This window comes from Thamnophis sirtalis, unplaced genomic scaffold (genome assembly GCF_051295495.1).
Source record: "Thamnophis sirtalis isolate CommonGarterSnake01/CBP01778 unplaced genomic scaffold, rThaSir2_p1.2 scaffold_6, whole genome shotgun sequence".
NCBI lineage: Eukaryota > Metazoa > Chordata > Lepidosauria > Squamata > Natricidae > Thamnophis > Thamnophis sirtalis.
Genome location: NW_028261386.1, coordinates 26,383,709 through 26,493,679, shown reverse-complemented (window position 1 = coordinate 26,493,679; position 109,971 = coordinate 26,383,709). Strand labels below are relative to the sequence as shown.

Sequence of the window (109,971 nt, the reverse complement as noted above, 5' to 3'; positions counted from 1 at the left end):
TTTGGGGAGTTGAAGTTCATTCATCTTAAAGTTGCCAAAGTTGGGAAATAATGCTGTGGTGCTTTGCTGCCATCCACTTCCAACTGTTGCAGCATCCCATGGTCACATGATCAAAATTCAGACGCTTGGCAACTGATAGCTATGACAGTTCCAATGTCCCAGGGTCATATGATCCTGTTTTGCCACCTGCTGACAAGCAAAGTCAATGGAGAAGCCAGATTCACTTAACATCTTTGTAAATAACTTAACAACTGCTGTGATTCACTTAACTATGGCAAGAAATGTCGTAAAATGGGGCAAAGCCACTTAACAAATGTCTCACTTAGCAACAGAAATTTTGGGCTCAATGGTGATCATGAGTGTAAGACTAACTATAGTAGTCTGCAGGTTCTGGGCTAGCTTCATAGCAGCCTGCCCAGAAGTTGAGTGGTTCTCCTCTGTCTGTCCTTGCCTTCTGACTCACCTATTGGATTCTTTCTCCATGGGTGAATGTGACTCCCATTTTACCAGCTTTTTGGTAATCAATGCTTTTAAAACCTCCCAATATCATATTTATTAAGCTATAATTTTCATTAATAGAACCAGATTGGTGCAGTGGTGGGACAAGGGAAAAGCCATCAGTTCTAGTCCCTCTTTGGGTACAAATCCAGCTGGGTGACCCTAAACTACTCACTCTCTCTCAATGACAATCCGCTTTCTGAAATCTTGCCCAAAAAGGTGGCTTGTCAAGGCAGTTGCCAGGAGTTATCACTGACTCAAAGTCACACACACACAAATTGTCATGACTGGTTTATTTGTGCTAGTTGTCTTATTGCACTATTTTAATATTTCATTTTCATTGCACTTTATGAAAGCATTGATATTTCAAAGATTGCAGATGTACAAACGATCAAAAGCTTCTCTTGCTTGGGAACTTCAAAGGCACAAATAGCGGACTTGTCCTTATGTGGATTTCAACGTCGGGAAGTTGCGCCTTTCGATATCAATTACAGGGAAAATTAGAGATCTTAATGTAGTCTTGGGTTGAGATCATCTGTTCTGCGGCCTAATCAAAGAAGGAACAAACCAAAGGTCCCCAAACTTGGCAACTTTAAGACTTGTGGACTTCAACTCCCAGATTTCTAGGAGAATTCTTCAGCGGCTGGCTGGAGAATTCTGGGAGTTGAAGTCCACAAGTCTTAAAGTTGCCAAGTTTGGAGACACCTGGAATAAACATTGCTTTTGGGTTTTTTGGCCACTCCTTCCGATTTACCTACCGGAATTATCTTTTTACGAAAAGTCCTCTCGCTTTTTCTTTTCTTCGCCTTCTTTTATCGGGCATTTAGGTTAGACGCCTATAAAGCGGCGGTCACGGACGTCATTGCGCGCCCGAAGTAGGGAAAGGTCCCCTCTTTTCCCGCAAGATGGCGATGCTGGCGGAACGTGAGTATGAAGCCGGTTGAAACGGAGCAGGTAGAAAATAGCGCGAGGTATGGCGGCGAAACTGGCAACCCACTCCCCGCTTCGTATATGCCAGGGATCGTTATGAGGGGTCAGTGATTTGGGTAGAGGAGCTATGATAAAGTGAGATTGAAACCTCTATCCAGCCAAAATCTTCCTTCCAGTATGGGACGATTAGGCAGATATATGATGCCCATAAGCAACGCATGAGAATGGCAGCTGCTTCGATATTTTTTTTCTCCCTCTAGGTTTCAAAAGCATTCAGTCTCCAAATCTTTGGGGTTTTTTTGAGGGGGGGGTTGGACTAAAAGACCTCCAAGGTCGCTTTCAACCCTGTTCCATCTTCTGCGAAGATCTAAAGCGGTATTCCTGCCCGTAGGACGACTAGGTTATGGCACAGAGTTATTTCCATCTTTGCTTCATTTAATGGCCGTCCAGATTTTCATAGCTACAGAACGTAATGTAGATTCCTCTGCTGTGTGTTTAAGCAAATCCTTTTTAAAACCACTTCAAGTGCTTAGGCTGCCCCCCCCCCAAAAAAAGGTATCAGAGGAGTTAAAAACAATATTGAGATAGGAGTGAGGGAAGCTTTAACGTTGTAACTTGCTTCTAAGTACCCAACAAACATTTTAAAAGGCTTGAGTTTGAGGAAGCCATAAAAAGTACTTCAAGGGGATTATAGAGGAAACTAGAGAGAAACTCACATTAAATGCTGTTGTCAGATTTATCAGTAAACAAGTGGGCAGTGCTGCGATATTAGTCAATGCAATATCTGGAATCAAAGAAGGTATCTGAAGAGTCATCTCACCCCAATGGGATTGGCCATCCCACCCACTCCAGCAAAAGAGGCTTGCTACAGACGCCAACTGCCAATAAATTTTGGCTGGTGACATCCAGGAGAAAAGGTTTCCCACCCTTTGGAAATGTTGACATCCAGGAGAAAAGGCTCCCACCTTTTTGAAATTTCTGCTGCCGGAAATAAGATCCACCCCAACCTTTTGGCCTTCCAGAAGGATCTTAAAAACTCACATTTCCAACTGGCCTGGGGTCCTACACTGTGAGTGGCTGATGTAGTACAAACAACACCCCACCCCTATGCCATTCATCCTCTTGATTTTTAATTTCTATTCCATGTTAATTTAATTGTTTCCAAATTATCTTTTTATATTTTGTAAGATGCCTAATATCTCAATAAAGAGATAGACAGCATATAAATTGTATAAATAAATAAAAATGCTAAGTTAGTCAACACTGAATTAGTGTTTGAGATCAGAACCATAATATACATTTCAATTATTACTATTTATCAGCAGCAATTCTTATTTCCTGTTCCTTATTCTTCATCAATCATTTTTCCTTTCTCTGAACAGATTTAAGGAATGCTGCAAATGAATTGTGAACATAGAGAGTCACAAAATTACTACAAAATGGCAGACTTGAATATGATATTAGCTCATTAAGCATTTGTCAGTAAAATGTTTAAAATGATTTGTCAATCATCCTGCTTGATTTTTGAGATTCCCAGTGTACTCATTCCTTAAATTGTTCTTTAAAAATCTTTACAGAAAAAGTACTTTGGTTAGGAGAAGCACTAATTGTGAAGAAGAAAGCCTTCCTATTTCACTTTTGAAAATATCACTAGATTTCACTTCATTTTCTCTTGTAGCACGTCACAAACTGAAATGGTCTGTGGATCCCCGGAACAGTACTTGGAGTAAAGATGAATCAAAATTTGGCCAGAAGATGTTGGAAAAAATGGGATGGTCAAAAGGCAAGGTAAATTTGTATGGTTGAAAATAGTTGCTTAAGTTTTCTTTGGTATTTTCAAGGTTCATTAGAGAATAAAATGTTTATAAAATAAAATAAGTATTGTAAAAGTTGCCAGAATAAGAAATTAAATGAGGATCATATGCCTCCTTGGCCTTCCTAACAAGGATCTGGAACAAATTACTTTTTAAATAAAATCTAAAGTTTAATGGAAACTGATTTCCCTTGGCATAAGGATTCTTGATAAATTTCCTGAAGCCACTATGCTGAATCCAGTTGTTAAATCTTGAAGATGTGCCTCAACTTGGACTTTCATTACAGGAAAGTTGTCCCAGTTAAATTCTTATATTTGTACTGCCTAATGAGTGCAAAGCTGATGCAAGCAGAAGCACTTTTTAGACCCATTTGTTGCCTAAGAATCAAGAATCATTGAGAAGTTATACCTCAAGAGTTTTCAGATTAGTAAGAGAAACCTTCCATCTCGTACAAAAGGAGCAACCTCAGGGACTCTCTTCCCTTTCTCTGCAAGTATGAATGGTTGATTTCTGATTGCTAGTTGTAGTATGCATGAGGTTTGTTTTGTTTTCTAATTATTTCAACCTGTTGAGAATAACTAGATTGAAAAAAATGCAACACAATGAAAAATAGATGCCCTTCTACACACTACAACAATTGAAGTTCTCCAAGACAGATCTGTTTCTCATTTGTTTCCACCAGGGGCTTGGGGCTCAAGAACAAGGCAGCACAGAGCATATTAAGGTTCAGGTGAAGAACAACACATTGGGATTGGGAGCATCTGTGAGCCAAGAGGTAAGTGGAGGTAATAGAATTGAAGCTGAAGCACACACACACACACACACACACACAAATCAGGATTTGTATTAGGTTTTACAGAAATAGAATTAAGTCTACAAATTTAGCAGATGTAAAGTTTATTTGATTTGGAAACACAGAAAGTAAATACAATGCATTTTTGTTTGGTTTGACATAAATATTTTCATATGGGACTGAATTAGTTGGCTGTTTATAATGATTTAGAATGTTGATAATTTTAGTGCAAACTGTTCAGTTCACACATTAAATCAACGTTGAAATGGAAGTGCTACAATTTGTACATGTATAAAATTATAAATATAGTTTATATTTAGCCATCAAATCATCATTGCAAGCTTTAGTTCCAAGTGCTGCTCTTAGTTCTCTGAACTGCTAAACCCCAAAGCTTCTGGAGGCTGCTATATCACATCAAGGATGTGTAGAATGTAGTGAACCACAAATTAAAGCAGCTTTGAATTATGACTCTTCTTGTTTATTTGGGAGTATAGATCATGGTTTGTATATCAAACTCAAATTCATGACAACTGATTTGGTAGTCTAAATTTGAATCAGTAGAACATAGAGGAGGCATGCCCTTTTTGTCATCTTTCCCTCATTACTGATCAGTTTAGATTGTAATCATTTGGTTTGTGTGTTGGGTGCAGGATAACTGGATTGCTCACCAAGATGATTTCAACCAGCTTTTGGCAGAGTTGAATAACAACTATACACAAGATGACCCAGGTAACATAATTCAATTTTGAGAGTAACTGGTATTGAAAATCTTAATATAAAATTACAGTATGTTGGCCACATGAGGTCACTATTGCTGTTTGAGAGCAAGCATGTGAAATCAAAGCCATCTCCTATCCTATCAGACTTGCCGAACGTTCAAATTTTGTGGGATTGGGGTTATGAACTTTGGATGAGGGGGCATTACTCTCACATCCTGTTTATAGTTTTACCAAAAGAGTGATGCTTGTAGTTGCTTGTAGTCTGGAGGAATGATCCTTTTGAGATCCTCATTTTGATGCAGACCTTCTTTACATCAAGATCACTTTTCATCTGAATTTGGCTTTTAATATTTGAAATGCCTTTGATCTTAGTGCTCGTTCACACACATTTCTGAAGCCTGAAAGAACATCTCACATCATGACAAACAGAGAAAAAGCTGCCGTTCTTCAGCACATGTTCTTCCTGTTTATAGTAATCTAAAGAAAAACTGAATTGTCCATTACCTGGCTGATTGGCAACAGGGCCAAGAAGAACACAAATCTCTTACACATGTTATCCACTGCTGGAACTTGAAGCAAGACTTATAATTTGAGAAACTCACTTTAAGAGTAGAAGCTGGGAGCAAGCTATTGTTATTGTAAGAATCCCTAAAGATGCACAGGGAAAACAAGAAATACCAAGGGGATGTTCTACATTGGAATTTAGTATGTCAGGAGGACTATAGATTTTGGCCTCATGTAATTTTCTTTTTGTATTCTAGAATCTACTTACAAAAATAGAAAGAAAACTTTTAACCTTGAAGAAAAATCCAAGATCTCTAAAAAACGTGTTCACTATGTGAAATTTGCCAAAGGTAAATTCAAATGAAACTACTAGTAAATGAAACCTTACATGAAAAAACTCATTAAAATGTTTCTAATGAGATCAGTACAATAACCACCTGAAAAAAATATATTTAAATATATCAAAATATTGTTAAGAATTAGAATATTTATGGAGAATGAGTAGCATAGGAAGGGTTAAATTTGAAGCTGAGGCATTGTGTTGGTACCTGTAGGATATTGAATGCAGTTGGTTTTGATGCACATTGCAGCTTTTACTTAAAGGAAGCAATTTTTCAGTGTTTCCTCCAACAACATCTAGGAGATTTTTTTCTGGTTTAAGCCTCATTGAAATGAATCAAACAGATAAAATATAATTTTCTTCTTCAAGAGCATTGATCTAACTTTATTCTATAAGAAAGCAATACATTGTTTTGTTTTTTCCTACAATTCTATCCAGGAAAAGATCTCTCTTCACGAAGTGAAGATGACCTATCCTGTATTTTTGGGAAACGCAAAGTCAAAAAAATGCAAGTATGTGATTTTACTGGATATTGTAGATATGTATTGGGCTGTGTGCTTTAAATAGTGATTTATTCTAATCATATACTTCTTTTCTGCTGTACATCATTTGAGAATTATACATGTTGCTGTGGCTTAGGTTACACAAAGGCAGCTCCAGGTCATATAAAGCCTTCCATCTTGAAATGGTTTCAGAGGATGCTCTTCCATGGCCTCTGCAGGGTTTTTTGGATGGGGAAAAAAAGCCTTTGAAAAGCAAAAGTACACCCATTGTTTTGTGTTTTTAGAGGGTCTGGAGGCTGCATGAGAGCATGGCCCTCTCACGCAACTTCTGGAGGCTGTGCAAGACCACACTCTTGCAGCCTCCACAGACTCTGAAAATCACACAAGAACAAAGTGTGCTTTTGAGAATAATTGTTGAATGTTGGTAAATGCTGGCATATCACCTAAAATATTATGCCATGTCATGGTCACCGTTACTGAGCTACTTGCAAGTAGATTATTAGTGTCCACTTATAAAACATAATAAAACACTAGGCACAGCACTCCACATTTTGTGTCATAAAACATAAACTCTAAACTTCCTATTCCTGTAAACCAACCTTGTACAACATGGTATGTTTCACCAGAAATACCATAATTCATAATCTGTTGATTGAAAATCATGGAAATATTTATCCATCCAGTTTGGGAACAATGTTGTAAATTTCCTGGAAATGCAGGTGATATTTCCTGGAAATGCAGGTGATATTTCCTTGATGGTGGACTTTGGAAACCATAATTTGCTGAGGAACTAGTATGAATCAATACTTGGGACAAGGTGATTAAATTCACATGTGAAAAGTGTCAACAGACAAAATTAGAAATTAGGCAATTTGAAAAGTTTGGGGTTTTTTAAACTTCTACTTTCTGGTGGATATAAAAGGTTGGAAAGTCTGGTTACCTTCAGAATCTTCTTTTAAAATGGCCAAAAATAAATATTTGGCCTCTGCGAGAAATTGAATATCAAACTAAGTATTCCTTTGGTTTTAACTATTCTAGCTTTTTTTCTGCTTGTAAGAAAGCCAGAGGCTATTTCAGAATAACTGAGGGAAGCAAATGGATTTTTTTTAAAAAAAAAAATTATCATTTCAATCATCATATAAATTTTTAACTGCTTACTCCCAGACTGCTTCCCTGGTTCCTGTTTTATGTCTTGGAAGCTGAGATTATGTAGTGATAGGAAAATTTATTTCATTCAGAAACTGTATTTCAGGTTAACTTTATTATGTAGACACACATACAGCTCTTTTTATCTAGTCTGGTATGTGGGATTGATTAGAAATAATATAACGTGGTATTAGACAATACCCATGAGCTCTTGGTATGTCCTTAGGATGTGGTTGAAGATTTGTATTCTTTGAAAGATTGGCATTAAATACACACCCTTGATTTTAAAATCTTGGCATAGATGAGTGTTTAAAAGATTAAAAGAATAGGAAATGCTGGATGAGAACATCCTTGTATCTCTTCCTGTCTAGATAGGAAGAGTCCTGGTGTCCATCAAGGCTTAGAGTTCTGTTGTCAATCAAAGATTAGCACAGCCAACATTTTCAATTTTAGTATCTAAGCCAGGTGGATCAGGTAAGGAGTGTTCCTTTGCTAATATGGTTTTCAGCCCATGTTTCTTGCTATCTAATTTCAAGAGATTCACTTCTGCTTTGTTGAATGTTTTATGTCCTCAAGAAGCTCCACTGCACCTTTTCTCTTCTTTGCATATTCATCAGCTCTTTCATTGGTTACAAAACACCAAACTCCTGTGGTTGCTTTTCAGTTCCGACGAGATTCAGACATATCTAGCCAGCACTTTAAGTGAACTCTTTAAAAAAAGAAATGCCAGCAACTGAGAACAGGCTTTCTCTGACTTCCTAAAGGAGGTGCCTGTGTGAAGCATGATCCTTTCTACCTTTTGCCCTCTAGATACATTGGATTAGCACAGTCTCCCTTAAAAAAATGAGATAAGCTTGCCAATAATAATGATATTTTTATATCTTAATCTTACTGACTTCCTGCATTACAGATCCTCTAAAACTAAACCTCTGAGCCTGACTCTTATATCATTTTTCCTGTGGAGGCAAATATTCATGTTCTTCTGTCAACCTCCAATTAAATATCCAGTGGTAGAATAATCTTCATTTCTTCTCTTATGTGAGATTAATTCTCCCCTTTTTTTTTTTACTTCGCTACAAGCTGACATTTGGCCTCCTTGTGAGTTGACAGCTTATTTCCTTTAAAACAAATTATAAGGCTAAGCGACCGTGTGTTTTGTACCTAGTTGGCGGGTGGAGGGGGATTTCTGTCATTCTTGATGTTCTTGCTATATACAAACCACAGCAAAGCATGAATATTTTTACATTCAGATTGTTCCCATTTTTTCTCAGGGAGATGGTGAAGCAATTGGAGTTACTGATTAGAGTTCCATCAAGGAACATTTTCAGTAAGAGGAGAATTGCTCAGATGTTTACTTTTATATTGTACTGAGCTAAACTAAATTATCTGAATTCTGGAGAACTACGGAAAGCCCAGTGATTAAAACCCAACCAATATCCCTGTCTTAAAAAAAAAAAAAGGTGGGAAGACCCATGAGCTACAGGGCAATAGTTCAACAACAATGCCTGGAAAGATTCTGGAGAAAAATGTTCTGGAAACATTAAACACTGAAAATAGCATTATCAAATAAGTGTTTCAGTTTGTCAAGAACAAATCTTGCAAAATTATTTTAATTTTTCATCTATTAACTTTCTAAAAAAAAACATGGAATGCATTAGCCATAATATAGCGTGACTATAATAAAGGAATAGCCTGTCTTGTATAAATGTATAGCTCTTAGAGAATATATGTGGTTTTCATCAAACAGGGAAACATTTTGGGTGTGCTTCCACAAGGACCTGTTCTCAATAGACTGTGTTTAAATATTTTTATTAATTATTTTGGTTTTAAAAATAGAAGAAATGTTTATCAAATGATACAAAATAGGATGGGATTTTTAATATTCTAGAATGGTCCCCAACCTGTGGGCCACAACCCACTAATTGGCCGTGAGAGGATTACAACCAGGCCACAGAAATGGCTGTCAAGTGCATGGCATATCCTCATTTGTGTGAGTGGCAGGCATGCATGCATGCCACTCATACAAATGGCGCTGTGAGTGTGTGTGCTTGTCTGTTATTCCCCCAGAGAAACCACCACCCCCACCAGTCCGCAAAGCCGGAAACATTGGGGAACTCTGTCCTAGAAGATAAAAATAAAAATAATCTTTGTAGCATTAAAAAAGACCAAAAATAACAATGAATTTTATCAGATAAATATAGAGTTCTTCATGGAAGGAAAAAAAAATCAAATATCCAAGTACTGAAAAGGGAGTATATGGCTTGGTGTTTGTACTTAGTGGGGGAGAAAGTAATTGGCTGCAAACAAGATAAGCCAGCAGTGTGGGGCAAATGCTAAAAAGACAAATATAATTGTACGGTATAAGTTTAGGAAGTAATCATTCCACTTCATAATCACATACTATGTATGATTTGATTTAAGTATTCAGAAAAAATTAAAACAGGATCAGAAAAGGGCGATAAGGATGATGGGAGGACTAAAAACTAAATTCTGCGAAGAAAAATAAAAAGAACCGAATATGTTTAACCTTGAGAAATTACAATGGAGGGCTGGATAATAAGTATTTTTCAGATATACTGAGAAGGATGTCACATCGAAATCACAGCATATTCTCTCTTGTACTAGTGAGCAGGCACAGGTTTCAGTTAGAAGAAAGCAGATTCCAAATGAATGTTAGAAAAAAAATCCCTTACATTAGATGTTAGGCTCCCTTTCACTGGCATATTCAAGCAGAGATTAAACAGCCATCTGCTGGTATACTTTAATACAGGTTCTTACACTGAAAATAGATTGAACTCGCAGACCTAAATCATCCCTTCCAACTATGATTCTGTAAAATAAAGAACCCAAAAAACTAAAATTATAATCAAAGTCAATCAAAAGGTACATTTTTCTAGACTTTTTAAAGGAAAAGTGGGTATTCAAGAACACCCTTAGGATGTATGTATTCCAGTCTGGGAGTAGTAAGAGAAAGTCATCTCCCATCTGCCAGGTAAGCAAACATTGGGCAGTGGAAGCATGTTTAGAAAGGGCTCTTCTGTAGATCTTGGTGAGGCAGATTCATAATGGAAGCAGTGGTTCCTCGGGTGGTCAGACCTTAAGTTAAACTTCAATATCAGTACTAGTGCCTAAGACACAGTGGCTCAGTGGCTAAGGCACTGAGCATGTCGATCAGAAAGTTCGGCAGTTTTAATCCCTAGTGCCCTGTTGTGTAACTGAGTGAGCTCCCGTTACTTGTCCCAGCTTCTGCCAACCTAGCAGTTCTAAAGCATGTAAAAATGCAAGTAGAAAAATAGGAACCACCTGTGGTGGGAAGTAACAGCGTTCCATGTGCCTTTGGTGTTTAGTCATGCCGGCCACATGACCATGGAGACGTCTTTGGACAGCGCTGGCTCTTTGGTTTTGAAACGGAGATGAGCACAACCCACTAGAGTCAGAAACAACTAGAACATATGTGCAAGGGGAACCTGTACCTTTACCAGTGCCTTAAACTGCACCCAATAATTGCTTGACAATTAGTGCAGGGTTTGTTTTTCCATTTGTTTTTGTTTTGTTTATTCATTTTTAATGAAATGACATTTTATTGGCAACGACATTTACCTGTAAGGAAAAATGATTCTTCATCATTTGTTGTCATTACTGTAGTGGCACTTATTTAATCATTAGAATAGTATTTATATTCATGGTATTAAAAATAGTAGTAGCTTAAGAACAGGAAAGCTGTGATGTCAAGGGTACATAAACTACATCTGGAAGAACGAAAGTAATATTTTTAAAAAGTCCCATTTAATGTAATTTTTCAAGAACCCTTCGCTTGTCTCCTTGGGGCCATGACTTGAATATATTTCAGGGCCGCCCAGGATCACAAGATGAAACAGGACCTTAGAAGCTAGAAGCTCAGTTTGGAATAGTGTAGAACAGAAAAAGATTCCCAATCAATAAGTCAACCTCAGAACACTTTGTTTGCATGAAAATATTACTTCAGGACTTTCTTCAGCACTTGGAAGGTCCTATTTCTCTGTAGGGCAGAAGAACCACCTGCAGCAGCCTAGTTAAGGCTTTTTAAGAGACAGTTGAAAATAGAAGCTTATTTTGGTTTGAATAGTGCTTTCTCTTGCTTTAAGCCAGGGCTGTCAAACTCCTGGCCAGGGGGCCAGATGCGTCATGTGCTGGCCACTACCACACTCAGTTTAGTGAAGGGGAAAAAAGTTCAATACATCATGTGATGGCACTGTGACAATGCGAGTTTGATACCCCTGCTATAAGCTGTTTCACTTTTTCAGCTACATCATGCATACAGAAGTTTGGGGTTGATGCAGTTTTCCAACTGGAATTCTAGCAGTGGACTGCAGTTCTTCTCTCTCATGTTTTTATAATCTATAATAAACTGTGATCTGAGAAATGACAGGCAGAAAAGTCAGGGAGAGTAGTAATCATTAACTCTTTTCATCAAGCAACATCTCCAGCATGGATTTTTTTTTAGTAGAAACTATGTGTGTAAAACACACACATCCTCCTACACCTTGTAATTTGCATGAGTTAGCAAACAGAATGCTGCATTTTCACCAGCTACTGCTTCTGGACTAAATGCACGTACATAAATACAGGATGTTGTCAAAGCATGAATAACTCTCACACACCCTGACCAGTTAAGGAAAGGTCACTGCTGGTACGGTAGGCATAATTATGTGAAATTATTCCGCATCGTTCCGTCTGCAAATCTGTAGTGGCTGTAGAGATGAAGAAGTATTCATAGGCTGTGATTGTGCACTTTCAGAGTAAAAACAACTGTACAAAACATATTGCTTATTTCCTAGTGACCAACAGAATTTATGTCTTTTCTGGATCTAATTTTATATTTCTCCCTTTATTTAAATTTGAATTTAAATTCAATATAATTTACATATAATAATTGTTTTTCTGGGGTTTGAAAACAGTTTTCAAATTGAAGCTGGACATTATTAGCATATTGATGGCACCTCATTATAAAATTTGAACTACCATTCCCAGCAATCTCCTTAAAAAGCTGTATAGCACAGGAGACAAAACCTGATCTCTTTGTGATACCATAAATGATCTGGGGCAAAACAATAATCTTTAATCAGTAAACTTCTGGAACCATTGCAAAAGACTGCCTGAATGACTGCCTAAATTCACAGAACAGTTGGAATGGTATTATAGTCAGTAACATGAAAAGTGGCTATGAGCTTTATTTATTTATTAAACTTGTATGCAAGTCCATCTTATCTAGAGGTGACTCTAGGCAGCTTACAATCAATAAAAGCTATAATGTAAAACATTAAAGTAATAAATAATAACACTAAAATTAATTTAAAATTAAGAAAGAGGGGAAAGAAGGGCACAAGATGCAACAGGGTCCTCCCTGAAGGTTAAGGTTAATGGAGCCCTGTCCATTAACCTTAACCTTCAGATTTAGGAAAACTAGTAGGCTGCATTTCTAGTATCCATTTTCTAGCATAGGTCAACCACTAGACAAAGCAAGTTCAGCACTTCAGAATAAAGTGAAACTAGAGTCTTGGACTTTAAGAGAGCTAATTTCAATAAACTTAGAGCTTGGGAAAAATTCGATGGATGAGAATCCTGAAGGGGAAAACAACTCAAGAAGCTTGGGAAATTTTGAAATATGAGATTACAAAAGCCCAGTCTAGCACAATACCAATGAAGAAGAAAAATAACAGCTCCCAAAAGAAACCAGCATGGCTGCATAAATAACACTCTGACAAATTGAAAGACAAAAAAGATAAGTATAAAAAGTGGAAATGGGGGGACATAACTAAGGCAAAATATCAGCAAATAGCCTGAGCATGTAAAGATAAGGTGAGGAAAGCTAGGGCTCACAATGAAGAAAGGCTTGCCACAAAAGTAAAAAATAACAAAAAAGCTTCTTCCAACATGTTAAAAACAAGTCCAACCTATCAAAAACAGCACCACAAAAATCAGATTAGGAACACAAATTGAAATAGGAAAGAAAATGGTAAGTGAGCACCTGTCTACCCTAGACGAGTTCAAATCACCAGGACCGGATGAATTACACCCCAGGGTTCTGAAGGAACTGGCAGATGAGATCTCAGAACCACTGAACTATATCTTTCAGAGATCCTGGAGCACCAGGGAACTACCAGAGGACTGGAAAAGAGCTGATGTGGTTCCCATCTTCAAAAAAGGGGGGGGGGAAACAGATCCAGGAAACTACAGACCTATCAGCCTGACCTCAATACCAGGAAAGATTCTGGAAAAGATAATCAAGCAACGAATTAGCGAACACCTAGAAGCAAACAAAGTAATAGCCAAAAGCCAACATGGGTTTGTCAAAAACAGATCATGCCAGACTAATCTTATTGCATTCTTTGATAATGTGACAAAATTAGTGGACCAGAGGAATGCCATCGATATAGTTTACCTGGACTTCAGTAAGGCATTTGATAAGGTAGACCATAACCTACTACAAGATAAAGTAGAAGAATGTGGGTTAGACAGCATCACCACCAGATGGATTTGTAACTGGCTGACCAACCACACTCAAAGTGTAGTCCTCAATGGCACTGCATCTTCATGGAGGGAAGTATACAGTGGAGTACCGCAAGGCTCTGTTTTGGGCCCAGTACTCTTCAACATTTTCATCATCATTTGGATGAGGGAATAAATGGAGAACTCATCAAATTTGCAGATGACACCAAGCTGGCAGGAATAGCCAACACTCCAGAAGATAGGCTAAAGATACAGAAGGATCTTGACAAACTTGAACATTGGGCACTATCTAATAAAATTAAATTCAATGGTGAACAGAGTAAGGTTCTACATTTAGGCAACAAAAACGAAGTGCACAGGTACGGTATAGATGGTACCTTGCTCAACAGTAGTAACTGTGAAAGGGATCTTGGAGTCCTAGTGGACAACCATTTAAATATAAGCCAGCAGTGTGCAGCAGCTGCCAAAAAAGGCAACACAGTTCTAGGCTGCATAAACAGAGGGATAGAATCAAGATCAGGTGAAGTGTTAATACCACTTTATAATGCCTTGTTAAGGCCACACTTGGAATACTGCATTCAGTTTTGATCACCACGATGTAGAAAAGATGTGGAGACTCTAAAAAGAGTACAGAGAAGAGCAACAAAGATGATTAGGGGACCGGAGACTAAAACATGAAGAACGGTTGCAGGAACTGGGTATGTTTAGTTAAATAGAAAGAAGGACTAGGGGAGATATGATAGCAGTTCCAATATCTCAGGGGTTGCCACAAAGAAGAGGGAGTCAAACTATTTTCCAAGGCACCTGAGGATAGAACAAGAAGCAATGGGTGGAAACTAATCAAGATTGAAGCAACTTAGAACTGAGGAGAAATTTCCTGACAGTTAGAACAATTAATCAATGGAACAGCTTGCCTCCAGAAGTCTTTAAGAAGATGTTGGATAGCCATTTGTCTGAAACGGTATAGGATTTCCTGCCTAGGCAGGGGTTGGACTAGAAGACCTCCAAGGTCCCTTCCAACTCTGCTATTGTATTATTGTACTTTATCCTGGCTCTCTCTGAACCTGCAAGGCCACCATCTTTTTGGTCACTTTTCCAAGAAATTAAATTTTGGAGATTGACCTATAATTGCACAGATCTCAGTCAAATAACTTTCCTTTGATTTTTTTTCAGTAGAGGTCTTATAATGTTTGTTACTTACCATCAGCCATTAACCATCCCTTTTAATTATGATACAAACCAATTATTTTATGTGGATGACGTAGAGGAAAAGCAAGTCTTCATTGCTACAGGCGAAGAATCATAAAGTTCTTTATTCAGTATTTAAACTGAATACTTTCTACCCAATATTTTTCAGACATGGTTTACCATTGCCCTATCCTAGGGTTGAGAGATAGTATCTGGCCCAAAGTCACCTAGTTGGATTCATGCCTAAGACAAAATTCTAATTCACTATCTTCCAATTTCTAGCTCAATTATTTTAACCACTACATCAAACTCTTCTGATTTCCACCTCTTATGTTTCAATTCTCTTCCTCTCTGTTTCATCATACTCAGCTCAGTAATAATCAGAGAAGCTGCTTAGATTTATGAGGGTGAAAGAGAGCATTTAAGAAGGATTGTATCAATTCCCAAGGCAGCTTCTATTCCACAGATCAGCCAGTGCTTGATTTCTTTTGCCAGTAGAGAAGATTGGAAACTCTCCTAGCACATTCAAGAAACACCTGCATTTACCAAGTGCCCACATCAAACTAATTTAATCTTTTTTTACTCTATATGTTTTACCTTTTAGTTTCAGAACACAAAATGAGTTAAATAGTTTCTTCTTGTGCCTGTTTTTAAACCTCTTTGCTCTAAGATACAAAAATAACTTTCTATCAGTTCATATCTGATTAAATTCCCTGGATAGCATATGCACATTCTCCTCTGCATTTCCTTCTCCTATGCAGCTGTGTTTCCCATTAAAACTTTATCACTGAGGAATATGCTCCTGAAAGTAACATACAGTCCGGTTTCATTTTAATGGGCATGGGAACACATATTCAGAAGAATGATGAAAAAATCATAGTATCCAAAAAGTTCATTATGCGCATCTACATACAAATTATGAACTATCTTGATTAGTAAGAACCTTCCTTTCAGACATGTAGTTTCAACATATTAGAAGTTGGAAAAGTGACACTTCCATCTTCCGATCCCTTCCCTTATTTGGTCATGGTTGATTACAATCCTTCTGGGTGATGCTACTCTCTTAAGACAGTTTCCTGATTACTAACACATTTTTCTGCTCAAAGTTTCCCTTTCCTGATGTACACATTTCCTGATGTTCCGATAAATTGAATGAAGGGGTGAGCTGCTTGTTTAAGGCTTGAAACAGAGTTGGCAGTTTCAGCCATTACTCTTTTAATCTTACAAGGAAGTTCTCATTTTGCCTGGTTAGCTGCAGAGTACTGGATAAGCTAAAAGGGCTTTTGAAGGTTTATTTTATTTATATGCCACCCTGTTCTCTGAGGGACTCAGGGCGGCTCACAAACCCAAGGACTGTGTGACTGACCTGACTCAACTCCTATCCACTCAATAGGAGTGGATATAAGAAAAAACATCAGGATTTACTGAAAAGTCATTTATCATTTGTAGAAGATCAATTTGTAAAAAAAAAAAATAGCCACAAAAATTTCCAGTCTCTAAAACTATTAAAATGAACTATTAAAATGACAATTTTTCAAGTTACCAATTTGCTCAAAGGTATTCTTTTTCCCGATTTTTCTAAGTTTTCCCCCCTCTCTCATCAATTTTTGCACCTGATATTTTTAGTAGCTTAGATCAAAGTGTTTAGGTCAAAGGATTTTCTGGGAAAACTAAAAATACTGATAGCAAAGACTGATAACTGCAAAAACGAGACTTAAGGACCAGGTGAATCTTTCTGAATAAATCATTCCATAATTGGAAAATTCTGGTCAAGAAGATTTTCTCCTTGATTGCCAACTGTGTTAACTCTGTGGGTAAAAACAAACAAATCACTTTTCATATATAAAACAGATACAGATTTTCTGTATCACTCTATGAAATTTCTCTAGTACATCATCATGATTGCTTGTGGGGTTTTTTCTTCTTGCATAGTGTGGAGAATGTGGTTTAGGTGAAGAATTTTTCCATCTCAAAGTTGAATCAATGAAAAATTAAGGGTGGGCCCAAAGAAGTACTTATTCAGATAGTGAATTATCAGACTATTACATGTACAATATTTGGGATGATAGCTATGAATTTAAAGTCATTTAAAAGGAAGTAAAGTTAATGGAATTTATCCATTCTATACATCTTATTTGCAGTGGTGAAAGCAGTGTGGCCCACCAGCTCCTGGAAAACATGGAGTTGGTTTCTCAAAAGCATCTGTCTGGCCTTTGTGACAACAGACTCTTAAGCTAGGTAGGCCAACCCAGCAATTGTCTTATATTCAGTGGATAATATTCATGGCATCTATTTGCAATTTCAAGGTCAGCAAGAAAAGGCTATTTTACATCTGATTTTGCAGGGAGGGGAGTCTCAAGCCCTCTCACAGAACAGCACTGGGGAAGGGAAAGATTGAATGACATGGCCTTTAAGAGTTAACCACAAGAACATTTCTTGTTGAGTCCTGTCCTTGCAGTCATCACTGTACATGCATTCCTCACATAATGCAAGTCTTCAATCTGGAAACCTCTGTGTGTGGATTCAATCTCAGAGTTCCCTAACCAGATATCTGGGCCTGTGGTTGAAAATTCCAGAAGTTGATGTTCATGCATTGGGATGGCCCTAAGGCTAATATAAATGGATGAGGAAAAGATTAAATTTGCCTTATTTTGGTACTATGCAAAATTTTCCAGCAGTGTTTTTTTAAGTGCCCACAATCATTCTACAGTATATTGAGGATCTGTTTAGGATATACACTTTTTGGTATATCTGAATAAATAGATGATACTGTATATGGGAAATGTTCAATTGCCTCCTATATGAGTGCACTTGTGACTAAATTTGTTGTGTGTTTGAGTGTAAAAATAATAAAATTAATAAAAGGCAGCCACACAGAATCAAGCATAGCACGCTATGATAGAATTTGCAGTTTCACCCTTCCCCTGCCAATTTCTTCATTGGTGAAGAATCTCTTCTCTAGCCATTGATTCCTTGGGGGATTTGTTAGGGCCCAGTGCAATACCAAGAGTGGAGAGGAAATTGGGTTTTGATTTATTATCTGGCCTTCTCATTCGGTCACTTCGATAGGCTAAAAGAGCCGAGTTAGCTTTAATGTGTCGCCATTAGAGACCGAACATTAGCAGGGATAACCCATCATGCCTCACAGTGAAAAATGTCCCCTGATTGGCTAATTAATCAGTCAAAGGGGAATGACACGACTCTTCGGCTTGAGGGACTCTGCTGTGGAGGTAAACAGCCGTGTTGATAAATGGTCTCTCTGCAAATTCATATATCAAGAAAACTTAAGTCATTTTTAACTGTATTTTGGCTGAAAGCAGGATTACTTGTTTTCTACAATTTTCTCCTTTTCTCTTTTTTTTCTTTTCTTTTTTCTTTTAAAATTCTGCTGGCTTTGCTTTTTATAGTATTGGGGGACACCATGAAAAGTATGGAGAAGACTAAACCCCTTCATGGTGGAGATGACTAGAGGGTTGCTGTCAGGTTCTTAATGGGACCTGATTCCCTAAACTGTCTCCAGGGCTGCTTGCCTATCAGGGCCCAACTCAGCACAAGGGAAACTTTCCCAAGCATGTTCCAAAGTGATGCTTTACTCCTGAGCAATAGTTAACAGCTTGCTAAGCAGTGAAAATAAGCAGACCTAAATAAGAAGTAACTGTTGTTGGTTTGGGAAGTTTTAAATTTATGGATGATGGAGCCATACTATAAAGGCCTGTGTTACTGAATACCAGTGGTATGAATCAATATCTCTGTATGTTAGTTCTCCCATTGTTTATGGGGGAGAAACACTTTACTGTGTAAAAGAATCACCAGTAATACAGTAAAAAATAAAGCTTTAAAAATCAGTTTCTGTCCAACTTTGACCACTAGAAGACATAACCATCATATTATATTTTTTGTGAAATTTCTGCAGAGATAAGCTTCTGTTGATCTCCAAAATGGAAGGGTCTTAGGGGCTTTTGAGGTGTCTCGGGACAAAGTTTGATCAATATCTACATATACCCTGACATAAGAAGAAGCATGCTGATCCTGGAGTTCCACTACATAATTTTCTATTATTTCTAAAGCAGTTCATGTATCAAAAAACCCCACACAAATAAAAAATAGGGCAGGAAGAGGGAAAAGCTGTTTCTTTCATTTTTAATAAAGCAGTTCCTCTATCATGAATTGTGCCATCCCAACCCTAAGGGTGGCATCTTAATGACTGTGTTTAAGTAACTGAGAGACATTTATGGGAGTTTATGCCTTCTCTCTAGAATACAAATCCCCCTTCCACCTTGAGTGCAGTGAAGCAAAATTGCAGGTGAGGCAAGAGAGGGCATAAGCATTTTCAGTGAACCCTTAATGACTTCATTAGGAAAGTTGCAGTCAACTACCACCTACTGCTAAAAGACTTTATCCAGCTTTTGCAGTGCAATAGATTTGATCCCTTGCAACAAAGCATTGATCTCCATTTCAAGCAGTGGCTTAAACAGGCCAAAGTTGCATTATATCTAAGCTGGAAAGGCAGGTACTAAACTGAGGTGATCTTCCCCAATTTGATGAGCTGGAATTACCACAACCCCACAATTCTCAACCAGAATGTTGTAGCCCCACAATATTTATTGAAGGGTGCTGTGGCTCTCTATTTCCAAGCTTATTTTTACTGTCGTCCTACAGAAATAATTTTTCATATAATCTAGAGAAAAAGTTTTAATCACGTTCAGGATGACTTTTCTTCAATATTCAAAATTTTTACTCCTCTTTTTTGTGGTTAAACACTATGTTTTTTACATTCTTTTCCTAGGGCTTCTGAAGTTGAAAATTGATTGAAGTTCAGTAGAACTAAATGATTGAGAATCTCCATAGACATGTAATCTTCCTAAAACAATCAGATAACCAATTACTTGTGGTCAACTTCCTAATAAAGTAGGAAGTGCCAAAGTTCAATTCTAGTGAATTCACCTCCCTAGTTTGCCTGTCAGAAATAAACTGTTGGTTCTATAATTTTTATGTTAATAATGTCAAACTGGAGTGGGAAATTAGTGCATAAAATGTCTCTGAGGTAAACCACATTCCTGCTCACTTTTTAAAAGCTTTGGAATTCTCAAAAACAGAAGATAACACTCTGCCTTTATGATCCACTCTCCTCCTGTAATGCTACCATATCGAAGGATTCCTATAACCTACCAGCAGATTGGACTGAAAAGAATTGTCTGTTCCCAAGTTTGCACAATGCCTAGAAAGTTCTTTAAAAAAAACATATTATTTCAAAACCTTGAGAATCAGATTATTTTGAAGCCTCATGACTTGCCCAGAAGATCTGCCATTAGTTCCTGACATCTGCTTTGGAGGTCACCTTCCCAATTCTTGTGATGTAGGGAGGAGGGCCCTCAAATTAATGTGCCTCAGAATTTTCTGTAACATCAAGCACTTCACCGACAGATACTGCAGGTTTCCTTCAAAAAACGGATGTGGGAATTCCCCTAAAAGTCAGAAGTTAGGGGACAAGAAAGATACAAACATTTTAAAAAATAACAATAATAATTGTTGGGGGAAGCTGGTTCTATTTGAAGAGTGCTAAGCTGGGTACATCAGAGTGTGAGAAGAATTTCCAAGTGGATTTTTGTATCGGGAAGCTGCGGTCAGAGAGCAGGTGAAGGAGTGGAATTTGCCTGTGCAAATCAGTTGCTGCTTGTAAAGTGAAGTAGCAGCTCCAGTTCTGACAGTTTGTTCTTAATGCATCATTTGAGCTGTTGACTCTATGACATGTATTCATTGCAGCTCAGGCTCCTCTAATCAACCCTTGCAGGAAGCAATGTAATTTTCCCTTCCCCTCGCTCTTTTCATAGTATGAGGAAAGGAGGAGTTAAGGGGGGGAAAAGTACTATACATATTTAACTTAAATTCAGGTGTAAAAATAATTGACATCTCCCAATGAAATAATGTGGTATTTTATTTATTCAAGCTTAAATCTAAATCAATAAATGTACAATAGACATATGTGCTGAATTAAAATTCTTAATTCCCATCTTATATGACCACATTATCTCAAAATTTTAGAGATCTTATTCATCGTATCAAAATGGTATGGGGAAAGATAGCAGTAAAATATATAAAAAACCAATATTGTGAAATAGTGAATATCTGGACTAGAAAGGGTCTGGATTGAAATATTTGATCAACACTCAAGGTTGGCTGGTAGTATTTGGTGAAATGTGTGCTGCATCACCATACTAAGCAACTTGGAGAAGAAAGGCCCAGTACAAGCCATCTAACTTTCAAAGGCAGGAACAACTGATGGTAATCTTCGAAATAACTTGAAAATGTAGCAGCTATATTTGTCATTCACTTCACTTCAGTTTATGCAGAAGGTTTCTACAACACATGTGGTTAAGTTTGGCTTGGTCAATATTGGTTTTGGCCATACCAGAAGGCCGAGGATAATGAAAGAACCAGACTATTAAATGTCAAAGGTAAAATTCAACTTACGCCAAGTGAGTTACGCAAATCTTGAAAGTACCAGGTGGATTGTCACTTTTCATGCGTCAGGAGATCCGGGTGGCAGTAGGGTGTTAATGCTTTATAATTTATGGGTCTGGTCAAGCAGTCTTTCCCCCCCCCCTTTCTTTTTCCTATCGATGCATTGCCCAGAAGTGTTTTGTATTTTTTATAGGAAGCCACATTACTCTGTCCCTTGACTAAGTAGTTAGGAACACAAAATTCACATTAATCATTGGTGGTGGGAGGAAAATCCTACCTTCCAACACTTTTCACTGTCAATTATTTCTTGGCATAGGTCTCTCTTTGCCTCCCCTTCACACACACACACCCATTGCCACCCCCGTTAAATGGGCATGAAGAAGGAAACTTGCCTTGGATAAATTGGGTTTCGGTTCCTTCATGAGATGTTTTGGACACCTTTCTTCCAGCATAGCTACCAGGCACAGGAATGGATATGACGCTAGGAATTTCTTTAAAAAAAATCTCCCTAGGTTGTCAGCCTGAGATTTATATTGTCTTATTTCAAAAGAGGGAGATAATAATAGGGCTTTGATGTTTGTAGCTGTTAGTTTGGTGGGTTTTTAAAAAAACTTTTGGGTAAGCAAAAGGCTGAAACTTAGACAAGAAATGATATGAAGAATGAAACTAGGTTGATCACTGTGGCAGAAATAAAGGCTGGACCTGTACTTGAAAGGCCATTGTGCTGGAGTCCAAAAGGTCAATGGTGATACCATCTTGCAGCTGAAGTTAAGAGAAGAAATGGACTTGAGCAAAAATAAAAAACCCTCCTCTACACTTTGTTTTCTTAATTTCACCTACGAGAAAGATTGGCGGGTGGTGGTGGTGGAGGGTTTTAGCATTTTTTAAACCAGTGGACACCATAGCTGATTTCAGATGCCATGGACAAAAAAAAGTTTTAAAAGGTCAGAAAGCTAAACTTGGTTCAAATGGTCAAAATTCTATGAGGCTTTATGTAAGATCTTAGATATTATGAGATTCTATCCATTGTTTACCTGTTTCTTTGTTGCATCTTAATGAGGATGATAATAGTATTTTTCATCAGCTAGCATGTTAATCTATGTTTTTTTTAAAGAATTACCTCACTAGATTAGTGTAATATCCAATAATATGTTTTCAATATTGGCCAAGAAAAAGGAGAAGGTCAGTTCACTTCTGACTTAATTAAAGTAAATAGATTAAGGTAAACTGCTCTGTTTACCTTAATCTATGGTGGAGGTTTTGCATTTGCTATCTGCCTGCACTAAATTTACCATAGCATTTACAAATCCATCTGGAGTAGAAAGGAGCAAATAGGAAAGCCAAATATCTTTTAACAGTGGCAGTAACTATATTCAGTATATAAGAAAATGTACCTGCTTATTAATATTTAATAAGCAGGTACTTTTTTCACACCCCAACTGTATTCTCATGTTGCCTTGAGCCATTGATTGGATCTTGATAGTTGGGAATTTGATGGCAATTTTTCCTCTTACAAAAGAAGAGCTTTGGACAAATGGGCCCATCTGATTCAGTATTTTCTGCACTGCTTTCCAAAATTTCAGAGTCAAATCAAAAAACCTGAAGGTTAAGCCTGGGGTTTTCTGTCTAGAGTAGTATTTCCAACACATTTGCTCACTGAAGAATGTTTGTGAGGGACAAGGAAGAAGGCGTTTTTCTTTCTGGCCTCTGTTTTAAAAATAGATTTTGCACAGTCTCATTATAAAATTCATTCAGAGCTAGTTTTCATCTTTAGCCAATACCTGAAAACTTAATATTTTAACTAATTCCCAATTATTGAGCTAGGGACAGGGAATCTTTTTCCCATTTCCCCCATTTTTTTGATAGAGCCTGATGTCAAAAATGTTCTTCATCAATTAAGAGAAGAACTATGACACATGTTTATGCACTTTCCCACATAGGCACATAGACACGGACACTTGCTTGGCTGCTACAGGCTAATTGCACCCTCTTGTGTATATTTTATAGTTCCCCAGAGACAAATGCTTTGCTAACTCCTGCTGTTATTGCTTACAAAGAATGTCTTTAAAAATTGGCTGGCTTCTTTTTGGAACTCTTTCTTGGCTGATGTTCCAAACTTTTCCTGTCCTGGTCTCTTAATATCTAGATGTAAACATACTGGATTCATTGCAGGGAAGAAAGAAAAATCACAGTCTTGCGTTCTTTATTTCTCTTCATAGGCAGAGAAAACATATTTTTCTCATTTCTTTTAAATTGTGACATGCCTCTTTGTTCCTATAAAAAAATGGCAGTATGGGGTCCAAAAAAAATATTCGTATCTTAAGGCACGATCCATGTTAATTTCAGAGGACCTTATTTCTAAATCAGCACATTGTATAGAAACAGGTAGTTAAATTTCACTTATTACATATGCAATTGATGGACACTCGGTGATAACATACCAGTGCAGCTCATTAATGGACAAACAAAATATAAAATTGGCAATATTAAATGATTTACATGTGAGCTACTGGCCCTTTGTATATGAGTTTTTTCAGCCATTGTGTTAATGTTGGGATATTATAATATGCACATGGATATTCCATATTCAAGGGTCAAGCAATTTGTAACCACAAAGTTGCTGTTAAGTTCAATAAAACAATGGTTCTGTCTAGTCCAATATTACCTATTATTGCAATATGTCTTGTTCATTAATTGCGGTCCGCCAGGAACAAGGCCACGGAAGTGAGTGAAGCCCCCCTCTGCACATGTGCGGGATCTAGGCAGCACGTGAAACCAGCCCCCCCCCCTCCAGTCCACAAAAAAACTGCTCTCCACAGAACCAGTCCTTGGCAGCCAAAAGGTTGGGGGCTGCTATTGTACAGTCTTTCTCTCACACACACATTTTTTTTTTACAGTTAAAAAGACTTGTAATAAGATGTGGCATACATCAGTTTTTAGCCTGATTATTTGATATTCCAGCTACTAAAATTTTATTTCCTTTATGTATCATTTTTGAAAGTAAAATGAAAACTATTACAGATGGGTGCAGAAAGTTGTTTTGGTTCAGGGGGAAAAAAGGTGGAGGCAAGGTTTGCCGATTGTCAGCTCTTTCATACAAAACAGTGTACTTGAGAAGCTGCTTAGGTAGCAGAGATCAGGAAAGGAGACAGTTCACATAGAGCCTGGAAGAAAGAGGGTAGGGAGCTTGAAGCTGTTGGTGAGGAAGTCAGAGACGAGAAGAAAACTCATTTGCAGTGCAACCATTCAAAAAGATCATCCCAAAGGTTAATGTGTGGCTTGCATCTAAAAATATATGCTGATAGATGTGGGGGACAGCTGGGTGTGTCTATGTGTTAATTTTAGACAAGATTTCTTTTTTTCTCCTCTGCATGTTCCTGCAGAATTGCTGTTGTAAGGCCAAATATTTGCCCTTTGCTTTGGTGCGGTGCGTATTGTTTTGAGCATTTGAATTTGGGAGGGAGCATTTCAAAAATAAATCATTCCAGGAATTCGAGACCTAAATCAAGGGGCGCTAGCAAAAGATAATTGCCATAATGATTAATGATCAATAAATAGATTTGTATTTGAACTTCCTTATGCTCTTAACAGCAGTGGAAATTTCTCCAAAGTTTTGGACCATAGATAGATAAATTATCTGATCCAGGTGGTATATTGGCAGCCATACATACAAAGGCATAATATATAGCCAAATACTGCACACATTCTCTTCTGTTTCTTGGATGATGCAAATGCTAAGGGATCAGGAACAAAGTGACATGGCTGGTTGGGTCAAATAAGACACAGCTTGAATGGGCAGGATTGAATTTTCAAGAAGAACTTGTTGCTTGCTCATAAACATACAAGACACTTGTTGACTGTAGCAGCACATGAAAAACACGGCCAAGTACATCATCCAAGACTAGTTAACACAACCTGTGCCCTTCACATTGCTCTGCAGCAACTCAAATGCAGACAAGGTATGTGTGCGTGTGCACATTCGTATATGTGTACACATGCATCCATCCGTGCTTGCTTGCTTTTGATTGGTGAGATCTCTTTGCACTTCTTCCCCTCCTCAGTTTGTATGAGCGAAAACTTGGCTTGCCAGTTTTGGTGCGATCTCTGTGTTGGAGAGTAGCCGGAAAAGCCGATAAGGCTCCCGGGACAGAAAGCTCTGTGCTTATCTCGGTGGAGCACATGGGCTGCCGAGAGTGCATCCTTTTCCTGTGCTAGTATCAGGAGACGTAAACTGACCATCTCCCAAAAGCTAGGACTTCAAACAGGAGGCCATACCGTCTACAGGGCAAGAGCCTTCTCCTGCCCAACTTCAGAGACTGGGGAGGTGAAAGTGGGGCACTCCTTATTTAGGAAACGAGGAGGGGGAAATGTTTTGCTTTTTGTTTTGGGTTTTGTGCATGAAAATTTCTGATAACAGCTGGGGAGGGCAGCTAAAAACCTCTGTAGTTCTATTTTATTTTAAACCACTATAGTTTCAGCATGTCAATGTCTTTGTTTAAAAGGAAGTTGAGCAGGGAAAGGCCCACTCTTCCCACTCTCCCTTCTCAACAGTATTCACACTAAATTTGAGTACTAAATATCTCCTTGAGTAAAGAGAGTGGAACAACCCATGTAAAATCCCCTCCAACTGGGGATGTTTATGGATATTCTCAATCATCCAGGTCATTGTTGCTCCAAAGGTTCTTTTTCAAAAGGCAACTTTCTATGTTTTTCTTTGAAGACATTTCACTTCTCATCTCAGAAGCTTCTTTAGTTCTGACACAACTGAAGAAACTTCTTGGATGAGAAGTGAAACACCTTCAAGGAAAAACAACGTCCAGTTGCCTTTTGAAAATACACCTCTGGGATCCAACTGGAGAGCCATTTCTTTGTTCCCACTCATAGTGTGGAGTGATAAAATGGGACAAGAGTGCTGAATTTGGGGTATTTTGTTCTGTTTTGTTTTTTGTGCCTTTGAGTCAGTGTTGACTCCTGGCGACTGCTTGGACCTGCAATTTTCTTGGCAAGATTTTTCAGAAATGTTTACCCTTGCCTTCTTCCTCAGGCTAAGAGAGACTGGCTGGCCCAAGATTACCCAGCTGATTTTGTGCCAGCAAAATATCTGAAGCCATATTATGGTGAGCCAGTATTGTTTACATCCATAGCAGGTGCTCTCCAAGGTCATAGGAAGAGGTAGATTTTCATTTTAATTCTGCAGAGAATTCTGGGAGTTGCTGTCCTAATATACATAACTAGAAAGTGCCAGATCAGGTGAAACTGCTTTAGAATGATTTATAGCTGTCGGATTTAGCTCATCTTTCAGAATATTTGGTTACTTCTGCTATTCCATTACTTTGGGAGTCTGGAAAAAGGCATAGAAAAGAAAGCAGTTTTCAAACCAATACTCACTTAGGAGCTGAATGATTTCAGAGTTGGGGAAAGACTCGGGTTATGTACATGATATTGATAAAGAATTGTTTTCAGGCATCTTTAGACACCTTTTGCCAACCTAATGCATTGCAGTGTTCTAATCATTAGAATCTAATGGAAGGAGAAACCTATATTTTGCCTAAGTAAAACATTCAGTGTTGCTGGTCTTTCATTGTATGGCCAGAGGTTAATACTTAGAGTTGCAAATTGTCATTCTCCTGCTGAATTCTTAGTTGCTTTCTTTTTGCAGCCACTCCAGAAAACCTGTTTGGTGTAGTTGTTAAGATGCCAGCCTAGAAACCAGGAGTCTGTGAGATCTAATCCCACCTGAGCAATGAAAGATGGCTGGATGACTTTGGGACTGTGACTCTTTCTTACCCCAACCCACCTCACAGGGTTATTAGGTAGAAAATAAGAGGAGGAAAGAGTATTATGTTCCCTGCTTTGTGCAACTTATAAAGTAATAAAGATAGGATTTTTTTTAAATAATACAAAAACCTAATAAATATACCCTATAATCTGAGAGTGGCAAGTCAGCTAGATGTTAATATACTACAAAATAGCATTCTTTAGGTTGGTTGTTTATTTATCAAACTTATTAACTTCCCATTTCTCTTCCAGAGGGACCCTCAGTGATGTACAATTTAATCAATGCAATAAAACATTAAAATGAATAATTTAAGATTAAATTAAAAATTTAAAACATTATAAACTTGCAAGAGGTGGAAAGATCCAAGATGGGGAGACTAAGAATTGTTAATCCAGGCAGCAGGGGTTCTCATGAGGCCAGACATCCCCACGTGTGGTCCCCCGTCTCCTCCGCACAAGGCTATACAGCCAAGTTTTGACCTCTTTGCAGAAGGCTTAGAGATTGAACGCTTTCCTCACTTCTGTGAGTAAGATGTTACTCATAGCAAGGGCAGAGGCAGAAAACCCCCTCTTCCTTGACCCCGCCTGTCAGAATTGTCTGACTGATGGGTTCTGTAGCATGCCTTCCCTGTGTGAATGTGTGGGATGGGCTGATGTGATATTATGGCATTTGGAAGTCTATCCAAATCTTCCAATAGTTGCTTTGTGTCACCTACAGTTTAATACAATGGGACTTCTTTCACATCCATCTTGTGATGGAACATCCTTTTCCATTGAGCAAATTTTAGCCTGTTTTCTATGTAAGCCTCTTCCAGTGATCCCTCCATGATTGGGAGGATTGCATCGTACCTCATAATCCTTCATCCTACAAAAAGAACTGCTAGAACAGGTTCTGAGGTAATCCACTGTTACTATGTGCTATCTTATTATTCAGCCACCCCTCACCTGACGTGTGCCACGCACCAGCTGTGTGGCCCCATCATCACACCTCTTGGGAATTTCAGTAGTTGAAATTCACACATTTGAAAGGTGCCCAAATGAAACCGTTTAGTTAATTTTTCTAAAACGTTTATAACTGCCCTAACAAATTGCTGGATTCCAGTCAGATTATTTATGCATATGCAATGGCACTCCAGGGTCACCATCAGATAAGCGGGAGATTCTCTCCCATCCAAATTTCTCTGATAAGAGAAAAGAGCAACTTAGTTAAATATTGGATAGCTCTCCCAATATGGCACAGGAGAAGACACAGTCTTTCCCTATCCCTATCCACAAATCAGTAAAAAATGTGTTTGTCTCTATTTATCTTTGGTCCCACTGTTGATGGCACATCACTTACAATTATTCAAGTTAGTCTTGCAGGGCAGAGTCACAAACTTTTATGGAAATGAGCCTGGTCTTCCAGAGATCAGAATCCCAAAGGAATTGGATGTCCCAAGATGCTTTCTGCATTGAATAAACAAGAGTCTGCTTGATTTAGGATTATAGCTGACTCCATTCCCAAGCCATGCCTTAGGGCAAGTACCACCAGGAGATGCAATTTCCTTTTGGCAAGGGATGCCTGTAATATTTTTTTGCTTCTTCTCTCTCTTTGGAGCTAACATCCGTGAGAAAAATGTTGTCATTTAAAGTTGTAGTATGTATGTATATGTCTCTAGATCATGTAGCAAAATTAATTGGAGATGCAGAGGATTTTTCTTGCAGATGCAAACCTTGAGCTTTTCCCATGTCCTAGTTTTCCTGTTGAGGGACCATTCATACATGGGACAATCTGAAAACTTTATAAGAAGCTTATTGGATGTGTTACAAACATCAGTGGAAATGAGGGAGCCATAAGTTGTCTTGAGCATCATAGTTATTTTTAAGACTTCTTGTTTTAAATCGTATGTCTGAATGCACAACTCCTGCTCAAAGAGCAGGTGGCAGTTGTGGCTAAGAGGATCTTTCCACAACTTCATGTGGTGCATCAGTTGCATCATTTTCTGGATCCTGAGGCCCAGTGCATAGTCACTCATGTCCTACTCCTATCTTATGGGTTGCTGAACATGCTCTACATGGAGCTACCCTTGAAGAGTATTCAGAAACTGCAGAAGTGCCCCTCCCTTTTGGCACTCCGGTAGAGTATTAAAGCCTGGCTTTGCCATTTTGGCTGGGACCCTGGGGAATTGGGGAAGGGGGTCATTGACCATTGGAGCTGGCTAATGGGATAAGAAGATCCCATCCCATCTAACTCTTGATTTTTTTAGATGTGCTTTTAATATAGCTTTTAATATAGATTGTCCTTGACTTACAACAGTTCATTTAGTGACGATTCATTTAAGCAGCATTGAAAAAAGTGTCTCATGATCGATTTTCACTCTTACAACTGTTACAGCATCCATGGTCACATGATTCAAATTTAGACTCTTGACGACTGGTTCATATTTATGACAGTTGCAGTATCCCAGGGTCAAGCCCTTTTGTGACCCACCTGACAAGCAAAGTCAATGGGGAAGCCAGATTCATTTAATAAGCATATTATTAACAACTGCAGTAATTCACTTAACAACTGTGGCAAGAAATGTCGTAAAATGGGGCAAAATTCAACACTTGCCTTGCTTAGCAACAGAAATGTTTGGCTAAATTGTGGTTGTGTTGAGGACTAACTGTAATATTTTAAAGTCTGTCATTTTAATCGATTAATATTTTAATTATTTTTCATTTGTTTTTATAAATTATAAACTGTCCACAGTCACCTTGTGGGGAGATGGGTGACATAAAATTAACAACAACAACAATAATCATCTAATCCAATCTGAACATCTGGCTGACTATGCAACAAATCAGATAAATAAATGAGTATATATACATACACATGCATTTACACAGTTTAGCATCTTGTATGTCCCATTATTCTGTGCTTTGTAATTTATTTTATTAAATGTTTATGCCAAATAGTTCATTTGTTAACAACAAATTAACAAAGAGTAAAACTTCTGGCATTCTGCTGGGCAGGTCGTCTCCTTATTTTAGACTTAACTTGTTGGCCATGTTGCCTCTGTATTTTTGATTCTCTAAAAAGATGTATGCAATGGTGCTCCCTAAACCTTCTGTAATCAAAACTAAATGTTCCTCATGTTGAAGCCTCCTTTAAAACAACACAGGGAGCTTAACTTATTCCATTACGCTGTGCTTCATTGAATTGTCCTGGTTGCCATGATTGGTTGCCAAAGGGGAAACAGAGTATCAAATCACGCAATTACGATGTCAGATCTCAGGATAGGCGGTCAAGGGAATGAATATAAAGGAGAAAATCTATAAAATGGAGTTTTTTTCCCCTTCTCTTTTGCCTTTAATGTTAGAACCTGAAGTTGTCCAGTGAATCTGTTGGCAGGAGATTCAGGACAGACAAAAAGAAGGGTACCTTCACCCAGTACATATAGTATGTGATTTAAGGAATTTGTTGATGCAGGATGCCTTTCAGTTGGAGGCAAAGGGGGTTAAGGGAGAAAAACATGGTGGAGATAAAGGCTGTTCCCATTCATTAGTCTGATGAATGGATGTGATTTCTAAGTTGAGAAACCATTATTGCAGGAAAGAACTCTTTGCCTTCGCATCCTGCTTTTGCACTTCCTTTTATCAGTTGGTCAGTCACATTGCAAAGCAGAGTTGGACTGGGTGGGTGGTTTTTTTAAGGAGGTAAAATAAGCTTTTCCAGAATTTCCATTGAGGTATGGCTACTACTTGTAGCTCCACATATTTTTTTTTCTCTTCAATAACTAGAGAGAAAAATGGTAAAATCTGCGTGCATTAGATTTCATTTTAGCTATTTTTAGTTTTTAGTTCCCGATTTACTCCTGAACAAATTGGGACTAACCCTGCATTTATAGGTAAGCTATTGGTTACATGGGATTTCTCATAAGCTTGGCCTCTTTTCCTTCATTGTCTTCAAAGCAGGAACTACCTGTTTTCTGTTGCTAACCTGGAGTCGGATTGATTGGGCTACGTGACATTAATTACACCCTTTCCCACCTACAAACCTGCGGTGTTAATTCTGCAGTGAACATTTTTTTAAAAAAACAATTATTTGTCATACAAATTGGGGGGGGGGGGTAGAAAAGTAACAATTCATTATCCCCCCCATCACTAAATTATATTTTTATTTCCCTACCCCAACTCTTGCACATAACAAATGAAAATTCCTGTAAGTGCCAGTTATTCCCAATTTCAAAAGCAGCATCGTTTCCTCATCTCTGAGCAGCCCAGCCTTTTCACTTGTTGACACAGCTTCCTCCTATAATCTCTGCTGGAATCCTTTTCCGTCTTCAGGGTTTTTCCAAGCTCATACTGACATCATTTTTTCCAAGCCATTTTATCTTGACAATCTACTTGTGTACTCTACTCTCAACCCACAATCCAGTGCTTTCTTAATACGGATTATCATGGCATTTCCCTCCCTAATTTTATTCATTTCACCTTATTTTAATAGGATTTTGTTCTTTTTCCCATCTACAACATTGTTTAATTAGTCTCAGCTTCCGAGGCTCAGGAAATACCATATCTTGCTTATTTCGAAGTCCTATTCAGATGCATTTCTTATTTGCTTCTCAGCTGGCATCCTTTCGCAAAGGATGAGAGGAGGTATCTGGGGTGATTTAGCTATTGTTGCATTGCAGATTCCACCATTTCTGATCATGGGGAATTGGAATCTAACTTCTAGGTTATACTGTAAATAACTAGTTCCTATTTCTGCTGTAAAGCATAATATCTTGCTTTTACTTTTTCTTTCTCTGCTTGGACTTCTCTTAAAGTGTGGGTTTTCCCCCAAAACCCACACTTTGTGTAAATTTGTATTGTGGGATATCATACTTAGCTGGATGTGAATTTTTAAAAAATCTTCAGTTTTGAAATCTGTTCTGCCATTTACTGCATCAAACGGAGTAGATGAAGTATCCACGTATTAACAGTTGTTTAAAGTTGCTCAAGTCATCTTTAATTCCTCTTAATATAGGGAGTGCTTGACTTACAACAGTTCATTTAGTGACCATTTGAAGTTATAACAATACTGAAAAATTTGACAGGGCAGTTGTCCAGATTATGACGGTTATAGCACTCCCCCATGGTCACTTGATCAAAATTCAGACACTTGGTAACTGATTCATATTTATGACAGTTTCAGTGTCTCAGGGTCACGTTATCACTTTTTGCACCCTTCTGACAAGCACAGTCAATGTGGTTCACTTAACAAGCATGTTAATAATTTAACAACAGCAGTGATTCACTTAACTTTGACAAAAATGTCATAAAATTGGAAAAATTCACTTAACAATTTTCTTGCTTAGCAACAGAAATTTTGGGCTGAATTGTAGTCGGAAGTTAGACTACCTGTATAGGAGATGTGCAATTCAAATTTTCATCTAATTTAGGGGCCATATAAATGCTTAATTTTCATAGGATTGTGTTCATTATAATTTACTATTTATATTGAAGAAAGTTTCATTTATATACACATATGCACATATTCAGAGAAATATTGAAAACTTTGAAAATAACATAAAATCCCCTTCAAAAAAATATTGTAATCCCAGTTCAACAATCATAGTGAATGCATTTCCCTATTACTTAAATGAAAGGGAAACCAGTATATGTAAAATGCATCAAGTTCTATTTGGTTTTATACAATACAATACAATAGCAGAGTTGGAAGGGACCTTGGAGGTCTTCTAGTCCAACCCTCTGCCTAGGCAGGAAACCCTATACCATTTCAGACAAATGGCTATCCAACATCTTCTTAAAGACTTCCAGTGTTGGGGCATTCACAACTTCTGCAGGCAAGGTGTTCCATTGATTAATTGTTCTAACTGTCAGGAAATTTCTCCTCAGTTTTAAGTTGCTTCAATCTTGATTAGTTTCCATCCATTGCTTCTTGTTCTACCCTCAGGTGCCTTGGAGAATAGTTTGACTCCCTCTTCTTTGTGGCAACCCGTGAGATATTGGAACACTGCTATCATGTCTCCCCTACTCCTTCTTTTCATTAAACTAGACATGCCCAGTTCCTGCAACTGTTCTTCATATGTTTTAGTCTCCAGTCCCCTAATCATCTTTGTTGCTCTTCTTTGCACTCTTTTTTAGAGTCTCCACATTTTTTTCTACATCATGGCAACCAAAACTGAATGCAGTATTCAAGTGTGGCCTTACCAAGGCATTATAAAGTGGTATTAATACTTCACGTGATCTTGATTCTATCCCTCTGTTCATGTAGCCTAGAATTGTGTTGGCTTTTTTGGCAGCTGCTGCACACTGCTGGCTCATATTTAAATGGTTGTCCACTAGGACTCCAAGATCCCTCTCACAGTTATTACTATTGAACAAGGTACCACCTATACTGTACATGTGCATTTTGTTTTTCTTTCCTAAATGTAGAACCATTGAATTTCATTTTATTAGATAGTGCCCAATATTCAAGTTTGTTAAGATCCTTCTGTATCTTGAGCCTCTCTTCTGGAGTGTTGGCTATTCCTGCCAGCTTGGTGTCATCTGCAAATTTGATGAGTTCCCCATTTATTCCCTCATCCAAATCATTGATTAAGATGTTTTAATACCATAGTTTATCATACTGATTTGTTAAGATAAGAAAGCAGCTCTGTTCTTTATATAATTGAATGGTTACTGTTTAAAAGCATTTCAACTAATTGCAAATTTTATATTTCAAAATAAACTATTTGACAGTATCAAGGAATAACTTTACAAGTTAATGAAGTTATGCACCCAATAGTAGGCTCATACAGGAGTATCCTATGTATTTTGTCTAAAATCAAATATATCTACATCGCTCATTGATTATTTTAAATATTAGATTTATAGACTTTTTGTATCTCTACAAAGCTGATACTAAAAACGTATAGTGACTTTCTTTAGCATCCACATAAAAGGAAGCTGTTGTAAAAAGTGATCACTATTTTTCATCAGGAACCTGAGTCTCTTCATCCTTTCACATATTCTCTAAAACAGTTCTCCATACCTCCATGCGAATCTATCATTTCATTATCAGTTACAACTTTGATGAACCCACTTGGTCATTCCAGATTTAACAGATGCCCCCTTCTTGTAACTGCCTTCTCTTCAGAATCTAGCATGTTGTATGTCTTAAGAGAGCATTTAGGATTTCTTCTTCCCCTTTGGGCACCAAATAACAGGATTGGAGATACCATCTCTGAGCTGTTACCTCTGAGTGGCAACCAGGCAAAAGAGGCCCCAGATTTTAATGATCTGGTGTCAAGAATGAACACCGAAGCCATAGCAAGGTTTGAGGATAGAGGAGGGACATCTGAATGAATAGGGGGCCACTCCTCCTTTTTGCTCACCTCTCGGTGGCAGCCTCCAATTACTACATTTTTTCCTGATGTAAATAGCAGCTGATTTAATCTGACAGCACTGTTCAGATCACCATCATTGTTTTTCCCTGGTTTCCAGGGTTCCAAAGAGAAAGCTGGTCATGCGAAGCAGTTGGGAGTGTTCCTGGCACCTACGTTTTCCAAATGATTAACGGGTTCTCCATCAGAGTCCCCGAAATGCGGTGTGAGAGTTTGCTTTGGAGCTGACACTGCCTTTACCTGTCTCCATGCCCTGCTAACTTTGTGTGCAGTGGCCCGTGGTTATTAAAATTCCTGTCCGTACAGGAGTGGTTTAGCTTGCGTTCTTGTTTTTAGGCATCATGGGTTTCTCTGAACTTCTCCATTTTAGGCAACAGTCAGTCCAGTACATGTGCCTGATTGCTGACTTAGAATTGATTTAATATTTTGTGCTTCTAGCTTAATATTCTTGTCTCTGTACCTTTCACCTATGCTCAATTATGATGGAATTCACAAAGCTTTTTTTTATTGTTTTAATACCTGAAATGCTAAAGGTTGTTTTACCTAGTTGAAGCAAACTTTGGTGACAGCCTTGATGGATTTTTTTCTATATAATATAATGAAAAAAAGAAAGAAAGGAGTAAATATTTTTGTGCCTGCTTGCACACCTATGTTTTATCCAAAAGATAAACCCCAGATTGTTCTTTCTTTGCATAAACATATTATAGAAGATAGAAATCAAGGAGGTTTACTTCCACAAATATCACCCATATTTTTTATCAAAAAGTTAACATTTCTTGATTTCAAGAGCAGTCCAAACAAATAATTCCTTCTTGCTGAAACTAGGGAGTACTTAACTTTGGTTATGTCATGGCTAACAACTTTTAAAAGGCATCTTGTTTCAAGTTCACAAGAAAAAAAAACGACAGCAAAACGAAGTATTGGAAGATATTTTTTTGTTTTTTCTTCTTTTAAAAAGTTTTTGTTTGTCACAGGAGAAAGAATGAGGAAGTGGCTAGGCAAAACTTTCTCATTTGAAGGAGCCACAATAGGACAAACCTTGCTCTGTTACTAGCCATTTTTCTCTGAGACAATTGAGATCTCTCCTTTCTGTTGCATGGTGAATGGAGATGTAGAAAGTGGCATAAATGAGCTTTAACTTCCAAATATCTTCATTTTGGCATAATTAGGCCTGCCACAGAAAAGAAAGGCAGAAAAACATCTGCTTGCACATATGTACCTATTCTTTTGATTTGTTTTGAATTTTAGGGGAAAGGGTGATGTTATATAGTATTTATGACGTGCAGTAGAAATTCGCAGCATCCTAACCCTCAACCCAGTTGAACCTTAAGATTGAACAAGGCATCATAAGATGAGATCTTTGATGCCAAGAATATTCACATTACCTCAGTAATCAGTCTCCGGTTACATTTTCTCATTCATTGTTGTAAATTAGGATATGTAATTCTAGTATGAAGTAATACATCAGGGCAATTGTAGGCTGTTGGGGGAAACCTTGTGATTCCATTTGCCAGTGAAATGAGACCACATGATAACCAGGGCAGAGAAAACATGTCTTCCTCTAATATACACAGAATGATCTCTCACATTGTGAGAGATGTGGGAGAGATATCCTTCATTTTGCATAATGGCTGAAGAAGCACGTCTTTCATTCATACATATATCACTCTCTTCAGGGTAATAGGAGACAATAATACAGGATATCCAAATATTTGAAGTAAAATGTTTTCAAGCCTATGTCATACTGGAAACTCCATATAATGTACATGAAATCAAGTATTTCCTCTGTTGGATGTGATTTATATATTGCATTCTGAAGTTCATCCTAATTTTGGATTATTTAAAATTCACATCTTATGGCACATTGTAATGTGCCCTTCAGGTACACCACTGGCAGCTTTCAAGTGTGTTTAACTGTGATCCAGCTAAGGGAGATTGTGGACATCTGCCTAATCAGGAGTTGCGTGAAAAGGCAACTTCCTGATGGATATGCACTCCAAGGACCAAGTTCTGTGGAACAAAAATAATGTTGCTCTTGAAATTCCATTAGTGATTCTTGGGGTACTTAAAAATCTCTGAGTGAATTCTGCTTAAGAATTTTTAAGTGATTTGCAGTGTTGAGTATTCCAGCTCTTGAGTTGGTCTGTCTTTACAGGATTGCTATGTTTATTTTTACTGAGTTTGCTCTGTGAAATAAAAGGCTATCTCATTCCTATTGGGTGGATAACTTGTTGCTTAAAAAGACACTGGGTCTTCAACAAACCCCTGAGATTTTGCCTTCACAAATAAACAGCAAAATTAGAACATTTGACAATTCCTTTCTGTAAACATGTGTGGCTTTCGGGCTTCATCTGATTTGACGTGCTAAACTTAGCAAGGGAGGACTGTCTTATTTCAGGAAATAAAGCAGGATTGGGCTGAGATACATGCATTCCATCTTAAAACATAGGATGAAGTTGTGTTGGATCTTCTGAAAACCCTATCTGATCCAATATCAAACAGTTTATTTTTAAAAAAATTAAACACTTAATTAAATTTACTCCTCTGACCTCTACCTTCTCTTTTTTCATTCTCAGGATGATGCTGCTACCACAGACTTTCTAGCGGAAGATTCAAAAGAAGTGATCGTGCCACCTGACCAAATAGATGGGAGCAATACTGTAACCAGCACTCTTACCGTGCAGGAATATTTTGCCAAGCGTATGAAAAAACTGAAGAAAACTCAACATTGCACCAAAGTAGAGCCAGGTAATTCTCCTCCAGCGATGGTTGAGAAGTTGGAGTGTTTGGAATCCCAGACAAAGAAGAAGAAGAAAAGACACAAACATGCACAGGATGAGGCTGGAGAACCAACGATTATCTGCACTGGGATACTAGATTCAAGCAGAGATGAAGTGGACACCCAGAAAAAGAAAAAGAGAAAGAAATCTAAACACCTGGACACCAGTAATGATCTTATTTATAATGAATCTCAAATTGGTAATCAAAAGGCAAGACAATGTTCCTTTGAAACATCTAAGGAAGAGAATAATGATTTAGGAGAGCAAAAATCAAAGAAAAGGAAAAAGAGCAAAAAAAGTAGACTGGAATGTAACTGAAGATGTTGCATGCATAAAGCTGAAGAAGAAATGGTCCAGTTAATACAAATCTGCATGTTTAACTTCATTGAAATAAACGTAGATTTCCAAATTTACCCAAATAAATAAGCAACATTTTATAAAACAGATGTGGTCCTTATTTGTTTACTTATTTCAAATTTAAAAGGCTTTAATGCAACATTAAAAAATACAGTAAAGGTAATAGAAGAATTATGTATGCCAAGAAGAGGAAATATTCAAATTAATTTTGAAAGATTAAAGATTTAAGACATTAAAGATTTGCCGTCCACCTTAACCAAGAATTGGGAGAAAAGCCCGTTTTTTAACAATCAGTGGGGACCTTGCAGATATTTGTTGTGTTTTTCCCCTCTCATACCAGTCCCACCTTTGGAAGATCCATTGCAAAAAAGGATTTGGAGGAGGGGAGGGTTGTTGGTTGGTTGGTAAATCCTTCAGGAAATCCTGAATCTTCTCATGATCTGCTCTAGATGTTGTGTTTCTATGGACTTGCATGTCAGTGACAAGCATCAATGGAGCTCCTAATCCTATGACCGATTTTTTGAGGAATGAAGAAGATGGAGTGGTTAATTCATGGTTTGCAATATCCATGTTCCACATGGAACATGGTATAGTCTGTTTATTTACATAATTTATATGGTTTATCAGCTCAAATAATGTGACTTTGGGTGGTGTATAATAAAAAATTAAATCAGCAGTACATGACAAGCATTTATGAATTTTTCCTGAAGAAATAGTGGATTGTTGCCTATTAATGCTTTTGATCTGAATTACTAACTCATTGTTGGCTATTTTATTGCCTATAAGATTTATTTTTCCTGTATGGTATTCCCATACATTTTCCTGTATGGTAAGCTAGGAATAAAAGTCTTATTAAATGAAATGGATGAGTATAGACAAAATGTAGATACACTGCTTTTTCTTGCACTTTTCCTGATTCAGTTGGTCTCTTTTTGGATCACCAACATAAAAAATACAAAATATAATATTAACAAAGAGAGATTCAATACTAAATAGAAAATAAGGTACCAGGCCAACAAAATAAATTCAGTAATAAACTTGCTTCTTTTGGAAAAGATTGGGAGATCATCTTTCACACATCAGGTACAGTGCTTTATTCTGCTCTGATCCACGAATACTTCAGGGATGGCTTCAAAATTTTTAGCAAGGAGTTCTCTGCCTGGTTGGGTGTGGGTGGGTATGGTGGGCATGGCCTAGTCTGCCTCCTGCACCGCGGTGGGGGGGGGGAGATCTTTTTCCCCTCCCCGGGCTTCGGAGGCTTTCCTCAAGTCTCCAGGAGGGTGAAAACAACCTCCCCAGGCTTTGGAGGCCAGAAACAGGCCTGTTTCCGGCCTTCCCAAACTTCCCGGAGGCCTGTTTCTCACCTTCCCCGAGCCTCTGCGTACACCCTGCACTTACCTGCATCCAAAAGAGGCTGAGTGGAAACTCCTGGGAGGGGAGGGGCCAGCCAGAAGTGGGATTTGGAGGTTCTCCAAATTGCACAGAATCTTAGCCAGAGATTCTCCTGAACCCCAGCAACCCACCCCTGCTTCAGATCTTTTCCCCCAATTTAGTCCCAAGTTTATTTGGTGTAGCTTTCTTTCAAAAATGTAAATTTATTAGATGTCCAGTCTTGTATAACAAAGGATCTTTCACATTTCTTAGAACAAAAATAAAGAGGGGAGAACTTACATAGCCGCCAATAAAGTTGAAGCTCCTTGGTCCAAAGCGTTTATCTTGGTTTGTTTTTTGTTTTTTGTTTTTTTTTTGCTTCTTTTAGATTCTCTCTCTCTTAGACTGCTACATCAGCTAAGATTTTGAGCAAAGGCCGTATAGTAATAATAACCTAATATAAACTTAAGAGCTATGCTTCCTAAAAGACTAGCAGATCCAGCCTTTCCCAACAAAGTAACTTGGACTTGGACTACATTTTCTTCCTTTTTGTACCTTACCTGTGTGGCTGGGTGCCAGAAGCTTTTTTTATACCTCATTACAATCATTGCTGTATCCAAACTAACATAGTTTATTTCTCTGAAAGGAGATTAATATGACTGAGCAGAATTCTGTAGCTCTTAGTGGGTAAATCTTATCTACTTAATAGGCAGCCAAGTAAAATGTATACAGAGTCATAAGAAATTCTCTTCATCTAATGTACCTCATACTCTACTGGCACATTTTTGAACAGAATTAGTCCCTGAGGCCATCCTGACAGAATAATTAATCAGTGGAACAACTTGCCTCCAGATGTTGTGGATGCTCCAACACTGGAGGTTTTCAAGAAGAGATTGGGCAACAGTTTGAAATAATACAGGGTTTCCTGCTTGAGCAGGGAGGTTGAACTAGAAGATCTCTAAAGTCCCTTCCAACTCTGGTATTGTGTTAATCATTTGCCTTAGCAGGTGGCAAAATCTGGCTAAACTTGATTCTTCTAGTGCTTCTTAAAGATACTGTACATGGTATAACTTAAAGATACATGGATTTCAACTCTCAGAATTACCAGCTAGCGTGAGGAATGAAGTTCACATATCTTCCAAACTATTTCCAAGGTTGAGAAGGTCTGGATGGTTCTTGGATGAGACACTCCAAATGCCATGGGCTAGACCAGAGAGGACCAACAATTTTTATAACATGCCAAGACACAGACAGATGTTTCTGTCACTGGCACTCAGGCTGAAAACCAGGGTAACTATTTTACCTTTCTTTCCAATTGTTTATTTTAAAAAAAAATCATTGCACTTCATTTCTTTAACTTCATGGTTGAAACTCTCTCTCTCCCTCCTGCTATCTGTGTGTCTATATAGTACACTCCTAGTAAAGAGTATACAATCCTATGAACATTTACTTTACACACACACATTACATACACACACACACACACACACACAGACACACACCATGCAATGTAATGTCCGAGTAAGGAAATATAAAATCTGTAAACATTGCAGCTTTTGTACTTATTGGTCACAGCAGAGTCATCAACAAGGAAGAAGGGGGAAGCACCTGGCCTTACATTTAAGTTCAGCATAATTAAGCCTTTTAGGCTAAAAATCAGAGCTGGCCACTGGTCAAAGGAGTTTTAATTGATGGAAACAAACACTAATTTTAGTACCAAGCTCTCATCCTTTAATGGTCTTCAAAGAAGTTGAGGGAGCTGTTTATGTGACTGAATTGTCCAAAAGTTACTTCTAATTAAAGGAAATAGTTGTTTTCTAGATTTGATTTTTCTTGGTTATAACAGAGTCTTGAAGTTGCCAAAGTAAACAGTTAATGTCGTCCTCAATCTTAGCATGCCCTATCAACCAGTTGGAGATTGCAGCCCTAACCATAATAATAATAACCATAATAAGCAGCCACACCGAATGGCAGACTCAAATGTCCAGTTTGAGAGCAAATTTGAAAATCAAAGTCCTATGCTGGACATGGGTGGTTGGCAACCAACTTCCAGGGAAGAGCAGAACCTGAATACAATAGCATTCTCCTCTCCTGTGCTCGTTTCTCTCTCAAAGAAATCTAAACATAGAAGAGGAGAATGGAGAGGGAAGGTTGACCTCTGATTCAGAAGAGAACATTAGTGAATCAAATCCTGTACCTATCATCATAATCTACGACAATTTGATCCTACAGGCTAAATGAGAATGGTAGGAAAAGCTTCTGGCAAGACAGCAGTCAACACAACAGAAGGCAGCCTACATCCTTTGCCTGGAATCTATTAAGGAGACTGGACAAATAATATGAGCTGCATAATGGATAATATATTTAACCTGATTATAAAATTAATTCATTTTAGGGGTTTGCAAGGAGGAACAGAATTATAAACTAACCAAACAATCTGGGCTTGCATAATATACCGCCAGTTCTCGTGTTTGTTCCTCAGATAATGCCAATAAACTGCTTCTTTATAAAGTTTAGCATAGAAATGTATTAATGATTTAATTACATTAATTGTACAACATGGTTCACTTTGTAAAATCTCGTAAAATTATGTTTGTAAATCGTTTATACTGCTTTATCTAAATCTGCAGTAGGAAAACAAAAAGATATGGTGTCCAAGAGTATAATTTAAAGATTAATAGAATATGTTTTAAATTGCAACTTAGATTTGATTCCTGTTTGGTAGCAATACTGAAGTGGTTTCCTTTGCCTCCTCCTGGAATTTTTTTTTCAGCTTCCCCATCTAATCCACTGTGAGGGAATTTCCTGGTTATCTTCCACCCGAGTACTAACCAAGTCTGCCCCTGTTTCGACTGGCCCTAATGATTTCTATATTTATTTATTAAATTTATACACCGCCCATCTCACCCAAGTGACTCTGGGTGATTTATAACATCATGATAGTATTAATTCTGTGTGCCCAGAAAAACACACAAACCGGGAACATTTGGCAATTTGATTTTAAAATATCTCACCAATAGCAGGAATTAATGTGTTCATCTTGAATTATACTGTAGTATTACAATAATTTGCTTCCATTTGGAAAGAATATCATCCCTTTGATATTTAAACATAACAAGTTTGATGTTTAAATGTGATGCTTAAACTGTATTTAGAAATCAAAGAATCGTGTCTCAGGGTCATTCCTTGCAATTCCTTGCCTGGAAAGACTTCAAAAGGTTTCTATGGTGCTATAGCCAGCCACACTATAACTGAGCTGTATAGATCAGTGGTTTGAGGTGAGCAAGTTATTTAGCTTCATGTATTCCTAAAATATATTCCTTGTAGATGGATACATTTGTATCAGTGTGACCAAATGTATTCTATTCACAGGATTATACACTCCAAAGAAATAAGAGGGAGGAAGAGAGAAACTATTTCCCACCTCCTATTTCTATTTTGTTTTCATAAACCCATAAAGTCAACATTTCTGCAACATGTATAACTATATCAGGTTAAAACTACCTAATGTTTCTCTCCATACTGTATGCTGTGTTTGGTTAGTGTTTGCCTTAGTTTTATTTTTTGTGCCTTGCATGTTACATAAATCCAACTCTATAATTTAAGGGATGGCTACCAGCTTTGAGCTGCAAAAATCTGGACAACAGGATAACAGCAATGTAAGTTTTTGGATGCTAATCCAGTCCTATTTTATTTGTCAAAGTATTGTGTGAACCAGAAAATGCATTAAGTTAGCAATAGGTGAGTATGTTGTATGTACGGTTATACCGTCATAGGTGCAAATTCACTCATACAAAAACCCATCTGGAATAAGAATGAATGAGGGAGGAGAAAGTATTGGAAAGTTCCTGTATATATGCCTTTCTTGGGTCTGGAAACTGAGACATGTTGCTGAATCAGAGAAATTTGGTGGTTTTGGCACAGGTGGAAATAGAGGAAACGCAAAGATTTTGCAGTATTTTCTTTGCGTTTCTATATTTCCCTCTGCCCATCTTTCTTGGATGATGTTATCACCATTGTCAACTTCTTGAAACGAGAGCGTGTGTTCTTTGTAATGAAGGGATGCTATAGGTAGTGAGCATCTGAGGATTAGTTACAGCCTCTTGGGACTCACATCTATTAAAAGAGAGGCCAAAGTTGTTGTTAGTTGCAAAGTCGTGTCTGACCCATCACAACCCCATGGACAACATTCCTCCAGGCCTTCCTGTCCTCTACCATCCCCCGGAGTCCATTTAAGCTCACAAAGACTGCTTCAGTGACTCCATCCAGCTACCTCATTCTCTGCTGCCCCATTCTTCTTTTGGCCCCCATCATTCCCAGCTTTAGGCTCTTCTCCAGTGAGTCCTTCCTTCTCATCAGGTGGCCAAAGTATTAGGAATTTCCTCTTCAGGGTCTGGCCTTCTAAAGGGTTGAATCTCCTCTAGGCCTGACTGGTTTGATCACCTTGCAGTCCAAGGGACTTGCAGGAGTCTTTTCCAGCACCATAGTGCAAAGGCCTCCATTCTTTGGCGCTCAACCTTTCTTATGGTCCAACTTCCACAGCCATACATTGCAACTGGGAAAACCAGTTCCCTAGTTGTCCCTAAGCGCCCTTAGCTCTTCACAGCTGGAGGGCTTTCCAAGTTGCAAGATGGGGAGTGGGAAGGAAGGCAAGTGCACCGGGACAGTGTGGACCGGTCTATCACGGACCATAAGGCAGCCTTGCCTTTTAAGACAAGGAGCACTCAGTGCTTGCTCAGAGGCACTGTTTTTTTGTTTTGTTTTGTTTTGTTTGTTTTTTTGTTTAAACCTATACTCGGCGCGAAGGGAAGGCGGCGGGTCGCCCGCTTACTCCCCCCGCGCCTCTCTTTCGCCTTCCCCGCGACCTCGCGCCTCACCCTCCGGCAAGAAGCGAGGGAGGGACGGAGGGCGCGCTCAAGGCGGGGCCGGCCACTTCCCAGACGGCACCGGAGGAAGCTTATAGAAGCTCATAAATAGAGCGAGGCCGCGGGAAAAGCGCTTGCTGGGGCGGCGGGGTGAGGCAGCGGGGGCCTCAGGGTGGGCGGTTGCGCGGTCGCGCGTAGAGGGGGCGGGAGGGGGAGAGCCCGCCGGCTGGAGTCCCGCGTGCCTCGACGGCATGGCTTCGCTGCTGGGCTCCTTCGCCTGGTCGGAGAGGCTGGACTGCTCGGCTCTGGAGTTGTCCGACGGGGGCAGCGGGAGCTCAGCCTCCGCGGCGCCCCGGACGGAGAAGGGTAACCCCGAAAGCCGCATCCGACGCCCCATGAACGCTTTCATGGTGTGGGCCAAAGACGAGAGGAAGCGCCTGGCCGTCCAGAACCCGGACCTGCACAACGCCGAGCTGAGCAAGATGCTGGGTGAGCGGAGCCCGCCTGGGCGAGCGGGACTCGGCGCGTTTTGCGCCACCCCGGCTTTGCGAAGTCGCTCGCTGTGCCGAGCGCCGAATGACCCCGGCCCCCGCTGTTTCGGTTGAGGGTTGGCCTGGGAAAACCAAAATTACGGGTAGTTAGGACCAACCTTTCCGCATCCTCCGTGACTTTGGGGAGCGGTGCGGCGCCTACAATTCTTATTCTTGAAGGGTGAAATCTGCTGCATTTCGCCTCTCTCGTTGGAATAAATGGGGGAAGAGATTTATTTCAGAGGGAAGAAGTCTCGTGACTTTAGAAAGAGTAGCCTTAGGATTGTTCGTTACCACAGTTTTTTTTCCGCCCCCGGACAGTTCTTTTCTCGGAGACTTGGATTTAGGCTATTTAAACTTAGAGCCCCATTAGCTGAAATTCTCTTACATTCATTATTTGTACCTGAAAAAAATCTGAAGCAGCGGCTCTTTAAAAGAGCGCCCTTGAAAACTTTTTTTTTCCTGTAAATTTCTTCTTGAGGATGTATTCGGGTATCTAAATTTAAAAGATGCTAACTTTTCTAAAAGAATGCCATTTGTTCGTATGATTGCTGACATTGGTAGTTGAATTACCACCGTACCCATTGGACAAAATTAATTTTATTTAAGGAAAGCAAATCAATTTCAAAATGTATTGCAAATCTGATGAATTACAGATGTGGGGGAAAAAATTAAAATATTTTCTGAGTGTGTTCAAGATCGCTTGGAATGAATTTTGAAAAGTTTCTAATATGGTAATAATCAACAAAGTAAGGATAATAGGAGTTTTGCAGGCAAACAGAAATGTATTTTCCCTATTTTTTATCCAGGAGTTTTAAGATATAATTTGATTATATGATTATATGTGATTTTTTTGTTTGTTTTTTAAATCTTAATCTTGATTTGGATGGTTTATTTGCCACACTAACAACACACTGCTAATCTGGAAAAAAATTAATAAAAACAAATAATGGGAATCTTTCAATTATATTCTTTTGAATGTTTGTGGAGTGCATCTCCTAGTATTCATTACAGAGTTAGACAGCGCTTTCAATTTTTTTTTTTTTAACTTTGCTAGCAGCGTTCTCTGTAAAAAGACATCAACATTAAAAGTGCAAAAGTATTTTGGTGAAAAACAAAATCAATAAGGAGAAAATTATTGTTCAAAACCAACACGAAGTTACCAAATATAACTTTCTAACCACAAAGCAATTTAGAAATATCCTGGAACTGATTAAAACTTAGGGAGCGGGGATTTCTATCATTATGTGGTATTCCTATTTCAGTTTTAACACCTAGCTGTAATGCAGTCTAAGCCACAATCTCATGCCCATTTACCAAGAAATAAACTTCACTAAATTTGGTAGGTCATCTTTCTGATCAGGCTTTTATAGGACTGCGTCGCAATAGTGAAATCCTCTAGGATGCTACATAGGAATAAACCTCGTTGAATTTACCAAGATGTTATCTGCAGTAGGGATTGTAGTAATAGAGTGCTGTATTTCCTGGCATTTCTAAAAGCTGCTGGGCTCATTCAAATGCTTTTCATTCTTTTAAATGGAGATTTTACAGCAATTTCCAAAGGGACGGTCACTATCTTAGGTTTATGCTACCTGAGCTTAACCATCTTTCCTTGAAAAGTAACCTGATTAATACTAACAGGATTTCTTTACCGGTTAGTAGGTATAGGTTTGCACAATGTGATGTGGTGATATGCTTGGGGAACTTCTAAATTTTAAAACATTTTTTATTGCAAAATATTCCAAAGGTTATTTCTCAGTGTTAAGTGAGATAAATTTCCTCCCCAGTGTAAGGAAGGTTAATTTTGTCGCATATCTATATGTCATTTTTCTCTCTATGTGAAAAAGTCTTTCCTCTGGAGAGATAGGCGTTCGGTTCCTGTACAACTTTGCATAGTTTTGCCTTTTTTGTCGTTGACATATCATACTCAAGGCAATAACCTAGAGATGTAAACAGCACAGCGTTGCAAAAGTGGTTGCACTAGACCTCTGATCACTCTGTTGATGGAGATTTCAGTGCCATTCCAGAAGCCACCAAGAGTCTCCTTATGATGAGATGGGCAGCAAATAAATTAAATAAATAACAAATAAATTCCTAATATTTTCCAAAGTAAAATTTGTGTTTTATTCCCCACCGCTGCTGAATATCGTAAATGTTCATATAGCAGTGTGAACCCAATATTTTTCTTGATAATCATTGATTATTCCATTTGTATTAGTGTACAATACAGCATTATGAAGCTTTAATTCAATATGTGGTATTTTATAATTAATACCATTGAATCACATTTGCACATAGTGACCTATTTCCTACTGGAGTTCTTGAACTTTGCTATGGGTCCCATCCTCCTAAAATAATTGGACATGGATTACAAATTTATGTTCCACATATGACGACATTCAGGTTATTCCTTTTGTAGAATATAGCAAAGTTTACCTCTAAAGGAAATAGCTTTAATAATGTCATAGAATACTGAAGGTTTTTTCAGCTAAAATAAATAAGGTATAGCCAGAGATACTACGCTGAGGATAAATGATACATACCAGTCTTATCTGCATAAATTACCTAAGTTGCATCCTTGAGCAGCAGATTCAAGATGAGTAAACTGTGTTAATATATAACAGCGAAAAAGAGGTAATGTTTTTAGTTTTTAGGGTTTTTTTCCCTTATGCTTTTTTTCTCTCCTCAGGACAGGAGCAATTGTGAATGGTTGCTTTCGTTACATGAGTGGCTAAGACTATTATATTAACAAAATGTGAAACTTTTTGCAATGAGTGCTCTCCAAACTGGTATTTGAAATATAATTTGTGAGATGTTGAAAATCTCACATGTAAATTTAGTTTAATTTTTCCAAGTTCAAATTATATACAAGCCTTTATTTTGAAGGAAGTGTTTAAGAATATACTTAAGCAACAAATACTATCATTCAGTATTAAGAGAGGAAAAAGCCTCTTTGTGGTTTTACATGATACGAATACATTAATAGTACTATCTTATACATTCCCACTCAGAAACAAACCTTGTTTTATTTAGTTAGGCATTTCCCCAAATGAGTGTTAATGAAACTTCAGTCTAACATACTAGAAATAAAAAAAGCTATTTAGTTTCCAAAGCAGAGATGTACATTTTTTTCCTTGCAAATTAAATTGGCTTTGATTGGTAAATTAACATACATTCTGTTGGTGTTCCATGTTGACTCATGGGAAGAGAGAACAATTCAGATTCAAGATTGACAACCCTTTCACATTTTTGTTATTGCAAAGTATTTATGTTACTATTGTAACCTTCAATTTTACATAAGTATCGTAGGAAAGCCTTGGAAATGAAACTCCTGATTAATTTTTGATAATGTACACACTTTCCCATCACATATTTTTTTACACCTCTTATATAATATCAGAAAGTCTTCATTTTAAAGTTTCATTGCCTATATTTAGCTAATACTTCCTTTGCTTTGAAGGGCTTTCCCTGATGCACTAAACATACTTGGTTGCGAGGAATATCTATTATATGAATGTGAACTACATTTTTCAAGGTTAAATTTTGTTTTGGTAAACAAAAACATATGAAAAATTCTAAAATTTATATTGGGATTTGGTGGTGCTTTTTAGCACTCTGGAAACAAAAATGTCCTCATACTTCATGCCAGTGTTTATTTTTAGTATTTTACTTTTCATACAATTATTCTGTCCTCAAGTGAAGATAAAGAATTATATTAGAAACATGCTACTTCTCTATAAAAGATGTAAAATGTCCAAAAATTGAATAGTCTTATTTTATATTTTAAAGTTTGCAAAGAATGTCCCACCCTCTTTTTCCCAAGCTTCAGGCCCTCCGGATGTGTGGGGACTGCCCATAATTCTTAGCTTAGGCAGTGGAGTTTGGATAATTCTTTGTATTAAAGTTAACATGTTAAGGAAGTTGTCTAAATTTGGGAAAGCTGGCTCAATGCAGTCAACTGATGGACGACTTCTGTGCGTAGATGATTAAAAAGACATCCAGATTATTGTTGACTAAAGAAATTCCTTAGCCTTAAATTTCATGAAGGCCAGTAGTTAAGATACCTTTTAAAAAAAGGGATAGATAGTTATATGGGTTCAGGGCTATTGCTGTTAATAGTCAAATAGAATATCCACGTTTAGAAGCAAGATACATGCACATTCTGAGTGGTGACAATATCCTGCTCAGTGACCTTTTATTTTGTGTTCTGGCTTCCCTGAAACATTAGATTAGCCAATGAGGAACATAAGTGCCGAGACTTTTTTTGTAGTCCAGTAGGGTTTTCATATGCTTTCAGAATCCCATGAGCTGGTATTTTCGTTACTATTTATGCAACCAATTCCATATGCAGAATATACAATCTTCGCTTTATTTTCACAACATTCCAGTGAAATGGGATTGCTGTCCTGTAAGTACGAGAAATAAAACTACCCGTGTCTGATATTTGATTCTTTAAATAGGAAATGACAATCTGTAGCCTGCTGGGTCCCATACAGCCCTTTCTGATCATAATTTCAGAAAACAACTTTTCCCTCACACTTGAGTTAGAAAACTATCAAAACTAAAATAAGTTTTTCAAGGCTGTAAAATTATTTGGGGGCAGGGTGTTTTTTTTAAAAATGAGCAGATTTGCTTACTCTTACGGTCTACAAATAACATGCCTATGCTATAGTGTTTAAAAACATGGATTGGATACAAAAATAAATCAGGACAGTAAAAACTGAACAGAATAACTAAAAATGAATGAATCCAACAAGTAAGGTTTGTAATATTTTAAAGTCTAGCATTTAAAGGACAAGCTAGCGCCAGACAGGGTAATTATGTCTCTGGCTAAATGCATTGTCTTGAACATTTCTAATTTAAGATCTGCTGTTCAGAAGGCTGTAAACTGCTCATTTATTTTGGTGAGGACCAAAGGATCTCTGGTATTGATTTTATTCTTTGGGCAATCTTACGTGAAATTAACCTGGAGTCTTGGATCAAAGAAGACCATTACTTTTACCACCTAATTCTGTTTAGGGGGGAAATCACTGGCTCACCAAGAAACATTGGAACAGTGTCTCACTTGATCCAACACTTTCCATGTGTTTTGCAAGATAAATGGCAAATGCAAAGTGATGTGCATCACTTTTGCTGCCTCAAGAGGTGAAGAAAGTGAGCCTGTATGGAAACACATGAGGAAAAAAGAGCAAGGCTCAATTTGGTATGATGCAGTGGAGAGTTCTTTTTATGTAAGCTCCATTTCCTATATTTTTGTTTACTTAAATCTATTAGCTACCCAACTCCAAAGGAGCCTGGGTGAATTTTGCACAGGGAACAATTCTTCCGCCATTCCCCAAAAGTCAAAATATTAGCATTTGCTATATCTATGGTGTTTTGCAGAACAACAAAAGGTGTTTTTGTGATTGAATGCATGTTCCTATGTCTGAAATGAAATAATATGAAGAGGTATAGTGGAGAGCAGCAAATAAATGTCAGTTTATTTCTCCAATGGATGGGGAGGGTCTTAATTCATCCTTCCCAATGTAAAAAGGGAAACTTCTCTTTTTCCTTACAGGCAAGTCGTGGAAATCTTTAACCGCATCCCAGAAAAGACCTTACGTTGAAGAGGCAGAAAGGCTGAGGGTTCAACACATGCAAGACTACCCCAACTATAAATATCGGCCCAGAAGAAAGAAGCAGGTCAAGCGGATCTGCAAGCGGGTGGAGCCAGGCTTCCTGCTGACTAGCCTCTCCAGGGACCAAGACCACATGTCTGAGAAGAGGGTGTGCAGCCGAGCAATGGGTGAGAAGGATGAATATTCAACTGCCTCAGTAATGCCAAACCTCAGGAGATACCAGGAGGTCCAGAGCAATAACACAGGTACTCCGATGGACATGTATCCATATGGGCTGCCTACTCCTCCTGAGATGTCACCCTTGGATGTGATAGATCCTGAGCAGAGTTTCTTCTCCTCCCCTTGTCCTGAAGACCCTCGCCATCCCCGTATGTCTGGAGACACCTATTCTCTAGAATATGCCACCAGCCCTCTCCAGTGCAACCACTCTTTGGGTCACATGCCAGTCTCTCAATCAGCTTCCACGATGCACTCTGCTTCCTCCAGTTGCCCAGCACCTCCCACAGGAAATTATTACTCTCCAGCTTTCCCTCCTAATCTCCAAGTCCCCAGCCTCCACAACCATCTTGGGCAGCTCTCACCTCCCCCGGAGCATCAGAACTTTGATAGCCTGGATCAATTGAGTCAAGACGACCTTCTAGAGGAGATGGACCGCAATGAGTTTGATCAGTATCTCAGTGCCCCTGGACATCCAGAGCCTAGTGGGCTCACCGTCAACGGACATGTCCAGGTCTCTCAGACAGCAAGCAGCTCACACTCCTCAGAAACCAGCCTAATTTCTGTCCTTGCAGATGCAACAGCTACATATTACAATAATTACAGCATTTCTTAGGTCAGAGAGATGAGACTTCTCCTGTGGACCTGTTTGCTAGCAGAGAGTTTCCTTTTCTCTGGGTTTCCCACCCTGAACTGAAATAATTTTGGGGGTCACTTTCTAGATAATTATTCCAGTTTGCTGACATTCTTTATACCCAGTCTAACTATTGAGCATCTGTCTTCAGAAGTGTCTTTGTATCCCAGTTAAAAGGATACATCTTCAGTGATGCATCCAGGCACCTTAGTACGTTGACTTAAATTAAAGAATCCTTGTTTTTTCATCAAACTGAGGGGCCCTGACAGAGCTGATATAGCATAATAATACTTACAAATTTGGTCTAACTACAGAGGAATGACATCAGGAAATATACATGACCACTTACGGAGTCTTTCAACCAAAGATGCCCTTGAATGCATTTCCTCAAGAAATCACTGCTAAGCAGACTCAGATGTTTAGCTCTGTTTGTGTGTACGCATTCAATTTGTTATGCAGAATGTCTTCTCAAGTGTTTTTGCTCTTTGCTCAATTGCCATTTGTTTCCATGGGCTCACATAAGAGATTTTTCACTACCAAAACTGAAACAGAATATGAAACAATGTCAAAGGTGTGATCACAGAAGCATCATTATCCTTCTGGATTGGGCCACTTATCATCTCATCTTCCTGTTGTCTCTGCCAAAGAAATTTTTATCTTAAAATATCAGTAAGATATGCCCTAATTAGGGTAATCAAATGAATGTGTAGCTCTTTAAAAGTGTCCCTCTCCTATCAACTCTTACATTTTTCAAATTCTACAAGGGTCTCATGTTTCAAACCACCTATCATCTCTTTCAGTTTGGCATATGTTGACAAACTTAGAATTGGTTATAGCAATAGGGCAAAATGGGTCAAAACAAGGTGGGACTTCATCATATTCATCATAAGGTGTGATTTTGTCATAATCAGTGGTCAATGAGGCTATCTCATCACTAAATGTAGGTCAGAAGAATTGTATGTGGTTTGAACAACACTTTGCTAATTCTCATTGTAGTGTCTGTATGGTATTGCAATTTTTAGGAAGGGTCTATCAGTCACAATGTATGTTAGCTTTCTGTTTTTTTTAAAGCAATACAGTTTGGCTGTTGACCTTTGCGTCTTTCAGGATCTTGTCTTTTTTCCTTGCCTATGGAAGAGGTGTTGTATGCTTGGGAACAACCAAGAAAGAAGCATCAGGTGCAAATAAGAGCATTTGTGAACGCATTTCAAGTGTCCAAATAAGTGAAGTTAACCTCAATAACATTTTAATTTTAGCGAGACGTGTACAAATCATTTCAAGATCAGAACTAAACATTTCAGGGTGACGATGGTTCACTTATTTTATATACCTTTAATTCTAATCTAAATGGATCAGGGGAATTTAGAGTGGGGGGAAAATAGGAGTCAGGCATTTCCCATAACAAGCTGATTTCCAGATAAGTTGACAGCCATCATCGCCCAAGCTGGTTACATATAAGAGCTAATAGTCTTAACACATTTGCTATTGTGCTTTGGACTATGATCTAAACTGTCAACAAAGAATGTCAAAGAGATGGGTAATCTAGATTAGGATAATTATTAAAAACACCTTTCTTAATACCCCTGTTACATCTACTTCATCCCCTCCCAGAAGCTGCTTTTGAATTTAAAAGTCTATGTAGAGTGTTTTTTTCTGGAGGGTGGTGTTCTCTTGGCTTCTTATAAACTTACAAAGAACCTATAATTTAGGGAAAACTGATTCCCTTCTCATCCCCTAATGGATATTTTATAAGTGGTGAGAGATATACACCATGGAAGGTATTATCGATCACGAGATTTATTTTTGGCTTCAGAGAAGTGTAACAGCCTGTACGGTATTTCTAAAAATGCAGTTATTTTTAGTAACCTATCTTGATGATATGACATCTTTAAATGCATGTGGGGAAACACTGTCCCTTAACGCTGTTTTTCTATGTGATAGTTTCCAAAGTAGTTGATTTCTGGGAGATGTAGTAGCCTTATGAATTTATATTTGATATACATCCTTTGCCAAAGGCACTAACATATTTGTTTCCTTTTATATTTAAACATACTTAGAATTCCCTTTTAAACATGCTAAATTCTTCAGTGTCAAAATTATTGTACAAGTTTTTTCTCCATTTAAAAAAAAAAGGTTCTTACTAAAGCTGGCCATCGTTATCCAAAGTATTTCTAAGACAAATTAAAATCAATTTCAGGGACAATTTCAGCCATCGCATTCAGTTCTCCATTGAATCCAAATAATGTTTTTGAATTTTGAGCCGCCCAAAATCATTTTTGCTGAGATGTGAAGCTATAGAAATAAAATAAAATAAATAATCCAAAATGCCTTGCTTCTACAGGATATTCCCAGTGAAGGATGCAAAGTGAAGCTTCGATAAGATCATAAACACAGTTGGGCTTCGTTTAGTGAAAGTAGTTGCTTAACAATCAAGTTGCTTCTCCAGTTTTGATAACTGAACAAGGGCTACCAATATTCAATGGGAGATGTTTCTGAAATTTAGGATTATTGTTTTAAATCTCATTTATAACTCTTCGATGTACTTGAAAAACATTTTCCTGTGTGCTCAGTAATCTGTTTCCTTCATTTCTTTGCCCATTTGGCTAGTATTGATTAAATTGTTATGTGACAAATTGTTGTCTGATCTGTTGTGCTGTGCTAGGCTTTGACCCTTCTTGGCAAACTTCAGACTAGCTCCAGTTGCTACACATTCTGGATTTGTCAAAAAAAAAAAATATCACAGGTTTCTTGCTCTTCTCTGGCACTCAGTTCTGTAGCAGGAAACGCAGATTCATTAGCAAGAAGTTCATTGAGTGACATCTGCTTCAGCCAATTCCTGCTTTTAAAGTGAGCCTGCATATTCCTTATATTCCTCATGGTGTGCTTTAAGATGTCTATATCAGGGATTCAATGAAAATTCAAATGGATCATTAATTTAAGTCTCTTAAGAGAAACTCCATATAAGGAAGTGCATAGATTTTGTATAGTAACTCCATATGTTTTGCCATTTTGAAAAATGGATTGTATTTAGTGGTCCATTAACTGTTTCCATTGTTGCAATCTCATTGATCTTAATAGAATTATGCTAAAATGTAAATATCTATTAAAACCTGGGCAGATGACTTGTACGCTGGTCTAACGTGGCAAAATGGAATGAATGCTATACTACTGAAATGAAATGAACCTACCATTTAGTTTGGTAGGTAAATAATTATGACAGAAAGATTTTGGTGATTAATTTCCAAGGCTGTCTATAGTAATTCAGTGTGAAAGGGAAATATTGTAGATTATTCATAAGCTTTTTTTACAAGGAGCCAACCGAAGGACATTCTCAGACTCCAATTAAGTCTTGAAGTACCTGAATTGTTGTATGAACTTAATTTAACATTAAGACTTCTCCCATCTTCTCATTTTTTAAAACTTCTTCATCTACACAACTGGCAAAAGATCTGGGAGAGTTTTGTTGAAAAGGGTTTTGTATTAGTAATGCTCCATTTTTATCAAATCCTTGAGGAAAAAAAACCTTTGCATTTAAAAGTAAAATTTATCTTCTTTTCTATGTCTTATTTTGCCTGGAATGGCACTGTATACATGTATGTTTTAGAGATTATCCCCTTCCTCACCATGCATTTTTATTGGTAGAACTTCCTTACATTGATGGAAATCAACTGTTTCTGTGTTAATCAGTTATTTAACAGTTTAATGGTAATGTAGTGATTAATTAGCTAGTTTATATCATTCTGCTTTTCTAATTTGTTCCTCAAATGTGTGTGGTTTAATCTACAAATAATGTTTTTATATATATTAAAGAATAAATGAATTAAACATGGATTGTTAAGATAATTCTTGTGTGTGTTATTCTATGCTCTTGATAATTTCAGCTGATATATTTAAATAATTTAGGTAAAGATGGTTAATCTATTTAGATACATGGAGGCAGTAGTGTAAGGGATGGACTCCATCTCTGATAATTTCTTTACTATTTTCATTCAGATTTCAATATCTTTTATTAAAGTTAATTTCATTGATAACATATCTAGTTCATTGAATCTGCAATTAATGTAAACTTTACAAAGAACAACTCCAATGAATCTGGTGCCAGGCACAAGATATACAATACTTAGAATTTCATTGTACCTGAAAGCATGAATAGGGCAAGATTTTGTTCATAAATGTATAATCAGTGTTGAAAAACAGCTGCTGGAAATTAGAGATTTATTTGATCATATTCTTTAAGTAGTCCTAAATAGACCTGACTGAATTGTTCCTCAATTCTCAATTCATTTAAGTGAATTCTTGTGATTCATCATGAAAAGGTTGATCTCCTTCCATATTGGCAGATATACTGGAAAGCTCTGTGTATTTCCCACATAATATATTTAATGAGCTCCCTAGATATCGGGTGCTTTCGCCTTAATCCAGCATTTCAATTTTAAGACTAGAGGCAGCTCTGCATTTAAAGAATTCATGCTTCAGAGAATTCAGGGTGCTCAAATTGTTACCCAAATACTAGAGGAAAAAAAGTTGCCCCTGTGAGCCCAGACTAAGAAACCAGTTCCATATACATCTAAAGCTATTTATTAGAAAAGCTATAGTAAGAGAATCTTGCAAATCTAAATGTGTTTCCCTCCTCTGTCACTTTATCTTCAGGTGGATTAGGAATAGTCTCGGGTTCCCTTAAGTTTCTTTCTTGCAATGGGATCAAGCCTTGCTTGTCTGATCATAGCTTCAACAACAGATCTTCCCACTGTCTTTCAAGGCCATTCCCTGTCCCCTCCACAACATCTTTCCAGAATTCTAGAACTCTAATCTTGAACAAAACTGCCCTCTCTTTTTGAAATAATGGAGTTTGAGGATATCCCCAGATATCCCCCTTAGTGTGCCATGTGCAGCCTTTGAAGCATGCTGAGATTGTGCTACTAAAATGAGGCATCTGCAGGGAGAAAATTAAGAAAGTCAAGAAGGCCATGGCTGTGTGAATGAAGTTGTATTTCTTTCTATCATATACATGTAATGGCCATATTAAAGAGGTGGAACCATATATCTTGACTTTTTTGACTTCCCAGTCCTGTAGATGGTACAAAACTACCACTGATTTTACCAGTATGGTTTTCAGGCAAAAGAAAGGAAACATAAGAATGGAAATGGGGACACAGGGCTTTGGTGAGATGAAATTCTTCCAATATTTTCCCTTTAAAATTCTCCCTCTGCAAGTTCCTTAAAGATATTGGACAGGTTTGGTCTCCTTCCTTCCATAACCTCCCAGCTGGTCAGGAGAATAAATTGAAAAGTCTTTCTCTGCAGTATTATTACAGCCTTCATGATGGGTAACCATGCTAAGTTTCTTTTTTTTTTAAAAAAAGTACAAATTCCAAGGAGCAAGCATGCTACCATTTTGTGGACGATCTTGAGCAATGAGTATGAGTTTCCTTTTTGCACAATAGAAAGACACATGACATGGCCAAATAAAACAGAAAACATGGCACTCCCAACCCCACATTTGGCAAGTCCCAACGAATGGGCTACAGCTGATATCCTTGGTATCAGTTCTATCCATGTGACGTCTCATGTAATCCAAGGGTAAGTAAAATGGGAAAACTTAATACAGTTTGGATTTGTATGGTATTTTAATACAATAGGATGAACAAGAATTGGGCTTTTCAAACTGTTCCATAGAACCGTAGAGTCTGAAAGAACTTGAACATAGCTTTAGGATCTGCTGATGGCCTCTTATCTAAGTAATAACAAGTTCTCACCTCGCATAGCTTTTTTGAGATCCCGTAGCCAGTAAATAGATACTGTAAAAGTATTTATTAACTTTAAATAAAAATTATAAAGCTGATTAAACTTAGAAAATGAATAAAAACAACCCTCCTGAAAAATGAAAATGTTTTCAGTACCACATTTAAAAAACAAAATGAGAACATGGATCCTGTCCAGTGATAAGTGACCAGCCTGATGAAGAGAGCTGGAAATTAATCTGGGGAGTCATTACAGCAATTACAAAATACATGCATTCAACACAAAAGTCAGGTTTTTGATCCTTCTTGGGGTTAACACTAGCATAAGTGATTGAAAACAGCAAAGAATCAATCTTTGGTAAAACATTAATAAAATGTTACTGATGTGTAACAGTGCTATAGCCACTTGTATGTCAAAACTAACGATGGAAGAATTCATTACCAATATCCCATATTTGGTTGGTTCTTAGGTTTAAGAATTTTCTAGATCAGTGTTAGATAGTATTGTGACTATTCCAATACTGAGCTTGAAAAATGTGAAAACAGTCCAGACACAGCACAATAAAAAAGGCCAGATTTGCAGACCAATCCAGAACCCTGACTATGTTTCTGTTTAACTTGAAATTGCTGTTTATCATGCAGTGGTGGAATTCATTTTTTTAAAACTACCGGTTCTGTGGGAGGGGCTTAGTGGATGTGGCAGGGGAAGGATATTGCAAAATCTCCATTCCCACCCCATTCTGTGGCCAGCTGGAGGCGGTATTTGGTGGTTCTCCAAATTACTCAAAATTTCCACTACCAGTTCTCCAGAACCTGTCAGAACCTGCTGAATTTCACCCCTGCATTTATGGTGAAAGGAGGTCTCAGTGTGTGCACGCATGCACTTTTCGCATTCACAATTAGAAAAGCGAAGGAAAAGTTATTTGGCACATTTTATAAACATGACTTGTGATATCATGAAGCAAGCGGGGCAGCGTGGTGACAAATACTATTTCATAAACATCTAAAAATAACTTTTTTTTTCATATAGGCACACATACGTACATAGGCATAGCATACATCATCACCTCACCCTTTCTGAATAGCCATTGGAATCATGCCAATGTATGCTGTGTTTGTGAGCCAGGACAATTTTCCATGAATCTGAAGAAACAGGAGCTGCGTTTTCTCCCACTCCTTGATCACCAACTTCAAGATTTAAAGAGTTACAAATTTGTCAGCAAAGAGTGGAAATTCTTTTATATTTCTGCAGTTTTGAAAGATTTGACAAAGGGTTTGTTCACAGAAAGACTTTAGCTTTTAGCTTTAAATGAGCTAAATTCTTGTAAAATTTGTTAGTGAGTTGTACTGTCTTGAAAAATTCTTCCTTACTTGAAAGGAACATCTTTGCATTATTCACCGAGAGAGAGAGAGAGAGAGAGAGGGAGGGAGGGAGGGAGGGAGGGAGGGAGAGAGAGAGAGAGAGAGAGAGAGAGAGAGAGAGAGAGAGAGAGAGAGAGAGAGAGAGAGAGAGAGAGAGAGAGAAAGTCTTGGGGGAAACCTTGGTGTGACAGAAAAGGTGAGAGAAAGGAGTGCTAGTATGTACTTCTTGACCAATTACCGCCGTACCTCTGACAGAATATGAATGCAGATCTTGACGGATCAAGAGATCTCTCTGAGTGGGGTTTCCCATTTCTGTGCTGTGAGGGCAGAAAATAGATGATAGGTTCTTTCTCCCTTTGCTCCCAAAATTCAAATCAGGGATCAAGAAATACTTTAGGATCGGGATCACAATGTAGAACTAAGATAAAACCTCCTTTTTCCTAAGTAACACACTTTATCCTTTAATTTGTCCCTTCCTTCAGAGAAAGTGAAAACATCATTTTGACTTGGAAAATGACATTAGGAAAAAGTGTCACATATAACACACTCCACAACACACTCCACTGATGGCAGCTTTTAAACACTTTTAAACTCTAGGAAATTCTAAACTCCTTTCGTTTAGTCTGACCCTTCCCACTCAATTTAACTTGGCTGCTAAAACAAAAATAGTGACTGCCTTCAGTGGCCTTGCTTTAAATGATAAATGTTTGGAGATCCTGTGTGGAGATTGATGATAATGAGGAGGAGGAGGAAGGTGGGCTTTGTACTGTGCCATTCAGAGACTTTCTTCTTCTTCTTAGTACCCAGCGGTGGAAGGCTACCCTGTATCACCTCACATTCCAACATTACGAATTCTTCTGCTTTCTCAGGCAGAAAAAAATGTTCTCCCACTCTGATCTGTTAGAGGAGGAAAAAGATTCATTTTCCCAGAGCTGTAGAGGGAGGCTCCTGCTGTGTGCAAAGGAGAAGGAGTAAGACACGCAACTTTGTCTTTTCCTGCCAAATCATGCCACTGGAGGTGGCTTTAGGCTGCTGAGACTGAGGAGAGGATGTGTCCAGCTCTGTTTCCTGACTGATAACAGCAGCCGGCCCCTCCAACCGGATGTTATGCGTCCTGGGGCTACCTTTATATTTAAGCAAAGGGATGAGGAAAAATCACGACTTGTTTATACTTCAAGAAAAATAACGTCGCTTTCTTGCTCTCTGTGAACACATATAGATGGCTCCCTGAAAGAATAACATGACGAAAATACAATGTCCCCGTACCAGACCTCATATTTGAGTGGCGGGGGTCTAAAATACCCAATATAGATTGCAGCCTTTAAAAAAAACAAAATCAGACACCCATGCCTCATTTCCTTTCGCTTGCTTCTTCACTTTGATGGAAGGGTATCTAAGACAGAAGTCATCCCTGAAATAACTTTCTATCCGTTCAAACTTTATCTGTATGGACAACATCTTTGTGTATAAACTTGTGTTTTATCAGGAAAGAAGCCAAGGGTGATGACAATATATATAAAGCAAGATTATAAAAAAAAAGTTTTTAAGACATACATCATTATTACTACCACTAGTATAAAAAGGCAACCTTCAGGTGCATGTTCCTTAAAAGTAATTCGCCAACAGTGAAATTAGGGCTCTCAAACATTGCAAAAGGCAGTCCTCTTTAGTCCACACACATAAGGTGATTGAATCTTACTTTAGTTTCGGCAGCAAGACAGTACTCTTCACTATACAATATTAAATGCATTTTTATTTCAAAGTTATATGCAAATAACAGTATTCATACAGCTATTAAGTGATAAAATCTAATTAGATAAAATCTAATTTAATTTAAATCCCATTAAAATTATGTTAATTATATTAATTAAACTGAATTAATAAGATTGCTCTTCACAGGCTTATATTACATTGAGGATTACAGTTTGTTGACAAGTTGTAGAACATTCTGGGGGCGCCTTACATGCTGTCTATGGTGGTATTATAGCCTTCTACTTTTGAAAAACCATGTTAGGTGCTGCCTTAAGGCTTTATTTACCAAAGGCACTAAGAGATTCCAGGTTCTGCAGCCTCATTTTGTATATTTAGAATACAGGGATTGAATAGAAATAAGCTAGGGAAGACTGGCATGAAGCAGTAAAATAAGATGTTAATTTCCTAGAGGAAAATGCTTCCTTCTGAATATGTCTCATGTCTATGACAATGTTCTCTAGATAACAGAAGGTACTTTTACTTGGCAGCACAAGCATAGAGTCATTTTGATGAAGCCATCTTGTTTTTATGTCATCTCATAAGACTAGGATGTCTTTCATCTCAGATATCTTCACATTTTCTCCTCTTCCCACCCATGCCCTTTCCTTTAATTCACAATAATTGTAGAGGCTTATCGTGCTGCAACAAATTTTGGAGAGTACTGAAGCAATGAGGACATTAGTCCTGTTGTTATAGTCTTTTTCAGGATGGAAATTCCATTATCTGCTTAGATGATGGGTATGGCCCCCAAATAATGCTTGATCTTCCCTTAAGGCCCTAGAGTGTCTGTGTATTAGCCTAAACGGAAGACAACTAAGAAACTTAAAAGCTATTGGAGGGTGGAACCCTGAAACTGAGCTGCATTCCTGTTTAATTTGTTGATGAAAGATCAAAACCAAGAGATCCCCAAAGAGGAAGTATCTGGCAGGAGAATGGGGGCAAATGGTATCTTGACATTTATTGCTTTGACTTAAAATATCCAAATTTAAAAATAAATACAAATTATCCCACTCCCATCAATTGTATATTTATCTGAATTTTAAAATGATGCTTGAATGTTTAGGATTACAATGCATACAAAACATTGACCGAATGCAGGCAACTAAACATGCATGTACTGCTGGCTATAAGAATGTGGCAATAAGAATTCTGGCATGTGGCATAACTTCAATAAATTTCCCCAGCCAACAATACTATTCATTCGAAAACTTCAGAAGCACAGAACAGGTCACTGGATTGCACTGCTAAGTAATGTTTGCTGATTCTCAGATTCAAACACGAATATTAGTTTGAATTTATTTGCCTATTTCTATGTAGGTAAAACTATTCAATTTTACTCTCCTAAAATGGTAATCTATTTTAAAATTTTAAGTTATTTAAGCTAAGGGAAGTAGAAGTTTCACATAATGGTGTATGATGTGTCTCAATCTATTTACAATACCTTCCATAGCAAATTGAATATGTCAGTGCAAGGCAATGAAAGAATCCTTTTTTAAAAAAAATGCAAACATCTGAACCCTACCTCCAGTCTAAAGTAGCATCACTCTGGAGAATCAGCTTGAAAGGCAAAATACTTAGAATGCCTGGGATAAAAAGTACAATTATTAGATGTATGGATTGCTTCCTCATTGAAGGAGGCACAATAAGAGCGCCCCAAAGCAATCTTCATTTCTTTTTCTTCTTTTGGTCTTTCTCCATTTTGTCTTCGCTGTCTAAAAAGTTGTCCTGTGTCTTCTTTTGAGGTTTGGTTGATCTCTTTCTCTCAGGACAGAATGGAGGTGGGTATGGAGCAGGTAAAGTGAACATCAAGGCCTTTTTCTGAAGCTTTAGTTCCAACATTTCAAAGGTAGCCTGGATCTCATGTTGAATAATATGATGCAGGTTCTGGATCTGTGTTTTAATTGCTTCATTGACTAAAGATATTAGTGTCTGGAAGACAAGATTGATATACCTCATGTTTCTGATATATTAAACAATTAATATGGTTGGCAATTGATTGATTGGTTAGTTTAACAAGAGTATAATCTGCTTCAATCCAAATAGATGTGAATGTGTTGAATTTACCTGGAGATCATCTAAAGAATTGCTGAATGGCGAATAACACATAGAAAAATACAGTGCAAGAATAGTATAAAAAATAATGTACAAATAAAAATTACTACTACAATTAGTATTACCTCTGAGGGAGTTTATAGTTATTTGGGGCACATTGAAGTATTATTTTTTTAACCATTTGGTCACATCCAACCCTTGATGAATTTATAGGAAAATGTTTTCCATGCTACCCTGTCAAGCACAGCTTATTCAGTTGTATCAATTTGATTTGATTGTAGAAAGCAAGGACACTTACATTAATATTGACCTACATGAGAGAGCAGTCCAGATAACATAGATTACCATAGAATGCTAACATTTCCTCCACACTATGTGTAGTGCCCGTTATGAAAAATGGGGACTCTCAACAGATTCTCTTTCGATCAGGGGTGTCAAACTCATGGCGTCATGGCGTCATCACATGATGCATCACGGTTTTTTCCCTCTTCACTAAACCAGGCATGGGTGTGGCCAGCACACAACGCATCTGGGCCATGGGCCATGAGTTTGACAGCCCTGCTTTAGATGGTCAGACTGGTCAAGCAAAATCAATTCTGGCAAAATGTTGCCCAATATATGCTGGTGCTATACCCCACAAGGCATTTTTGGGGAGATTTGAATATGAAAACATTTGAGAACACTTGTAATTTATGTCTTGCTAAATCATTAGAATCTTATTGGTCCTTTGATTTGTTAAACAACATCTCCTCATTGCTTAGAACAATGAACTTCTAAAAAGTTACTTGCATACCCTCATAATTCAGCAACTGGTAAATATCAGTAGTTACATGATTCTTTGTAGGCTCTGTGAAAAGATAACAAAAAATATGGCCAAGGAAGCAATCAAACTTCTGTATATCAACAGCAACTCCATTTGCTGGATGTTGTCTGTCTTGACCTTCTTAAATCCATTTGCTTATAGTCTTTCAGTGAGGTGAAAGTAAAAATGATTAAGACCATTTCCTCATTAGTGAGTAAGTCATATTTTTATAGCATTGCTTAATTATTGTTGAGGTTTATGCAGCATATGATTCCTTTCATATATTGGCATACCAACGATTGAAGAATACTATAACGTATTAGTCAGAAAGCATGGGAAAGCTTCCTGTCTACCTAACTTTATGTTATTTGTCCATTAACTTTGTTAATACTTTATTAATGCCATCTGAAAACCAAACGACCAACTTCCCATGTCATCTTTATTTTCAAGAATGCTTCTGAATCCTACTTAATCCTTCCATAATTAGACAATAAGAATAATAGGGAGCTGTAAAATTTCTTTAAAAATGTACGCATCTCCCTGGGAAAAATATTAAAGTATGCTAAAGTAACAGGAACAGTAATATGGATGGATAAACAGAGAGGCGATAAATGCATGTTTTACAATGGAACACACATAAACTTGACCGCCAAAGATATTGGCCTCTAAGGAGGACTAGGAGATAGATTTTTCGGGTTCCACATGGCAGAGTAGCAGGAGAGATATTCAAAAACAGCAGGGTGCTATAATCATGATATACATTGTAATAGAAACACATCCTCACTGACTAGGTAGATATGCACATGCATATACACACATAGACACCTGCTGAAGGGTGGGGCTTGGGAACATTAATTTAATCTGACTATAAAGCTGGGAAGGAGCCAACAAAACAGCTTAGGGACCCAGGATATCATTTAGGTCAAGGTGGCAGCTGGCAATATGTATGAATGATACTGGTGAAAAGAAGCCAGCAGGCAGCTGAGGTGACATTCCTTTAATCAATTTCCCCAAAGCTGTTAAGCTTGGAGGAGATCCATTGGACCTTAAGGCCTCAGTGATGATAGACTGAATTTAGGATTGACAAAGAATTGGGAATAGCAAAATGGATTCCCACCCATTATATATACAGAATGGTACTGAACAAAAAAAAAATGATTAGGGAATTATGTATATCCCAACAATCATCGCTTGAGTTCAAAGGGTGATGTTCTTTCTGTTCATTTGACTTTACTTGCTTTTGCTGGCAGCTCAATGAAACACAAATGCATAAACATTAATGGGCCATTCATTTCACTCCACAGATGGGCTGACAAGTGAAAAAACTGCCTCTCATTTCCCTAAACAATATCCTACAGGGCAGAGAAGAACCAGAAAAGCAAGCCCAGGCAGGTGGGAATTTTCAGTATGGAACTTGATAAGTTCGTCAGAGGTTTATTATGCAAATCAAAGAGAGAGAGGGAGAAGAAACAGAATGTTTTAGAGGAGTCAACGTGCTGTCAATCTACAGTGTGAACTGCACGTTCTGAAATCTTCAGGGCAAAATAAACAATACAAACTGTAATCAAGAAGCAAACAGCAAGTTTAAGAGCCAATATTGCTCTCTCTCAACACATATGGGTGTGTTGGATTTCAACTCGCATTATTTCCTTCAACCTCTTTCTAGATCATAGGAATGATATGATCTTTCTAGATAATAGGAGCTTTCTAGATCATAGGAATGATATGATGTCCTCCTATGAGTATATGATCAGCTGTTCTTGGCCTGAGAAGTGGTCTTGTGGATCAGTTGATTGCTCAGATGAATATAATAATTGGATTCAGATATGTGCATTATCTGATTGGTTGCTTAATGTTTTGCCTTTTCACAATACATTGAAGCATTAACTAACCAAACAAACTGGGTTTGCACAACATGTTAAGCCAGCAAAAAAAGAAAAGTGACTGCAGCCACACTATTATTGATTGTTAAGCATGTTGCAGGAACATTGCCAATGTATGATTAGCAGAGAAGCAGATGACGAAACAGAGAATGAAGGAGTGACAGAGCTTTTGAAAACATTTTGAGGGCAAGAATAAGAATTTGGAAATGAGAGTCAGGCCTAAAGCTTCTATTTTTGTTACTAAATTTTGTATTATATAAGAATAAAAGAGCCTCCATTAAATCCAGTGTCCTAAACCTTATAGGAGTCAGACAGACTCCTTAAAATTCACAAGCAAAACAAGAAAAATAAGTCAGGCAGTGAAAAGATACATAAATAGCTTGGAGGAAGGCTAGATCTTCTAAGACAGGGGTGTCAAACCTAAGGGCCCGGGGCCAGATCCGGCCAGCGGGGCTGCCCTGCAAACAGCAAAGGACTGGTGCCTCTGCCAGCTAAAATGGAGCTTGGGATGGTCACCTGCGGCCCTCCCGAGCTCTATTTTTACTGGCAGAGGGTTGCAGGAGGCCGTTACAGCCAGAAACAGAGCTTGTGAGCTCGTTTTCACTGGCAGAGTGTTCAGGCCACCAGAGGCACCCCCAACACGAGTGACATTGAGCTGGCCATGCCCATCTTGGCCATACCTATCCCGGCCCCTTGAGGTCAAACACAGCCATGATTCAGCCCTCAATTAAATCAAATTTGACAGCCCTGATCTAAGAGAAATAATTTTCAGCTATGATACCCTCTAAGGAGCCTCTGGATATCCTTTCTATTTTGAGAATCTATAGCCTCAATGCCAGAGTTTCCCTTTGCGAATGGGCAATTCCTGACCCCCATTCCATGGGAGCCTAAGTGCCTGTTTTCAACTTTTCAAATGTACCTGCTGGTTAAAATGTGAGAAATCTAATGGCTAGGCCTATGCCTAACCAAAGTTCCTTAGAAGAGATTAAATGAAACCTAGTGGCAGTTGATTACCTATTAATTATGTGTGACAATAATAACTTAACAATACACAGTGCTAAATTAACAATATCATAGAGCAGGAGTGGGCATTTACGTACCTCTGTGTTAAGGGTCTGTGTTTGTATTCTGATCCTTTGGTATACTTCCCTGAGCAGATGTTCCCGCTCTGCATGCAAGGTTTCTCGGATATGCACTATACTGGCCTGTTTTTCTGCTTCAGCTGCACAGAGGGCAGCTAATTGTTGCTGGTAGTTCCACATTTCAATATCTATGCCTTCACTCAAAGGAGGGGGGCTGGGGGGAGCACAGACCTCAAGAATGGCAAATGTCTGATTATGGTCTCTCTCCCGAGTCATCACGAACTGGTACAGCCAATAATGCTTGAGCAATGTGTTTGAAAAGTAATCATACACGGCAGTCTGCTGGAAAGAGGAGAGTTGAACTGGAAAGGTAGTCAGTTTCTTCTGAAGGATTCTGATGGCTTGCAACAGGGAAAAACCTGGAAGGAAAAAAAACAAAACAAAAGAGCTTTGATACATATAAAGGTATGTATCACACATATGTGCTAGTCGTTCCTGACTCTAGGGGGCAGTGCTCATCTCCGTTACAAAGCCAAAGAGCCAGCGCTGTCTGAAGACGTCTCTATGGTCAATGGGCCAATATGACTAAACAGCGAAGGTGCACGGAACACTGTTGCCTTCCCACCAAAAGTGGTCCCTAGTTTTCTACTTGGATTTTTACATGCTTTCAAACTGTTAGGTTGGCAGAAGCTGGGACAAGTAAACAGGAGCTCACTCCATTATATGGGATTCAAACTGCTGACCTTTCTGATTGACAAGCTCAGAGTCTTAACAAACTGAGCAACCACATCCCAATGATACACATATACGTATGATAAATATAAATAAAAAAATAAATATGCAACTTTTGGAGTATCTTCCTGTTGCTATTCACTCAACATACAAAGGAAGAGATAAGCATTTGCAAATGCTGAAAAGACAGTCTTTGCTTTCCAATGAAATGTTAAGTCTTTTGGTTTCAAGTTTTACTCAAAGCTGAAATGGAGCAAAACAAAAATGGGGCCTTGGATAGAGACAATAGTCCTGTTTTTATTCACTGCAACATGTTTATTTGGAGATCTCTCTCTCTCTCTCTCTCTCCCTCTCTCTCTCTCTCCCTCTCTCCCTCCCTCCCTCCCTCTCTCTTTGTAGAGAGAGGGAAGAGAAACAATAAGCAAAAAGAAGGAAAGGCACATCCAACAATGAACATAACCACTGCCCAGCTGCCTCACCCATAGGGGTATGTTGGGGACATTGTTTCTGGCCAATTTTATCCACTGCTCAGGCCCAATCTTTCTTTGCCTGTGTAGGAAGTTAGCACCCACCCCTTCCTAGAAGAATGAAATATTCTAGGAAATATTAAAAAGGCAGAATATTGTATTTCCCCAGATGAGAAAAGGAGAAACATGTTTTTAAAGACAAAGCAGCTTCCTGCAGCTCCCTGTCCCAACTTCAGCTCCAGGGTGAAGGGATTAAGACATGGCCCTCAGGACATAACAGGATTAGCTCTCTACCCATCTCACTACATGGCACCTGGGAAGATTACATCACCCAGCAAGGCTCCACCAAGTCTGGGACACAAACAGCCTGCAAAGTTAGCTAAGACCCCCGTCTCCTGGGATACAGCCAATGGGATACATTTCTTGTACAGGAACAGGAAGCTCTAAGATGCGACACAAGAGGGTATACATCTCTCTTTCTCTCTCTCTCTCCCATGTCTTTTTTTTAAAATACTTTTTTATTTTCCATTTTCATAACATATAATCACATGCATACCATTACATAGCCAATATCATATTGTATTAATTAATAATTACATCAGTTCATCTTGCCATCAACTCCCGGGGAAAAAAAACCCTAAAAAAGATAGAAACCAATTATTGGCTTTTCTGCTCTCCATACACCACTTTCTTCTGCCTCTCTCCTCCCCCTCCTTACCTCCTTTCTTCCCTCCATCATCCTTTTCTACTCTACTTCCCCTTCCTTTCTCCTTCTCCCCTCTCTTCTTTCCACTCCTCCTTATTCTCCTCATCTTCCTCCCCTTGCCCTCTCTACTATCCCTCTCTTCCTATCTTTCTTCTCACCTCTGCTTCCCACTCTTCCTCTCATTCATTTGGTGCATTTCAGCTTCTGAGCAAACTCCATTCTGTGTTGATGGTATTTATACTTCCATATCAATATACTTAATATGTCTTAATTTTAAAGAAAAAATAAGAAAAGACAGTATACATGTGCAAACATATTACCTTAAGATCTAACACCCCTCATCAAGCCTAATATACTTCCCTTCCTCCCCCCTCCCCCTCCCAACCTTCCCTCCCCTGACTTCCCAGAACCCATACACGATATAAATCTTTAACAAAAACAGTCTAAAATATATTTGAAAAAAGAGTAGGAAATTGATAACATCTTTAAATTGAACTTAGCTCCTCCTTGCTAGACTAACTTTAAACAATTTATATCATTCCTGATCTTAATCATAAGCTATCTGAAATTTCTTAGACCCATATTTATTTTGAGTGTAATCAATCCATTTTTTCCAGTCTCATTTATATCTCTCATTTGAGTAGTCCTTAAGATATGCCGATATTTTAGCTATCTCGGCTAAGTTTGTGACTTTCAATGTCCATTCTTGAATAGTAGGCAAATCTTCCTTCTTCCAGTATTGCGCCACCAACAATCTAGCTGCAGTTATTAGGTGCAAAATCAAATTAATCTCTATAGCTGTACAATCAGTAATTATACCTAACAGAAATAACTGAGGGGTAAACTTTATTCTTTTTTAAGAACATTTTGCATAATCCACCATATTTTTATCCAAAATGCCTTAATCTTTTTACAAGTCCACCATATATGAAAATATGTAGCGTCCAGGGAATCACATCTCCAGCATTTAGGTTGTAAGTTCAGATACATAGAAGCCAACTTTTTAGGATCCAAATGCCATCTATAAAACATCTTGTGAAAGTTTTCTCTCAAATTTTGGGCTTTTGTAAATTTTACATTTCTTACCCAAATCCTTTCCCATGTATCTAGCATTATTGGTTCTTTTGAGCCCACTTTATCATACAGTCTTTAACTAATTTTGTTTCGGAGTCCATCTGTATTAATACATTATATAATCTCTTTATATGCATTAAACTTTGATCTCTTATTTGTTTAAGTAAATTATCCTCGACTTGCATAAAACCAATTTTTTGGTCTGTTTACCACCTGGCCTGTAGCTGCCCATACTGGAACCATGTTTGGATTACCTTTTCCTCTTTTAATTCATCCAAGAATTTTAGTTGTAATACACCCCTTTCTAGGGTAAAAAGCTGTCTGTAAGTAATTATATCCTGTTTTTGTACTATGTTCATATTTTCTATTGCATGTCTAGGAATTGCCCACATGGGTATCTTATCATTTAATTTATATTTTTTCCAGACCCACAGAGAGCATTCCTTAAAATATGACTTTTAAAATTCTTGTCCACTTTTTATTATATAGCAGGTAAGCATGCCAACCATATACCAAATCATGCCCCTCGATATTAAGTATTCTATCATTTGTTAAGTTAATCCAATCACTAATTACAGATAAAACTACTGCGTCATAATATAGTTTTAAATTGGGTAATTTCAAACCTCCCCTCTTACGCACATGTGTTTGTTTGTTTTTTGCCCAGGATCTCAAAGCATGTGGTCCTGTCCACCATTAAACCATCTTTCCAAGCAGTCTCCATGTTTCCAGTGTCTTTCTTCCCACTTGGAACTGAACCCAGATAGCAATAGCAATAGCAATGGACATTTCTTCCAACACCTGCACTTCCAAAATTTGGCCCCATTCTATTAACTATATGGAAAGATATGTGATTAACCAATGAATCCTGATCCTTTTAAAGTAATAAAAAGTAATAATGGGCTCTAGACAAAAAAAATTATTTAAATTCATGTACTTTGTATATTTGAATAAACATAAAATGAAGTGTTATTAGCATATAATAACAAATTGTGTTCCTTTTCAACCACCTGAACATCTAAAGCAATCTTCCAAAATGTAACAAAACAGGTAGAGGTTTCAAAATAAATTGAATTTGGTAGGAGAAGAGATAATAGACATCCTTGACAACGACTGATGGATCAGAAAAGCAGATTTTAATCCAAAACAAGTTAGAAACCTTGCTTTATAGGGAAAAGATTTTGGTTAAACTAAAAGAAGTATCTTGCGATATTTGTAAGATAATTTTGCTAATGGACTCAATTCATTGGAAAAAAGAATACGTTTTTCCTTGCAGCAGGTTTTACAGAATAATAGAGTTGGAAGGGACCTTGCAAGTCTTCTAGTCCAACCTCCTGTTCGAGCAGAAGAACCATTCCAGACAAGATAGGTACCGGGAAAATAGTCTAACTGTAAGAAATATTCTTGTTTGGATTTGACACAGGAGTGGACCAGAATTTTGAATTGATTATTTCTAGTATCTAAGTGGGTAAGATTGATTGATTTCTATATGTTTATTTATGGGCAATCTATATGGCTTCCCATCTTGAACAAGCAACTGGGCAAAGAATACTATATATAAAACTTGTTATAAGAAATTAATTCTAAACAGTACAAAATGCAACTAAGAATAATCATCAAACGAAAACTCCAAGGTTTCTCAAAGCAATTTAGATGCTAAAGGCAAATCAGACTCCACAAATTTCCAGACCCTAACGCTTGAGAAAAGAGCCAGATTTTCATAACCTTCTACAAGGCTAGTAGGACCAATCAGATGATAAGGCAGTTCCAAAGAATGGACCTTATTATAAAAAAGATATATCTCCTAGGTCCTGTATAATGTTGTCATTTCAGAGAGGTGGGTACCTGGAGGATTCCCATCCTGCTGGACTCAGTAGAATGCATTGAAAGCATTGGATATCCCTGCCTGTCCTTTACTCCCTCACTCTGAACCCATGCCTTCCTTCCCCCAGTCAAAGAGCCCCATCCCAACTGCACTAATAGAGTCCATTAACAGGTGAGATACAGCTGGTGCACACATAAACAATCTGGGAGCTTTTTCATAGCATTCTGCACCCATAAGCTTGGGACACCTGCCAACTTCTTACTCCATACTCAAACATCCTCCCACACACACCATACCCAGGTGCTGAATGCTATGCTTAAAAATTAAGTAAAGGCCATAGATTAACCACTCCTATATTTAAAAAAAAAGATTTTTTTCCTCTTTCAAATATCCTGACACAATTTTGAGCTGCAGGTGCGCCTGATTGAACTTTGTGCATGTAAAGTTGTGGACACAAGCTTTCTACGCAATACATTGTGGTATCCTGAGATGCACCAGCATTGCTTGTGACAGGAAATGTAGGCCAAACCTGGAAAGGAACCCCTGAGTCAGATATCATCGGATTAGTGTACAGAGAAAAATGAAGTGATAAAATGAAGCACCACTTTATTTGCATGTATAAGATATTGCCTTGAATGTTTCAGAGAAAATGTATTGCAAACTGAAAGCTAGAAAATGAAGGAGTTCAACATTTGGAACTCCTTTATCTAGAGTGTACATTTGTACATCCTGCTTCTTATTCCATTCATTCACGTCTATTAACAGGCACATGGCACATGGCACAGCTCCTAGAATTAAGTCAGTACTTCTGACCTACAACTTCACATACCTTTTGAAATAGCACAAGGCCTACATTCAAGACACAAATGGTTAGACAAGTTTTGGGCACTGCAGCGGTGCCTAATTAAATGGGAGAGCACTCTTTCCTATTTACCTTGCATTCCCTTCATTTCAGATTGGTTGCTTATAGCTTCAGGGAGCTGTCCATGCCACAGCAACTGGTAGCTTTGCCCTGCTCTTTCCTGTCCAGGGGAAAAAATGTATGGGGCTAGATAACAATAGTTGGAACCCAAGGGAAAGGGCTTGTGTTGCAACTGCTCAACTGACCAATAGATGTCCTAACTGAACAGTTGCCAGTATGGTCACTCGTTTGGTTTGTTATCTGTACATCCATTTTAATCATTAAGACATCAATTATTTCATTTGTACAGCCTGCGTAGCATCTTTTTTCCATATCATTCTTGTAGTCTGTCATTTTTTAAACCACTTCCAAATCAGTCTTAGTCTTGACCAGTAAAACTTAGTCTTCTTCCATATAATATTTTAAACCTAGGCTAGCTATAATATATTTTCTTTCTGGCAATCTATCCCTAATTTGTTCTTTCAAATCTCCCAATGGAGCATTTACCATCACTGTAATGATTGCTGGCCATCCTTTTTTCCCTTTCCTCTCACCTTTTCCAGCATTAGAGTCTTTTTCCAAGAGGTGTGCCTTCACATAATGTGTCTGAAGTGGGATCATTTGAACCTAGACATTTGTACCTCTGAGTTGATTTGTTCAATGATCCATGGGTGTGTTTTCTTGGCTGTTCATCATATTCTCAGGAGTCATTCCCAACACCAAAGTTTAAAGGTGCCAATATTTTTCCTACACTTTCTTTAGGGTCCAAGTACCAGAATTAAGGTAATATTTTTTTTCTATTATTCTTATACTGTCCAGGGGTAGCTTGAAAAGGTGTGGAAAATCTGTTACGCTTTGTTACCTTGGATGAAATCAGATAACTAGAGTGACCTAGGGGACATGGTGGCTCCGTGGCTAAGCTTGTCGATCAGAAAGGTCGGCAGTTCAGCGGTTTCAATCCCTACCACTGTGTAATGGAGTAAGCACCCATTATTTGCCCCAGCTTATGCCAAACTAGCAGTTCGAAAGCGTATAAAAATGCAAGTATAAAAATAGGGACCACCTTGGTGGGAAAAGAACAGCATCCTATGCACCATCAATGTTTAGTCATGTCGGCCACATAACCACGGAATTGTCATAAGACAGCGCTGGCTCTTTGGCTTAGAAACAGAGATGAGCACTATCCCCTAGAGTTAGGAACACCTAGCATGTATGTGCGAGGGGGGGAGGTTACCTTTACCTGAACCAGGCAATGGACGTAGAACAGAGGACTAGAAAAGAAACAGCAAATTTCTCAAAGGCAATTTTCTCCTGATTCAGTGATGAGCAGAGAACACTTCAACTCAGCAGTGGGGAAAGGTCTACTGTCAAAATCATGCAGAAAACCAACCTATTGTCTCACTGTTCGTTTTGTTACATGAGATCTTCAAGGCACCCTTCTTCCTGCTTTCCTTGGCTTCAATAGAACAAGGCTTTTTCGGATAAGCTACTGTATGAGGAATTCTCTCACAGGAACAAAAGGATTGACTGACCGAACTGGCTCCTATGTGCTGGGCTGCCATTTTACATTATAATTTTCCTTTCTGATCAACCCCCTCACAATTTTCCTCAAACTAATACTTTCCAGATGTTTAGGACTTGAGCTGTTGGGAGTCCAAATCATCCGGAGGACAGAGGTAAAAGGGAAAAATATTTTAACCTACACTGCTCTCTGCTTATCTTTCAGTTTGTAGATATGTTGTCACTCAAACAAAAAGGATGGCCCTATTGTAGCTCAAAATGATTACTACCTTTTTTCCACCTCAGGATTCTATCGCCTCATTGCCTCCTTGTGTAGCTATAGATCCTCAGCTTTCAGTAGGTCAAAAGGCAAATAGGAGCAGTGCATCGATAGAAGGTACTACTTGCAGCACTTGGAGGACACCCAAATGTGATTTTGCAACACACTCTGGGGCAGGGCAATGCCCCTTATCTTACCTCTCACTTGTACACATTCTTCCTCTTTTTTTGCAAGTGTAATTCTGGTACTCTACAGATCATTGCAAACAAACAAGCCTTCACATTTCCCAGCTTAGAGACAAGATTGTACTTATGGGTGTTTATTTGGTGTTGAAAATTAGGAAAGCAGCTCTTATTATTCCTGCCTCCTCCTTTGGCATCACCCTATCTTGAAAAAAGCCCATCAAAGTTATGATGAAAAAAAGAATAATGAAACTTGGTATGTTCATGAATGTTCTAGTTAATGGGTGCAAGTAGAGTTGGCTTTAAGCTAAGGTTGAGTGGGCATTAGCCTAGGTCACCACTTAGGAGTGCCAGTGCTATGCCTCCTGGAGTAATCCTCCCATTCCTCATGTTCCAATCATATCTTTCCAAACTAGTTTTGTTTGAAAGGAAATGCTACTGAGGACTACCACACACATCTGTGTGTAACATCTCATTTGACCCTAAGCCAATTGAGCCTGTCTTTGTGTGGTGGATCATGACACAGCTGTGCATAAAAAAAACCCCCATCAATGTGTTTTTTAATCCCTGCAGAATGTTGTCTTACATTTGTAAAGTTTTCATGCTTAAGACAAAATGGATTTTTGTTTGTTTTTTTCCTTTGCCAAGTTCTATTTCTGGAGATTAACTGCTGGCACATTCTGCCTCTTCAGTCCTCTCATCTATTGTAAATTGTAAAAGCAGGCAGAAGAACAAAAGACCAATTTTTCTGACAATGTTAGGAAAGAACTACTTCCCCCCGCCCCCACTGCTTCAGCTTGCCTTGTGACCAGATAAATAAGATCTTCATCATAAAATGGGTAAGGAGGTAGGAAGGTAATACAAGGGCTACTCATAGCCTCTAAACCCATTTTTATACTCTCAGAACAAACTAGTAAAGGGTGAGATTTTATAAGAGGAAAAGATGCCAAATAGGTCTATTAAGCCTTCATGAAGCTTTACCTGTTTTGCCCCAGGGGACAACCCCAATCCCCATGGGGATGCAGCGCTATGTCAACAAATGTGTCACATATACCCAGCTTTGTACTTGGGCCATCAGGAGTCCTGCTTGAATGAAAAAAACATACTCACACAGGTTCTGCCTCGGTAATAGGCAGCTGTTGAGGTTTATCAAGAAACATGCCACTATCACAAAATACAAATAATTCGTATGATCCTGTCTCCCTCAACTATTTGCTGAATGTGTGGGAGCAGCAGGGTTGTCCGTTCCATGACAAATGAGGGAATAAGGAGAATGAGACTGGACAATAGCAGCTAATCTAAAAGAATTTATCTTCAGTAAAATTGAAAGTATGCATTTTCCTACTACACACAGATGAAAACAGAAGAAAAAGACTCAAATATTGGCATATAAAGGGCCACTGTTCTTTACTGATTTCACGATAGGTTGCAATATTAATTATATTTAAAGATCTTAAATAAATAGCCTACAAGAATACATATTTAAATTTTCTGAGATGAGAGTTACGGTGGCAACTGATTTTTTTTTATTTTTATATCAGACAACCCCATTCCTTCATCTGCACTGATTTTGTCAGCTATAACTTAATGGCTCAACAATAAAGGAGCCTGGCTTTCTCGAGGTTATGCTAGCTTCTAAATGCAGTGAATTGGCATCATTGTTTTTCAATCTGGAGAAACATTCAGTTGGATGTCTTCACCAATCAGCTACACCAGGGGTGTCAAACTCAATTTCATTGAGGGCTGCATCAGGGTTGGGTTTGACAGGAGGGGGTGTAGGGAGGCTGGAGTGGGTGTGGCTAGCTCAATGTCACTCATGCCGGGGCCGCCTGTGGTGGCCCAAGTGCTCTGCCTGAGAAAACGGGCTCCTAATCTCTGTTTTCGGCTGTAACAGCTTCTTTGGAACATCTGCCAGCAAAACCGGCACTCATGAGGGCCGCAGGTGGCCCGCCCAAGCTCCATTTTCATTGGCAGAGACACTGCAGGCCGGTCCATAGCTATTTCCAAGGCAGTTTTGCAGGCCAGATCTAAACACCCTGTGAACTGGATCTGGCCCACGGTCCTTGAGTTTGACACCCTTGATCTACACCATGGAACCAAAGCAACCATTGCACATTTTTTTTCCTAAATGAAATAACTTTTTAACAAACAAAAACATTTCAATTTCTCCAAATTTTCCTAAAGTCACAACAATAGCTTGGTTGGGGGATGCAAGACCTATAGCTATAGAATACAGATTGCTAGATTAGTTGAGTCCTTGCTTTAATCCACCTGGACTTAATATTTAACTTTTCTTCGTATGAAGGAATGAATTGATACAAATCCATAACATAGAAATTTGTTCAGAATATCTGAAATCTGTATTTGGCAGTCTATATTTTGATTTCTCAAAATCTGGTTAAATGGCTTGTGACTCATAAGCCACTGAAAGTATAGGAGAGATGGGTTGCAGAGAAATTTAATAAAGGTATATGTAAATGTGAAGTAAAGTAAAGTAAAATAAAATAAAATAAAATAACAACAGCTAATGTGGATTGAGTTTAGCACACTGTCCATCAATTAATTTCTGGTCACAGCAAGGGGTCTTGGTGCTTCCTTTCTCTCCATTGTCCAAACAATAAAAAACTAGCTTCTCATGAGAATACTGTAGCTGTGGCAATTTGCCTGTTTAAAGCTGTCACTCTCATGTAGCAATTGCCCAGAATTATTTAATGGTGCAAATATCAAAGTGTTGGGCCTGCTTGTGTGTAGGTGTGTGCATGCATGTATGCAGAGAGGTGGGGCAGATAAAAGATGAATATTGTGAAATGCAATGTGACAATGGCAGGCTGTAACTTCTCCACCTAGACACCATCATAGTAGTATGGGGATAACCTATCATTGATCTGTTTCATCAGAGATTCCCGTGTGGGTGGATTCTTATCACCTTAGTTGGAGATAGGGTTTAAAGGAATTGGAACACCAGAAAGATCTCACAGGGTGGCCTTCCCCAGACTCCCACTATCCTCCAGCTGGTATGGCTAGGGGATAATAGTGTCAACACACTTGCAAGACATAGACTTGAAGGAGGCTGATAGAAGTTTCCCCCAAACAGGAGTTCAGTTGTACTTTGGACATCAAGCTCCCAAAAATCAGAGCTGACAGTCTTCAGTGATATGATTCACCACAAGACACAGCTGAGAAGCTTCTGAAGTCCATCACTTCTTAAAACCTGGGCTGAATAAACATATGCCACACCTTGATGGCGTGAACTGAAGAAGGTATTATCTCATAAGCAAACAAGGGTGGCTTGATTAGCTGTAATTTGCTTCTTGGCAGCAAAACAGGGGCAAAACCGATGGCAGTGAGGAGCGGGGGAGAAGGTACAAGCAATGCACAATCCTCTTAGAATTTGGAGGTCAGGGAAAATTGCTAAGTTTATCAAAAGGTACAGTACACAGCCCAAGGCAACTTGGGAAAAATGCATGCATCTGCATGTTAAATGCCAAGCTGCTAATGGGACTGAATAAATAGATATCAAAACTGAGCCAGAAATGGAATAGGGGTTAGCAATTCAAATATCTTGTAGGAACTAGTCTTAAAAAAATAGTGGGAAAGAACAAATTTAGCTGAATTAACTCTCCTCTGGCATCCCTCACCAATGAGAAAAGCTGGGGGAGATATACAAAAAAAAATTGTAGAGCAACTAGGGAGGTGACTTTCTTCAAAATCCTAACCCAGTTGTTTTAGGGGTGGGATCTTAATTTAGATTCTGATTGGAAACTGTTTCCAATATGTTTAAATTATTCAGTTTTACTTAATCAGTATTTGTCTATGGGGATCAGTGGTGGGCTTCAAAAATTTTTAGAACCTCTTCTGTAGGTGTGGCCTGCTTTGTGGGAGTGGTTTGCTGGCCATGTGACTGGGTGGGTATGGCCAACTTGTAAAATGTGGTGAAACTCATTTAACAACGCTCTTGCTTAGCAACCAAAATGTTGGCTTAGAAACTCTGGCATTTGAAGCATGCAAGTCTTAAAGCTGTCAAGTTTCAAGACCCTTGCACCCCTAACCCTTTAGGGGAAAAAACCAGGGATGTTCAAACTTGACAGCTTTAAGACTTGTGGACTTCAACTCCCAGAGTTCCTCTTCTCGCTCTTCATCTTGATGATGTGCGGACGGGCGGGGGGAGGGAGCTGGAACTGGTTCTAAACGGCACTGTAGATTTGTGGAACCTCTTCTATAGAAGAGGTTAGAACTGGCAGGAACCCACCCCTGATGGGGATTCTCAGTTATCCAGATCATGTGTTGTTGTTTTTAAAATCCCCTTTGGGACATGAATCAGTGCTTATCACTCTTAGCAACTTTAACAAATGTGTGGACTTCAAGTCCCAGAAATTTCCTAGCCAGAAGAATTCTGGGAGTTGAAGTCCCAGACATCATAAAGTTGTTACTGAATACAATGCAGTAAGATGGGTGGCTAATGCATTTCATAAATAAATGAACTTGTATAGGTTGAGGACCACCAATATATTGTAGGTCAGAGAATGGAGAAAGAGAGTCTTCCATAGAGCACCATTCACATTTTATTTTGGACGGTTGCGGGCCAGAGGTGTGGTAATCCTCTCTTTTATATGCATGCTATTGATGTTCCCAGGAAATGACTCAAACAACATGTTACATTAACTAGTTGACATGGCAACTCCCTTTCTGTTTTTATTTTGTTCAAAGGGCGACTTCTACATCAACAGTATTTTCACCTTCTCTCTTCCTCAGAAGCAATTTCAAAAAAGCTTGCTGCCTTTCTATGAACTCAGGCTAAGATGATCTGTGTCTTCTGCTGACCTATCACTAATCAATAGCATGTACATTCTTTTTTTTTTCATCCCACAGTTGCTTTGGGAATGAATCGTCAATCAAAAGTCTGCTTATCCAAAGTCACCTGGAGCTCAAGTGAAATGTTATGATTTGAGAACCGAATCGGTTCAGCAACCCAAGGACTTTGCTGGCAAAGTCAGAAGCAAATGATCTGAAATATCAGGCAGATACGTATGCAATAAAAATCCGTTCCTCCCCAACCCAAACTTAACAACCTACTTTCCAACTTCAAAGTAATATTTGAAAAATGGGCATTAGGTAATTGCACTGTGGAGAGAAAGTGTACATAAATATACACTGTTCATATTGGGGAAATGCATGGGTAAGGAAGTTATACAAAATGCATAGATTACATACTTTTTGAACAGAGAAAGTGAACAAAATGAATTTTACAGGTTTTGCATCTGCTTCCAACAGACTGATTATGGGATCCATAGGCATAAAATGGGATTTGAACCCCTCACTTTAAAACAAAACATGCCTTACTGCATGAATACTCCCCAACCATCCTTTACAATGTTAAATTTAAAAGAATTCCCAAGAGGCAACACCTTTATTTAGGCCAATCTTTTTTTTAAATATTTGCAGGCTTTCAGATTTATTAAATCCTGCATCAGGCTATACGGTTACAGTGAAATCAGATTAAAAGAAATGATTGTGGTAATTGCGTCTGGTGTGATCAGTCAGTTGTCCTCTAGAGTGGAGTGAAGCTTTTCCTCGCTTGCACTTAAGTGCAACACAAACATCCCCTGACGACCTCTTGTTTCTGCTCCCCGCTCATGACATTCGCTCATTTGACCTCCAGCTCATATCTGAGGGAGCCCATACAGCAGTTCTTGATTTATGACCACAATTGAGTCCAGAATTTGGCCCCTGGACACCAATTCCGGGGCTATTTTGCTTTGGGCAGGAGTAGAATCCAATTCTTTTTCAGACCTGGTTGTTTTGCTCTGCTCACCAGGCCTCTCAGTTAATTTCTGACTTGGAGATTGGGCTTTGAATTAGCTGCCAAAGCAACCAAATAATAAGGCTGGAAGGAATGGGGTGAGCGGGTGGGCTTCGCTGTGAAGTGGAAGCAATGTCTCCACTGTTGCTTCACACTACAAGGCACAGTCCTCACATTTCTATCAGCTGATATGCAGGCTTCTTTTGTTTTGGATCAGCTTCTCTCAAGCATGGATCGAGTGCTCTTCGGGAGTAGCTGATATCAACTAATCATTGGATTCTTGTTGAATGAACTCACTGAGATAACAAAGTTCAACAGATTGTATAACCTTTGAGGCTACCTTGGGATAGTGTCAGAACAAGAATGAAACACATTACTTTAGCATCAGTACAGCTAAGGATGACATGAACTATCTCAAGCTGGGGAGAAAATGAAAGCTAGATTGTGGTGACCTGGGAGGGGAAAACAAATCGCCAGGAGATATTTGTACAAGAGTAAGTACAAGTGGGGACATAGCTTGTGTCAGGGCTGTGCTATTACAGGCTGTAGGTGGCGTGATTATAATTCAAGTCTGATGTTCAAAAAATACAATTCCCTGTATAGTGAAGGCAAGGATATTGGGGCAAAGCTGGGCTTCACACGAGTATGTTTACTATACGTGCTAAATTTCTGTACAGATACTCATTATGGGTATTTGCATAAAGGAGAATTCAGCCAAACAGCCCTGACCTACTTTTCAAACATATAATATAGATTCAGATTCAAGGTTTCAATAGGAAGTAGTCACCCCATTTAACATCTCTTCTTCACAAAACAAAAGAACCAGACAAGAAGCTATTAATAAATCTACCTTGTTCTAATAAACAGAGTGCATAGCTGACAATTCTGATCCCCCCACAAGTCAATGCAACCATTCAAATTGTACAATTGATTTCCATTAATAACTGGCTTCTCTAACTCTACAGATTGGCTTGGGGGGGGTCATGTTTATAGGTGTGTATCATGCTGGTTGCAGATAATGGTTGGAGGATGCCTTGCACGCACATACAGGTAACCCGCACACATGTATATTGTCACATATGTGTTTCTAAAATTAGGACTTTTCCTGATAATTTTATTATTGCTTTTAATTTATAAAGAAGCTTCAATAGAGATGATACCTCACAGAATATAAGAGGACAGATTTTTGTCCTGCTAGGCTTATAATCAAAAATAATTGCTATAAAGAGGAGATGAGATGAAATGAGATGAGATGGGAGGGGAGGGGAGGGGAGGGGAGGGAAGGAGAGGAGGTCAACAAACTTTGAGGCTATGTCCACTATGTTCATGTATAGTGATGGTATCATAGGTATGGCTAGATACAAATCGAGTTAGTATATAACATGTCCATTAGCTATGTTTTGATAGTTTATAATTAAAACCATTGTGGAAGCCTAGCTATTATCACAGTTTGTTATATAAGCAGGACAACATTTTAAACAGTACAGTTTATTTTATTTATTTATTGTAAACTGAAATGATCATAGCAACCGTGTTTTTCCCCCCCTAAATCTGTCTTTAGAAAGTAGTGTAGGTTAGTACACAAAATCCCTTCATCTTTGCACAAATAATTTCTGGGGAATGAATAAGCTGTCAGTGCCGATTATTTTAAAAAGTACAGTATTGTTGTTATTATTTTCAGTTTTTAAAGTAGATTCCTGCTCTATCCCAGCCACAAGAGGGAGATGTCACACAGATTTATGCACAAATTAGCTACTTATCCAGGCTGTTGTGAAAATTAGGCAGGAAAAGATCAACAAGGCAGTTGGCCAAATTTAGAAGACATTATTATTATCTGTACACAACAACGTGAAGTTGCAGCTGCCAGTTCTTTAGCTGGTATTGCCCTTCACAGGCATCAAGTTCTTCCTAAGACGCTAGGATGTCATAATGTATCAGCATAGTATATGGGCAGATCCAAGCAGTGCAGCCTTTGCAATAGACAGATGGAAATTTTGTCAATGCACAGATTTTCTAAGCACCAGCCAAGTTTTTTTGATATTATTATTATTATACAATTGTATCACAGCGGCCCATTGTTTCGCCGGATTTGGCATTGGTTACTAGTCGGGCCCCACCCAGGGGCCTAGGATGTCGTAACGTATTTTCGTAATATGCGTGCAGATCCAAGCAGTGCGGCTTTTTGCATTTGACTGATGGTGATTTTGTCAATTTTTAACTGTTTTAAATGTAATTCCAGTGCTTTTGGATTAGCACCCAGTGTGCCAATTACCACTGGAATTACCACTGCTGGTTTGTGCCATAGTCGTTGAATTTCGATTTTTAAGTCCTGGTATCTTGCGATTTTTTCATGTTCCTTCTCGGCGACCCTGCTATCACCTGGTATTGCGATGTCTATGATTGTGACCTTATTTTTCTCAACCAGTGTGATGTCTGGTGTATTATGCGCCAGTATTTTGTCGGTTTGTATACGGAAATCCCACAAGATCTTGACCATCTGATTTTCGGTGACTTTTTCAGGCTGATGTTCCCACCAGTTTTTTGCTGTTTTGATATTATAATTTTTGCACAAATTCCAATGGATCATTTGTGCTACTGAATTGTGCCGCAATTTATAATCAGTCTGCGTGATTTTTTTACAGCAGCTGAGTATGTGATCAACAGTTTCATCAGCTTCTTATTATTATATTATTATTATATACGGTAATAATAATAATAATAATTATTATTATTATCATCAGACTGTTGTTTCTAGAAAGATAACTATCTTAATTAATTACATCTCCTTAAAGATAAGCAGTTTGTTATGGCATAAATTTTTGCAAGCAAATCTATGAAAGCTTATATGTCATAAATTCTTAGGCTCCTAAATTACTAGTTTCTTGGTTATTATGTCAATAACAACAATAACAACAACAATAATAATAAGAATGGGGCCCGACTAGTAATCAATGCCAAATCCGGCGTAACAACTGGCCATTGTGATACAATTGTATCATCATCATCATCATCATCATCATCATCATCATCATCATCATCATCATCATCATCATCATCATGCCTGACATAACAATAGTTGAAAAGAAAAAAGTATGGTTCATTGACATTGAAATACCTGGAGATGCACAAATTGAAGATAAACAGCAAGAAAAAAATCACAAAGTACCGGGACTTGCAAATTGAAGTTGAGCGACTGTGGAAAAAGAAATTGTGTGTTGTCCTGATTGTAATTGGAGCCCTTGGAGCAATACCCAAAGGGCTACCTCGCTATTTGGAAATTTTAAATTTATCAGACTTGAACATGCTGATTCTACAAAAAACCACCCTACTTGGAACAGCTTATATCCTCCAACATTACCTTAACAGTTCCTAGGTCCTTGGTTAGGATTCCAGCTGTTGAGCTACCAACCAGCCGCAAAGGCTGTGAATCTCACCAAAGATTAACAACAACAACATCATCATCATCATCATCATCATCATCATCATCATCATCATCATCATCATCATAATTTTTCTACTAAAACCCATGTGAAGCTGCTTTAAAAAGTTAATACTTAAATAACTAGCAATGCATATACATAAACACACACTCACACACACACACACACTAACGACTGATGATTCTTGAGGGAATGACATTTGGGGAAGTTGTAGCTGCTTTAGACTGCTGTTGTGATCACATGATCTTCATTTTCGACATACCGTAACAGTTTCCCAGCCAGTCTCATAATTCCTCACTTGATCCTCACCCAACAGCAAGGAATTGGCTCATCAAGTCGCTGTTAATAGAAGCAACAACTTTAAGGTACATGAAGAAAAGCCTGAGTATTTTTACTGCTTTATAAGTCCCTTCTCTGGACACAGACACAGACACAGACACAGACACACACACACACACACACACACACACACAAACACGGATCTTTATTCTATCTTTGTTCAGGAACATAATATTGCTCTATCTTCCTATGTTTTTTTTCACAACAACCCTGTGAGGTAGGTTGAGCTGAAAGTCACCAAGTAAGCTGCTGTGGCTACATCTCAAACATCTCAAATGAGGAAGGTATAAAGGGATTTGAGGCACAAACTGAACAAAGACACCTTGAACTAAATGGCTCACATAAACAAGCCTAGGTCCCCCAATATAAAATGCCCCACTAAAGATGTCTACATAGACATATTTGGTATTTACTTATTTCAAAAACTGACAAGCACAATATCTCTGCCTCCCAAAATAGGTCACTGGGAATCAAGATACTGTGAGTTTGGGCTTGTGTAAGATTGACCCACATGGCAATTGAGATATCATTGTGGGACAGGGTGGAGTCAGGGTCACCTAACTGTGACCCAGATCACTACATGGGTTCAGCCTACTTTGTAAATGGGGGATCCAGTGTCTCTTCTTTAAGATTGCTGCCTTCATAGTGCCAAGGTAGATAGTATTTTTATTTGGTATGTACCCGTATTTATCGGCGTATAACACGCACCGGCGTATAACACGCATCCCCCATTTTAACACAAAAATTTGAGTAAAAATTTTTTTCATTAAAAATAAATGACTTGGAAGCTCGGAACTTAATGTTGGATTAAAATTTATAACATTAGAACATGAATTATAACATTAACTCCTCTTAAAAGGCAAATATGAAATGAAAAAACACCTCTTTGAGCAAAAAAACTTAATCAGAATCACTGCTTTTTGGAAAACCAAAAAACTCTTCCTCATCTTCACTTGTATCCTCAAAATCAAACTGAGCACTGCTTTCACTGCTTTCACTGTCTTCATAGATCAGTTCGTCTTCTTCCCCATCCAAAGCATTGCTTATGCCACATTTCTTAAAAGAGTTGATAACAATATCTTCTTTGACTGCGTCCCATGATGTTTTCACCCACTGACACACTTTTGAAATGCTAGGTCTTTTCATTCGCCCAGAATTTGTAACTTCATGTTGAGTTTCATCACACATGTATTTATTCCACTCTTCACGCATAAAAGCTTTGAAGGGCTTGTTAATGCAAACATCTAATGGCTGTAATTGTGAGGTCAGTCCGCCTGGAATAACTGCTATATCAGTTTTGAACTTTTGAAACTCCGCCTTTGTTCTTTCTGTAAGATGAGATCTAAATGCGTCCAATACCAATAAGCATGGCTTCTTTAACAAAGCACCTGGGCGCTTCCCCCACACATTTTTAATCCAAAGCTTCATGCCTTCTTCATCTATCCATCCTTTTGGATGAACATGCACTTGTACGCCACTAGGAATTCTCTCCTTTGGTAACGTTTTTCTTTTAAAAATTACCAATGGAGGCAGCTTATTTCCATCTGCAGTGCAGGCAAGAACAAGAGTGTAACGATTTTTTTCATGCCCTGAAGTTTTAATTGTTACTGTTTTAGTACCTTTTGAATCCACAGTTTTATTTGAAGGAACATCGAAAGTGAGGGGAACTTCGTCCATGTTGCCGATTTGACCCATTTCAAAATTTTGTCTTTTTCTTGCATTGATAATAAATCTATGAAAATGTATTATCTTTTCCTCATAATCATCTGGCATACGCTGGGCAATCCTTGTTCTTGTTCGCATCCGAAGGTCATGCCTCTTCATAAATCTTTGGCACCATGACGTTGTCCCTTTAAAATCCTGGATTTGCAGCTCTTTGCTGATTTTCACAGCTTCAAAAGTCAGCATTTTTGTTGATAAAGCAATGCCTGCTTTTCTTTGGTTCAGGACGAATTCCTTCACTTTACTTTCTAGTTGTGGCCATTTCGTTATGCCACTGCGCAAAGCACATTTTGATTTTGGTAACATCTTGATTTTTTCGACATTTTTTCGCCACTCTCGTATTGTGCATTCTGTTGGTGGCTCTCCAAAATGCCTTGCTGCAGCCCTATTCCCATGTTGCTTGGCATATTCTACAACTTTTAATTTGAAAGCAGCTGTATATGCTGAACGCTTCTGTCTTGATTCCATCAGGGATATACAGTATTTTACCTATGGCTGTTTAAACAATAAAAGTTACCGTCAGACATGCGGTTCATTTCCCCCTTTAATTGCGCTGACGAGTAACGTCCTCAGCGTAACGTCAGGGACGTCTCTCGTCAGAAGTACGGCAGAAGTAACAGCAGCGCGGGCGGCTGCGGACTCACAGCTGATTGGGAGAATGCCGGCGCGTACACTTGGGACCAGAGAGCAGGCGGGCGGGAAGGTAAGCACCCGCAATGATGGAGAAAAAATACAGGCAGCGGGCGGCTCTCTGGCCGCTGCGAGCCGCTGCTGCTAGGATGGGGTTAAATCAGGCAGCGGGCGGCTCTCCAGCCGCCGCTTGTTCAATGATGGGGTTAAAGCGAACAGCAGGTGGCTGGAGAGCTGCCGCCACTGCTGCAAGGTAGGGGTTATATCAGGCAGGGTAGCTGGAGAGCCGCCGACGCTGCCATGAAATGGATGCTGCACTTCTATGAGTATCATGGGCGCCGGTGAATCAGCTGGAGCAGGCAGTTTGGGACCCGGCGTATAACACGCAGTATCGGCGTATAACACGCAGGCAGGGTTTAAGCTTGCAATTTTAGTTTTAAAACTGCGTGTTATACGCCGATAAATACGGTATTTATATTTAATACTGTTCCACCAGGTCAGATAGGATGGGCATGCTCCCTATCCCTTCCTTTAATGTTGCCATCATGTCAGCATGTCTTGGTAGCTTCCGTTGCTCTGCCTCTACAGAACACTCTTCTCCCCTATCCCCAAAGCCTTGAAGAACTGGGTCCTGGCTCTTCCCATAAGCATTGTGTCAAGACCAAGTTGGACTCCAGTAAAGCTGTTTGTTGCTTTTTTGGAGGGGTGGGGTGCTGAGAGTTTTAGAAACTAACATGTTTTTGCTGGTAATATTTATTTACTTATGTCAAGGTTCCAAGTAACATCCCCAAAGAAAAAAGACTCCGAGGCCTGAATTTCCTCAAAGTTCCTTTTTATTAGAGATGTCATATTGGCACATTTGGGAAAACCTGAATCTGAAAACTTCCAGGTTTCCCCCACCCAAATGAAAGTTCAAGCCCCTACCCAGCACTCACATGTCAATCACATGTCCCAATCAGGCACTGTCCCAACTGGAGATGCCTCCCAACCATACCCCTCCAGGTGCAGGGGAAAATGTCCTTGACTCTCTGAGAAAGGAATGTTATTTTGACTATATATTTCCCATATGCCATATCATCGCCCTCCCCTTTTTCCACAGCATTTAAGGTGGCAGGCCTGAAGGCCAAATGCAAAAGATGGCTTCCAGGCCTGTCAACTTACTTATATACTTGCTTATTGCTGCTTATAAGTTATCCAGAATGACAGTGTTTAAATGGGTGCACTATATTACCCAAAACTGATAAAAAGATTCTATGTAAGTTTTTAAAATAGATACGCCATAAATAAATGACAGTAAAAATCACAGTATAGTGTACAACCACACTACCATAATTTAAACTGATGTCTAACTTTGTGAAGATCCTGAACGAAGAAGAAGATTAAAGACCTTTCCAAATCTTGGGAAATGAGCACTCCAAATATACCTTGAAAACATGAGGTAACCATTGTGATATGTAAAAATCCTATTTACAGAATAGAATTAAGCATACAGGAACATAATTTACAAATGAACAGTTCAGGTAAGTGGTCTTTCTGTATACCCAGTTCCAAAAGTTGGCACCAGCAAATGGTAAGTCTTGGCAAGACTTCCAAAGACCCAGCCAGTGCAAAGATTGGCAGAGAAAGAAAGAGGAATACATTGAGAAAGGACAAGGGCCACCACAAATTGCACTATTCTGGATCTCTAAAAAAGGGCAGAGAGTACAGCCAGGAAGGACTCCTAACAAACTACTAAGAGTCCAAACAAGATATAGGAGCTAGGAACTAACTACTTGACTATGTCAGTGGTAAGAAATGCTTTAATTCTTTACATACTCAGTAGATAAAAGTGGCAAATTTCTTACGGATTTATTGATGAAAATCTTTATAGTGTCTCTCTTTAATAAAAACTTCCAAATTTTACATTGACAGCAGACATTCTTGAGAAATAAAAGAAATGGGACAAGAAAAAAAGGTGATCCAGATGAAACCTGAGCAGGGGGTTGGACTAGAAGACCTCCAAGATCCCTTTCAACTCTGTTATTCTGTTCTATTTTATTCTATTCTAAATACAATATTAAATGTTAGAGGTTAATCCAACAGCACCAGTGACTAATAGTTTGCCTTTACTACTAGCAAATCATGACCAACACTGACACAGTGTTGAATCAGTAGAATGACTCACAAAAAACATGATTCAAATGGGTCAATGAGATTATTTACTGGCAAATCACACAAAAAATTGAAAGGGATCAAACTTGCAAACCAAAAATAAAAGAGAAGACAATGGACAAAAACTAGAACAAACTGAGACATACAAAGATGGGCTTTAAAAAAAAGAAGAAAGTGAAATTACATGTATCTCAGAAATTCTGGAAATAACAACCCTTGGGACATAACAACCCTTGACATGTTTAATGAAAAACAGCAGAAAGAAAGAAATAACCAAAAAAAGAAGTAAATGGCATGTAATATAGGGAACCTCTCAAACTATTTTGGTTACCATTACTTTCAAACTTAGAGAAGCCTTGATAAAGAACAAATTAGCAATAAAAACACGTAAGTCCTGAATAGAAGCAAATGCCTGAAGCATTTCAGTTTTTGACAAAATATATCTTCCAAAGTCCTCAGATCCAGTAGTGGAAATAAAGAGGCTAGACTAAAGCCAACTGCAGTGGCCATTGTCAACACCTCAGGAGTGTCTAAATCAAATGAAGGCCCGTGCGAATACAAGACAGCCAATAGAGTATCACAAGCATCAGAAAATGACTAAGCAACCTAGATAAGTGTAATCAAAACATGTTGATAAGTTAGAAAAGAAAGATGCATACCTTGAAAAGAAAAGTATAAAATGAATTGGTCATGTTTGGTTTCTTTAAATGAATCATGAAATGTGGTCTAATAAATCCTTAACCCAAATTAAGTTAAGAATGCTATCATGAGAACATGTCAGAAGAATCCCTAAGGACTGTAGGTCAAAAGAAATTTACACGGAGGGAATTCCTTATCAAAATTAAGTGAAAAACCGTAAATATTAAATAATAGACTACCAGTCTATTATTAGCAAACATAAAATAGATGAGGATGGTTATTCAACAAATAAATTATTACTGCCAAGTGAAAACTATATAATTGAAATTAAGCAGTGTACTGAGAATTTCATTTCAATAGATAATAATTCAAAGAAACTATTCATAACTACAGAAAATATAGACAGAAATAAATAATAAAATCTGGCCAGTCATCCTGAGTATCTACACATTTCTTCTCACAGTAATTTACCTTGGAAAGGGTACAACAAATGCAGTATCATCAATATTTAACAAAAGCTCACTGATAGCAGCAAATAAAAACAGGTTGATCAGCTTCATAATTGGATGAAATCTATACCTTCCTAATAATTAATCAGGAATTCTACAACAAATAATTTAAAGCAACTTAAATGCAGGTCATCCTCGCCTTACAACCACACGAGCCCAACATTTCTGTTGTTAAGTGAAATATTTGTTAAGTGAATTTTGACCGATTTGACAACTTTTCTTGCCACAGTTGTTAAGTGAATCACTGCAGTTGATAAGCTAGTAACCTGGTTGTTAAATGAACCTGGCTTCCCCTTGACTTTGCTTGGGAGAAGGTGATCACATGACTTTGGGACACAGAACGGTCACAAATATGAACCAATTGCCAAGCATCTGAATTTTGATCACATGCTCATGGGGATGCTGCAAAGGTCATAACTGTGAAAAATGGTCATAAAGCACATTTTTCCATGCCGTTGTAACTTTGAACAGTCACTAAATAAACTGTTGTAAGTTGAAGATTGCCTGTATATCAAAATAACTTGCTAGTGATTCTGTAAAGTATTCAGCAGGATAGTAGAAAGCATGACCTGCTTTCTAAATAACTGTGAGGCAGTAACCTATCTAGATGCAGACAAGAAAAGAATCTCATAGTATTTCCAAAATAAAGCTCCTCTCGTCCGGGACTTAATTTTAGACGAGAGGGCAGACCTGGCATGTATTACTGAAACCTGGCTGGGCCCAGAGGGAGGAGTCCCCCTTGTAGAACTGTGCCCAGAAGGATTTCAGGTGCTGCACCAGCCGAGAGCCCAGAGAAGGGGTGGGGGTGTGGCCGTTGTTATCCGGGAGTCGTTAGTTCCTCGTAGGGTCCCTGCTCCGGAGCTTGTCGGGTGTGAGTCTCTGCTGATAAAGTTGGACCTCAAGGGTCAAGTGGGTTTGCTGTTAACGTACCTGCCTCCCAACAGCGTTGCAGCAGCCCTCCCCTCGCTCCTCGAGTCGGTAGCCGAGCTGGCAATTGAGTTCCCTAGGTTGATGGTCCTGGGGGACTTCAATTTGCCTTCGCTCGGTGAAAACTCTGATGGGGCGCAGGAGTTCATGGCTTCCATGACAGCCATGGGCTTGACCCAAGTAATTCGGGGCCCAACCCATTCGGCGGGTCACATGCTCGACCTCGTATTCCTCTCGGAGCAGTGGATTGTGATCTTGGTCTGAGGGGTAACGACATCATACCCCTGTCGTGGTCAGACCATTGCCTACTGAGGCTCGACTTCCAGAAGCCAAACCCCCACTGTAGGGAGGAGGAACCGACCAGGTGGTTCCGCCCCAGGCGACTCATGGAGCCATTAAGGTTCCAGATGGAACTTGGGGTCATTCCTGACTCTTTCGCCCACAATCCGGTAGAGACTTTGGCTGCTGCCTGGCATTCGGCAGCATCAGAGGCCCTCGACCGGATTGCGCCACTACGGCCCCTCCGAGGCGGCGGATCCCGGAGACCCCCTTGGTTCACCGAGGAACTCTGGGAGATGAAGCGCCGGAGGAGATGCCTAGAGCACCGATGGAGGTCCAATAAGTCCGAATCGAACCGAGCAATGGTAACCACCTGCACCAAGGAATACACCAGAGCGCTTAGGGCAGCGAAAAGATCCCACATAGCCACCTTGGTTGCGTCCGCTGAATCCCGCCCAGCCGCCCTGTTTAAGATAACCCGCTCCCTGTTAAATAAAAGGGAGGCAGGGGAACCCTTGCAGGGCAGAGCTGAGGATTATGCCCAATTCCTAGCGGACAAAATTGCTCGGTTTCGGTCGGACTTGGACTCCACCCTTGCAGTTCCAGCCGAGGCACAAGAGGATCGAATGGAACATCTCTGGGTTGAGTTTCAGGATGTTACCCCCGGGGATGTGGACAAGGCCATGAGGGCTGTGAGTGCCTCCACCTGCGTACTGGACCCGTGTCCCTCATGGCTGGTTACCAGCAGCAGTGAGGTGACACGAGGCTGGATCCAGGCGGTCGTGACCGCCTCTCTTCGGGAGGGGAACTTCCCCGCCGCACTGAAAGCGGCGGTGGTGAGACCCCTCCTAAAGAAGCCATCTTTGGATCCAGCTGTCCTTAATAACTATCGTCCAGTCTCCAACCTTCCCTTCCTTGGGAAGGTTGTTGAGAAGGTGGTGGCCTTTCAGCTCCAGCGGTCCTTGGAGGAAGCAAACTATCTCGACCCCTTCCAGTCAGGCTTCAGACCCGGTTACAGCACAGAAACCGCTTTGGTCGCATTGACTGATGATCTCTGGAGAGCCAGAGATGGAGGATTCCCCTCCATCCTGGTTCTCCTTGACCTCTCAGCGGCTTTCGATACCATCGACCATGGTATCCTTCTGCGACGACTGCGAGGGGTGGGAGTGGGAGGCACCGTGCTGCGGTGGTTCTCTTCCTACCTCTCTGACAGGTCGCAGTCGGTGTTAGTGGGGGGGCAGAGATCGTCCCTAGGCCCCTAACATGTGGGGTGCCTCAGGGTTCGGTCTTATCCCCCCTACTATTCAACATCTACATGAAACCGCTGGGAGAGATCATCCGCAGGCACGGGATCAGATACCATCAATATGCGGACGATACTCAACTGTATCTGTCCGCCCCGTGCCAACTCAATGAAGCGGCAGACGTGATGAACCGGGGTCTGGAGGCGGTTATGGACTGGATGAGGGTTAACAAGCTTGTGCTCAACCCAGAAAAGACCGAGTGGCTGTTGTGTTTCCCTCCCAAGGATTCCACCAATATTCCATCTCTCAGGCTGGGGGGTCAAACTCTATACCCCTCAGAGAGGGTTCGCAACTTGGGAGTCCTCCTAGATCCACAGCTATCGTTCGACCATCATTTGACGGCTGTGGCTAGGGGGGCATTCGCCCAGGTTCGCCTGGTGCGCCAGTTGCGACCCTACCTGAATCGGGAGGCACTCACAACAGTCACTCGGGCCCTCGTGACCTCTAGGCTGGAATACTGCAATGTGCTCTACATGGGGCTGCCCTTGAAGAGCATCCGGCGTCTTCAGCTAGTACAGAACGCAGCCGCGCGAGCGATTGTGGGTGCACCACGGTTCACCCACATTACACCTATCCTCCGCGAGCTGCGCTGGCTACCTGTCGATTTCCGGATGCGCTTCAAGGTGCTGTTAATCACCCATAAAGCCCTACATGGTAGTGGATCTGGATACTTGAGAGACCGCCTTCTGCCAATTACCTCCCTGCGGCCAATAAGATCACACAGATTGGGCCTCCTCCGTATTCCATCGGCCAGCCAGTGTCGGCTGGCAACTACAAGGAGGAGGGCCTTCTCAGTAGTCGCCCCGACCCTTTGGAACGAACTCCCCGTGGAGATTCGTACCCTCACCACCGTCCAGGCCTTCCGCACAGCCTTGAAGAACTGGCTAGCCCATCAGGCCTGGGGATGAAGATAGTTGCCCCTCCCGAATGATGAATGCATGTTGGTTACTGTTTTTATTATATGTGTCTTTGTTATTGTCTGCATTTCCCCTTCCCTGATTTATGTGAGCCGCCCTGAGTCCCCTCAGGGAAAAGGGCGGCCTATAAATGTCAATAAATCACTAAATCACTAAAATCAAAAAAGAATCTGACAAGCATAAAATAAATATAACAAAAAATGCCACTCAGCTACAGCAAGAACATAGAATAAATAAAATCACCCATATAATTAAGATAATGAGAATTTAAAAGAAATAGCATAACTAGAGGGTTCAACCCTTCCTTGGGGAGACGGATCAATCTTTTTTTTTTAAATGTGTTTTTTAAAAAAATATTTTTAAAACTAGTGACATAAAGTAAAAGAAAATAATGTAAATAATTATTAAATTATTAAAATAAATAAAGTAATGAAAGTCAAGGAACATTATGAAAAATGGGACCCAGATTAACAGATAGAGCAACCTACCTTATAACTGAAAATGAAAATGTTGAAGTGGTAGCTAGCTTCTGCTTCTTAGGTTCTACTATCAATAGTAATGAAACTAGCAAAAAAAAAAACAACACACTGCAGACTAGCACTTAGTAGAGTAGCCATGAAATCCTTGGAAGAAATATTTAGATGCTGAGAAATTTATATAGCTACAAGCATTAGATTCATACAGGCAGTAGTTTCTCCTATGACATTCTACTGAAGTGACAGTTGGACTTTTGAAGAAGTCCATAATACTAGGGAAACTGAAAAAAATGAGAAGAGCAAAAGAAGCAGAATTAGAAGCAGAAACAGAAACAGAACCAAGATTGATGGACTAATGGCCATGGCTATACATTGGGAGACTTGTGGCCCCAAATTGGGAACAAATTAATTCTGAAGAAGGTCTGTCCATGTGGTCACTATCATCTGACACTAATCTAATGGTACATAATGAGTTAGTTAGTTAATCAATCAATCAACCAACTCTGCTTAATATGTTTTATGTGATGTTTATGGCATTGCCTTGCTGCAGGTTTCACATAATTACTATAGAAATCAGTAATACACACACACAAACAACATACACACACACACGTGCGTGGGTGTGTTCTAGCATAACTCTGGAATGCCTCGAGCAATTTCAGCCAAACTTGGTACACAGATGACTTACTCTCTGGAGAAAAATACTGTGGGGGTAAGACATCCCTAAAACCCCACAGGGTGTGTGTTCTGTTAAGATACAGCCTGTTGTGCGGAACTGCCATACTGGCGTCTACTGTACAGCGCAGTGGAGTTGCCATGGTAATGGCTTCACAGTACTCCACATGGGGGCTCTCTCTGTTAAGGGGGAATATCCAACATTAGAAATTACATTTGGTCTGGATATTTCCCCCCTATAAATAAATACCCAGGCAACCCGGGTTATCGGCTAGTTATAGGCTAAAAAAGCTTTAGCAATTTTCACAAACTACAAAGACTTGCAAATAGAAGTAGAATGACTGTGGCAAAAGAAAGCAAGGATAGTATCAGTACTATCAAAAATGCCAAATTCAGTCTAAACATCTGACTGCATGACTAACCAACCATTATGATAATATAAGGTAAAGAAAAGGAAGGAAGGAAGGAAGGAAGGAAGGAAGGAAGGTTACTAAATGTTCTCCCTCATTCCTTCCACATTAGTCACTGATAAATTCCACACACAGTCCTTAGCCTATAAAGATTACACTTTGATTGCCTATAAAAGAAGGTGCAAAGTTGACTCAGGTCAGCTCAAATGTTTCCTTTACAGCTGAAACTATTGCAGTGTATTTTTTCCGTAACAACTACAATCTTGGCTTACCTTGGGTTTCCTCCAATAGCTCCCCTGTCAATTTTCCCACTTCTGCTACAACTTTCCAGGGTAAACCTTTGTTAGCAGCAAACACCAGGCTATAGTAATGGGCATCAAGTATGATACTCTGTCGCACTTCCTGAATTTCATCAAACTCCTTCCACCCCAGCAAATCTCTTAGAAACAGGCGACCAGGCTTCTGCTGAAAAAAGCACCAAACAAGAAAAGCTGTTAGTATGTGGCATTGTTTCATATCATGGAAGAATTTTAAAAATGACAGACCAATTTGCCCATCCTTCTGCCCCACACAGAAGCCAACTTTACTCTGGGAAGCTTACAAATGCAACCGCTCTGATGTGGCCATTTTCACTCCTTTGACTTACAGCAGGGCTGTCAAACTCCTGGCCCTCGGGCCGGATGCGTCACACGTTGGCCATGCCCATGCCCTGTTTAACAAAGGGGGGGGGAGTCCCGATATGTCACATGACGCTGCCATGATGATGTGAGTTTGACACCCCAGACTTACAGCATCTTCCATTTCAACCAGTCCTTGTTGTACTAATATATTAGCAATGAAGAGAGTTTTTATATCATCAAGCCAGTGATGTTATAAAATGTGCTAAATCATTATTTGGGAATGCCCTCTATGTCAGAATATTCATGAACAGGCAGAGACATGGTAACAAGGTCAGCCAATGAATAAGCATGGTAACAGGTTAACCAATGAGGCTTATTTGGAAACAGAAACTTAAGTAAGACGTCTGGGTCTGGTCTTGTCTGTATTAAGCTCTGAACTCTGAACTGAAACTACTTACAATCTCTCCTCTCTACCCCATTGGAAGACCCACCTGTTGGTATTATATATTTACTTATGTGTTATATTGCATATAAAGAGAAGTTAATGAATCCTGCTGAATCAGTTACCTGTGTGTGCTTTCTGGATTTGATTTCTGCAACAAACTCTGACACTATAACTATCAGAAGCAATAGCCACTGATGCATCATCATCATCATCATCATCATCATCATCATCATCATCATTATTATTATTATTATTATTATTATGTTAATATTTGGTGAGATTCATAGCCTTTGGGGCTGGTTGGTAGCTCAACAGCTCGAGTCCTAACCAAGGACCTAGGAACTGTTAAGGTAATATCAGAGGATATAAGCTGTTCCAAGTAGGGTGGTTTTTTGTAGAATCAGAATGTTCAAGTCTGATAAATTTAAAATTTCCAAATAGCAAGGTAGTCCTTTGGATATTGCTCCAAGGACTCCAGTTACAATCGGGACAACACACGATTTCTTTTTCCACAGTCGCTGAACTTCAATTTGCAAGTCCCAGTACTTTGTGATTTTTTTCTTGCTGTTTATCTTCAATTTGTGCATCTCCAGGTATTTCAATGTCAATAAACCATACTTTTTTCTTTTCAACTATTGTTATGTCAGTGTGTTGTGTGCCTGTCAGTCTGGATTCTGAAGTCCCAGAAGATCTTGACTTTCTCATTCTCTAAAACCTTCTGAACCTGATGTTCCCAGTGGTTTTTGCTGTACTGAAATCCAAACTTTTGGCACAATTTCCAATGAATGATCTTAGCAACGCAGTCATGGCGTTGTAGGTAGTCAGTTTGTGAAATTTTGCTGCACCCACTGATCAAGTGTTGACTGTCTCGTCTTTTTCATTACAGAAGCAACATTTGCTGTTGGTGGTAACATTTTGAATTTTTGCCTTCATGTAGTTTGTGGCTAAGGCTTGTTCTTGAGCTGCCAAAATAAAGCCTTCTGTTTCTTTTTTCAGTGCTCCTGATCTTAACCAGTTCCAAGTTAGCTTTTGGTCAGCTTTGCCTTCAATACTTTTCAAGTATTGGCTATGCATAGCTTTATATTTCCAATTTTCAGCTCACTTCTCAATTACTTCTTTCTTATATTCAGCTTTTCACTTAGTTGTATTATTATTGTTGTTGTTGTTGCTGTTATTATTATTACTATTATATTATTATTATTTTGCAGCTATGGTTTGTTTCTGAAGAGACAATACTGTAATAGGGTCCCCCATCCTGTATAAAACTAAGCTGAAATCTAGTTGAGTTCAGGTATTGCATTAAACCAATCATGGTTGGCTGACTAAGGCATATGGTTATGGTTTCCATATAACCTTAGCTCAGGGACAAGAGATGCCTTCAAAATGTAAGCATATAAATTCCAGGTTTCAACATAGTATCAGGTAAAGCATTCTTAAAACTCAACTTTTCTGTGATTCTGTAGAGCTTTTTAAAAATAATCTTATTTTTTAAAACTCTCGAGAAGGGTTTGTTATTGGTGGCATAGATGATGGTGATATATACTTGTGTTCCTTTAGTCAGTGGGTGATGAGTTTTATTACAATAGCTGTATGAAAATTTGAAGGTGGTTTTGAAATTGAAATGCACTGTACTCTGGTCACGAGCTGATGTTCGATGTAGGGCCAATGTAAGAGGATGTACTGTGATAAGAGATAGGAGACTGTAGTCAACTTGTAGTAAAGAGACAGATCCTAGACTTGAAAAATATTCCCTGATGGACGCACTCACTCTGGCACAGCATGAGAAAAGGTGCATGTGAAAGTCCCCATTTTGAAGATTGGAGTGAAATGCCTGGAGTTATTGCAGCAGGACAATTGGTGACTGTAAAGCACCTAAGTTTCACCAAGAGAAGCCGTATGGAAGTGCTGCTATGAAGATGGGATTTGATGGAAGAATGAGGGCTTGCTCCTTATAGTCTAAGCACTGGACTTAGACATTTACAGTCAAGGTCCTACCTGGTCAGTTTATTTTGAAAGATGTTCTATTGGCCAGCTACCAGGTTTGCCTGCAGGACTATCTACTGGACTGCTTGCTGAACTTTCTGCTGGTCTGCCTGCTGAGTCATCACTGTTGACGAGGGAGGGAAGTCAAGCCTAAGCCCATGACTTATGAGGTCCAAAGGGTCAATTTAATATCTACATAAAGCCACTTTATGTAGGTGAGATCATTCTTCATCATAGGGTCAGGTATCAACAGTTGTATATTTCTACTTCAACCAATTGATGCTGTCAAGGCTTTTTCTAAGGTCTAGAGGCTCTTAAAGAAGAGGAATACATTTATACATAACCTGACACAACTTAGTGCCTACTCTTAGTTTTTCCAGTGTGGTGAGTTTCCCTCCTTTAGTTCTGAATGGGTTGTACTCCTCCAGGCACAACTGTAACACCTCTGCTGCATAAACACATAAAGCTAACCTAAGCCCACGTGGTAAGTCCACTATCAGAATCCTTCCTGCCTTATTTATAAATTTTACAAATAAATAAATAGCAATAGCACTTAGACTTATGTACCACTTCACAGTACTTTACCTCTCTAAGCGGTTTACAGAGTCAGCATATTTTCCCCAACAATTGTGGTCCTCATTTTACTGACCTTGGAAGGGTGGAAGGCTGAGTTAACCTTGAGCTGGTGAGATTCGATCTGCCAAATTGCAGTCAGCTGGCAGTCAGCAAAAGTAGCGTGCAATACTGCATTCTAACCACTGCGCCGCCACAGCTCTTATATAGTATAAATATATACTATATATTATAACCTGGCCTGGGCTATCCCACCATTTTTAAACTTTTATGATACTCAAGGCTATCAAATCTAGACTTTTAAAAAAAGTGTCAACCTCTAATTACAAAAAGGATGCAGCAAATTCTAGGATACTATTATATCAACACAACACCTGGCTTTGGTTAAGAGAACGTACGATTTTGGCCAAATATGTTTTCTCAAAAGACATTAAAAGGAATAAAGCTTCATAAAAAGAACTCTGTCACCCAATTGAGTTTTGTTTTCAGCTCTGAACCAGTCTAGTGAGAAAAGAATATACCTGGGAATTTTTTCTGTTATAGAACTCCTAAAATGAAGGTGACATTGGGATGTTTTCATCTGGCAACATACTGCACTTTGTAGAAGAATTCAGCCTGAAAAAGGTTTAAGAGATGTGGAAGTTGCATTCAGAATTGTAGATTCACATTGATCAGAGGGGTGAACTAGATTAACTTTTAAGATTTCTGCCAGTTATAAAATTCCAATTCTGTGGTTGGTTTCACACATCACACTAAAACATTGTTCAGATAGAATTTTCTGAACCAACCATAGAGACCTGGTTCAAACACTATAATCCACCATAAACCATGTTTTGCAAAACACAATTGCTGGGATAATACAACACAGTATTTTTTAAAAGAAAACATATTATGGATTAGTGCAATTTATAAATAAATAATCAAATTTGAAAATACTGCCTATAATCCACTGGGAATTCATCGGAAACAGGTGATTAATCCTCCATAGCTCTTTTACACAACTAATGTAGCAAACCCTTTTGCATTACTACTCTTTTGCATTTTAGTACTTAATGACTAAGGGCCTCACAATTTAAGGACTGATATTATAGTATAGTATAGTTAGACCATGTATAACTGACAGATTGGATGCCAAATTGTGATTTTAATATATATTTTATGTGTTATTTATTACTTTATTCCAGCATTTTTAACTGGGTATTCCTTGACAGTTTTTCTTTGTTCTGGTTTCTAGTCTTTGACTGTAATAAACTTGATTTGACATGGCTATAATCCTAATTCATTAGTTTAATTCTGCTTGACTTGGACTACTCCAGACTATGGAGAATAATAATAATAATAATAATATTAGTTGGCCATCAGGTGGCGTCTGAGTCAGAGAGCAGTGAGGAAGAACAGAGGGAGGCTGTCCCTGACGTACGTATGCGTAGGGCTGCGAGGAGGAGGGAGCAGTTTTGGAAAAAGGGTCACAAAAGGAAATAGGAACAGGTGGCTACTGATTGGCACCTCCCGGAGATCTTATAGGTGGGGCGATGGGAGGGGAATTTTGCAGGAAACAACAATTTACTGATCCAGATGTAGAGAAAGATTGGGAGAATTTCGTGAGTTCAAGCCTTGCTTCATAGAGATAGCTTTCTCCCAGCCAAGGGGTTGCTTATCTCCCTCCTTAGTTGTGGCAGACAGCCAAGTCTACGTCTATATATATTGTAGAGGCTTGGGACAGAACAATATTAGAATGATGATATGAGTCTTTATGTAAATTGCAAGCGAAGACTATTGTGAGAAAGCACAAACGTTTTGTAACCAATCAACACACTGTAAGTAATTGGAGAAGAATTTTTATTTTGTGTGTGTTTATGTCTGTTTGTTTTATGTTTGTCTAAAAATAAAAACTTTTTTATAAAAAAAAGAACGAAGGCCTTGTACAACTTGGAGCAGCCTTGGGCCCTTTCAAGAAAAAGAAACCACCTGAAGGTAAGTGGTGTATGGTGGATCCTAGGGAGCAGTGGGCTGTGGGGCCCTTGCACTTTACTTCCTCAGTGCTAGGAGAAAGTCCTCAGTTCTGCCATTGAGTACCACTGCTCAGGATGGCCTAGATCAGGGTTGGGCTGCTGGGGGTTCGCAGGGGTTCGGGTGAATCTCTAGCTAAGATTCTGTACAATTCGGAAAACCCCCAAATCCCATTCCTGGCTGGCCCCACCCACCCCACCCCTCCCAGGAATCCCCAAGTAGCCTGTTTTGGATGCAGGTAAGTGCAAGGCACGTGCGGAGGCTCAGGAAGGGTGAAACACGGACCTACCAGAAGTGTGGGCCTCTGGAGCCTAGGGAGGCCGTTTTCACCCTCCCAGAGGCTCGAGGAACACCTCTAGAGCTCGGGAAGGGCAAAAACACTCCCCCACCATGGGGTAAGAGGCCATCTAGGCCACGCCCACCATGGCCACACCCACCCAGCAACCCGGCAGAGAATCCCTTGCTAAAATTTTTGAAGCTCACCCCTGGCCTAGCGGTGTTTCTGTGTGTGTGTGTGTGTGTGTGTGTGTGTGTGTGTGTGTGTGTGAGAGAGAGAGAGAGAGAGAGAGAGAGAGAAGTATAAGAGAGAGGAGCTGAATCAAAAATTTTCTGAATTTTTGATATGCCAAGCCCAAAAGGGTTTGTCATCACTGGGTTAGAAAATGAAATATCAAAACAATCCAAGCATCCAGTAATTAATTTCATTGTTCTTAAAGGAAAAAACTTCTGCCATCAAGTTCAACTTCTCATATATAAACACATAAAAATCCAGCGTGAAAAGCCCCTCTCTGAATTTAAAATGTCAGCCTCAGAGCAAATTGCAACATTCAATTGCAGTCAGAATCTGACTGAGGCCGTCTTTAAGCTACTTTAATCAATGCATTTCCTAGTACTTTTAAAATCAAAAGACACTGTGCAACAGCATTTTTTAAAAACCACGTTTCCTCGGTCAGAATAAAGTAAAAAAAAAAAAAACAGTGAAGAAAAACAGAAAGTTTACAAATGCAAGCCTTCAAGATTTCTCCAGTAAGAAAGCAGGAAGGCTTCTGAGGCCTTATTTAAAGGTCCTCCTGGTTTCCATGGGAATGAAACCGCAAACTACGTTATTATATTTCACCAAGATTTTCTGGGGCTCTCCCTTCCCCTCTACCACGATCACCTTAAACTTTTCCCCCCATCTTTTTTTACCTGCAGCTGAAGGACAGCTTCAACACCCTCCGCAGTTAAATTGGCCATCCTTCCTGGATTGGTTGCTAGGAGACACTGGCTTACGATGCAAAACCCTGGAAGAAAAGGTTCTATTACAAAGACATAATTGCATACTCCCTTCCAAAACACGGCTCTTACGACAGCCCAGTCTTAACTTTGTTCATCTGCCTTTCAAAGGATTCAATGGAGATTTTAAAAATCTGACTTTTTCAGTTACTCATTTATAAAATGCTTAGATACCTATGCACGGTAGAGATTTGAAGTTTTAGTGACATACTTAGTATCCCATGAGCATGATTTATGAGTCCCTCCATGGTACACATACCACCAGTCACAGCTGGTAGCTTCAGATAGGGTTTGAATGCTGGAGCCAGACTGCACAGGATTTGAGAAAACAAGCACGGAGGTTGATTTTGTGGCTCTTGAACAGAAACGCCACTTCTGCCTTCAACCCTAAGATTTCTATTTTAAAGATTAACTGCAGCCATTGAGCATTAAGAGCCAAGCAACTGAGAATTTAACAGAAAATTCTGATTCATCAACTGGAAGACGAGGAAGGCCTTATGCCTGTTATTGGAATGACTGATCTGGTTCTGTAGCACCTGAATTTGCAGAGAAATGTAGACATCCCGCTGCTCCTGTACATTAAAAAAAACAACAATCATCTCACTAAAACAGAAAGCAAAACACAGCAACAGATCAGAAAATAAAGATGTAATCTAGGGTTTGAGGCCAGAGATTTTATGTTTGTTTTATGTAGTGGAATATTCCACAATAGTCTGAAATGCTGCCCCAAGATTTTTGAGTGCAACTTAGAATCTGATAAATCCGATGAAATTCTGCACATGAGGCAACTGATAATCAGTTTTATCTTTCTGATCAGAAAGCAAAACTGGGCGACCTTTTTAATCTTCCACCTTAAACAGAGCAGGCAGAGAGAGAAAAAGCAAAAGCAGAAGCTTCTGCCGCCGCCGCCCCCCAAAACTTTTTCTCAAACTTCTTATACACAGCTTACACAGCTTGTCATAGTATTAGAAACATAATTTCATATCATGCAAACTTCATGATTTTTCTCAGCTCTCTGAAAACAAAGAAGGGGAAAGGAATTCATTTTTATATAGCCCAGAGCTTTGTTAGGGGATGCTGTCTCACATTATATTATAGCAGAATTCACATTTTGCATGTACACCAAGTTACTTTAGGAAGGCTACGTAGCTAAGCTTGGCAATTGGCCTGGAGGCTTTATGTTTGCAGTTGGCACATTAGGTTACAATGCAGCTTAGCTCAGCAGGGAAGCAAAAGTTGAGTTAGGTACACTCTGTATATTCTCTAATCCTTTCACTGTGATGCTGGAAGCTATGGGTAGTTAACATTTGGTGTGTGTGATGTCCCTGCTCTGCAGGGCAGTTTGGTTGTCACTATGCTTTTGGGTTTAATTCAATGTTCTGGTTCTCCTTTACCTTTAGGGACCATCATGGTTTCTTCATGGTTTCTTGAAGCACTGTCTTTCCTCGGTTTTATTTACCTGTTGTGCCGGATCCAAGAGGAAAGGAATGCTCTGGGTCCTGCCCATTAGGGAGTAACATCGTGGGACCCAGAAGGAGATCCATTTCAGTTGAGGCTTTCACACTCTGGAATATCACTCCATAGAGTTTAGACTTGCCCCCAACCTGCTGTCTTTCTGCAAAGCCTTAAAAACCTGTTCGTTTGTTTTTTTAACTCCAAGCCAATTATATGTACTGGGCATATAATTCCAATCACAGCACTAGAAACTATTTTGCGACTACTTTATCATTCTAATGGATAGCAGTAAAGGGGCATCTGTGAGGGAGAATCAGCAAACAGGAGAGGCTGCTTACCTTTTCCCAAGCTATATATTTCCTTTCCTATTACTTTACTCCTTCCCCACCCCCATCTTTGGGGAGACTGAGTAGAGAATAGAACATAATTCTTTATTGGCCAAGTGTGATTGGACACACAAGGAATTTGTCTTTGGTGCATGTGCTCTCAGTGTACATAAGGAGAATAAAATTAATTCATCAAGAATAAGAGGATACAACACTTAGTGATAGTCAAGGTTACTAATAGGCTATCAAATCGTAGGAGGCAAAATACGATGACCTGAGAAAGCAGGAAAAGAAGGCAGAGGAAAGGTTGCATAAAGTCACTAGTGACATGACATCACCACACAAACGACATAATTTAGGGAAGGTGTCATGACATATGGCATCATTGTGCCTTATATCCGACATTTATGTTCTTCTCCTTGCTATCTTTGCCAATCCGTATGCTCTTTCAAGAATCACAAATTATTTATTTATTTATTAGACTTATATACCGCTTCATAGGGCTTTCAGCCCTCTCTAAGCGGTTTACAGATTTTTAGCAAATTGAGCCAGCAAATTGCCCTCACAGTCTGGGTCCTCATTTCACCCACCTCGGAAGGATGGAAGGCTGAGTCAACCTTGAGCCGGTGAGATTTGAACCGCTGAACTGCAGATAACAGTCAGCTGAAGTGGCCTGCAGTACTGCACCCTAACCCCTGCGCCACCTCAGCTCCTGAATAAACACTTTATGAATAAACACTTTAAAAAAGAACCTCATCCTAACTGAAATTCAAGGCAGCTTTATAATATCTCTTGGCCTAAACCCTAATCTGCAATAATGAGATGCAATGCTGACATAACAGACAGGGGTTAACAAATTATTTCAAATTATAGTACCTTATATTATTATATGCATTGAAAGTTAATTATACACATAAGGATATCTTTCTTTTTCTTACATACATTTCTTACTATTTTTTCTAGAATCAGAGCTGATATCATTTGGCATCAATACTTTATTTTACCACTCCCACTATCACTACTGCTACTTTCCTATGTTAACTTCAATAGGCATCTTCCTCTGGCCCTAACAACTGCAGCTTTTCTTGTTAAGCAGACAGGTCTAAAGTCTCCCTGCTAAGCAGGTTTTCAGATTATGCAAGCTGATTTTCCTCAGTAAGGAGAAACTGGGATCTTGAGCAATGCTGAAGCAACTATAAAAGTTATGCCCAGCAGCATCTCCTAGCTTATACTTCATGGGCAAATCCAAAGCCTTGAAGACAGAATTGCCCCATGATAATCACCCAGATGCTACCTATTGTATATGATAAGGGTTGCAGCAAACAGACTTGGCATTAACACGTGATATGACCCAGAGGGGGTATTCAGCAGGTTCTGACCAGTCCTGGAGAACCGGTAGCGGAAATTTTGAGTAGCTTAAAGAACCGGTAAATACCACCTCTGACTGGCCCCACCCCCATCTATTCTCTGTCTCCCGAGTCCCAGCTGATCGGGAGGAAATGGGGATTTTCAGTAACTTTCTCTTCCACGCCTACCAAGTCACACCCACAGAACTGGTAGTAAAATATTTTGAATCCCAACAATGATGTGACCACAAAATGCTGATTCCCACAAGCGATAATACCGCCTTTTTCTTATTTTTATTTGCTTTCTGAATTATTTAATATATCCAATTGTCAGAGTTTTAGTATCTAAAATATACAGCAGTGACTAATGATAGGCAGCTGGACATAATTTTATTCTATAAGTTATAGTACTTATGCTAAATAAGCTATACTGTATGTCTATCCATCTTCTTCTTGCCCTAAAAGAGTGTCTTCATACAAGTTCCATCAAACAATATTTCCAAGTCAGGATTTATTTATACTTATTTACTTCATCATGTTTACATGGTAATACAGAATCTTTAACAGCACAGGTATGGGAAAAACTTCTGGACTGCATTTCAATTTTGATGTGGCTCAGGTTGGAAAAGATACAACCCCCTGTAATAATTCCAAAAGGAGAACATTGTCTGAATTCCCCTTTCTGTTTGCCTACTCAGTTCTATGTAAGGACATTGAAAAAGCTGCAACTCTTTATTTTCTTTCAAAAGTGATTCTCCTGATTAGTGAGTTAGGTCCAGGAGTGTGTGTTTGTGTGTTTGTGCGTGTGTGTTTCTTCCATGGATTACTTTTCCCTGTCAAAATCAAAAACTTGAGTAACTGAGGTTAAGTGAACCATGGGTTAATATATTCTGCAATTGCACGTAATGTCATTCAAGGGAGCAAAATGCTGAAGCTGAAAATCCAATCAGCAGTACTGGCTGCCTCTTGCTATTCCTGGAACCTAAATATCTCTGATTATGAAAGACTTATCCTTTCCCTCCTGCCACATATATCTCCTTTGTTCCTACTAGTGTATCCGTACAAGTAAAATACCAGCAGGAACCAAGGAGATCTTAGACACAAGGGAAAGTATCACTTAAGGAAGCCCACACCAATTAAATTAAAAAGGTTTCTATTCCATTTTTTGCACTAAATATTGATGGTAATAATACCTATAAATATGATTTTGAAATACAGTCTTAATTAAAGAATCTGCAGATAAGATCATCTGGAAGAAAGAGTGGGAGAGAGATAAAACTACAACACTAAAGAAATGCACAAAAAGACACATTTATGTGCTGATGCTGGAAAAATACTTGGTGTCAAGTAAATTTCCCTAAGAAGACATTTTAAGAGTGAGTATCAGGCCTGAAAAGGTTATTCCCTTTCTAGCCAGCTAATTTGCTAGTCAATTAAGAACCTGGGCTGCTATTTTTGCACCATGCAGCTTAATATTTGGAAAAGGCATTACACACATAAAAATAAATGGCTATAATAAAAGACAGTAGAACTAGCTTCTGAAGAACAGAGGACTTAATGTTAATCCCTGGTATCTGAGCATTTCACATATATGATCAGTAAGTCTTGCAACACCTTGTAAAATTGGTCATATTTTTGTTCTGAAATGGAGCTAAGCCTTAAAATGACATACCCAAAGCCATCAAATCATGTAATTGCTAAGCAGGAAAAGGGGTTTAGAGATTCATTACTGCATTCATTCTTACAATTACACTCTTAGATTGCTATATTCAGATAACTGTAAGATAATGAAGATGACCCAAACTTATTTTCTATTGATGAAGAGCCAGGAATAGAATAAGTGACTAAAATTTTAGCTAAACAGAAAAAGGATCCTAATCAAAAGTTAAAGCCTTCAGCAGAAAAAAAACTAGTATTTCGGCTTTGTTAATGTTACCTTAATATCTATCTATCTATCTATCTATCTATCTATCTATCTATCTATCTATCTATCTATCTATCTATCTATCTATCTATCTATCTATCTATCTATCATCTATCTATCTATCTATCATCTATCTATCTATCTATCTATCTATCTATCATCTATCTATCTATCTATCTATCTATCTATCTATCTATTTGTGTTGATTCTATCTCATCATAATTCAGAGACTTCTAGTGGCTTACATAAGGATAACACCAAATAAAAATCAATATCATTATAAACAAAAAAAAATCCCCCACAATCCCATCCAAATAAAACTACAAACATAGAGAATATAGATGGTTTAAAAGATGTCAACCAGGCTGTCCTACAGAATCAGCGCTGCCATAGAAATGCAAACTTTCCTTATTTCAGCCCTCCTAGACCTCCCAAATATGTAGGATCAGTAGCAGTGCCTCTCTGCTCAGTTCAGTTAATTGAGTCAGTACTGATAGGACTAGAAATTTCTATACATCTCCAAGTACCAAACCATCAAGGACTTTTAGATTAAAGATTTAGATTTATATTTAGATTTAGATTTAGATTTATTTTATTTGTATGCCGCTCTTCTCCGGGAGGGACTCAGGGCGGCGAACAACTCAAAAGGGGAAAAGGGGAAACATAGAACACAATACAAGTAGTTAAAATAGCCAAGAATCACACAACCACACAAGTCGAGCGGGGAGGGGAACTCATCAACCCCAGGCCTTCCGGCAAAGCCAGGTTTTGACGGCTTTTCGGAAGGCCTGGAGAGAGGTGAGGGTCCGAATCTCTGCGGGGAGTTCGTTCCAGAGGGCCGGAGCTGCCACAGAGAAGGCCCTCCCCCGGGTAGTAGCCAGGTGGCATTGGCTGGTAGACGGAACCCGGAGGAGGCCGACCCTGTGTGATCTAATGGGTCTGTGGGAGGTAATTGGCAGCAGGCGGTCTCTCAAGTACCCAGGTCCAATACCATGAAGGGCTTTATAAGTTACGACTAGCACCTTGAAGCGTATCTGGAGACTGATCAGTAGCCTAAAACTAGCACCTTGCATTGTACTCCAAAGCCAATGCAGGGTCCACAAAACTGGTCTCAACAATGAGAAAACTGGCTATTGCATTTTAGATTTACCATAGGTTTTAGGTAATTTTTAACAGTAGAAAGTGTTACAATAGAAAATAGACCAACAAGATAGCAATAAGAGCATGAATTAATGTGGCCAGGTCCTCCAACTCCACAGGTAGAATTACAACTGATGCCTCAGCCAATCCTGTCACTATCCCAAACCAGGGCCTGGGCTCTGATTGAAATGGATCTACTACAGGCTTCCTATGGATAGATCTACCACAAGCTTCTCAACTATCTTCCTAACAATTGGAAGATTGGAAGCTAGTCAATAGTGACATGATGATTGTTGATCTGGAATTTGGCAATGCTATTCTGAAATGAAGAAACTTAATTAAGTAACTCAGGAAGTGAGGAATTGGATTAGATGACTTCCAAGCTCCTTTCAACTGTATAGCTCAGTGATGGCGAACCTTTTTGACACCAAGTGCTGAAAAAGGAGCGTGCACATGCTCGGCACTGAGTGCCGAAAAGATGAGTGCATGGACTTATCTGGGCCACAGCCAGGAAGAGGATCTGCCCAGGGGGCATGCACCTGCCAGAAAATGTACTTCCGGTTACTGCCACGCATGCTCACACCCGGAAAACTGAAGACCAGCTTTTTCGGTTTCCAGCAGTGCTGGGCGCACAAAGGCCATCTGATCATCATGTGCACATGTATGCCAGAAACCCGGAAAAGGAATGGCCAGCACCGTGCCTGCCAGGCGGCATGGCTCCGTGTGCCACTTTGGGCACATGTGCCATAGGTTCACCATCACGGGTATAGCTGAACCATGTAAGAGAAAGAAAATTCAGGAAGGCATGGCCAACACAATTAGTTGTTCATACCTTTCTGCAAGTTCCTTGAAATGTTATTTTAACTTTTGAATATTATCTCTATCAGGGATTTCAAAACCATTTACAGAAATTACAAATGCAAAATAGGAGCCATTGCAGAAGAGTACAATTATGGTTGAATCCCTCTTGTCCCTAACCATAGGACAGAACATGTCCTGACAAACATCATTTTCCATTGTTTCACAAAGTGGTCTTCATCTTGTCCTTAGTCCATGAGACAGGAAGCCTAAATCTTCCTTAGCTTACTGGAGTTAAAGCAGCATTTTTATAACCCTGTTCTCACAATATCCAAGGGCAGCTTTAATGTGTCTAAAATCCTTTAGACTTTTCACTCCTTATCTTGAGTGTAGAGAGTGAGGAAGATGAAATTGATGGAAATATGTCGGGACCATTAGAAGCAGCTGTAGCATTTTTAAAGCCTAGAACTATGACATAACATTCAGAAACAACTCATCAGACACCCCTCCAATTCACTGGAGTTTAACAAGAGGAGATACAACAGTGAGACTTTCAAGATTCTATTATTATGGGCAATATCATTTTTAAAAAGTCTTTAAAGCTTTCCTGTACAGTTGATTTCCTGCTCCAGTCTATTTAGCGGGGCTGACAAGACAAGCTGCTGAGAATATAGTCAGGGGAAACATCAGCAATGGAAACAGCAGAGTTCATACTGGTGCAGTTTTCTGCTGACTCAAGGATGGGTGGATAGAATTAAAACATGCCCCAAAGGATGCAGTTTTATAATCTTGTTTCTAGGAGTAATTGCAGTGTGTGATTTACCTATGAGGCTTACCCCTTCCTTATCAAGGAAGGGAGCTTAAAACAATTTAGATCATGGCCTGCTCTTGTAGGAGTCGGACTATACCAGAGCATTCTTCTGAAGCTGCTGGGACTCAATCTTTAGCAATAATCAGTTGTGCCTCATTGGTCTATGCAGATGGCATTTGCCACCTAAGTAGCTTTTCTGCCATCATAATCCTATTTGGATTAGTCATTAAATAAGAACAACAGCATACCACTTTCTTTTCATATCGGAAGAAAAAGAGATCTCCTTTTGCACAATTTGATGCCGTGGAAGTCAAGTTTCCAAAGGGGAGAAGTTGACTAATTTCAAAGTGTTCAAGAAAATGCCTTCTATCAAGCTTCAACTGCATGGGTGGACTGCAACAGAGTGATCATACAGAAATTACAGCTATATTTTGAGCTTGGATACTGTCTTCTCTAAGAGGTTTTTATATTTCCTATATAGTTGCCCAGAAGAGGAACAAGGCCCTGCTTTGAGCTGGGGAGTAGAACAGCGTGATGTCTTTAGTCTGTCTTCACTCTGGTAAGTCTTATTTTACATCGGCAGTCAATTGAAATCAATTAAATAAATGTAATTTGTCATTATGTTGCAAACCAATTTGTGGGCTGCTTTCCACACAGAACTTGGGTTTAGGTCCTGATCAATTGATATTGATGGGATTAGGGTTCTAACTATTAGGTCATTGGCTAGAAAAGCCCTATTAAATTTAAAATGTAAGATAAGTATGCAGGGGCTTAAAGCTTAGACTGGTTTAGATCTTACCTGGCACGTAATTGAGTTACTGGTTAATCTTCCAATGGAAAGGAAAAGAAATATTATCTATTTGGATATGCAGCATCCTGAGAAACTCACTATTCATTTTACTGGAGCTCATGGTTGTATCAAACTCTTTGAAAACACCTACCATATAAATCCTCTTGCTGTGTCATTCCCAATTTTGTTAAATTTAAGAAATGAATTTGAGAAAAGATCTTGGGTTGTTGAAAAGGTAGTAATCAAATAAATTATATTGTAATTTGATTGACTTTAGTGTCAGCATTTGGGTTTTTAAGACACATGGACTAATGTCAAAAACTGTGAGTGAGCAAAGAACAATGTGCAAAAGGAATAAATCCTGGGAACCTCACAAGAAGATCGAATATATCAAAATATTAAATATGAGACCTGATTGTTGGATACGTTTTGGTGTGAGTTCATTTTTAGCTGCATCCTGTACTAAGATAATCATGTATTAGTTTTCCCACATGCTAAATATTACAACATACTTAGCGCATTACAGCTCAATCGTAGAAAGGGTGTTTTGAGATTCCGGATATTTCAAAATATATTCTCATTCATATAGATACAATTAATTTGGCAACATTAGTATTCTGTACTTTCTATTGGCTGGAATATTGGTGCATATGAAATCAAAACACCTGCAAAGAGTTCCATCAATATCCTAGTTCAATCCACCATGAGGCAAGTCATTTTATAGGTTGTGTTTAACAGGCTATATCTGGAATAACGTTCTGAATTCTAAGTTATCACATACAAAAAAGATACATACAAAGGAGAATACATTCAGCAAAGTGACCCAATTCTTAAGAGGCCTAGGAACTCTTATAAGAATGGTTAAAATAATTGCATTAAAAAAAACCACATGTTTGGTGATTATCATCTTTATTTTTTGTGTTGGGTGTTTAGCATACATACAACATGAATTTGTTGTGTTGGATATTTCAAATGCAGTTATACACGCTATATTATACTTTTTTGAGACAAGACATCTTGTACGGAATG

The 109,971-nt window shown here is 38.9% G+C and overlaps 3 protein-coding genes across 3 annotated transcripts; 2 read left to right on the top strand and 1 right to left on the bottom strand.

Annotated features, from left to right (window-relative positions):
- The first annotated feature begins 1,281 nt into the window (after positions 1-1,281).
- Positions 1,282-37,740, top strand: PINX1 (PIN2 (TERF1) interacting telomerase inhibitor 1). The gene is given in 8 exon segments (XM_014071691.2): positions 1,282-1,422; positions 3,107-3,216; positions 3,925-4,017; positions 4,686-4,764; positions 5,516-5,608; positions 6,037-6,110; positions 37,093-37,596; positions 37,598-37,740. Coding segments are annotated over 8 exon segments (1,032 nt in total). The 5' UTR covers positions 1,282-1,403; the 3' UTR covers positions 37,658-37,740.
- Positions 37,741-44,078: 6,338 nt separating this feature from the next.
- Positions 44,079-54,730, top strand: SOX7 (SRY-box transcription factor 7). Its single transcript, XM_087717474.1, has 2 exons — positions 44,079-44,378; positions 49,977-54,730. The coding sequence occupies exons 1-2, from the start codon at positions 44,141-44,143 to the stop codon at positions 50,867-50,869; spliced, it is 1,131 nt and encodes a 376-aa protein (XP_087573600.1). The 5' UTR covers positions 44,079-44,140; the 3' UTR covers positions 50,870-54,730.
- A 4,995-nt stretch (positions 54,731-59,725) lies between these two features.
- On the bottom strand, positions 59,726-100,313 carry CUNH8orf74 (chromosome unknown C8orf74 homolog). Its single transcript, XM_014054830.2, has 4 exons — positions 100,266-100,313; positions 93,719-93,911; positions 65,580-65,980; positions 59,726-61,671 (listed from the first exon to the last, which is right to left on the bottom strand). The coding sequence occupies exons 1-4, from the start codon at positions 100,311-100,313 to the stop codon at positions 61,408-61,410; spliced, it is 906 nt and encodes a 301-aa protein (XP_013910305.2). The 3' UTR covers positions 59,726-61,407.
- Positions 100,314-109,971: the final 9,658 nt, after the last annotated feature.

What these genes read in the sequence shown, in the direction of transcription:
- SOX7 (XM_087717474.1), top strand. Translation starts at nt 44,141, where the DNA reads ATGGCTTCGCTGCTGGGCTCCTTCGCCTGGTCGGAGAGGCTGGACTGC. An exon ending in CGAGCTGAGCAAGATGCTGG is followed by an intron (nt 44,379 to 49,976) that starts GTGAGCGGAGCC and finishes TTTTCCTTACAG; the next exon opens with GCAAGTCGTGGAAATCTTTA.
- CUNH8orf74 (XM_014054830.2), bottom strand. Translation starts at nt 100,313, where the DNA reads ATGGCCAATTTAACTGCGGAGGGTGTTGAAGCTGTCCTTCAGCTGCAG. An exon ending in GCTATTGGAGGAAACCCAAG is followed by an intron (nt 65,981 to 93,718) that starts GTAAGCCAAGAT and finishes TTTTCCTTCCAG; the next exon opens with GTTTTTCCCTGTTGCAAGCC. An exon ending in CACAGACCCTTAACACAGAG is followed by an intron (nt 61,672 to 65,579) that starts GTACGTAAATGC and finishes CTTGTCTTCCAG; the next exon opens with ACACTAATATCTTTAGTCAA.